The following is a 111,051-nucleotide window of genomic DNA, read 5'->3' as shown; positions in this document are numbered from 1 at the left end:
CCCCCCCCCCCCCCCCCCCCCCCGGAAGTTAAGTTCTGAAGTTCATTTTACTTTTATACTTCACTATGTCCTTTTGTGAATATAAGTTTCTACAATATGTAATCTATGCTTATGGTCATCTATGCTAATGTTTATTTTTTTATTAAGTCAGTACATATAGTAATTTGATTATTCAATTCATCGCTTTGTGTCGTTAGAGATTTTTTTATAAAAAAATTATGTAACCATTTCAGGAAAAGTTGAGCAGCATAAGCATAACAGAAGTGAGTGATGTCACTAGTCCCAAGTTAGGACTACCAAATGGTTCGTCGCAGTGTGAGACTTGTGGATCACAAAGTGAACGTGACTGTGATGGTGAGTAATATTAAGCATGCTTACCTCAAAAAGTAATATTAAGCATGCAGTATCGAAGCATGCGGTTTGTGTGCATTTCAGTTCAAAGGGATCAACTTGTCAAAATTTTAGGGCATTTTGGTGTGACTAAGCTGGCGGCAACGGTGCACAACCCATACTTTATCGATGAAGTTGTTCACTTTCTAAATCAAATATGTCCTGGCTGTCTCAATCTAAGGGAAAACATAGATTTGAAGGTTTGTACCTTCCTGAGTTAGCTATTTTCATCCTCATTAAGCACTGCATGTTTTATATCTTTGCCAAAGTTCATCGATACCATAGATTAGTGCCAAATCACTTTCAGATCATCAAGGCCTTTGTCAAGATCTCTCTTGTTGATCTGATGAACTAAGGTGGGGCCAGAAATTCCTACACTTAGAATAAATAAAAGACTGTAAAGCGAATATCAGTAGTACTTATCATTACTAATGCATCTAGCCATCTACAATGAACTTGTGATTATGCTATTCATTGATGAGTTTGTTTGCTGTGTATTACCTCTCATATAACCCTCTATTTCTTATTTATTTCAGTAGGTGTTGATACATATGGAAACAGTAGAATGCTTTTCAAGAATATTATGTATATCAATTTGATGCTTATTACCTAATAGGATTCTTATGTCTTGTGTTAAGTCATCTTGCCTGAAAATAAATATCATTTATTGTCTGCATCGGGTTTCATGCCAGAGCATTTCTTTCACATTTGATAACACTGTGAATTGTACCAATAGTTAATCACACGATTGAATCAACTCTAGGCGAAACAGTAGAAATAGCATTCTTAGGCATGGTGGATTTATATAATTGCTTCATTCTACTAATAGACTTATTTGATGTTATTCATCTGCTTACAAGTGATTTCACCCAAGATGTTGTATCTAGTTTGTAACATATGGAAGCACATGGTCAAGAGTCTAAAAGTAACGTCCTGGCTTAGTTTACTTATGGGTGGTAATGGTTTCTTTATTAGTCCCACACGACTGCTCATCATGTTTAGGCAGGATATGTTTGCGCTAAATGGGATTCAGAAATAGGCTATCTTTGTATGTGTCATAATAGGGTACCTTTATTTCTTCATTGTTAATGTTTTCCCTTGTGTGACCCTGCTTCCGGTATTCGAAGGGTTGCTCCTTTCAGGGAAAGTAGGGGCAAACAAGTGTTTATTATGGTATTATGCCTACTGCATTTTCCTACCGTGGTTTTATCTATTCCTAAAATTAGTAGAGGCTCTCTTGTTATGACACTAATGTTTCTTTCTCTTACACATCACTCTTCGCTTTTTTGAAGACATTGGAGAGAGAAACGGTTCGAGCAACATGCAAATATTGCTCGGTAAGTGCATATTTAGTTATATTGGTGCATATTTCTTCCACATTGTATTAAACCTTGTGTTTTTTCTGGACAGAAGGATGGTTCTAAACTTTACCCTAGTGTAATCTTTAAGACGCTGTCAAGTCCAAGAGTATTATTATCCAAGAGTAAACTTCACAGAAGCCCAAGCGTGATGGAAAGGATTTCAATTGTTGCAGAAGCTATTGATAGAGGGTCTAATAAATCCAAGGGTAAAGGTTCGCTTGAAGGCCTCCCCCAGGATTATTGGGATTTTGTACCTTCTGAGAATCAGCAATTACAGTCCACTATGACCAAGATAATATTATCACCCTACCAAGTAATGTATTTTTTTCCGCCGTTCACTTTTGGTAAAGGCTGTTTTATGTTGGCTTCCACATTAGATTTACTAGTCCACCAGCCCCCCGCCCCCCCGCCTGACAAAAGATTATGTATTGTCTGATTATATTTGTTAACTTGGCTCATATTTTAGTATCAGAGACCGCAGATTTAAAATGTATCGTGTAGGACACATAAAAGGGGACATGGGGTTACTTGTATTTTCAGAAGTATTTAATGTCGAATTATTATTTTGATTATTCATAACATACAGAAAATATAACTGAGATGATCAAACAAGGGCAATCTGCTGCTCATATTCACACACACATATATATCTTGTTTCGAAAAAGTAAGATTGTCCCTGATCTCATTTGACATATTTACAGGTCTTTCACATGTTGAAGAAAAGTGACCCTGAACTTATCAAACAATTTGTTTCAAGGCGAGAGCTATTGTTTCTATCATGTTTACCAGTGACTCCTAATTGCCATCGTGTTGTAGAGATTGGATATGGGCTTTCAGATGGGCGGTTAACTTTTGTAAGTAGTATGCCTTTTTTTTGTGAAATTTGTTATCTATTCATCATCTTTCAAGCCATTCATGATACCCTTCTTCTCTTTTAGTTCGAATGCTAACTCTCTGTATAATTTAGTGTAAATCTTTCATTGAGTCTCTGGAAAGTCATTTATTTAAGAGCAAGTCCAGTTAATGCCTTTGGAGCAGTTCTTCACTTGATTTGCCATCAATTAACCAATTCACAACATGCCATCCAGATTTCAAATTTCTTCACTCCATGCCATTGTGGGATTGCATGGAGTGAAAACATTTGAAATCAGGATTTCAAGTTCTTTTTCCCTCTCACTCCATTAGTCAAGAAATGGTGGTTAGGACGGTCACCAAGAAAGGAGCCATCTCATGTGCGCTGGGGCCAGGGATCTCAGGAACTTGGTCGTGGGGTTACTCTATTTCTCCCTCCCCGGTTAGCATAGTGTTAGCGGTCATCTCTTTACTGTCTTTGTCTCAACTGTTCTATTTGTCTAGTGTGTGGTGCGTGCGCATTGTGTTTGGGTGTTTATCTTTGTTACCTTTTTTATTCCTTTAATCAAATGGCATGTATCTCTCTTGCGTGTTTGAGAAAAAAAATGGTGAAGAACTCTGAAATTTGGATGGCTTGCAGTGAAATCGAACTATTTGACGGCAAATCATAGAACCAATTCTCTTATGTGTCCCTGATCAACTTGGGTGCTTGGACTGTCTGAAGCATCATGACTCATGTATCTTTTGAGTGAGTGTTTCTGGAGGTCGAGAAGGTTGTATGTGCAGTTTTAGTAGATGTTGATCTGTAGACTGTGGGCTTGAGAAAAAAAAGTTTCCTACAATGACATGCAAGTTTCCTGAGTGTTTGAGAAAAAAATAAGTGGCCAAAACTTAGGAGTACTTATGCGACATGGTGTGAAACGAAATATTCATTGTGTTGCCAAATACACAAGCTCCTTTTTCCTCATTCCAAATGGAGCTAGCACTTTCTTTGTTTTCCTTGTACTCCCTCCATTTATAAATATATGAACTAATTAGCTTGTCCTAAACAATATATATTTTAAAACGGAGGGATTGGGTTTGTCCAAGTGTCCATGTTATAAAAGTCTGATGCACTATGCTACAGTACACACTTGAACCACATTGGCTTCTCAATTGTAAACGTACAATTTCGTTCATTGCATGTTTGAAGTAGGATGACAGAACAAAGGCTTACAAGAGGATGGTTGATGTCAGTAAGAGAATTGATGACTACCGCCAACATCCGCAGTTCAGTGTTCTTGCAAGTTCACTTGTCTCAAGCCGAGTTTCAGAATGCCTGAAGTCATCCAAGGCAAGAAATCTAACGTCGCCTTTTTTTTTATTGCAATGTCTATATAGCATGATATATGTCAATCTGATCTGAACATGCTCAATACTTGTCCAATGATCATCCGAGGAATATCTGTGTCTGTCAAGTTATCTGATACATGCTCATAAGTTTCCACGCATCAGTCGTCACGTATTCCCACACAAATTCTATTCGATTGCACTGAAGGAACTTAAACCTTCAATTTGTTGAAATTTGTTGTTATCTTCATAGCCTTAGCTACCTAATATCTTATGAAGTTACTCCCTCTGTTCCAAAATGTAGGTCGTTTTGGCTTTTCTTGATACATAGATATTGCTATGCACATAAATGTAGGGTTATGTCTAGATACATTATACATAGCAAAATCTATGTATCTAGAAAAGCTAAAACGACCTACATTTTGAAACAGAGGGAGTACTTTGGAACGAGGGAAAAAAAGGAAAAAAAACTTTGTTAAATGCCTAGTAACAATAAGTTCTAAGACTTCATCACAATATGGTACTAGCAAATGCCTTTAACTGTATTCATTGACATTTTTGTTTCTTTCAGTTATACTCTAAAAAGACAGATGTGGAGACATCCACAGATACATATGGAATGAAATGGCTAAAGGATGCTGTTCTGAGCAAAAGATCAGATAATGCTTTTCGGAGTATTATGGTTGGGGACCCAAAAATTAGGTTATGGGAAATTGGCATTCCTGAAAATTTAGCTTCAAACTTGGTTGTTTCTGAGCACGTTAGTTCTTATAATTTAGAAAATATAAATTTGAAGTGCAACCTGCACCTTCTAGCCAAGGAAGAACTACTTATTCGGCGAAATGGGAAGCTAATGTTTATTCGGAAGGCAAACCAGCTAGAAGTTGGTGACATTGCCTACAGACCATTGCAGGATGGTGATCTTATTCTCATCAACAGGCCTCCTTCAGTCCATCAACACTCACTAATTGCATTATCTACAAAAATTCTACCAATTCAGTCTGTCGTATCAATCAATCCACTATGCTGCATGCCTTTTTTGGGAGACTTTGATGGGGATTGTTTGCATGGATATATCCCACAATCTATTCGATCAAGAATTGAGCTTGGAGAGCTGGTAAGCTTACACCAGCAGCTGTTGAATATGCAAGATGGTCGAAGTTTGGTGTCACTAACACATGACTCTCTAGCTGCTGCACATTTGTTAACAAGTACAGATGTTTTTCTGAAGGAATCTGAATTACAGCAGCTTCAAATGCTCTGCCTTTCCGTATCAACAACACCAGTACCAGCAATAATTAAGTCTATGAACTTTGAAGGTTCTCTGTGGACTGGTAAACAATTTTTCAGCATGCTTCTTCCATCAGGCATGAATTTCAGTTGTGATAGCAAGTTGCACATCATAGACAGTGAAGTTCTTACCTGCTCTTCGGGGTCTTCTTGGTTACAAAATAGCACAACCGGTCTCTTTTCTATCATGTTCAAACAGTATGGTCGCAAGGCACTTGACTTCCTTTCTTCTGCCCAAGAAGTACTATGTGAGTTCTTAACCATGAGGGGTTTAAGTGTCTCTCTTTCAGATCTCTATATGTTCTCCGATCATTACTCGAGGAGAAAACTGACTCAGGGAGTCAAACTGGCTTTGGATGAAGCTGAAGAAGCTTTCCGAATCAAGCAGATATTGCTAGATCCAATTAACATACCAGTTCTAAAGTGTCATGATGAAACTGAAGATGTAACTTACAGACAATCTGATTATATTCAGAGCAATCTATCAGTTGTCAGATCTTCAATCATGTCATTTAAAGATGTCTTCAATGATCTCCTAAAAATGGTGCAACATCATGTTAGCAATGATAACTCAATGATGGTGATGATTAATGCAGGAAGCAAGGGTAGCATGTTGAAATATGTGCAGCAAACTGCATGTGTTGGTCTTCAACTTCCAGCAAGCAAATTTCCCTTCAGAATTCCTTCCCAACTCTCATGTGTTAGCTGGAATAGGCAGAAATCATTAAATTGTGAAGCTGAGAGTACCAGTGAGCATGTGGAAGGTCAAAACCTTTATGCTGTAATCAGGAATTCCTTCATTGAGGGTTTAAATCCATTGGAGTGTCTTCTGCATGCTATATCTGGCAGGGCAAACTTCTTCAGTGAGCATGCTGATGTGCCTGGGACACTAACGAGAAAATTAATGTATCACTTGAGAGATCTACACGTTGCTTATGATGGAACCGTTAGAAGTTCTTACGGGCAGCACATAATGCAATTCTCTTATGATACTGCTGATGATATGTGCTGTAATCATGATCTGGTAGGTGAACTTGGTGCCCCTGTTGGTTCTTGGGCCGCTTGTTCCATTTCAGAAGCTGCATATGGAGCTTTGGATCACCCTGTTAATGGTTTAGAGGACTCCCCTCTCATGAATCTACAAGTGACATTCTTCTCTCTGTTAATGTCTATACTTATTATGTGGCCACTGCCGTCTGTATGTTTTTTCCCTGACGCTATATGTTTTAATTTCCTGTGCAGGAAGTATTTAAATGTCACAAGGCTACAAATTCTGGGGATCATGTTGGTTTGCTTTTCCTGTCAAAGCATTTGAAGAAGTATAGATACAGTCTGGAATATGCATCCCTAGAAGTTAAAAACCATCTCGAGCGAGTAAACTTCTCTGATTTGGTTGAAACCATCATGATTATGTTAGTTCACTAAAATATCATTTCCCGTCATTTTACCTTTTAACATTGTGCGCTTGATTAATATTTGTTGCATTTTTTATTAGATATGATGGATGTGACAAAACAAGAAAAGGAGGACCTTGGACCACCCATTTTCATATAAGCAAGGTCCTCTTCTTTTTTTGAGTAAATGGACAATACCTTTTGTTTTCTTTTCTTTATGTGCATCAAATTGGTGTATAACTATCTGTTTCGTTGTGTATATATTTACAGGAAATGATGAAGAAAAAAAGGTTAGGATTGGGATTTGTTGTAGAAGAGCTTACAAAAGAATACGACGCCACCAGAAACCAGCTAAACAATGCAATCCCATCAGTTCATATTTCAAAGAGGTAAGTACCAAAGCTATTTGTGTTTTGATGAGTGTCTATATCTCTTTACTTGCTTCTTTCTGTAGTGTTGTTTTGTTGCTTTTCATTGCACAGTGCACAGGTAGATAATTTGGCATCCATTTTTGTTGCCAATTTTTATGGGTATATATGTCAGATTTGTTGATGTGTATCAAGAAGAGGGAAATGTTCTGCATTTGCATACTGCGCATTACAAAGTGAATGTATCTAAGGAGCATTAGTTTATAGCATATAAGTCATTTCTTCATATGGATCAGAAGATTGGAAGGTTTTTGATTGGTGTAGGTTAATGAGATCTCAGATTTCAGTCAATATATCCATCTGAACCTAGCTTGTTGAGTTACTGGAATTCAATATGGTTCTCGTTAGATATAAATATTTTATGTTTTGTTGAGAATTTGTTCCGTAAAACGTCTTACATTAAAATAATTAGACTTGCTGAATTATTACAATAAAATTGGTAATATGTTTAAATTTTGATTTGGCAGTAGATGTCGTATGGGGCACCACAGAGACTTGTTATAATCATACAAGCATCATTATACATATTCTTCTTCTCTCTTTGCATTTCGTACGCTATATCTTTTGACATAAACATTTCTCTGCAGAAAATGTTCAGTAGGTGACCAGTGTGTTCAAAATTCAGCTTGCTGTATCACATTGGTAGCACAAGCTGAATCCAATTCCATGTCTCAGTTGGACACTATCAAGAAAAGAGTGATTCCAAGCATACTGGACACACTGCTGAAAGGTTGTTATGGTTTTATGCATTTTACAAAATATATCCCATATATTATTGCGAGTTTCCTGTAGAACTTAGAAATCATGGTCTTAGCTAAGGATTCCTTTCTAAGCTGCAGTGCGGAGAGGTAAAATATTTCCAGGTGCACCTTGTATTGCTGCGTGTGTCTTCTGACATTTTGTGAAACCATAGTTTGCTTCACGTGGCTTTTTATTATTCTAATACCACATGATTTTGCAGCAACAAATTGTATTATCTTAAGCAGGCATTAACCATAAATTTAGCTATGATGCGAGTCCATAATGCAATTGTGAACATAAGTTTGGCTGATTCAAGATCTGTAGATATATAGAGATCTTAGGAACATATCAAGTGTAAACAACCCATTTGCTACCATAATGCTAATCCCACTAGATTTGAGCATGAAAGTAATCAACAAATCCTCAAAAAAAAATAGTCAGTTCTAGATGTGCACAGTGCTCTGTAGGTCCAAGATGCAGTTTCAGCTTGGGAAATAAAGTATTACTTTTTTTGATATGGAAAGACTTTTAAGCAAAGGTTACTATCAATTGGTAACTCCTACTTTTGTTCCAGTTGAGTCCATGATTGAAATTTTGTTGGTGGATGATTACATTTCAGATATATTTGCAAATCTTTTAGGAACTGCTAATGTTGACTTGATGTCCGAATGGAGAAATTTGGTAGGTTATATAATCTAATGGGTTGTTTGCACTAGATTGTAGCTATGTTCCCAAGTTCCTTTTGAGTGTATACAAATGAAGTTACAGATAATGCCCGTGCCAAAGGTTCAAAATCTGACCTTGTTATCACCCATGATAAAGTTAAACAAGCCACAACAATAAACCAACTGACTTGGCAAGGAACTGAATGTATTAAACACCTGACATGCACCAAGTTATACCGATTCTATGGATGGTTCTGAGAAGCCTTGGCTTCCTTCAAAAGATTATTCTTTTTTAGTATAGTGTGGCAGATCATCAGGTGATGTTTTACAAACTTGGGGAAAAAGGAATCTTCCTCAGATGCTCATTTTGATGATCTGGGAGGAGTTGCTCTGGACTGAAGCTGTCACCAACCAGATCATGCTATTGTATTAAAGTTTTCCCCAGAAAACAACACTTTTGAAGATTCAATTCGTTGTTCTTGTTGTTATGTCTATTATTCAGATAATACTTGATGTTTGACTGCTCAGCTTTTTTTTCTGTGCAGGTTTTTTGGAATTTAAGGATGTTGAGATCCAGTGTCGACATGATGGTGAACTTCTTGTGAAAGTTGGTATGTCTGAGCATTGCAAGGCTGGGAGGTTCTGGGCTACTCTGCAAAATGCTTGCATTCCAGTAATGGAGTTAATTGACTGGGAGCAGAGTCAACCAAAGAATGTATATGATATTTTCTGTTCATATGGAATAGACTCAGCATGGAAATGCTTTGTTGAAGTATGTGCCCCAATATTTGTTGCCATTGGTTTTTTTCGTTTTCACTTGTTCCTGATTGGCTGCTATCATTTCATCTGTAGAGTTTGATTTTACTTCTATTTGCAGTCTTTAAAATCAGTAACTTCTGATATTGGAAGGAATGTTCGTCGGGAGCACTTACTAATTGTTGCAGATAGCCTGTCTGTAACTGGGCAGTTCCAGGCGTTAAGCAGTCAAGGTTTAAACCAGCAGCGCTCTCGGTTATCAATCTCATCCCCATTTTCTGAAGCATGTTTTTCTGTAAGTACCTTGTGATTTTTGTACTAATTTTTTTTAAATGAATTACTTTTTTAAGTGCTCCAAGTCTATCGTATTTTTATCGTGCTTTCTGCAGAGGCCTGCACGAAGTTTTATAAATGCTGCAAAGCATTGTTCAGTGGACAATCTGTGTGGAAGTCTAGATGCAATTGCTTGGGGCAAAGAGCCTTTCAATGGGACGTCAGGGCCTTTTGAAATTATGCATGCGGGAAAGGTGTGTATTCAAAACGCGCTACCAGAGTAACAGATGCACAATATTAGTATTCTTCAATGCAGTTTTATGACGGGCTTGATGCACATCCAGCCACGACACTAGTATTTACCATACTACTTTATATTTGTGGAGTTTAGTTTTCACAGAAGCAGGGGTAGGTTGTTTAATAATTTTTCCTCTCAATTTCGTGCATACTATTGTTTACTGGCCTCCATGCTTGATAATTGTTTATGGATAAATGTTCGACAAAGAGCGTTTGTTTCTATTTTTTACAGTATCAATATTAGCTCTTCGTGATGTTTGGATTAATTAAGCTGAGCTCTTGACTGGTGTAGTTCTCCTACTTGAATTTAACCAGAAATTAGGTTGCTGCATTTGATTATGTAATTGATGGAGAAAATAAACCACCATCTTAAATGTACTTGTAGGATGTCCAGATATTCAATTTGATTCTGACAGTTACCTTATTTTGCAGCCACATGAACCAGAACAAAATGAGAGCATCTATGATTTCTTACGCAGCCCTGAAGTTCGGAATTTTGAAAAGGATCATATGGATACCTGCAGACAAAGTACTGAAAATGCTTTGAGATGTAGGTTAGCATGCAAGTCTAAAGACAGTGCGACCGTCCAAGGTGGCGCCATGACTATCGACCAGGGCTTTCTTCATGCTAAAGTTGGTATATGGGATAACATTATTGATATGCGCACTTCCTTGCAGAACATGCTAAGAGAGTAAGACAATGTCCCCCTCCACGGAGCTAGTTTTACTGGTTTTATTTCTGTATATGACTTATGCATAATGTTTTTTCTTTTTGAATTTATATCTTGATTATCATTTATTCAATTTCTTCTTTAACTTGCATGAAGGTACCCATTAAATGGATTTGTGAAGGAGACAGATAAATCACAATTAGTCGAGGCCCTGAAATTTCATCCCAATGGAGCTCAAAAAATCGGTGTTGGAGTAAGAGAAATCAAGGTGATAAACTGATAACTATATAAATGATACCTGTTCTTTTCTGAATAGCTTCGTCATTTTACTCATCTTAACTCTGATAATTGTGAACTCATGAACTGCATTAGAAGGAATCCCCTCTTGGTTTCTTTAAAGTTATAATTCTGTTATGCTGTTGTGTATATATGTTGTCATGTGGCCAAGTTTACTGTTAATATCATTGGTTTTTGCAAACATCACTGATGAGCTGTCCAATTAACTGGAAAAGGGTCATGTGCATTGAATTTGATCTTTATACACTATCATTGTCAGCCTTATAAGGACTGTAAGCTTCTCAAGTTGATCAAATAATAATCCTTTCCCACGTAGACCAGATGGCCCATGGTAGAATTTGCATGCTAGCACTAAAGGTGGATTACACCTGATATATCCCTGTTTAATACTATTGCATGCTGTAAACATGATGTGAAAAGTATTATGCAGGCATTGAGGCTGATATTTGCTCTGGTATTTTTCTGATGTTGTGACCATTCCTTTTAACATCTGTCATCCTTGCAGATCGGATTGAATCCTAGTCACCCAGGTACAAGATGCTTCATTTTACTGCGGAAAGATGGTACAACTGAAGACTTTTCTTATAACAAGTGTGTTCAGGGTGCTGCAAACTCTATCTCACCTCAACTCGGAAGTTATTTTGAGAAGAAACTACATCGTAGAGCATAAGTTGTCACACTAGTTGGCACTTGGTAGTGCTCCTGGCATTTATCTTGTCCTGATCAGGCTATATGACGAACTTCTGATGAAGAATGAATCAGATGAAGGATGGTAACAAAGAATGAATCAGCTTAGATCTTGTGCCTCTTCCTGGCATGTATTCAAAGGATGGAAGCTCAGAAGGTCTTCAGGATTGGGATGAATGTCAACTCAACTCAACTCAATGGACAATGGGACTAAGGAAGGCAGGCCTGAAAAGTCTTGACTTCCATGCCTCCATTTCCGTAGTCTGTATTATACTACTTGTACGTGTTGTGAGCATATTATGTCTCTAGAATGTGGTGAAAGTCATTTATTTTGTTTCCGAGAACTGTTGGTGGCACGACATGCAATAGGCGCTGCCATCATCATCCTTACCATTTGCACCCCCAGGCATGCTACTGTAATAATCACGAATGCTTAATGTTGCTTCAATTAAGGTTTCTGGCAAACCTAACCTGGATTGGTGACGCGCGCATGCGCTGTTGCACAACTTGCTGATTTGCGGTATATGACTAATGCATTTGTTGGTTCAGTTCACTGAAGTGTCATCCGGTTATGGTAGTCCGGTTCTCCGTGATTCAGTTAAATGCTGGCTAAGAGGGAAAATAGTCACCGGAACGCTGTCTGAGAAACATTGAGCTGTAGCTCAGAACTTTTGACAAAACAAATAAGAAGACAGATGATTGAGCCATCAGAACGCTATGGCAGCTGTTGCGTGAAAGTAAATGGAAGTAGAACCGTAGAGGAGGATGGATTACAAAGTGTCATGTAATTGGGCAACATGACTTGCGAAAGAATCCTCGAGAATCCATATCATACTCGATCTATGTGTTCTTCCATCCATGGTAATCGCATCGAGTTCAATATATCGAGAACTTCTACGCTAGAAGTGGTGCTACCTTGCCATCACCTCCAACAAACTTTCCATAAAAACCCTCCAATTTACAGGAAATAAACCTATCCTCCGAGGGGTGTTCACTTCACGAAAACCAGCTCCATTCTACCAGCTTCACACTTTCCTAGCTTCACTCCACCAACTCCAGACTCCACACTTTCCCAGCTTCACTCCACCAACTCCAGAAAAATATGAAGCTGTTGTACGTGTTTGACAGATTGTAGTGCTATAGCTCCATAAATAAGAGGATTTGATGGGAATATTCTATTTTACCCATGGTGGATGGCTGGTTGTGTTTTAAGCATTATGGAGAGTTGCTATTTTGTTTTTTGCCGCTGCTACCGTACTGTTGCTACAGTACTGCGTGGAAAAAAATAAAAACTAGCTCTAAAGATCAAATTGTGGTAGACTTTGTTTCCAAATACATTACCTTTAGCCTGAATCCAATTTACATGGCTTGTATTGGAAATGTGTCGAGCGTTAAAGCAAGAGGTCCACGGATGGGGAAAAATCAAGATACAGGGAGCGGCAAGTTAAAATCCTGATTAAAAAATGGAACAGCTGAATCAGGAACTCAAATGGATGTTCCAAAGCCGACGCATCGAGCGTGTGGTGCCTCCAAATCGTGCCCTGCACAGCATAGATGTCGGCATGGCGAGACCACAGCACAACGAACTCGCATGCCGCGTTTCAACATCCTTGCATGCGCCGTCGATCTTTCCCCAACTGGGATGAAAGCCGAGGCCGGAGTTGCATCTCCCAACCGTCACGAGGATCGGATTAGTGTCGGGGAACTCAGTGGAGCTCACTGCCGGGATCCATTGCGCCACCTTCAGGACCCGCGCACTGCCTGGATCCATCGAGGAGCGACCTGCCGCTCATCGTCTCCCAGTGTGGCCTAGAGCGGGGATGACGGAGACGAGCGGCTGTGGCGGTGACGTGGCGAGCAGGGCACCTAGTGGCGGCATCGGGGTGAGCGGCCTGAGCGACGGCCACGACCTCCATGGGACGCTCCGACATTTTTTTTCTTTTGTCCAAATAACGTCTGAAATTGGGTTTTTTTTAACATCCCTTGAGGTACTCCACCAAAACATGGATCTTACCCCTAGCTCCACTTTTTTTTCTGGAGCTGGAGTTGGTGGAGCTAGACGTGTTTGGCTGTGAGTGTTTTTAGAGTTGGTATAGTGGAACTAATTTTCCTATAGTGGAGTGCTGCCAAGCACCCCCTCACTCAGCCCTTCTTACTAGAGTAAACCATACATCTAGTTACTTCCATCAAGCAAATTGCAAACTATTGAGCCAAAGAAAGCAAAATTCCAACTTGGTGCCTATATCTTTTTTTCTAAAATAATACTTGCAAAAATCCCATACCTATTCCTCTTTATTTTCTGCCCCACTGAGTACCCTCGCCGCCGCTACCTTCTCTCCATGGAACTGAAAAACCAAGTTACTATTCAGACTGAGCACTTCTAGTAATCACTGTTCAGCCAGTTATTATTCAGCCAAGTTTCTATTCAGCCATGGGAAAAATAACTAGCTCAGCATGTAACTGAACTGGATGTTAGACATGCAATAGATAGGAATGGATGCAAACACAGCCAAGTTACTATTTAGCTAAGGTTGTTGTCATCTAAAGCTTGTTGGAGGCGATTGACAGTTCGTTTATAGCAAGAACAAAAAGGATGGAGAGAGTGGGCAGCCTGTTGAAGCCCTCTGCTAGAGTTGAAGCAACCAAAAGACTGACCGTGGATGACAACAGAGAAAGTTGGTGAAGAGATGCATGAATGAACACAATCAATGAAATGACCTGGAAACCCTTGGTGTAATGCAGTTCCCATCAATGAACTCGTCAATGAAATGGTGATAGGAACTAAATCAAAGAACTCTGTTATTTTCCTATAAATTATCTCACCACTGTGTTGGTGTAGAGAAGTAGACGGGAAACACCACGCACCCAAATGAGGAGGGGTGACCTCTCTCTATATGACCAATATGGTTTGAAGTACAAGAAATACATCAAGTGTACAAGGAAAGGATAAATACATCCTAATATATACATATACTTTCTAATACCCGCCTGCAGTTGAAGCGGGAAGATCACGAACGCACAGATTGGACCTAAACTCAGTAAACAAAGGAGTTGGCAGGCTCTTCGTCATGATGTCCGCAAACTGGTGAGAGGACGGCACATGGAGAAGACGGACCTCACCCAAGGCCACCTTCTCACGGACGAAGTGGATATCAATCTTGATGTGCTTCATGCGTTGATGATGCACCAGGTTGGCTGTCATGTAGATAGCACTCATGTTGTCAGAGTAGACAATAGTGGCCGAAGCAAGAGGGACATGAAGCTGCTAAATAAGTTGACGCGGCCAGCAACACTCTGCCACAGCATGAGCCTCAACACTGGAACGAGACACCGTGGTCTAACGCTTGGAGGACCAAGACACTAGATTGTCACCGAATGTGGAGCGTCTAGAGTCCGGGCAGCCAGCCCAGTCGGCATCAGAGTAGGCAATCAGAGACTGAACAGGACCGGTGCCGATGTGAAGTCCGGAGGAGAGCGTGCCCTTCACATAGCGCAGGATGAGCTTGATCAGGGCCATGTGGGGCTCATGCGGGTCATGCATGAAGAGGCACACCTACTGAACCACATACACCAGGTCACATCGAATCAGAGTAAGGTACTGAAGCGTCCCAGCAAGACTCCGATACTCAAAGCCATCCTAGCAAGACTCCAATACTCAGAGTCGTCCTGGAGCTTAGTGCTGTTGTGTGCCAAAAGCTTGGCATGTGTGTCAACGGGAGTCGCTGTAGAGTGACAGTCAGCCATGCCAGCACGCTGAAGAAGATTCAGGGTGTACTATCACTGAGACAGGAACATGCCTTGGGAGGAACGAGTGATGGAGATGCTGAGGAAGTGGTGTAGGTCGCCAAGATCCGTCATGGCAAACTCGGAGTGAAGACGCCCCATGATGTGACGAAGAAGAGTCGAGGTCGAAGCGGTGAGGACGATGTCGTCGACGTAGAGTAGAAAGTAGGCGATGTTCGGCCCCTCTTTGTATAGAAAGAGGGAGGTGTCGGAGGTGGAGACAACGAAGCCGAGTTGTCCAAGGAAGGAGGTGAACCGCTGGTACCACGCCCTCAGGGCCTGCTTTAGTCCATACAAGGAGTTCTGCAAAAGACATACGTGATCGGGGATGGCAGGGTCGACGAAGCCGGGAGGCTGCTGGTAGTAGACAGTCTCCACGAGGTGTCCGTGAAGAAACGAATTCTTCACGTCCAGCTGGTGGATCGGCCAGGCGTGAGAAGTGGCGATGCTGAGGACAGTCTGTATCGTCGTCGGTTTGACAACTGGACGGAAGGCCTCATCGTAGTCGATGTCGTGGCGCTACGAGAAGCCGCGAACCACCCAGCGTGTCTTGTGCCGAGCGAGGGACCCATCAGCATGGAACTTGTGCCGAAAGATCCACTTGCCCGACACGACATTGGCACCGGGAGGCCGCGGGACGAGGCGCCAGGTGTCGTTCTCGAGGAGGGCCTAAAACTCGTCGACCATGGCAGCACACCAGTTGGCATCAGCCAGAGCACTACGATAGTTTGCCGGAATTGGAGAGGGTGGAGAAGAAGTCGAGGCTATCATGCCCTAGTAGTGGACCCGCTGGATTGCCCCAGTCACAGACCGAGTGACAGGGCGCGGAGGGTCGGGTGGCAACGATGGCCGACCGGTTGGAGCGCTCGTTGGTGCGGTCGGAGCGCTCCCCGGTGCGATGGGGGCGCTTGCCTGACCTGTCGGAGCGCGCGCCGGTCCGATCGGGGCACTCGTCGGGGTGGTCAGGGCACTATCCTGACCGGTCGGAGCGCGTGCCAGTGCCATTGGGGCACTCGCCTGCGCGGTCGGGGTGCTCGCCGGGATGGTCGGGATGCTCGCTAGTGCAGTCGAGGCGCTCGCCCGACCGGTCGGAGCGCGCGCCGGTGCGGTCGGGGCCGCACCCGCGCGTGGCGCCGTCGCGGTCGGAGCAGTTGGGAGGGCTGTGGTCGCGGTCGGGGCCGCAACCCACGCGTGGCGCGGTCGTAGTCAGAGCAGTCGGGAGCACGGTGGAGAGAGTGGACCCGCTCGCAGATGGAGCGGGGTACACGGTCCGCCCATGTAATAGGATGTGGGGTCGTCGTCAGTGAGTTCCTACAAAACAACTGGTGAGGGCCGCAGCTGCTAAACGTCTGACGATGGAGCGACCGAGGTGGAACTAGGAACATCGGAGGGGCTCGACAAAAGGAAGTCGAGCTACGACGGGTGAGCAGGGTGGGAGGAGAAGGGAAAGACGGATTCGTCGAAGACAACATGACGAGAGATGATGACTCAACGGGTGGACAAGTCAAGATAGCAGTACCATGTAGAGAAGTAGACAGGAAACACCACGCACCCAAATAAGGGGGTGACCTCTATATATATGGCCAATATGGCTTGGAGCACAAAAAATACATCAAATGTACAAGAAAAGAATAAATACATCCTAATATACACATATACTTCCTAATAGTTGGAATCCCTTTTTTAACCTATCGGTGCTTGCATTATGAGAGAGCATAAACATAAAAATATTCCCAGCTGCTCCTCAACTCTAACACCATGGGTGTCACGTAATAAGTTCTCCACTGTAAGATAATTTGCTATAACTTCAAATATCTCAAGCTCCATCTTGAACTCCACTTTGCACCAATTCTCGTGACCTTTCAAGATTTGTATAACCTTTTCAGCACCCGACAGAGTTGAGGTGTGCTCCGACCTTCACCATTCGCTCTTTTCCAAGAATCAGGATGCCCACTAGATAAATCTAATCGATCGAAGCATGAGCACTACCCAATCTGTCAAATTAGCATAATAAGCACCAGAGATTTCATAACAAGAGTAGAATTGGCAAAGCATATGACAAAAATCAGACATCGGTAGATCAAATGAACAAACTATGTCCCGTACCAAAACTGGAATACTAGCATTTTGGATCTGTAAATTAAGACTATGTCATCAGTGTATAAAAGATCATGTAATCCAAGTAGCAGATATTGGGACAAGCACAAGCATAACAGATCCAAGTAGCAGGAGCTCGATCTGGGGAGGACAAGGAGGAGAGAGGAAGGGCTCACCGAATCTTGGGACGAGGAAAGGCGGGGCAGTCAATGGAGCAGTGGTAACGAGCCGGTGACGAGGGGCGGCAGCGCCTAGATGGGGACGAGGATGAGGATGCGGAGAAGCGATGGCGCTTGGTCGGAGGGGGCGGCGTGGTGGAGCGGACGGGGAGGCGGCGTGGTGGAGTGGACAGGGACGGCGAGCGAGTCGCAGAGCAGTCGGGTGGCGAGTGGCGGATGGGGACGGGGTTGCGGCGTTCGGACCCGAGAGGTGGGGAGCACTGGTCCACGGAAAAACAGCGGATAGGGCATGACGGACCCGTGGTCGTGGACTGCCGAACGATACGAAAATTTGGCCCGAGGCCGAAACCCGCGTGGGGGCCTACGCGGGGAAAACAAGGGATCCCTGTGGGAATTTGGGTTCCCAAAGAGCCCTCAGCGCGCGGCTGTGTTTGACTATGGGCCTCCCGGCCCGTGCACCTGGGCGGCCCATCTAGAACTCAGAACAGTTAGTTGTGTTTGTAAACAGGGGGTAGTTTCGCCAAAAAAAGGCCCCCAAATTGTTGCGAAATCTCAATACGCTCCGGGGGCTGGCGTTGTTTATTTCAAGTCCCGTCTGCATATCGCGACTGCAAGCTGCACGATCCGATCCGGCCTTGTGCACACCGGTGGCAGTGGCACATCCCTATGCCTGTCCTCGGTATTAACATCTGATCCCCTGAGTTGTTGGACAGCTTCTTGTACATACTACCCTATCAGGGCTGACATTTCGAAGAACTTTCTATGTCCATCTCATATCCTCGCGCTTATCGTAAAAATCGATCACCCTTTACCTCTTGTGGTAGTACCCTTTCCAGCGTACTCCCCCCGTCCTGAAGTACAAGCTGTGATCCAGACATGTGTTCTTCGCCGCACTCATCTCCTTTTTCCTTGATCTCTCCTCCGACTTCCTTCTTCCCGGCCTGTTTTATTCCCACGCTGCCTCGATCTGACCAAAACTGATTCACTTCACTTTTCCATGTGTCTGAAATATCGATCGGACTATACCTTTCTCCTGCGCTGTTCATGCCTTGCTCGTGAGGAAGGGATCCTCGGAATCAGGAACTAGAGGCTGGAGTGCGCGTTCATCCTGGTATCGCATGCTGGCCAATCTCACAAGCCATGCATCGCGCGGCCATTTTCACAGAGCTTAAATCTCCACCTCGTCAATGTCCGTCCAGCAGCATGCGTGCTCCCGTGTGTCTAGACGCGTAACACCGCTTGCCGTTTAGCAGCCAGCTCGTCGTGCGTGCCGACGTCGTACGCGCTTGTTGCGTTCCTCTGCGACAGCAAGCAGGGCATGAAGGGCGCGCTCGACGATTTCAAAGTGATGCTCACGAGGAACGAACCACTCACCGGCCTCGCCAGGGCGGTCGCGTTCCTTGTGATCTTCGCGCTCGGCGTCGTCGCCGGCCTCTGGGCGGCCGCCGGGGCCCGCCAGTCCTCCGGCGGCATCGTTCGCCCGAGCATCACGCGGTTCCCGAGCGCCGCCGTGTACCAGCCGAGCGCCGGCGACGGCGTCTGCTGCCGGCCCGACCCGGACGCCGGCTTCTCGGAGTTCGTGGCCCCGACGCGGCTCATGCACGACATGACGGACGAGGAGCTGTTCTGGCGCGCCACGTTGGTGCCGGCCGCCGCAAGTTACCCGTTCCAGCGGGTGCCCAAGTGGCCTTCATGTTCCTCGCCGGCCACGGCGTCCTGCCGCTGGCGCCGCTCTGGGAGCGCTTCTTCCGCGGCCATGAGGAGCGCTTCTCCATCTACGTCCACGCGCCGCCTGGCGTGGCGATCAACGTCTCCGAGGACTCGCCGTTCCACGGCAGGCAGATCCCCAGCCAGGTCGGTGTCGCACGACGCCTGCACACGAGTCCCTTGGTTTAACTCGCGATCGCTCAATCGTTTGATGTCTCGCTGATGATGGTTTTAATCATTCAGGAAACCTCGTGGGGGTCCGTGTCGCTTATGGACGCCGAGAAGCGGCTGCTGGCGAACGCGCTGCTCGACTTCTCGAACGAGCGGTTCGTGCTCCTGTCCGAGAGCTGCATCCCGGTGCACAACTTCACGACGGTGTACGAGTACCTCGTCGGGTCGGAGCAGAGCTTCGTGGAGGTCTATTACCGGGACACCAAGCAGTGCCGCAACCGGTACAGCCGGCGCATGGCGCCTGACATCACGCTCCGGCAGTGGCGGAAGGGCTCCCAGTGGTTCGAGCTCGCCCGCGGCGTCGCCACCAGCATCCTGACGGACACGAGGTACTACACGCTGTTCCGGCGGCACTGCCGGCCGTCGTGCTACCCCGACGAGCACTACGTGCAGACGTACGTGGCCATGCGCCACGGCGACCGCAACTCGAACCGCACCGTCACGCACGTGGACTGGTCGACCGGGGGCGCCCACCCGGTGGCGTACGGCGCCAGGGACGCCACGCCGGAGCTGGTCCGGAGCATCAGGACGAGCCGGGAGCCCTGCACGCGCAACTCGCGCCCCACGACGACCTGCTACCTGTTCGCCAGGAAGTTCGCGCCCGACGCGCTGGGGCCGCTGCTCAACATGTCGGCCGCGGTCATGCACTACTGAAATTTTTTTCGCCAGGAGCTCGCCGCAACTTCGTGCTTCGGGGCACACGTTAGTCAGGCAGCGGCTGTAATTTTCTGTGACACCGTTTGACGAATGACTCTTACAAGTAAACACTCATGGTCATGGCTCATTTTGCCGGCATCTTGTTGCCGAGATTGCAACAGTGAGATGCGCCTGATCGACGACCCCAGGTACTCCTATGTCGGAATCGAGTTGTCCCACGGCGTTGGTGCTGCTGGCGGCAGCAGCAACCACTTGCACTGCGCCGAGCTGCCGCCTTGCCTACCAGTACCAAATGCCAATTGGCACTGAACCACCACGCCCTAGTGGCCGCAAAGGGTTCTCGATTTGGTTGTGCTTTCTCATCAGCAAGGAACAGCGGGGGCCCAACGAACGCCCCCGCGGCAGGCACCAACCCATTCTTCCATCCAGCTCCTCCGCTTTGCGATCCAACAACTAGGATCATTGCATTCAATCTCCGCACTTTCACTCGAGTACGAGCGGTTCCTGGTGTTGTCGTGGTCCAGTTCGTCGATTTCTTCTCGACATCCGGCACCGGCAGGCCCTCGCTGGCCCAACAACTGGCCCATCAGCGCATCAGTGCAAACTCTCGCCCGGTTAATATAACCACCCTCCAAGCATCAGAGGCAACCTGTGATTAGCACAAAAGCCTGGGCAAAAGCGTAAAGCGGAGCTGCAATTCCTCAGGCAAGGAAAGGATTAGCCAAAGGTGTCACAGGCAGGTGATGCTGCAACCGGCAGTTCGGCAAGTCCCAAAAGGCCACCAGGGGCAGCTAGGCTGGGAGGATTAGCAGGTGAAGGTGGCATTTGGTATGGCAGTACTCCAATGCACTGTGAGGTGGTTAATGGAATGAATTAATGAAGTCGAAGTAACCAGACAGACTGCTGGTCAGGACAAAAAAAAAACTAAAAATAGAAGGGAGCGAGATCTCAATCTCATCAGGAATTCAGAACAAAGACATCCAGCTCATGCCACGAGCATGTGGGGTATCCACGGAACGGAAGGCTTGGCTCACGTTTCATATCATATAGAAAACCTGTATGTACAACGTCGTCTCCCTCTCCCCCTCCCTTCCTCTCTTTTATGTACTCACGCGCTATGATATGATGAGTATTAACATACGGCCAAGAAAACTTGATACGGTCGTCGCACTTGCGCCGGCACCACCACAAGCTCGGTCGACCGGTCCGATATTCCGATCCCGATCAGCAGGACCCTTTCAGGATCTCGGCGAGCCCGGTGCGCTGCTCGTCGGTGAGCTCCTTGGGGAAGACGATCTCGAACTTCACCCTGAGGTCGCCCCGCGCGCCCTTCTGCTCCGGGATCGGCATGCCTTCGCCGCCGATCACCTTCTCGTACCCGGGGCAGATGACCTCGTCCTGGAACGCGAGGCTCACCTTCTTGCCGCTGAGCAGCCGGAACGAGAAGGACCAGCCGGTGAGCGCGCTCACCAGCGGCACCTCCGCCTTGAGCACCAGGTCGTTGCCCACGCGCTTGAACGTCGGGTGCTTCTTCTCGGAGACGGTGAAGATGGCGTCGGCGGGCAGGCACCCGGGCCGCTCGTCACCCATGCCTTCGAACACGACCTGCTTCCCTTTCTTCCACCCCGGTTTCACCATCACCGTCTGGCTCACCTCCTTCTTAACAATTGACCTGCCCAAAGCACGAGCCCCATTAGTCGTCTATAAGCTCTAGCAATTCGAATACTGGAGTCCAAGAGTCAGTACAAGGAGGAACGAGGAAAGAGGCTCAGGAGTCATTGTCACTGAAAGAGAAAACCCTCCTAGGCCACCATCCACCCTCACATGTAAAAGAATTATGAATACTGACTATCGCTCAAAAAGGACCACTTCTTTGCTCGATAATAGATCCAAAATTGGGTATTAAAAGGCTCCAACAAACATGCACACACATATGTGGCAAAGAGAGCACCGTGGAGGGATTATCTTCTCAAGATAGGATCCCTAGCTGTACTAACCGCGTTCGGAAACATTGTTATCGTGGGCTTGTGTTAGGTAGGATAATCTTGCAAGAATAGCATAGATACCCGCAAGGCAAGGGGAAAGGGGTCAGGTCACAGTGACCCAAAGGCCACCCGTGTAAAGGTTTCATGCCTACTCCGTTCCAAAGCTAGCTAGATATTCCACTGGCAAATGCATGATGTAAAAGCAGTCACCCCCCACACTGTAAAAAAACAAGTGCTCGCGCCATATTCAGGAAAAGCAGAAAGTGATTGTGCTGGCGTACTGTTTATCGAGCGTTACCCAACAGTGCATTGCAGCGACTTGGGATTGGGGGGCACAATACAAAGTGGAATGTCTGTCGCCATCAGGCCGAGCTCTGAATTCTTGCCTAACCTCAAGTTTCTAAGCATCGATTCATTGCTAATTCTGAATTCATAGCTCTGCTTTGATTAAATTTTCCTCTTTGTTCTTTTGAAGAAGAAGAAAAAAGAATCTACTGACAGGTGATTGCTCGCCGGATTTCTAGTCAGTTTTCAATCAATCCGGTTCATGGATTAGGTGTAGCCGCGTCAAAAGGGAGATGAAAACAGAGGAAAGCAAGTACCCGTTCTTGGTGACGATGTCGCGGGTGAACTTGACCTCTTTCTTGCAGCCGCGGCAGAGCTCCTCGAGGGTGCATTCGAGCTTGCGCTCCAGCGGCGGCGCCTTGCGCATGATGGAGCTGGAGAACTCCGCGAAGGCGCGCCGCCCGCCGGAGTTGCCGGAGCTGTACACCTTCTTGAACTCCCTCGCCGGCGTGCCAGGCGCGCTCCTCGTGCAGAAGTCGTCGCTGCGCGTCCTATCCATGCGCGGCGCGACGCCGGCGCCGAGGCCGCCGCCGCCGAACGCCCCGCCCGCCCTCTCGCCCGCCCGGCCGTCGTTGCACAGCCCGAACACCGCCCTGTTCTCCTGCTGGTCCAGGAGCGCCTGCGCGAGAAGAAAACATCACGACACGGCACGGCACGCGCGCAATGCAGAAAAGCGCAATTCGCAGCAAGGAGCGCGCGGCACGGCAGGAAACGCCATCGGCGCTCACCTCGTAGGCCTCGCTGATGGCCTTGAAGCGCGCCTCGGCCTCGGGCTTGGACGACGGCGGGTGCTTGTCGGGGTGCCATTTCTTGACGAGGTTCTTGTACGCGGCGCGGATTTCCTGCGGCGAGGTGTCCTTGGGGATGTTGAGGATCTTGTGGTACAGCTCGGGCGGGTTCCCCATCGGAGGTGACGGGAAGGAAGATGATGTTGCTCCTGCGGGCGGGGGACGGGCCAGGCGCAGGGGAAAGCGCAGAGAGAGCCGAGCTGGGAGGGGAGAGAAACGAGGACTGGTGTGGTGGGTGGTTAAGTGGCGAGCAGAAATAGAGTGAGCGAGGGAGAGGAGTGGCTTTTATGTAGGGTCGTCTATTCGAACCGGTTTTATAGAGAGAGAAGACATGGGAGAGAGGGGGTTTTCTGCAATTGTGAATGGCAGTCATTGTGAGATGGAGGGTATTGATAGTCGTACAAGTGGTGCCATGGAGGTCATGAGGGTGAATTGTTGGCAATGGACATGGACAAAGATTGGAAGGGGGAGGGAAGAGGCCGAACAATGTAATCGTGCCGTCGTGCGGAATTTGTAGCTCAAAACATCGTAATGTTAACTTTTGAAACGAATCTGGCAGGAGAGTTGTCGATTGTATTAAAAACAAATCTAGACTAGACATTCTTTACGAAAATGTGTCTCTTTGTGTGGAGCAGGCTGCGGGGCCCAAGAAGCGTCGGTAGCTCAAAAGCCCATTGTCCTTCTAGTGTCATCGATGGTCTACGAAGCTATCCTCGCGCTATGCATGCCACTCTATTCGTGAGGCCCAACTTCCGCTAAAGTCCCGCTAGTTAAACAATGCAAGTTTGGAATTTGTAGGCTAGCAATAGCATTCTCGACCCAAGCCCGTTACCATACGACAACATCCGCTCCACCTGCAATAGCATTCTCGACCCAAGCCCGTTACCATACGACAATATCCGCTCCACCTTAATGTGAGTTCAATATTTGTAAAAGGGCATAGTTCGTACTGCCGAGTTTAACAGAATTCACCGACTTCCGCCAAAGTCCCGCTAGTTAAACAATGCAAGTTTGGAATTTGCGGGCTAGCAATAGCATTCTCGACCCAAGCTCGTTACCATAAGACAACATCCGCTCCACCTTAATGTGAGTTCAATATTTGTAAAAGGTCATAGTTCGTACTGCCGAGTTTAACAAAATTCACTCGCTCAGCATTGTCACTACTTCTCGCCGCTCATCCTTCACCAAAATGCACCCGACGATGCCTCACCTTGCATCCCCATTCATCATCCAATGCCTTTATCGTTGGTTACACGGTCCGTTGAAGCTAAGAGGGCACATGCTCTCACTTAAATCCTACACGTAGTGGAAGTCTGCAAATCTTCACCATATACACTTATTTTTTATGATCAAGTAGAGTGTGCCCTCACTCAAAATTCATTCTAAGTTCACCCCTGTTACACCTACCTCACAAGTCACAAGACATCTTCCCTTGTATGAACCTAGAAGGTAATTCCTATCGTTGGTTTTGTTAAACTTCAATGACTAAGTCGTTATTATAAGCGAAAATAATATTGAAAATATGAGGAGAAAGGTTTCTACTATTCATGTTGATATTAGTGAACATGGGAGAAGATATTTTGATGATCATGTTGCTGTGCAAGTTTGCAAATTAATACCATAGCAAGTTCTGAATTTTTTTTTTGTCTACGGTGAAGTAAGCGTGAAAAACAATCTAGTGTGACCATAAGTCACACGTCACGTGAATCGTAAGCTACCAAGTGATGTCAAGTAGTCAAACACCCCCAGGCATTATCTTTTGAACAAGAAACTGTTGCTTTACTACGGCTATGGCCATGGATAGATATAGACAGATATTGTTTCAATATCTTGCAGATATTGCGTTACAATATATCAGTCCATTTATTGTGCCTAAGTTCCTAAGGAGATATAGGTATAATTTAATTTCTTGTGGCTGTTGTGTTATGCTGTATCATTTGTCTTTAATATCATTGTCTTAAAAAATAAAAAAATACCCTCGCGATTTCAAAATGTAAGATACTTAATTCTTGGCTTAAGTTAGATTTCTTTAACTTGGCTAAATTTATAAAAATATACATTTGCTGCTTTATTGTGGCTATATCCATGGATAGATATAGATACAGTTTGAATATCTTGCAGATATTGTGTCACACTATATCTGTATATTTATTCTGCTTGTGCTCCCTCTTCAGTATCTTTGTTTTAAAAATAAAAAAACTCCATTCCAAAAAGTAATACTGTGGTTTAATTTTGTTACGAGGCAAACTTCTCTATTTGGACCAAATTCATAAGATAACATTAACCTTTGTTGCTTTTTTTTTGAACTTAAACCTTTGTTGCTTTTTATTGTGGCTGTGTCCATGGATAGGTATAGATATAGTTCCAATATTTTGCATGTATATATGTCTCTTTCTGTATGTGTCGGTGTTTAGACCTGGCAATCTACCCAGGGGGTGTCCGAGGTAATGTTTTAGTTGGTGGGGCTTGTCGAGATCAAGAACTTGAAGGTAAATGCAGACACACGATTTAGATAGGTTCGGGCTGCTAGATTGCGTAATACCCTACGTCATGTGCGTTAGTTGGATTGAATTGTCGTGGAGGGGGTCCCTGCCTCGCCTTATATAGTCTGGGCAGGGTTACAGGTCGGTTGGTTACAAGAATACTAGTCGGATACGATTAGAGGAGTTCTACTCTATTACAACAAGTACTTTCCTAATCCTCGACTAATTCCCATCTTTTCATGTAGACTACACCGTCCTGCGTCATGGTCTCCATGTCAGATGCGTCTCGATGTCCAGCCCCACGTTTAGAACTGTCCAAACCTTCTGGTGGACATATAGATGTATGTACGGCAGTATGTTCCTGAATATGAGATATAATTTCAATTTCCTGTAGCTATCTATTATCTTAATACAAGAGTGTTAAAAGAAGCCATCACGTTTGACGAGAGGGTTTAGAAATTACCACGTTAATCGAAAAAAGAGAAAAATATGCACCGTTAGATTTCATGAAGATCCAAAGGTCTATATTAAACCACCCATAGTCCATATCCAAAAAGATTAACAAATAGATAAATTGGGAACTTAAGAAAAAGAAAATAGACCTATATCATAACGCTAGAGACTTTTCACCACAGATGTAAATCCATGGAGGGTACACGTGCTATTTTAGTCAATCAATCATTTAGTTTTTCAGAGGGACGTAAACAATAAAAAATGATGTGTATTAGTATTAGGAAACAATTTGCTTTCCGGACAAAGAGGAAAACAACAAAAGAAAATAAAAAATCACCCTCTATGCAAATACTATTGGTTTCCGATATGTATTACTATTAGGAGCAATTTGATTTCCGGGGAAAAAATAAATGTTGCCTGTGTGCCTGTCTGTGAATTAGGTGTTGCCTGTGGGCGGGCTGCAAGGTGATGGTAACGAAAAAAGATCCATTCAAATTAAATATGGGTTCACAGAAAAAGTATGTGGCATGCTAATACGCTATAAAAAGTATAGCTTTGGGATAAGATTTATAAAAAGAAAATAAAACTGACATTTTAACCAGGGGCAGATTCAGGGGGCTAGGTATTTACAATAAAGCTAAAATCAATGAAGACAACATAAAACTATACTAAAATAATTATAATATTAATATCCAAAAAACTACGACCGTAGCAACTCACGTATACGCATGCACACGCAATCCTATGAATACACACATACATTCCTATCCATATGAGCACCTCTGAGAGACTGATTTGAAAGATACTCAAGATTGATGAAGTCACCACTAGCACCTTGCTATCGACATGCACGTCGCCTACCACTAAAAGAACCAGTTAAATCTTACAAAAATTCAGGAAAATGTGAGCACCCACGCGGGGTTGGGGACTCGAAATGAATACACACATGCAACCCTATCCTTATAAGGACCTTTGAGAGGCTAAGCCGACAGATCCTCAAGATTGACGAAGTCATCACTAGCACCTCGCTATCAACAGGCATGTCGCCTACCACTGAAATGATAGTACCGGTTACATCCTGAAAAATAGGAAAATACAAGCACCCACGCATAGTTGATGACTCAAACCCAAATGGATAAGTTCCACCATAAAGAAACTTATCAGCTGAGCTATGGAGATGCTATGGTACTAAGATTAGCCATCAACAAGTATTGAGATCCTCAAATCTATGAAGCGGTGTTGTTAGCGTTATCAACTTGGAGGAACCCCCTACATCAGAGAAGAACTTTGGAAGAGGAAGCCCCCATAAAAGATAATACCTAAGCATTAAAATAAGCTATCATGTTCATTCTCAAGGGCTAAAAATTCTCATGTTAATTAGAAAGATAGAGAAAACTATGCCATTTGATTTTCCATGGGCTTATGTTATAATGGTGGATCAGTTACATTAACACATAGAGTACTTAAGCTATACTTAAGCAATCCAGTCAGAAGTTTGATTAAAAAGAAGCAAAGGAAATCAATTGATATTGTTTATTAGGGTTGCATTAGACTAAGTTATTACAAAAGCAACAGCCATTATTACCTAAGAAACAAAAGATGAACGGATTGGTATTCCTAGAATTAGCGGGGTGCAATGAGAGAGATGATTTGAGGAGATCCACTGGGTCCTGAATTTCCATCCTGGCGGTAGTCTGATCAGTAGAGCAAATGCGAAAAATAGGAAGCAGCAGGTGAAGCACCTGCTGAAAGTCATAGATGCTTCATAGCTGCTGGTGAGATGAAAAGAATGGCCAAAGGAGATAGAAATAAAGTAAAATCTTTCAAAAAAGATAGAAACAAAGTTAAAAAATTGATTTCCCAAAGGAAAGGAGAGGACCGATGATAGAGATATCGTGGTGTGTCCTGATGCCATGTTTTCTATTCTTTTCCAATTAATGCCATAATTAATGAATTTTTAGAAAAGTATAAAAATAGTAAATGAATCAAGAAAATGTGAAATTAAGTAAAATTGAAGATCCAAAGTCGGGGTAAATATATAGTAGAATTATGTAAAATTAACAATTGGTTCTCATCTGGCTTCGAAATAAAACATAACCAAATAAAAGTCTACCTCAAATAGAAGGGATTGAGCTAGAAGAATATTTTAATTTACCCTACCCTAAGACGCAAGAGGAGCTAGCTAGCTAGCTGAGTAATATGCATATGTGAACATACGGTCGAAGGAAGCAAAAGGTGATTTTTTTATGAACTGGACGCACAAGTGATCCATGGGGTTGAGCATGAAAGCCAAGCCAATAGAATGCGGCCAGCAGTAGTTCGCCGGCGGCAAGAGTGGCAGTTTGGGCAAAACCACACCGCTTCGACCCAAAAATGATAGCATCATTGCATTATACGCGGCCTACGAGGATGGCTTCCGAAATAGGGAGATAGCAGAGTGCAAAGTGTCAACGAATATCAAGAAAAATTGTGACCAAGGTCTCAACAAGGAAGTGAAAAAAATAGCTCCAAAAAAACACAGTGGCAAAATTAAAGCAACCTAAAGGAAATGGCTGGCACATGCACCCAAATATTGTGAGAAAACAGGTATGAGCCCAATTGCCAAGAGGAGCTAGAAATTATCACGGTAATAGTGGAAAAAAGAGAGAAGAATATAGACCATTGAATTTTATGATGATCTAACTGTCTAGATTGATCTAAGTCTATGTCATGAACGATTAATAAATACATTAATATAGCTAAATAATGGTGATGTTCTAAGTTTGAGTATTCCTATTATAAAACAATTTCACTAGAAGGAGAAAAACTAATGGAAAACAGCATGGAAGGACAAAGAAAAGAAACACATATCTACGTGTTGCAAGGAGGCGGCCTTAATCAAGGAGCACACACAACTATTGGGAACCACGTAGCATCAGTCCCAAATCTCCATGTTGCAAGGAGGTAGCCTGTATGACTAGTTCAGCAGCCTAACTCTTCAAAGGAGAACAAAAGAAGATAGGGCTCTCTAGAGAGAATGATCTAATATTCAAGGCTACACGGCTACAGGGACATGTGTATAGTCACATAGGGTTTAATTTGCTAGCATGAGCAGAGTGGTGGCTACTGCAAAAAAAAAAAGTCACATTTATGGTCAAAGATAGAAGAGAACAACAATGGCATGGTGTGGCCACCATGGAACTATAATGCAACTTCTGAACTAAAGAAAGTGCGCATTTTAGAGGGTGTGACAAAAAAAATATGAAGAAATACGCTAGGGTGGCCATGGATAAGAACAACTTAAAACCACCACCATATAGGGAACAATTACATTCAAACGAAAAGGAGATAAAACGTAAGCATGGAATGGCCATGGCAAAACAGTGACATGATTTTGATCTAGAAGATGAAGAAAGAGTTTCATATGGGAGAGGACCAGATTACGAGAAGGTGGTGACCATGTAGAAAAGCATTGGGTTGGCCTTGAAGAAGCGCAGCCGGATAGCAGCACGTGGAGAAAAATTGCAATATTAGTCTATTAGAATATAGAAGAGAAGAGAAGCGGGGTCACTGGGTTATTGGACATTGAAACACAAAGAAAGAAATGAGGTTTGGCCATGATAAGAACGAGGATGCATCTCCTCTTTAAGGTTCGGCTTCAAACTTAACAAATTTTAATTATTATTTCTGGTATTATACATTGAACCACTTAACTACTTGACTGTACCTTCTTCTTGCCCTAAAAAATATATCTTCTAAAAGTCAGAGGATAAATCGTCACCATAACTAAAACCCTCGAACAAAGCTGGGCATCACCACTCAAAAATAAAGAATTATATTCTTATTAAATACGTATAATTCTTTACGTCAGTTTTAGTAAGTAAATTCTATGCAAGATATCCCCTGTTTTAACCATCACTACAAAATATGATGATTAAGGTCAGTTTTAGTGGGAGTTTCATATAAAGTTTTATCAGCATTAATTTCTATGCCACATTAACAATTTTGCTAACTTGGCAAGATCTTTATGAGGAGAGGGAGGAGTTTTATTCACATGAAAACCAGCAGGCACAGTTACCAAGTTTGCAGTCTTGACAACAGTGCAATAGAATTGTGCATTGAGACTGGTCTAATAAAAACACACAACATATCTTTGTTTGGGACATTAAAATAAATAATTTATTCTGAAGAAAAATAATTAAATTTGGGCATACAAATTACTAGGTTAGCGCGGGCCACCTTACTAGTTGTGTTATACTGTATCCGTCCATTTATTGTGCTTCTGTTCGTGAATTGATATCGCTGTACTTTTAGTATCTTGCGCACCAACAATTGAACTATGGAAGCCTTGCAAAGATAAAATTTCCTCACTGAATCGCGAATGCCTCAATTACTGATTACGGTCTCTTCCCACGTGGACGAGTCCTTGTGCGCGTGCATGACATACGTGCCGACAGACGTACGTGCTGGTCGGAGCCAGCTTTGCGATACTAACTCCTTCCTTTTTTATTCGGTGGCGTACTATTCCTTTGTCAAGGGTCGGAAACTCGGAAGGCGACGAGTGCACGAGCCAGTCAGCCAAACGACCTCCATTCCATCCCCATGTAGTATCCATGCAATGAACAGGCACTGCAGTGCTTGATTAACGCCAACTAATCCCCATATTGCTGAACAAGTACTCCGGTGGTAGTATCAACAGCCAACAGAGCAGACCACTTGAAGGCTTGAAGCCCAAGCGCAGCGTCCGAGCCGGAATCGAGATCGATCAGTGTGCATCACATTGGCGACTCCCACGATTCGATCCGCTGAATCAGCAGGAGCCCTGGTGCAGGCAGGTGAATGATTGATGGGGCGAATAATAAGTACGGCACGGTTAGCAAGCAATAATTGTCCGTACCGGCAGCGTAACCAGCGGCCTCTCGTGCTGTCCGCCAGCCACGGCGGCCGCTCCCGCTCGACTCGATCCAGATCAATCATCCACTGACTCCACTCCACTCGTTTTCCACTGTGCTGTCAGCCGCGCCCGCGCTGCTACCAAACAATTTCCCCCGGCCGGCTCCCTCCTGCAGCTCGATGCCTCGATCGCATTGGCCCATAGAAAATTGGGCGCCGTATTATTCCACCACGCCATTGGCGGCAGATGGATGGAGCCGCACGCTGGCTGCTTGCATTGAGAGGCCAGAGACCCATTTTATTACGAAACCAGTGGGCGTACGGTCCCGCATGGAGCAGAAAGAAGCAGATCGATCGGCGGACCAGTCAACAGTCGCCATGCGCTCCGGGCTCCCCTTCCTTCCTTCCTTCCTTGGATTCTTCCTACCGAGCACGGGCCTCGTGCATGTGCGAGCGCGATGAGGTCGCCAGGTAGGAGGCTGGAGGCGAAGGAAGCCGATTTGATGATGAATGGAAACGACTCGTCGCGGATGCCACGTACTCGGGCACAGTACTGCCGCTCCCGATCTGGGCAACAGTGGAGTGGCACGTAGAAGGGGGTACCCAAGTACCAACCAAGGGCCAGCGGCCAGCGGCACAAGACGACGTAGGCAGCTTTTTTCGTCAAGGCGAAGATGAATGGCTCCGGCAGTGGCAACTTCCGATCCGGATCGCGGGGCCGCAGGGGGATCGGAAGGCATAAATGGAGGAGGAACAGTGCGATGCGATCTGACGCTGTAGGTTGGTAGGTTCTCACTCACGACTCCTTCGGACTACAGCCACGACCTGCAACTAGCTAGCCAGGCCGGGTAAAAACACAGCTCTCGATGAGTTGAATCGGGCAATTGGCTAGCTCCTAGCGCGCGCGTACGTCTAGGCTGCACACACGAACACGTGCTATAAGAAAATGAGCGGACGCTGGCACCAGTAATTTCACGTTTCCAGAGCCGATCGAGCTCGGTTTGGTGGCCTCTTCTCGATCGGCGGTGCGGCCGTGCGTATAGAATGGGAGCCCGGCTCCGGGGACTTTGGGGTACCGACAGCCCGCGGATCAGCGTAGGGCGCGGCCAGATCGCCCGTCCGGAACCCAGAGACGTTCGTCACATGCCGCACGTTACCCGCGGCCGCTGATGGGTGCTCGCCCGCGGGCAAACTTTTACGTGCCGCACGCGCGATCTCGCTTCCTTTTGCGTCTCTGTCCCGTGAAACAGCCGGCGCAGCGCGCGCGGTGCGGTTTGGGTAAGGCGAGGGAACGATGCCCCCGCGCGGCCGGGGCGCGGTCCTGGGTGCGAGCGCGTCGCGTGTTGGGTGGTGGAGGTCGATTTCCCGGCCGGGGCGCGCGGCGCGCGGGGTACGCGCTACGCGGGCAGGGAGTGAATGGACGCGCGCACGGGTGAGAGCACAGCAGCTGCGCCCGGGGTCTGTCGGTCGGCCAATTCTCGGCACGGTGTGGGCTTTGCCTCGGTTCCGGCGGATTCGTTGCTGGCTTTGCATTTTCCATGGCTAGGTTCACTAGGCTCGTGTGCGGTTATCGAAACCCAAGCGACTGGACCTGCCCATACACTGACTTCTACTAGTCTTCTAGACACACTCGCTCAGCACAAATAGCCGAGCTCGAATCGTTTCTTTTCTTCACCGCTGAAAGAGACACGGCACAAGGCTCTAGCGATGGGAGGGAGCAGGAAGGGCCAAGGAGGACTACTGCTTGCAGTTAGGGGGTCACTTTTGGCCGACAACTCTGCCAAATTGGAACCATATTAATGCCCCAGAATTCAATGTTCTCTCCTTCTTGATCCCAATCCGTGGACACGATCAGCTCGCACGTCACCGGACCCTGTCCTCGAGCGGCAAATGTTCGCACCAAACCACGACGGATTAGTACTAACACTCCTACCAGAAAGATTAACCAATAGCAGCAGCGGCAAGGGGAAAAAGAAAATTCCAACAGGGCAAGTGGTTGAGTGAAACATGAAAGGGTGGTGGACCGGTTTGACCTTGTTCTGCGTCCAGGTCAGGTCCATGTATATGTGTGTCGTACTACGTGTGCTACTTGATTTTGACGCTTCAACCGAGATTAGTTACACAAGAAGAGCAGCGAGGTGAAATTTTCCGGTGGAAAGGGAGGTCGGAATCGACAGAGCTGGTAAGTTGGCAACCATGCAGAATCTTTGTTGGTCGTTGTGATATCGGATCACCGTTTTTCGTTGGTTAGAGAAAAGAAACATGCAGTAAAGCTGAAGCAAGAACGATAGGATTCCAATGATTAACTGACTGAACCGAAGAGAATCCAATGATTTGCGTACAAATAGAGCCATTCTCTCGAATTTCTTTTTTTAGTTGTTTTTAGTCCCAGTGCCTTAGTTCTGACAGGAAATGAAAACGATATTTCCATGATTTTTTTTATTTCAGGAAAATTTACTTATTGCAACGTAACCCAAGGGATGTTATTCCAGTTGGAGTTGACACTGAAACAGTGTGAAGTACGTCCTGAGCCTCAGATGGAGTTAAGCCTACGTGGATCGGTTCCCTTTTCGCTCTGGTATACATGAACCCTTTTCGTACACTCGTCCGATTTGTAATGGCAGGAAATGAGTGGGGAAAAAGTAAGCAAAATTGTCAACATATGCAGCAGATGGATTTATATAGGCAACAAATTGCTATAGATGTTGCTAGGGAGAGGGCCCTCCAATTAACCATCTCTGCAAAAGAGATCTGAAGTTGGCAACATGATCATAAAATGGTCATTTTGCGAATCATTGCATGTTTATTGCTTTCAAGTTCTTGGAGCCTACCACTCATTTTTTTTAAAAAAAATGAAAGCACTTGGAGCCTACTATATGCTAAATTGGAGTATGGTATTTCATTTCTCTTCAATCTTTTGCCTTTCTTTGATTGAGAATTAAGATAGCCGCCCTGGTCGATGTCTTTGATCTTGTCCTCTTCTTTCCTAATGGAAGCTGAAGGCTACTTAGAAAATAGTCAGTTGACAATGATATTTGCGTGGCAGATAACAGGATAGCATGATTAGATTCCCCGTCATTACCACAAACCAATACTAGGATTAGAACATTGTGATGACAGTTTGGCATGCGCTTTACTGGTGTCCAAATCACAGCTGCCCCATCAGGTCCAAGGTAATTAGGTAAACCAGCGCAATCATTTCTTTCTTTCAAGATCTTGTTTTGGTTCTCCGGGTCATTGTTGCAACCAGTGAAACACGACCTGATGCAACCGCAATATACGACATCGTAGTAGCAGGGAATTCCATCACTCGAGTGTCGGCAGATCGGGAAAGATATCTATCAATCGTTCTGCCTAGATCCACCAATTTATGTAGAAGCCCTATTTTTCGATAAAAAAATCCTCTTGGATGTAAACTCTCTTATGTTGGACTGAATAGGGACAGGAACAGCTGATTGACGTTAAGAACAATTTTAAAATGAAGAATAAATATTTGTTCATTATGATCTGCAAAGATGTCACTGCAGAAAAAAGTGCCACTTTTTCTTTATTGCAACGTCACCAGCCTCATCTTCTCCTTCATCAGTGATCAGTCTTCTGACGAGAGGCCTTGTGTTAGTGGATAGCAGAGAGCTATCATGTTCTAAACCCTGCTTATGTATGCAAGGGGGTGTTTGGGTCTTAGCCCCTGTCACATCGAATGTTTGGACACTAATTAGGAGTATTAAATATAGGTTAATTACAAAACTAATTTCACAACCCCTAGGCTAAATCGCGAGACGAATCCATTAAGCCTAATTAGTCCATGATTTGACAATATGGTGCTACAATAAACATTTGCTAATGATGGATTAATTAGGTTTAATAGATTCGTCTCGTGATTTAGCCTAGGGGTTCCGCAATTAGTTTTATAATTAGCTCATGTTTAATCCTCCTAATTAGCATCCGAATATCCGATGTGACACGGACTAAACTTTAGCTCCAGGATCCAGACACCCATAAATCATCCAACATTGGCTAGTGTTTATAAACTATGTTATGCACGAGCAGTTTGGTTTGTATTGGCTGCTATTAAAGCTCAGAGCAAAGAGATGCTGGGCCTGCCACGCCCATCTACGCTGGATGCTCCAATGTACTCGCTATCTTGGATTAAAATACTGCTTCCAGCGTGGAGTTAAGACATGGATAGCAGCTGAACCCACCCTGGTTATCTTATCTGTACCAGCTACAAGACCAATCTTCGGAAATGCACTTTTAGCTTTTCAGGTAGACAAAAAAATTATCCGTATGCTTTGGCGACAAAATCTGTTCCTAGTTGACTTTACCAAAAAAGAGTCAGAATTTAAAACTCTGATGAGTATTTACTGAGAAAAGGTCTGTAAGTTTGCATTTGTTGATGCCCTAGGGCTATATCAGACAACATGCACGCAAAGTCTGCAGAAGAGGTAAGCTATGCAGGAACAAACGCACGATTTGTCAGTAGTGCCATTTTCCACTAAAAATGCGGTCAGGATTATTCGTTAAACTCATGCTACAGGCCAGAAACTGGGAGAAATGATTCCGTTAGCTGAGATGTCGCCGGCTTGTGATGTAGCCCGTCAAGGCGTCAACGGTGACAGCCCAAGACAACACTGGTTCAGATAAAATCGGAGCAACGCTGATAAGGAAGATACAAGCAGCGATGTACAAACAAGATTGAATTGCACAATTTGCACTGGAGTCCACAAAATTGGGAGTATTCATGTCATCTGGACTACGACTCAGTTTTTTTTTTATAAAGGAGTACGACTCAGTTTAATGGGCGATTGAAGATTTATTCCTACTGCACACTCCGATGTCCGTACAGCACGAACAGATCCCAAGTAGTACGTGACCCAGATGCTACGGCAAATGGGGCACTAAGCTGGAGGTTTCGTCTCCCTCCATCCACAGTCCCGCACTGTGAACCTGCTGGTATCACTGTGGGGAAGCTCATTTGTGTCCCCCAATAGTGAGGAAACGACAAGCCATCTTTCTGACCTAGAATTTATGCGTAGCCTTGCATCATTGTCATTGGCTAATCCAGAAAGTTCATGACGCGACGCAACATTAAGAGGGGGCAATGGAGGGGGCTCTATTCAGTGCGATCTGATACCTGTAACAGAAGGGATGCCAATTCAGAACAGTGTCATGTGCATCGGATCTCCATGGAAGTTCGTTCATGGTTCTCAATCAAACAGTTCATAGAGATCCTGAAATACGATGCATTCGCTAGCAAAGATGATCAGTATCAATCGCTATCCTAACTGTCACCTTTCAGGACTCAGCTTTCAGCAAAGCGAGAGCTCGTGAAGCCATAATCTAAATCTAGGAAGATTTTCAAATCCAGGTTAACATAGCATGTTACGCAACAAGCACCTACAATTTATAATTTTTGATGAGCGCACTTGTAGTGGAACCTGGAATGCATAACAGAGATAGCTCACTAAGAACAGTCCGCTTCGACGGCAAGTGTTTTGGTGACTCCAGGGCATAAATCTTCCCCAAAGCCCCCATCTGACAGGGAGACTGCACAGCTATTGGTGTTCAGACAGGCCTGCCAAGGATAACGGGAAAAAAAACTGTTCAGTAAAAGTACAAAGCTTGATCTGGCAAAAAAAATCTTATCTTAGAAAAACAATCGTACGTGGATCTCTTTAGTGTCATTGTTGATCAGCTCATATGAACCACATGGTTACTTTGGAATTAAAAGTTAACTCTAGATGTTCTACCCAAAAAAACCTGATGGCCCTAAAAGGAAAAGTTCATCCCGATTATGTGGAACTGTAAACCTTAATTTATTCCCAATTGCACTAACACTGCAAAGTCAGAACCCAGGACTGACACTGATCGAATTCCAAGACTAGGTTCATGTGCATTAATCCAAGTCCACATGCATCAACACATCTCAAAAAGTCAAAACTGATGGTCCATCGCTCTGATCCGGAGATCAGATTCATGTGCGCATTTGTGTCATGAATCGAGAATAGCATTGCAAATTTTACCTTCTCAACAACAGATAAGGAGTTCGGGTGGTGGCAGCTTCCCTTTTGGTACGATCTGCAAGTTCCGCTGGGGTTTCCCAAGCTCGCAAACTTTACTGAAGATATATTTTTGCCCTTGGGGCAAGACAACTGCACTTTGGCTGCGGCTGTGGCATCATTTGTGATACTTTTATCCCAGGACTCTAAGTCTATGGAAGGATAGTGCTCTGACACAAAGGAGCATACGCTTGACACAACTCTTCTTGAGAATGTGATCTTCGTGGGATCCCCACCCTTCTCCTCAAAAACAACAAGGGTGTTCTCTGATGGATGAAACCATGACCGTGGGACATGGTACCTAGACCAAGCAAAGCAGACTGTGAAATACAAGACAATATAAGAATAAAATAAAATTAATGCTGTGAACTTTGCCAAATTCCATTGCATTACCATCTCTGAGTTGGCTGTCCACAACCTGTTCTGCACTTGTCTGGATTAAATGCTCCCCTGTAGTTACAACTGGGAGTGCACCTATCATCACTGGAACTAGTCCTGGGCCAATACCTCCCAATGGCATTTCCATTCAACCAAGCCAGGCCTTTCCCCATAGACTGCATGTCTATCCCAACTGGGTCATCTCCTTGTGGAACATCAACATTTACCTAGAAGCTTGTTTCATTAGTAAGATAGGAGGTTGTGGAGCCCTTCTGGAGAATGAAAATAGTAGAAGCTTACCTTGTACCATGTCAAAGGTTGGTTTTTCGGTGGCTCAGATTGTGGTATCCACCGTTTGTTACTTCTCTGATCAGGCTTGAACAAACTATAATATTCCCCTTCCAATCCAATCTATAAATATATGAAGAAAGTAAAAAACATGCATTTTCATCTCAATCTCAGAACATATCAGCACAAAAAAACTCTAATACTTTGTAAAAAAAATATGTTAAATTATATCAAATTCACCATGTAATTTCGAATTGAATTCTTGAATATAAATTTGTCCGGAAAATTTTGAAGAAATACAGCACCTTGTACGCCCAATTATTTGAAGACAAGTCTATGGCTCCATTTTTCAAACCAGAGATGTTCACATTTGTAAAGCCTGCTCCTATCCACTCATAAGAGGGTCCTGCATTCTTAGAGAGTGCATAAAGTCCTAATCAGTATGGAAAACTTTTACTCAAATAAGGTGTATGTTTCTCCTTTTTCCTCTCAGGAGTGTCCCTCACTACATTTGCATGCACAAAGAATAGCAATGTGTAAAGATTTTTCACACAGATAAATCAACAATCATGTTGAGTAACAAGTGCTTACTTGTAAACCAACGGTCATACTCAGAAGGGCAAGTTCATTCTTCCCAGTCCTCAGGTTGATAGGCAATTCCACAGTGAAACTTGATTTTGAACCATTGCCATATGCACTACCTGGAGGAGGTATCCACAACTAGTAACCTTAGAGGAGCTAATAACTAAGAGAAAACTGTGAAACTAACAAGCTAGCGTCTAAGAGTCAGAGGCAATGCAGAAGATGTATCGTTCAGCAGTGATCAGTGATGCTGGTAGAAACATGAAATCTACTTCTCAATGATATATTTTGACCACACAGGAATATATGGCTACTTCGAAGATTCATATGGGCTGAATAGGAACTATGGAAACCTCCCAGCAAAAAACCCACTCAAAATTTAAGTTAAGTGAATAATTTTCACTAGAAAGTAAGAATAAAGAACAAACCTATAAACTCATTATTCAGGAAAGCATGGACCCCATGGCCTTTGGAGTCAATGTTAAGAACAGCATGGCTCCCTTTTGATGGGTAACTTCCATCCACACTAAAACTGCTTATGACATAAAAAACAAACTTAGTCACAGGTAGAACTGGAATGCGCAAAGGATGGTTTGGAGCAAAATCAACTTATAGGATGAATGGACATCTCCAGTCTGGTCAATACCTGTGTAATTCATTAAATACACAATAAGCTTACACGAAAGAGGCTAAAGTAAACCAACCTTGTTGTATACCATAGGTAGTCAGTGGAGTCCTTTGTTGTATTAATATGGTCCACAAATCCATTTTGGACGAAGTCATTTTTACCCCAAATCCCAGTTCTCTCTCTGAAAATGCTCCATCGATCAGATTTTGAAGCTTGCAAACTTTCTGGAACCATAGTCACCATCGAAGTTTGAGATTGCACCTAAACATCACCAATCAAGAACCAAAAGCTTCAGGCCTCATTTCTTGTTATAAAAATGCCCAACTACAGTGTTTCTCCATAAGCTCATTAACGCTGGAGTATATAAACTATAAGAATCGGACAGTCTGCTACTGGTTACAAGCCTACAAACTTTCTGCCTCTTTTTAATTATTCAGATATTCACTATTTATTTACTGAGAAGAGCATTATCCATTTTATCTAAGAATGCTGAATCTGTTCCTATTCTAAAAAGCGAAAAGCACTAGGAAAATTGAATACCTTTGCAGTGTTGAACACCACATTCTTGCAGTCGGGAAGGATACTAACTGACCAAGCAGGAAGATCATATTTCCTGTTATTGAAAGTGACAATTTTGTCCTTTTCTGGATCAATGTTTGCCAGGAATGCAACACAGCCCCCGGACCGATCGGTGTAAATATCAGCCTGAATTAAAGATTCAATATTAATCTCAAAAGTCAGCAGGATTACGAAAATGTGGGAACTAGGGAAAGAAAAGGAATGGTGATATGCAGTAACACTAACACACAGGCTGAATCAAAGTATGCTGAGAGTTCACAGTGATCTAATAAAGCAGCCTTAGTGGAGTAAACATTAGTGCCATGTACAACATTAGCTATTAAGAATTTAGAAAGGTTGAACTTAAAATGACATGTAACTGATCTAAACACGTTGCATTTAACTAGATTACATTATTAGCCCACAAGTTATAACCCCAAGAAAACAAAGTTTATCTCCTGTTTAGGTCCCAGGGAAAAATAAGAATTTAGAAAGGTTGAACTTATATTGACATGCAAGTATGTAACTGACCAAAAACACATTGCACTTAACTGGATTACATTGTTAGCTCACACGTTGTAACCCCAAGACAATAAAGCTTACCTCTTGTTTAGGTCCCAGGGAAAGAAAAGTTGTGTTTCCATAAAGCAAGGCATGCTCGCACAATTTTATAGATTTGTGAAGCTCCCTCAGATGCGCCCACTTTGGAAATCTCCTAAGACCTGAGTTTCAGATCAATTAACAACGGTAAGATGGTCTGAGGCTAAAGATCATTGATGGGATAAGAGCAACAGAGCCTAACCATATTCATCAATTGGTGCATCATAGTCATAGCTAGTTGTAATGAATGGGCCCCCAGTAGTGCGACCAAAGTTTGTTCCACCATGGTACTTCAAAAGGATAGCAGAAACTTGGGTCAACTTTCGGTACTATGAAACTTCACTTTTTACCAGGTAGACGTACTGAATAATTGTGATTTCACTATTTCTGATGCTTGACTCTGTCTAGCAGAATACAGTGCTTTTAGCAACTTATAATATGAAAAATAACCGATACTCAAATCTTTATCATGTTAGAATATGAGTAATGCAGCAGAATTACCATATAGTAATTCTGAACACTGCCACCTTTCTCAAAAAAACGTGCAACGGCAAACGCAACGTCTTCAGGTGGTCTGTGGGGATTACTTTCACCAAACGTCTGGAACCTACACAAACATAGAAATTGATAAATAGTAGCAGATCAATTTACTTCAATTTTGAGAATGAAGGAGAAACGATGAAAATGGTGTGCACGATTTGTTCCATACTATGTTATCAACAACATCGTTTCTATAGAAGTATGCAAAATATTACCATCCTGGCCAATTCTCAGTCCACATTTTTGGCTTGGTTGGTGAATTTGGCTGGAATGTATCGCAGTAGAATCCATTGCACGTGTTTATCTGCAAATATCAATTTGAATGCATGAACAATCTGGTAGTGCATTGGAAATAGTTGATCTACCCAGCATCTTCCTATTACTCTCCCTCCGTTTCAATGTAGAAGGCCCGGTTCGACCCAGCATGGTCTTCAAACTTAGACTTTGATGTATAATTTCTCTTACACTATAATATTTGTAACAACAAAATCATAACCATAAGATTGTACTTCAAATATGAATCAAATTACATCACTTTTGCATAACAAAATGTATATCTTGTAAGGCTAATTGTTAGTTTAAGATTATGAGTTTTGACAATCGAAATGAGTGTGCGCCTTATAAAAGGAAACTCAAGAGCATGTGTGACTTGTGACTTGTGTCAATCCAAGAGTTTTTTAATAAAAAATTTGCAACTTTAGCGACTGTATGATTGGCGAAGCAAATCATGTTCTTTTTTAAAACAAGCAAATCATGTTTTAACTGCTAATAGAACAGTCGGGCATTGGATGAAATAAACTAACCACGGGATCGGGAGCATCAGACTCCTGGCACATTATCCAAGGGACACCAGTGTTCTGAGCAACGGCCATACTAGCTGCCCACATCGCGTATGCCTTGCCACCAGGTCCATATGATTGTTCATAATAATCTCCATATTCATTTTCTATCTGTGACGTATGAATATGACTGCCGGTAAGCTTGTTTCTTGAGAAAACATCAAACTGAATGAAAAATACTAGATCAACTATTATGACCTGAGCTAGGATAATATTCCCTCCCTGTGAAGCGAAGAGCTGCTCTTTCTTCATCATATTCACGATGTATGTCGTGAAGCTCTGCATATGGCTCTGCATCCGGAAAAGTCACTACAGTTAGCACCAAACTGGCAAACTAGAACAAGTACCACAGAAACTCTATGATATTCACATGTCCACCGCACCTTGAATGGCTCATTGCTCGTACGGAAGACCGTTCCTGGCACGTAATGCAGCCACACCGGCACGCCTCTGAAATATGATACACATATTGAACATCAGGAAAACGGAAACAGCGTAACAGAGCAATCGTAATTGTGAACAAAGGAAGATGACCCAAAGTTCCACTCGGCGGCGACGAACGGCCCGATGCGCAGGATCAAGAGGAGGCCGGCGTCCTTGACGACCTTAACGAATCGCACCAGGTCGAACCGGTCCTCGAAGTAGTACTGCAACCCAACGAAATTCACCACATGGAAACCCCACATTGTTCAGAAAGTAAAATAACAGCAGAACAACGCTCGATTCTGAAGGGCCCGCGCGAACCTGGCCTGGGGCGATCTCATGGCCGTTCCAGAACACGTAGGTCTCAATGCAGTCGGCGCCGCCGTCCTTGGCCTCGGCCACCAGCTTGGGCCACATCTGCGGGCACGGGTGCCGCAAAGTTACTACTGCTGAGTGCTGATGCGGCTACGATGTCGATGAGTGCGCACGCGTAGAGGCTTGGTGTCGCGAGGGGGCCCACGTACCTCGGGGACGCTGCGGGGGTAGTGGATGGCGGTGGAGATGAGGAGGCGGCGGCGACCGGCGATGATGAGGGAGCGGTGGTCGTACGTCACATTGGAGGCGGCGTCGAGCGACGGCAGCAGCAGCAGCATCAACAGTAGCAGGCACGGAAGTGCGGAGGAGGAGGCCGCGGCGGCGGCGGCCATGGTCGGAGCTGAGCGTGTACGGAGCACGGTGGTGGCGGAGGTGGACGGTGGTATTAATAGCGGTACGCGGCGTGGAGTGAGAGCGAAGTGTGGTGGCCGAGGACGGACAGGGGAACGCCGCGGCGGGGGGAGTGTTTCGGTGGGGGACAGCGATGCGCGAGGCAGAGCAGAATTATTGCATGGGACGAGGATTTTGGGGCTTGCCGCGCCGTGGGATTGGGTGCGGCAGGTGTCGCGGTGTGCCGTGCCCACCGTGCGTGAACGGCCAACCCCGGCCCGCCGGCGGCGTTCCGCTTCCGCCAAAAATGAGAAAGGTGAAAATGTCTCTGCTCCGTGACCTCCGTTACACGATGACGAGGCGGATGCCGTCACGCGGACGGCCAAGGCCAACCGCACGCCCGTGTACGACGAGCTGGCCGGCCGCCGGTGGGCCTGCTGCGTGCTGCCGACGGTTTCGCGGCGCGGGGCGCGCGGCAGGATCCCACGATCCTGGTGGCGGAACGGCCGATGCTGCGGATGCAGGAGGAAATGCCGGGGCACGGCCGGGGCCGGCCGCAGGATTGTTGCGTTTGGATTGGGCGCGCGCAGCGGATTGTGTGGGGATGGACATGGATGAGCCTGTCAGCCTGACCAACACCGACACGGCGCAGGGAACCGTGGAGCGACACGGCGCAGGGAACCGTGGAGCGACTCGGCGTCGCCGCGCATGTGACCTTGGTCTGGGCTGGTCAGAGCAGGCGACCCATGCTCCTGGCCCCCACGGGCCACGGCATCGGCGGTGCACGCGTGGTGTGCAGTGCAGTGTGCAGGAGATAACGATGTGGCCGTACGGGACAGCTGGTTCAAAAGATCAGAGAACTCTGTCTTTGCTTGATTTTGACAAAAAAAGAAAAGCATTTTTGGGTTGTTCTCAGCGGAAAACTGAGCTACAAAGACTACTGCCCGACTGCTAGTACTTTCTGCTATTCAAATTGAGCATCTTGTTAGGTGGATGAAGTTCGGGATAAAATCCAATCCTAAATTAGTTCGGTACTTTTCATAAGTCGTGCCTTAGTGCATGGCATTATGACAAGTTGACAATCGTAGGATGCTGCCAAGCTGGAGGGTATCACTTGATATATTCATCTAGCGTTCATCTTTTTGAACAATATCTAGCGCTCATCTGCATTGAAAAACCTTTCATGCTTTACTTTATATTCTATTAATATTCTTTCTTTGTATCCTAATGTCATAATTTTGTGGCTTAGTAGATATACCAATCGCTCCGCTATGCAAATTGACGGGCAGGTAGATCATCTATCATACACTCTTAGAGCTTGTTTGCTTAGGGTAAAGCTTTTTCAAAAAGATGCTTCTAACTTTTGACTCTAGGAGCCTTCCAAAAAAAACATGTGGTTTCTTTGGCAACCTTATTTTTAAAGGGCTAGCTACTGGCGTTTGAGTGAATGAAATGCTAATGTCTGAAATACCCCTGACCATTTTAATACATATTTTTTATTTGCAGGATGTTTTCCATCACTATATTCATCTTGATCCCTCTCAAAAGAAAAGTGATTTAGGAACACGTTTACTTTTCACGAATCAAACTGAAAAAATGATATGATCATCCAGTTAAAATCAAGATGAGATCCAATTCTAAACAATTTCAATGGTTTTATCTGAGAATGTATGGTCGTATGGAGTGGGCACATAATGATACTACTCCTTGTAAACAAAGTAGGACACTACGATAATTATGAGAAGTTGCCAACCCACGAGAGGTTCCCCAAGCTTAATGTAATCTCTAATTCTTAATGTATATCCAACTAGCATTCTTCCTACTTTTACACATATAGCTTTTACATATCTATCTACAGCTCTATGTTAACTTTAAACCTCTACTTGCAACTTTTAGTCATCTTTGACAAATATAGCCACCCCAACTTTAGCTTGCCTTTTACAAATATGGACTTGATCCAATCAATATGTATAACTATAATAATTATTGAAGGACAAGTGGATTCTTCTACTTTATGTTTGGATCCACATAGATTGTGGACTTACTAAACTGTGGAATCCAACTTGTCATCTGAATATCCTAGATTGTGGTCTAGGTTTTACAATCCACTAATTTGTGGAATCATACAAGTTGCCTCATCCTAGCTTTACTAGTCTGTGAGACAACCGCACTCACAATATGGGTGAATCCAAACAGAACAACAATTCATAATCTATAAAGGTAGCTTTCACAGTCCAATTCATAATCTATAAAGGTAGCTTTCACAGTCTAGGGTACATTTTAAAGACCCTTAGTCCATGCGGGAACCACCGCAACTATTGCAACAACTGATGGGCAAGTGACCAATGCCCAGTTTGTTTCCGATTATAAGCAGTTTATGGGTGAAAATAAGCGAGAATCCCACCAAACACCTTGCTTATTTTTTCAGATTCTCGCTTATGTGATAAGCCGCTTCAGATATTTGGACTATAAGAAGCGAAAAATGAGAAGCGAATTTTTTTTTGCTATAATCCAAGCATGGCTGAGAAAAGCGGAAACAAACAGGCTCAAGTGTGCCCTTCTACCGTAGGGGGATGCTTAATCCATGTGCACAAGTCTAAATAGATTTAGAATTAGAATAATGGGGAATATTTCACTATTGAAGCTTGCGACTAAACCATAATAGGTTAAATCCGCACATAAGCTCGGTGCAACGCTGTGTAAAATCGCATATACAACCGTAAATGTAGTGGTAGTTTATTCAGTTTCATTCAAAATAAAAATATTTATATTTAGCATAGAGAAGGGGAAAAGTGGTTTTTTCGTCTTGTTCCCACGGGCCACGATCGCAGGAGACTGCTTTTAGTTTCTCCTGGTGGGCCTGGGCCACTGGTTCAGCGAGCGCGTCAGAGCGATTGCCAATCCGTGGCACCTCCTACGATGGGCGGCGGCGGAGGCGGCGGCGCATATTACCATTTACCTTCAACGGTCACCATCACCAGTCACCATACAGGTAGTACAACCATCATTTGATCCTCACACATTGCGTGTAGTTGAATTGCTTTCCTCAAATCTCATCAGAGCCTGCATACGATGGAATTTAGAGCGGGAAAATGACAGGAGAATGAGCTACCTTCCCGGCGAGTCCAACAATATTTTCGCATTGAAGTGGTGCGTGCCTTCAGTAATCCTACTCCTTAATTTACCCCTACGGAATTGTTTCTCCCCTATATATAATGTCTGTACAAATCATAGTTCTTTGTGACGACTATTCACACCATGAGTGAAGTGCTTTTGACTTATCTTTATCCACAAATCGCCACAACAGAAAGGGATTTTGCAATTCCGGGGCATGGGTCAGCTCCAAACTTGGCTGCCCGTACTGGAACGGCGCACTTCCTTCTGCCTTGGCAAGCCTGAAAGAACAAAACAGGTATTTCTGTTGTCAGGCTTTTGTGCTTTGTGGCAGCACCTTGGTAATATTGTACTTTGATGGCATTAGCATGTAGCTTGTGAGGCAGTAGAATTTTACATTCTTCACGACGAATTCCGACATTTCTGCGTGGCAACTTCCATGGCAGCTCCGTCCAGACTCTCTGCAGTCTTCGACGGGGTTTCCATAGCTTGCAAACTCAATATCCGTAATGCGTTTGCCTTTCTGGCACCGGAGATGAACTGCTGGATGATTTTCACGTGACAAGAGTGATGGGGTAGAGAACTCGCTGACGCTACCATAGATTCTGGTAACAGACACTGTGTTCACTGTTATCTGTAGTGGGTCGCCACCAATTTCCTCCATGAGGACAAGGAGGTTATCTCCAGACTTCAGAAAACGCCGTGGTATATGGTACCTTAAGAAAGACAGTCAACCAAGACATTTCACATTCGTCTGATATGATTGGAGAAAAGGAATTTGCTTTACAGTAGGAACTAGCTAGAGTACCGACAGGGATTGAGAAGGTTGCCCACTGGGGGTTTTGAAGGAGACCCAGTACCGTCCAATGCTCTCTCCATTGATCCACACTTCACCCTTTCCCATACTGCTTAGGTTCAGTGTCACAGGGTCGTTGCCCCATGGTGTGTCAAATGTTGTCTGTTAAACAACAATAATTCTCCCAAGCTGTTGGTTACAGTCACTAGAGAATAAATATGCAAGTTCATCAGGACCAGTATACGTCTTATGTACCTTATACCAGATAAGTGGAAGATGCATGGACCTGTCAATTGCAGTCCATTCTGCACGAGATGATCCTCCAGATGTGTACACTTTATTTATTTCTCCAGATAAGCCAACCTGCACACAGCACGATTGAAAATGAGCATGTATGCTGATCTATCAAATTTAGAACCAATGTTGACCTGAGTTGGTTTACTTGGTGTTTCCACATCTCATTGTTCATAGAGCATGGTCGCTGCTGTCTTCGTTTTATGCTCACTTTCCGAATTCCAAAGATTCTTCTCTCCATGTAAGCACCAGAGTCCTTTCATGGTGGATGAAAACTCAAGTTAATGCAAATTCTAGGTATGTGCCTGCATAGTTTCTTGGTTTACAAATTTAAAATACTTATGTGGAGTCCTTGGACTTTCTTTCCCCCCCTTTTCCCTTTTGGGTCATTAGGTATCGGTTCAGAAAAATAAGCAGAATTGCTGGTAATCTGCTTTCGTTGTTTAACTAGCTGTTCCATATGTTCTTAACCTAATTAGTTTTCTCTCTCTTTTTGTGTTGCTTTTCAGCTTTGTTCATATAGACTCGAAATCTGAATGGTATTAGCTGTGGATAAATAACATAAGCCATGGCTCTAGTCATTTAATTATCGCAAAGCAACACAACCAAATGACAATAAGTTAACTTTTGTTTTTTTTGAGCATATAGAAGAATAATCTGAGAGTGATTGTACCGGTGACCCAACCATGACACATAGCAGCGATATGGAGTTTCGCCCTTCCCGTAGCAAAATAGGCGCCTTAAGAACAATATTGCCCGGTTTGTCATGACTCCCGTGCACAATTCCTACCACAATATGGAAAAGATGTCAAATATAAATACAGTTAAAAATAGTTCAACATTCATTAATAACTTTTTTTTACGTAAATACAGCAAGGGAGACCCCCGCTGTGCAGGATAACTTAGCCTAGCCTGAATAATATTACTACTTCTACTTTAATTGTGTACTCCATAAGTCCCTGTAAATGCAAATGAGGGTGTATTTATGTCCTTACCAACATAATCATTGTTGATGAAAGCATGTAAAATATGTGCATGTGCCTCAACATTAAGCACTAACTGGCCATTCCCACTTCGTCTATAATTGTATCTGCATGATTTTCACAATTATATGGTTAACATAAGGCTCAGGAAAGTACTAGAAACCAGGGCAAATACTGAGTGGTATTTTTTTGCTGAAGATGTTAATCTTACGTGGTGAGGTACCAGAGATAGTCTGTTTCATCTTTTGTAGTTGAGAGGTGCTCGTAAAGCTGGTTTCCGACATGCGAGATATTGCTTGGTGACGTAGGAATTGGTTCTTTGAATGTCTTCCACCTATCAACATGATTTAGAGACTGCACTACTTTTGCTGTTCGTAAACCATGTTGAGCATTTATCTGCCAATAAATTTTTGGATGACAAGCATTTTAGATCTTCGGTAGGCGCCTCTAAAAAAGATCTTCAGTAAGTGAACATTTTAGTTTCATGAATGTAAGCTGCGCACCTTGCCTGTTTCAAATACTAGTTCCCTGCATTGCGAAAGGATACTGATTGATTTAGGAGCTAGCTGGAACACCTCTTCACCAAATTGAATGGTTGATATCTTATGCTTGTCAAAGTTTACCAGGAAAGCCACACACTCAGACTCTGTTGCAAAAACATGCCCCTGCGATACGCCAACATTTTCCCAGTTAGATTGATGAAAATATAGTAATTTATTGGAAATATAATATGCCAAGTTACTTTAATTTCACCTCTTGCTGTTGACCAAATGAATGATTAGAATATGCTCCCCAAAGTAATGGCTCTGCAGACTGCTTTACTGCAGCATGCAGTTCTCTTAGATGAGCCCATGTCGGTTGCCATATTAATCCTGGATGTATAATTGTTACTTTTAACAGATATTATCCAAATATTGGTTTTCTTATGAGAGAAATGTAATCAGTGAGTACTTGAATACTGGATAAAATTCGGTAGGAAACTCTTTCTTCCAAGTTCCAACTGCTACAAGGTGTATTGATGTACAGTATAAGGAGAAAATGGGAAGTAATATAGACCAGCAATGCTGCAAATTTAAGGCTTCTGCCAGTGGGCATGAAGAGATTCTGCACCAAAGCCACCAAATGGTAGTCCTAGAAAGGCATCAGCAGATGTTATGGAGCATCAGTTACTTTCTAGATATGCTATATGGTCTGCCATTTTGGGCTTTACATGATCTTATACAATGGTTCGATGACCCTTCTTGGTAAATTGTGTTCATATTATGTTCTTGTTAGGATATTTCATACAATAAAAAGGTGCTGTTACAAAGTTTCAGCAGCATCAGGCAAGTAAAATGTGGTTACCTACTTACCATATTCATCGAGGGGAGCTCCATCATAGTAGCTTGTTGTTACATAGGAAGATGCAAACCTTCCAAAGTTTGTTCCACCATGGTACTACATCATAAATCTTAACTCATGTTAGAAGACTAAAACAAGCGTTAAGAGAATCTTTTGAATCAAGTCCATAGCTTCATTGTTCTACCATGTAGTAATTTACAAAGCTTCCTTTCTTTCTTGCTATAAACAGTGCTACGGCAAAGGCAAGGTCTGCTGCTGATCTATATCTTTGATCCTGACCATATACAGGATAGCTGTATGCAGGAGAAATATGTGTTAACATATGGAGAGTGGTAGAAATCATAGAAGAAAAGCATGAGGTTTATGCCGCACCGAGATGTCCAATTTTCTGTCCACAAAGCTGGCTTGTTTGGTGAATTTGGGCCTAGAAATGTTTCCCCACAGATGAGCCCATTGCAGGTATTAATCTAGCCATGTAATCAATGTTGCATTGATTTTCAAAAATCATATTCCCAATTTATAAATCACTATAATGGTACAAATATGGTCACTGAGTCACTGACAATTGGAGATGGGGCATCATCCTGCTTACACATCATCCATGGAACACCTGTCTGCAGATTTACTGCCATTGCTGCTGCCCAATGAACATAAGGTGGTCCTTTTGAATGGAACGCTGCCTCTACCAGCTTATATTCATTCTCAATCTGCAAGGTTAATTGAAATTTTACATAGCAATCACCTTATGTAGATTTAAAAGGAGAAGCATTCTTAGTTTCAATTTAACTGACCTGTGATATGATTATGGGGCCTCCTTGTGGGTAGAACAGTCGTTCATCCTTCATCAGGTTCACTATTTTTGTAACAAATTTTTGCATATGCCTCTGCATGTTATATATGGATAGTGTACGATGACAAAAAATCACAGTATAAACATGAATTACTTCTAGATAAGCTGCTCATCAAGTTGAATCTGTTCACTTTATCCCTCTTTGCTTTTTCTTTTTTTTTATTTCTTCTTCTTTTGGTTAACAAGAGTTTGTAACTTAGGTGAAAACATGCTCTTCTCACACCATGTATGACACATTGACACTTGTACCTGGTCAAAAATTGGGTACCTTTTTGTCACTTGCTTAAATTATTTTATGACACTTTGATTATACTAATGGACTGTTAAGAGTACTGCAGTTGTTTTGTTTTACAACAGTGAATGGCGAAATTATGCTGAGAGAAGGTAAATTGAATTGCTAACCATGAAAAGGAAGAATGGAAACAAGAGATTATCCTTATATCTGAAGTATGCAGTTCCAAACAGGATACCTTGAAGGGTTCATTGTCACATCTGAAAGTAATGTTTGGGATGTCACGTAACCAAAACGGTAAGCCTCTGCACGAATAGAAGAAATTCAGTATGGAACTGAGTTCATTTCTTGGTTTGAATTACTTAGAGTTCAAGAAAGCTATAACTATAATTGCCTAGCGCATAGTGGAAATCAAAATCTTGTTTGCACATCGGAAATGAATTTCATGCTTTCATACCCGTATTTCCACTCCGACTCGATGAAGGGACCGACTCTTAGGCTTACATAGAGGCCTTGGGCATGGATTTCTCTGATGAATTTCACCAGATCATATCTCCCCTCGAAGTTATACTGATCCAGAAAGAGATATGTAGACTTCATCGTTACGAAACACAGAAGTGTTACATAAATCCTGACAGGTATGTAAGTTAGGCCTAGGAAATTGCATATACAGCACATACCTGGCCTTGAAGAGGCTCATGAACGTTCCAGAAGACATATGTTTGGATGACATCCAGGCCACCTTTCTTGGCTTTTGCTATGAGGTCTGGCCACATCTGTTAATTTTATTGCACATTGGTATAAGGAATGAAGTTTTATGCTTCATATGATTCAGTATGCTTAAGGGCTTCATATATAAAGTATGAAGGTGTTGTAATTTGACTGAGTAAAGAAACTTGCACTCGTCATATCTTTCAGAAATTTTGCTTCACGAAATGCTTGAAATGCTTCGGTATTTTGTATTGTTAGTTCATTAGCTTGCGAAATGACAACTGTACCTGTCTGTCTTCCATGTTATGAAATGGTGTAATGTGGTACACAGTATACAAGCAAAATATATTCTGCAAGATTACAATTTACAAGTGAACGGGTTGAGTCCGACGCACCTATTTCGGCTTTATCAAGTGGCTGGAGAAAAGAGGATCGCACTACCTCTGCATAGAACACTACAAAATCTATTTTGGGATGTTATCCTCCTTACCGTTAAAAACAAAAGCTAATCATGGATTTCAAAGGCAAATTCGAAATGGTACATTTAATCAAGATTTTGCATTGGCCTACGGTTTTCAGCTTCAATTGGTTCCTCCTACCTGTGTGGCTGTGTGCACTTGCCAACAGTTCACACGGTTTTCTCATGGGCTACCAGCTCTCTAACGCCATGAAATAAATATCGCCATTTTTCTGTCTATTTTTAATTAGATGAACCGCTCTTGTTTTATCAGGTAGGAAGGCGAGCAGTCGAGAGTCGTGACCAAGATTATTTACTCGGGGAGCGGTGGGCATGCATGGCCTGTGATCTCAGATCTTACGGTTTCATCGAGCAGTAAAGAGCACCGTATGTCCTGTCGGTTGCAAGATTGCAATTGTCTAGAAAATTTACGGTGCGCTAGCTGGCAAAGCTGAAGATCGCAGGTCGAGTTCAGATTTTGGAGAGAGCGAAATTTGGATGCAAACAAGATGAACTTCACAGATCACAACGATCCGTAGGGCACGTTGACACGCTTGAGTGCACGAGCATGATATGATGCTTCCGGCCACAGCAACATTGTGTACCTCAGGAGTGCTTCGAGGGTAGTGCATGTCGCCGGAGAAGAGCATCCTCCTGGCGCCGTCCAGGATCAGGGCCCTGCCGTCGTACGTCACCTCTACTCTGCGGCCCGCCGCCGTCCCGTTGCCTCTCTCCTCCTCGGTGCCCCAAGCTCTCCCCGCCGCAGCCAACGCCGCTAGCGCCGCGAGGACCACCACCACGGCCACCGTCGCGTCGTCGCCGGGCATCTTGTCCGCCCGTCTCCTTGTCACTGCCGCTGCTGTTGCTCTGCGTGCGTAGGCTCCTCTCTCATCGCGCGTGACCGCGCGCGCGTGTATATATAGCCGTTCAGCCCCGGTCGAGAGCAACCTCGTCGAGGTAGGTTGCGGTTTGCGAAATGCAGGGGATGTGGTAGGTTGCGAGGGTCACAGACATGCGCCATCGCCCCAAAAGTATGCACGGTTTGATTTGGTTGAATGTAATGTAATCACCTTATAGATGGTATTCAATCTGTTTATTTTCAATCATTTAATATTGTAATCAAATCCCACCCCTATACAAGTTTATTCCTCCTCCGTAAATTAGAAAACACACCAGTGTTGTCCATCTTGAAAGACGGATAGTAACCAATAATATAACATTACCATGGTTCTACCACAAAGAAGGTAATCACCGGTTCCGTTACCAGTTGCGCTACAATCCTATTTCATTTGCATTTACATTACCTTTCCGCGAACTAAACGCATTAACATAAATCAAATGCATAATAACTTATCATACCAAAAGGCTTGTTTACCCTGAGGTAACTTATGGGGCAATGAGAAATGGAATAAGAAAATGATGCAAGGTCTGGGCCACGTAACGTGCAGTGATTCAACAGATTTCAGACGCAATATAATCTGCGATATTTTGGCTCAATTACATTGGTGCAACTGTACAAATCTACGTTCTCGCGTAAGAGCACGTACAATGGAGTTTGCACCAGGTGCTTAAAATGTGTGCTAACTAGGTGATCGCGCCTGTTTAAGCACCGGTTTCGTGATTCATTACAGAACTTTTATAAGTATCCTGCATCTTACATGCTCTGACAGTCTGACCAAGTGATCAAACGAGCCCGTGCTTCATAATTCAGTTCTCCTCCCAGCACCCGAGCTAAATCAGCCTCCTTTTTGCCGCTTTTGAACTACCGATTACGTATTACGATCCTGTTCCGCTTTTAGACCTTGGTTACGTATAAACCATCTACTCCCCCAGTTTGTCTCCCCGGGACTGGCTGAGGAACCCTCTCTCTACTCCTTCCTCTCCTGTTCGAACTCCCCGCAGCCAAAGCCCATGGCGGACACGCCCTCGTCCTCGTCGGCGGCGGCGCCCCCGACGGCGGACGCGCCCTCCCTCGCCGCGGTGGCGGAGGCGGCGCCGCCGGAGGAGATAACGCTCGTGGTGAAGTGGTGCGGGCAGGAGCAGACGGTGCGGATGGTCGGGGACGACACGCTCGGGGAGCTCAAGCTGCGCATCTGCGAGGCCACGGGGGTGCTCCCCAAGCGCCAGACGCTGCTCTACCCCAAGATCATGCTCAAGGGCATCGACGACTCCACCCTCCTCTCCTCCATCCCCTTCAAGCCCAACGGAAAGATCAGCATGATCGGGTAAGCGCCGCGATTCCCCCGTCCCTTCCTCCTCCTCAACCCTAATTACCTCCCATCTCCTCGCTTGTTTAGGATAAACGCGTAGTCGGCGTCGAATTGGAGGGCTGGTCTGTGAATTTCAGCGGAACCGCTGGGTATCGGTTGCTGTCCACTGGGTGGGGTGGGGATCATGGGCTAGTGCTCCCAATTTGAGACGGCAGTGGTGAGGTTTGGGGGCTAGAAGTCCGATCGCTAAACCCTAGCTTGCTTGGACTCGTTTTGTTGATCTGTTTGCGTCGCGGTGTTATCTGATCGTTGTTCTTGGTTACACACGGTTTGGGAATTGTGGTACTGTAGTGACATTTTTGGGATTTATGGGAACCCCACCTCCATTGTCTGCTGGTAAACACGTCCTCGGTTCAGTTTACATGAGATGGGATAAGGTATTTGAGCTCAGATGACTGTGATCACCTGCTCAAACTGGAAGGAGTTGTAGGCTGATTACATATTCACATTTTGATGTAAGGTGATGAGAGGATCATTTTGACTTGGACTAGGCTGACTGTGCGAAAGACCAAACCATCTGTGTGATGTTTGAAGTTCCTACCAAGTCAATGGACAATTCGACCTTTTGGCTGTGATAGGAATTACTCATTTCTATGTTTTTGGATGGAACCACCTAGTTATTCTCTATATCCTACAGGTTTAAGTTTGACATTTCCTGAATTTAGTTATCATACCATACCATGGTGTTTGATGCCTAGGGTAATGTCTGCCATCTGTTGACAGTTAGATGACAGGAATCTAATTTATGATTTCTTAGAAAATTAAGTCTGTTTGAAATTGGATAATGCGGTGCTGGGACATCCTAATCTCAAAATTATTCTGGTCCTCTTTATGGAAAATTTCTCAAACAAACAAATTTTAGTTTTGCCAGTCCTCTGTTGATAGTTGTGCTTGGTTGGTTACACTAGGTTTGGGAGTGATACTGTAGTGACATCCCCCCAACCCACCATTGTCTGTTGGGTGGGATTTGGAACCTTGCTATTTTGTGGGTTCGTTCTGGGTTGATAGAGATGGGATTAAGGCATTTTAGCTGAGATGAGTGTGATTACCTCCTCAAACTGTAAACTGTTGCAGGTTGATTACATATTCACATTTCGATGTAAGGTGGTGAGAGGCTCATTTTGACTTGGGCTAGGCTTACTGTATGAAAGACCAGACCCATCTGTGTGTGTTTGAAGTTCCTACTAAGTCGATGGAGAATTCTACCTTTTGGATGTCATAGGAATTACTCATTCCTATTTTTTTTGGATGGAACGACCTAGTTATTCTCTATATCCTACAGGTTTAAGTTTGATATTTCCTGATTTTAGTTCTCATACCATATCAGTAGTGTTTGAGGCCTATGGTAATGTCTGTCATTTGTTGACAATTAGATGATAGAAACCTGATTGTGATTTCAGAGAAAATTAAGTCTGTTTGAAATTGGATAATACGGTGCTGGACATCCTAATCTCAAAATTATTCTGGTCCTCTATATGGAAAATTTCTCAAACAAACAAATTTTAGTTTTGCAAGCCCCTCATTTACTTGTGTGACCAACTAGGTCTATGCTTTGCCAAATCTGCTGAATTTCAGAATTTAGATCATTGCATGTCCAATTTTGTTGAGATGCATCACAGCCATGCTGTGAAGTGCTCATTTCTGTTTGGACTGCTCTGAGGTAAATTGGTTTCTCAACTTTTCTTTGATATAGGATCATGAATGCATGACCATCTCAGTGTATAATTGGTGGGATGAGCCGGTTTGCAGATAAAGATGCATGTTGAGTTCATAGCTATCTTAGTAGGGGAGAAAAAACCTCGACCACGGGGGAGACTTGCCCCGGGCTTTGTTCTAAGGTGACGTGCTTTGAACTTGGGTCAGGACAGGAGTTTCAGTGACTCCCTTACTTCAACGCTCTAACCGGTCTGGTCGAGAAGCTTGGCATGGCTGTCTTAGTAGGATGAGACATTTTTTACACTAAGTGTGCATTATTATCGTGTGAAAACCTTTGTGTTTATATCAAGCTTTGCATGAAGCAGCTCATGCAGTACTTCCAGTTCGTATAGCTGCTTTTTGATTAGATAGTGTGCAATTTTCAGCTGCATACCAATCCCAAATTCGATTTGAGTTGCTTGTAGAAGATTATTATAGAGTAGAATGCACCTTGGGTCCTTAAACTTTTCCCAGATTCCACCTCGGTACATAAACTATCAAAGTAAGCATCTGGGTCCTTAAATTTTTAAGTGGTTCACTCAAGGTCCAATTATGGACCTGAGTTCTCACTGGGATGAACCACTTAAAAAGTTTGATGACCCAGATGCTCACCTGGAGAGTTCCTAGACCTATATGAGAATCAGGGAAAAGTTTAAGGACTCTGGGTGCACTTTACTCAAGATTACAATATGTTCTTGGCATGAATCCCGTGGCTATTAGTGAGTCATTAATTCATTATGCCAAAGGAGTATCTCTCTAAACCGTAAGCAATTAAGTGGTCTTCCAGCTGTCCAGTTGTCTTATGTTTACTCAACAAACATCAAGCCAGGATATCTGACTCCTTTAATTTTTTTAATCATTCCTTTGTTACAATGAGACTCCCTTCGTGGTAATTTGCATGTCCTTTTAAGCTGTCTATTCTAATTTCAGAACTGTTGAAGAAGAAATATTTGTTGGCCAAGAAGATGATCCGGAGTTACTCGATGATTTTGACTTCGAGCAGAATGAAGATACACCCATTAAGGATAAAGATGTCTACAAGCAAAAATTAAAGCGGCGTGCAAGTCAGTATAAGGTACATCTTGTTGCTTCTCAAGTTCCTGCTATATCCTTCACATTTTTCACTGATTTAATATTATATATCTGATTTGCTTCTTAGTATGACCTTGCTCCCCTTTTGACCTATATGTGTAGAACTATTCTGATTTCCTACCTTTTAGCAGCAGTAGCAGTGCCAGCGCATCCAGTGACAGTTTTCCCTGTTTGGTGGCACTAATTGAGTCTATATTCACAATGTTATCTGAGAATGATTGCCTCTTCCATTCTCTACCTAATTTTGATACTGGTATTGATGACAACACAAGGGAACTGTGAGGAGCGCATACTGTTTTTTTTTTTGACGAGGCGATTGCTTGTTGAGCTCTTACTGATTACTACATTTTTCAAGTTAGGTGGTGATTGATACCTGTTTTTTGTGCCTATTTTTATAGATCAAGCTCTTGAATCCATGTCGTAAAGGAAAGAAGCTGCTGGTCTTAGATATTGACTATACTCTGTTTGACCATAAGTCGCCAGCTGAGAATCCTAAGGAACTCATGCGTCCATGTAAGGGGACTTTTCAGCACCACTGTTAATATGTTACGTTCCTCTAGTGTGTTATCATTTAAGTTGTGGGTTCCTCTTTACAGATCTTCACCAGTTCCTAGCAGCAGCATATTCAAAATATGACATCATGATATGGTCAGCTACTAGGTGCGCCCCTTGTCACCTTAATTGGTTATGATTGTGATCTGAAATCGGTAAACAAAAAAAATAATAATACGATTGACCCTTGGATGCAGTATGAAATGGGTGGAGTTGAAAATGGAGCAACTTGGAGTTCTTGGCAACCCCGACTACAAAATTACTGCTCTTATGGATCACTTGGCTATGATAACTGTGCAATCCGAAAACCAAAGTAGAAAGAAAACTTTTGACTGCAAGCCTCTTGGTGTCATTTGGGCTCAATTCCCTGAGGTTAGTATTCCATTTCTTTGTGCCAATTTTTTTATGAATCTGTGATAGGTCCTGATCAAATTCATTACTCACTATTCCTGCCTCTTCATATGCAGTACTACAATGAGAAGAACACCATCATGTTTGATGACCTACGAAGGAATTTCGTCATGAATCCACAGAACGGTCTCGTGATCAGGCCATTCAGGAAAGCGCACTCAAACAGGGACAATGACCACGAGCTGGTGAAGCTTACACACTACCTGCTTTCCATCGGAGACCTAGAAGATCTCAGCAAGCTGGACCATGGTAAATGGGAGTCCTTCATAGATGATAGCGCAAAGAGACGCAAGCGCTCGTAGTTTCCTTCGATATAGTGATTGGCAGAAAGAAAATCAGAACACTCCTTTTGTTTTCTGTTCAGTGCTATGAACTGAACACAGACTAGCGTTACAGAATGACCACGACAGCCCCAGGATTTGCTTAACCATTTTGCAAAATGCCACGCTTGAGTTTACTTCGTATTCGCAGACTCACAGTAGTTTCTGAACTTGCTCGGTGAAAGTTGAATCTTTTATGTGATGTTAGCCCTCAATTTTTGCCCCATGCTCACTCTTGGGCAGTGTTTTGCCGCAGTTATTAGGATGTTGAGTCATTCGTAAGCATGACCCTTGGAAGTTGGACTATGATGGGGGCTTGACTGGGTTGAGTTTGGGTGTACTTACTAGTAGGGTTCATCTGATCTGCCGTATGGTGGTGATTGGACTAGCATGGTGATGATGCTTCAGGCTATATGGCACCTGTCATCTGTGTGTAGTAACCAGTGAACGTTATGGTCCCCGTCCAGTGCATGCCGTGCAGCGCAGAATTCAGAGTGGCCATCACCGCGAGGACGGCCTTGATAAATACTGCTGCTATGCTGAAAGGGGGCAGCTGTACTGGAGTCAATATTTACTGGGCAGAGACAGGCTTGTGTTATCTTGGTGGTTGTTAGAGTTCAACACTCGTATAAACCTGTGCCCAGTTAGATCGTTTGGTGCTGAACCTCCATGGCCATATCAAACATACAAATGCGAAGCATGATCTGTTAGAAGCCCAAAGGTAACCTATATCTGGGAATGCCTCGTCTTAATTAGCTTCAGTAGCATTATCAGTGTCAGTGTTAGGACTTCCTGGATTGTTGGCTGAGAAACTGCAGACACTGGCTTTCTTGTGCAAATTTAGCGGAGCCGGGGTCTGGAGGATGAGGTCGCACTGACATCCGCGTCGTCACCTGGCATTGGTAATAATGATCCTTTTAGTTTTTTTGCCTGGTTGCTCCCCAACCCCACGACCATCAAGCGGCGCCCCACTGGTTCTGCTGGGGTGCTTCAGAGGATAGTGTCAGGCGGAGCCAATGCCACTCCAGAATAGTTCCTTCTCCCTAGTCCCAAGTTTCCCTACACCCAAGCTTGAACGTGTCAAAAAACAAACACCCGAGCTTGAAATGGGTTCTGTCTCCTCTCCTATTTCGAGCTACTCCTGCATTGGAAACGTCACCTTGGTCTTGCAAATGTTTTTAACCTGACTGTTTTTAAGTAATCAAGCTACTGGGCAGCAGGATCAGGTACTGTAGACATCTAACATAGGAGTATTACAACAGGACTGGTCATTTATGCAGCATTACAGGAGAGTACATTACAGATTACAAACCAGAGAGGAGACGTACATAGTTTTGTTGGGGGAAGGGTCAGATCTAAGGCTCTTTTCGCTTTACAACAGGAGGAAGCGGAACAATCCACTCACACATACACCGACAAGGCAGGGACAAACGAAATGACAGCAGATATATGGGGAGTAAAATGTGATCATATAGTAGTGACTAAGGCTATAATAACATGGTTTTCAGGCCAGGAGCCAGAAGTTCTTCTGCCACCGGGTGCTGATGAGGTACCCACCGACGCCCTTGCTCTGCTTCCTCACCGCCAGCGTCAGGCACTCCGCCTGGTTGATGCACTGCTCCACAAACTCCTCGCTGCTGCTCCGCAGGAGGCTGCAAGAAATATTGAATTGCAGCATAGACATTTGAATTTGCTCAAACAAGGTATGGTTTTTTTTCCGGTAACAAGGAATGGTTATTACTAAGGTGAAAAGTAAATTCCCCGTAATCCAATATTCAGAAGTTCAGATGTTTCCTACACATGTGACATGGCAATTGGAAACAAAAGTATCTAGCTGGTAGAGTGATAGCTGTGTTTATGGCTCTTGCTTTATTAAGGGGAGGTGTATCTAGAAGGACAATTAAAGCATCTGCGATTTATGGATTGCACATGGCGCTGCATCCTAAAGCGTTGATTTTACCCAAAGGCATGGACCCTGCCTATTGAGCGGCGGTGAACACTCTACAGGGATTCCTCCCAAATAGTTTGGCCACCACTTGTATCAGTAGGGCTGCTCATCACTACTAACTTTTTTTTTCCAAAAAGAAAAGAGGCCCATGAATCTCTTACAAAAGTATGCGTCGAGATGTGAATCTATTGCCAATCCGCTCACTCCAGAACCTTGACCTGGTATGCTTTACTATTCTTTGCCTGACAGGATAAGCTAAATCTGATAATAGTTGAATATTCTGCTGAGATCTAGATATAAAAATGATTCTGAAAGTCTGAGCTTCATTTTTAAACAGAGCACTATGGACTGACACCATAACATATTCTCCCACCCTGTTACTGCCCATAGTTGACCTCTGAGAGGTTCCCATTTCCAACACACATACGCAATGGGCGGGATAAGATAGCAAGGGCCACGGTGCTGAGTCACTTACCAGCTTAACCAGCAGTAGGGAGATGGCCTGCACTGGCTGAGCACCAGCACGGAGGCCTCCAGCTTCTTCACCTGGCTGAGGACCGTGGCCAGCTTGGGCCCTTGGATCACAAGCGCTTCAACCTCCACCTACCAACATTCACACCCATTTCCCATGAGCCATATCCTTCATACACCACAGGCTAAAGGACAAAGGAATAGTGTTGATGCACTACTGTCACACTTAAGCAGGCAGGCAGGTGCAGAGACACTGAAATAACTATGGCTTTTGATTGAAGCGAAACAAAGCCAAGCAATGAGATTGCATTTCATAATGCCATGGTTTATGGCTTGTAAGATTTTAGGGGACCAGGGAGGGAGGAGCCCCACAGCCTGCTCCTTGCTTCATTTGTAGTAAACTGGTAACTGATTTCTTTACCAAGGTTGATTGGCATGATGCCCTTTTGGCCTGTCTAGGATCTAGACCCTGATCCATGCAGATGCAGGCACAAAAGTGGGGTATGAGATCCTTTTCATGAGGTCCTGATCTCATCTGTGATCTACTACACAACTGGTTGCAAGCCTAAAAGCACTCTCAAGGCCTCAGGTGAGGTGACTGCACCAGATCACCTAACAACCAGAATCTTTGAATCATGAATTATAAAGTACACTGGTGGTGATACTTATGGTCTCATTATTTTTTATTAGCTCCTAGTAATTTTCTTGTGCATGGCTCCAACCATATGCTCCCAAAATAAGTCGGTACCATTACCAAACTTAGTTCAAATATGCACTGCTTACTAGCTAACCAATCAGTGATTAAGCTTCACTAATCACCAAATGCAAATGTTGATGTGTGTGTGTACCTCGGGCCTACTGGCCTTGCAGAGCGTGCCGAGCGAGTTGGCGAGGGACGATGCCTCCTCGCCCCTGCCGCTGCCGGAGTGCGGCAGGACGTGGAGCAGCGTGAGGAAGTCCCCCTTGTTGGCGACGTGGGTGAGCGCCCACATCATGGCGTGCTTGGCGCCGGAGCTCTCGTCCACCACCACCATCACCCGCTTCCTCGCCGCGGAGGCAGCGTCCCCCTGTTTCATGCCGCCGTAGCCATTGGCGCCGGCGCCATAGTCCCTCGCCGCGGCGGCCCGCTTCTTGGACCACCGCCGGGAGCCCCTCCTCCCGCCGCCGCCGCACTCCTGCTGGTCCTGCAGCCCGCATCCCCCGTCGTAGCCGCCGCCGCCGTTGCTCGCGCTCAGCTGCCTCAGGAAGCGATCCCCCGCGCTGCTCGCCATCTGCTAACCCCTAGCTAGCTAGCTAGCTACTGGGTAGCTGCGCAATGCGATGCACTCGCAGCTGCACACGCAAAGCAAGCCGAAGGTGGCGTGTTGGTGCGAGGAGGAGGATGAGTGAGTGTACTGTGTGCGGTGTGATACGGCTACGTGCAGTGCAGAGGCGAGAGCGCGAGGGCATCGAGCGCTATAAGGATGGCTGGATGGGGAAGGTGGCGCAAAGGACAAAGGCCGCGTAAAGCAGAGGTGGTCACGAGCGTTATTGGCCGAGCAGCGCCACTGCGACCTTATTAAATAGCTCGGCCAGTATACCAGTAGTCAGTAGTCACCTCATCTAAAAAAGTAAAAATGGGTTAGGGGTAAAAGGAAAAAAAAAGTAGCAGCGGTAAATTAAACAGAAGAAACGCAGGAGGGACAGCACTTGCCGTACTGTGCACGTGCTATTTACAATTGATCCATCGTTTCTCAGTGCTGCAGAAACTGGCTCGACATATTTTTTACTAGTGCTTCAGCTGGTGCTGTAAAAGTTCCCTTTTTTTTGAAAGAAAGTTGATGTAAAAGTTGGAACAAGGAGGGAGGGAGAGATTCTCGCTTGGTAGAGTAGGGGCGTCATGTAATCCGTGTGCTTCGAGGGTAGATTCTCGCTGGCCTACCAATTTCACATGCGTACGGGTGTTTTCGAAGGGTGCCTGACGAGGGGAATACGGCAGGTTTCGTTGGTATTGTTGGCTCCAAAGCCATGGGTGGATTGGTCAATACGGCATCAATCGCCTGCTCGTAATGTGCGGGGTTCTTGGCCGTGCATGCCTTCCAAATCCTCTACTCCTATTTAAATACCGTCTCACTACTCCTGCTAGCTTACCTAGTCTTGGCCTACGTGTGCGTTTCAGGAATTTCAGGCCAGGTTAGCAGAAGGGAAAGAATAGACACTGTTCTCAAACAGCAACACACATCTAAGGCTATGTTTAGTTCACTTCAAAATCCCAACTTTGGCACTATGCAAAAAGAAGATTCCCCATTATATCAAACTTGCGGTACATGCATGGAGTACTGAATATAGACGAAATCAAAAACTAATTGCACAGTTTTGTTGTACTTTGCGAGACGAATCTTTTGAGCCTAATTAGTTAATATTTAAACAATAATTCACAAATACAAACGAAACGCTACAGTGTTGCTACAGTAATTTTGACACCCTAAAGTTGGCCAACTAAACAAGACCTAAAATGGCCTAGAGTAGAGAGAGATAACCCCTCGCTGGATTTTGCCGGGAAAGGGACCAGGCTACGCACGCAAAATTAACGCGCCACTGACATTTCGCGCACGATGGCGATGCTGCTAGCAGCTAGCTGGGCGCACACGCACATCTACGGTATCCTATTCCTATCCCATCCCAGCATCCTATTCGATAATTCATTTGGGCGCAGCCGCGCGGCAGTGAGCAGAGGCAGCGAGCCATGCATGGCCGAGGTCGTGGCACGAACGGCCATGGCCCCCCTCTGGTCGTCTGCATGGCTGCAGCAGGGCTCGCAGCAGGGCGTATGGCAGCGCGGATTCTCATCAAGCTCTCCTCGTCGCCGCTCTTCTTTCTTGGAGGGGCATCATTTTGCCGCGGGCCGACGTGATGTGTTCCGCGACCTGCAAAAGATGGTCGCCACGGCCACGGGCGGGCATCCATCGCAGACGACGGCGAGAACGCGGCGCGGCGCGTGCGTGCTCGGCGCAGCAGCGGGCGCATCTGTTGCGTGCGTTTGCACGCCGGGTTTACATGGCAATGCTCGCTCGCTCGCTCTCTCTTTGCTCGTGACGAGCTACGCTACTGCTGCCTGCTCTGCTAGCTACCGGGCTTCTGGGGTGTTCGGAACAGAGAGCGAGAGCACCAAAAGAGGAACCGGAAATGAAGGCCGTCCAGAGTCGGGCGCGATCACGTGCTCGTGAATCAGGATACGTCCCCGTCGATGCGTCAGTGCTTGCACATTTCCGTGGAAACTGACGGGGCGGGGTGGGCACCGGGGTACACCGGTGCATGGACCGTGTGGTGCTGCCCTGGTGGCCGGGTCGTTAATGCCGCATCCTCGTCGCTGAGCTTTTAAATAATAACTTTATTTATTCTAGGATTTTCCACATGTGATTATTTGTCGCTGAGCTGTTAAATGCTCAGATATATAAATTTTATTCTCGGAATTTCACATGTGATTATTTGATACTTGTTGGAAAACTGAGGCAAATTCCCATTCCCGTGATTCAAATTTCTTAGCCTGGGTGGGACTTATGTAAACAACCTTTTCTGCGTCACTGTTACGACAGATCGCTACCGGGCCATCGCTCTTAACTACGGCGACTTTTGCGTGTAGCCAAAGAGATGATGAGGGTGCGCGTACAGGGCACTGCGTACGACTACAGTAGCGCAGCTACTAAATAGAAGATCTGAGGAAGCCGAGGAGCGAATCACACGTCAAATCAGGGCAGCTAGTGGCCGCACAAGGTAACAAACAGTGCGGACTCGTGGCCGAATTTATCATTTTCCTCCCGGCACAAGCAATCCAAGGGGCTGCCTGCGCGTCTCAAGCTCCCGTCACCACGCAAGAACAGAACACAACGCCCATGCCGGCCGGCCGTCAGGTCGCCGGAGCGCCCTTCGAACTTTTTAAAACAGCCGGCCGGAACTTACTCCCCTCTGTACTGCACTATTGCTGCTCTCTTCTCCCTTAATCTAATCGCCTGGCGTTGATGTGCTAATTCCTGCGCGGGCCCTGCCGGATTGATTCCGCGCGCATCGCGATCTGAGCCTAAAAAGTTGCTGTCGCATTGTTGATTTTACTCCTTCGGTCTAACGCCACGTAGGAGCAGTACGCGTGATTTAAGCAGGCCGTAGAGCTGAATTTAAGCTTTGCTTTGTCGGAATTTAAGCTTAGCTTTTGTCAGGTACTCCAAGTACTGCACAAAAACAGTGTCCGGCTCTGACGCTACGTGTCGAGCCTACAAGCATAGATAGGGTCCTTGGCGAACTGTATCACTCTACTCATGACCCTCCACTCCTCCCGCAGTAGATCGGTGTTCACCCATCGGCAGCGCGCGCGCGACAAGAACAAGAAGCACCCGACGCATCACGTCGGTGGGAGGAAACCTCGCGCCTCCCATCTCCCCTCGCGCGCCCGTGCACCGCGGCGTACCAGCGCAAAGCCTCCCCGTGCTCGGCAGTGAGGGGGCCGGGCGGGCGGCGGACCCGGACGGCCGGACCCGGGCACGGGACCAGCGCCCGTCGTATGCACGACCAGATCAGACGGAACGGGCGGAGGAGGAAGCGTGCTGGCCTAGTGGCCTGTGATGGCGGCAGGCCGGGGCCTGACACTGGCAGGGTCGAGCGAGCAGAGCAGCGGGCTTGAATGCACCCCGGGTATTTCGCTTACTCGAGAGTCCTGACCTGACTACCACTCCCAAGCAGGCCGCAAGCTTGGTCCCGGCGCCAGCTCAGTCGGAGGCATCGCGGCCGCTCGTCCGCGCCAGCGGACGGTGGATGGCTGCGGCCTTGCGGCCGAGTGCGTGCGGCGTGCCCTCTGCCAGTGCCACGGGCATTGTACTCGAGTTCGCGACTGTTTCGACCTGCAACTTTGCCAAAGAGTGCAGGCTGCATCCACTCTTCGTTACGTAGGGGGGCGCGACCGTGCAGGCGTACAGCTGGGCAACTTGTGCGTGTGCCGCGGGTTTTGTTTTCAAATGCCGGAAAGAAAGGTAGCTCAATTTCAGGACAACGGAGAAGCAGACGTCTGAGACGTGCAACAACGTTTGTTTTTTTTTCATGGTGCTCTCAGTTATAACACTTCGACGCGAGTACTTGAGGAACGGAAGAGCTGCCTTCAGTAAGACTTCCAGAAAATGGCGATTGAAAATGAATTGGCGCTTGAAATTGCGAAGTGAAACAGACATGTCAGCGCTCACTGCCGGGCGGTGGTTCTCCTGCTGGAATCGAGCCCAGTCCAGAATCTCATGCAACCAACCGGACCCGGGACGAGGGACGCTACGGGAAAGCTCATGCGATCTCCGGCAGCCACCACCAACAATCAACCAAGAAGGGGCCCAGCGGCAATCCTCCAGACCTCACCTTTTGGGCCGCAATGTCCCACACCACCCACGAGCAAGTAGGCCCATGAGTTCCTGAATTTCGGCCGTTATGTGGGCGGTCGAGCTTAAAGTGGCCTGGTATTGTTGGCCCATCAACCAACGGTAATGGATGTGGTGTGGCTAGCTTTGCTGCCGCACTTATTTGTTTGTTTTACTGAACCAGAGCATTGGAACCTTTCTTTGAAGGACTATGTGCTGCAGGTAGGATCGTCGATCGAAAGATGCGAACGGTCAACTTGAGAGTTCCAAGCAACCAAGGACCAAAGTGCTGGCATTGCTCCAGCAGTCCAGCTTCAGGAATCAGGATCTTTACACAGCAGGTGAAGGCAAGCCAGCATGCACTGCAGCGACACGCTTTCTCAGCGGACCGGACCCTCCACACCGAACGAACGATGCCGCCGCGCGGGTGGTGCGCTAACGCCAAAATCGCCGGCTCCCATCCGCAGCAGGCCGGCCGGGTCAAGCCCTCGCCCGAGCCGCGTGTTTCGCATCATGGCCGGAAGCCGTAGCTGCGAATCGTGCCGGCGCCCGCATCGCAATCCCCATCCCATCCCGATCCGCCCCCAACCCTTCGTCGGACGACGCAGCCCGGCAGCCGCAGCGTCGTCGTCCATGCTGGCGCGTCGTGTCCCCCTCCCCCTGCGCTGCCGCCCCCGACAAATCATAGATTTCCCCCGCCCCAATACTGAACCGCATCATGGCGCGCCCGTCCACCCATCCCATCGACACCCATCTGACACGCAGAAACCTCTCGCCCTCCTCCTTACTCGTGCTCCGCGATCTTTACAGCCTAGCCATGCAGGCAGGCCGCGACCGAGGCCTAGCTCGCCGCTGCTGCTCGCGTCCCCCTGCTCCTCGCGACCGGCGCACGCAGATCACTAGTCCTGACTCTGAGATCGTGTTGGCCACCGGGCGGGAGGGACAGGGGGGCCGTATTAAAATCGGGGCCGGCCGAGTTAAGCCGGGGCATTACCCATCATGCCATGTCCAAAAAGGATCAGAGCAAATAATCAGGCCGCAGCCTTTTTGGGGCTCCTGTCTAGGCCGAGCGCCCTACGGCCGCAGCACCATCATGAGCGCCGAGTACTACCCGGGGGGCCTCCTCCGCCCTCTCGCTCTCTGATTAGCGCTGCTGATTACCGGTCAAGAATTCGATGAGCGCATTATTGCTGGACTGGCCTGGCTGCGTATAAATTTTGAGCCGTCGCACTGCTAGATTGTGTGGAGTTGTATGTGAATGCCTTTTTCAGTAGTAGTGCTCCTTTCCTTTCTCTCAAAGAAAAAAAAAGAAATGAATGCTCAGTTTACTTCAAATTAGTACAAGGCTTTTTTAAGTCGGCATTAGAATTATACCAAAAAAAAAGTCTTTGCTACAAAATAATAGAAAATGGCCATGCCACGCTGCTAAAGTGCTCATTGTTTAAGGCATCTGTGCGGTTTAACTTGCTGTCTAATAAGCATATATATTTTATTTCATCATTATCGGTTAGATACATAAATTACCAAGAGAGTAGTTTGTATAATATAGTTACACTGTCCTTGCAGCACATTTTATGGTCAGACTTTTATCATCCTTTTGACATAAACAAAACTATTTTTTTCTATATCTTTTGCAAATTTAACCTCACACACATATGTATTTTGTACACGAGTTAATAATGGATGAGGCTAGATACGGCCTCCATTAGGGTTTCTTTCGAAAAAAAGAGTTTTGCCTGCTCTGGGCTTTTGGGCAGACATAATTGCGGTTATAATTACTTCCATAAGTGACCATGATGGGACTCACTTGAGAGGGCAGCAGACTTTGTCGCTTCAAACCATGTGGCTGCTAGCTGGGTGCAGATGAGCAAATCTTATGGTTCCACGTACACACCATGCACCTGCTCATCCTTTTCTAATTTGTTTTTCCGAGGAGTGCATCTTCTCATCTTAAGAGCCAAAAAGAGAAAGCAAGGATTATTTAGATCCTTTGTATATACGCTGATCTGCTCATGTCTTTTATTTGTATAAAAAAGTATTTGTTTTGCAGTGGATATTGCCAAGATACAGATGCCATTTTGGGTATCAATTAAGCATACCACCTCATCTCTTGTTGGACTATGAAATCCCAAATCAGGGAGGAGAGATACAGACCGAATATTCATGTTTGGATCACATTAGTACAAACAAATCGATCTCCCCTAATTTTAAAATGCAAGCTTCTAGACGCCTATGGCATGTTTGCTACACAATAATTTTCTTTATTAGATCACGCGAGATCACGGTTTAGCAAGGGGTTGTTTGCCCTACGAGCAAAGCATCTCCACCACACACAAAAAAGTGATTAGTTTATAGGAGCGGCATGCGTTGTTTATTTCGCCGATCGCCAAGGAATAAGAACAGCATCACATTCCCCGAGATCCCACGAGCAGATCACCGATAGCCCACTAACCTAACCACACCCAGATGAAATCCCCTTCCTTTTGCCAAGATTTATCCATGTGGCTACCGATTACATGTGTCTGCCTGTTTGCTCGCTAGCTTGCTGATATGATAACACCACGGTTCTTCTATGTTTATCAAATGGGGAAAAAAAAGCAGAGGAAGGAATATAACAAGTGGAAGGAGCGATTTGCTCTGTTGCCGTTCTTCTTAGTCAAAAGCGTGGATCCGGGGGACCTCAGGCTTGATACTGCTGACCATTTCCACCGCTCTTTGATCCTAGTCTCTGCCTACCAAATTTTAATCTCGAGGAAATCACGTCATCCACTCAGGATCCCGATGTAAGCAGAGGAATGTGTGTGTGTGTGTGTGTGTGTGTATGTGTCACCTGCAAATTAAGGTCGTGGTGATGGATTGCCTTGCCCCCAAGAAACGGGAGCCGAATAGCCGATCGAGTTGAGACAAGGTACGGGACCGGCCGGCCCTCGAGCTCGGGAGCTCGCTGCCGTGCCCTGCCTGGCTCTGGCTGCCTGCCATGGCGTGCGCCGTGATCATGCGTGTCCGCTGCTCCGGTCTACGAGAGTGTTTGTGTTTGCTACCAACAAGTCCTCGGCAGGCTTTACAACCGCAATCTCTTCATCGTCTGTGATGACAGGATGGGAGCACGGAGCGCAGCACGAAAACTCGGCTGCTCAGAGACCGGAACCATGCTAATCTCATGCGTGTGTCGGGCTACTGCTCCAGCTCCTCCGGCCAGCCCGGGGAGACAGGGAGATAGTGCTCTTTGGCTGCAACTGCAACAGACGCTGACAAGCAAATCCCAGTGAATTCAATGGCACCTACCTTTTCTTTTCTTTTTTTGCGTTCGCCTTCTTTTCATAGGATCGACGATCGGTCATGTTTCGAGATGGAAAAGAGAATTGGTTGACAGAAGTGCTCCGTGAAAGCTCAGTTGATGAAGCAAGCTTTGGACTAATCCGATCGGCATCCCGGCATTTCTGGAGCTCTCTACGAGCAGCTCCTTGACGGTAGGAGCCGGGGTGGACTGTGGGGGAATTTGAGTGAGCTCAGATGGTGCTGGTGGGATTGGCAGGATAAGATTTGCATCTCTGAGTTGGAAAGAGGGTTAAGGGAGGGAATAAAGGAGGGTGGTATAAGATAGAATCGAATAACGCAAGGACTGATCGGACTGATGGTACTAAATATCGCATTGCTTAATGTAATAAACCTTGTTGGAGAAGCCTGGTCCAGAGAAAACCTATCCGAGGAACGGCAAGCTTACTGCTGACATTTTGTGCTGGAGCTACCGTAACCTTGTTGCTTAATGAAAACATCCATCGGGCCGTCGTTGTATCTCTTGTTAACATAGATATGACTGGTATTTGTGCAAGAGAAGCTCTAAATTTGAAACTTGTACAGTTTTTGATCCTATAGTGACTGATAGGCCGGTTCCTATAGTGTAGAGTTTGGGCAATACTTTATTATCGGCTGCTTCAGCTGTAAATTCAATGGAGAACAGTTTTAGATCACTTCAAATGACAGCAGTGTGAGGCCTTCTCAAGCCCATTTCCAACACAACACAGAGAAGCATCTAAATGGAGGCCTTGTTTAGTTGGGGAATTTGGGAGGTGTCAAATTACTGTTACAGCACTGTAGCACACTGTAGCGTTTCGTTTGTATTTGTGAATTATTGTCCAAATATTGACTAATTAGGCTCAAAAGATTCGTCTCGCAAAGTACAACAAAACTGTGCAATTAGTTTTTAATTTCATCTACATTTAGTACTCCATGCATGTACCGCAAGTTTGATGTGATGGGGAATCTTCTTTTTGCATAGTGTCAAAGTTGGGAGTTGGGAGTAACTAAACATGGCCGGAAGAAACTAAAAGCTCACTAGGTTCGGAGACAGGGACCTGAATAAGCAGGCAAGTGGACAAGGAAATTCAACGAATGCTGCCAGCAGGAAACCTCCAAGGGCCCCACTTGGCTGATGACAGGGAACCGCACCGCTTTTTGGGCGGTAACCCCTGCGGTGGCGCGGTCAAACCGACGACTGCGGTTAACGCTAAGTCGCTAACCCTCCTTTCCCTGAAACCAGAGCAAACCGAACCCCAGGCACGTTAAAGTTTGGTAAGCAGCAGCGATTAAGCACGCCCACTCGTACACGCCGCGACCTGCCCGCTGCCGCACGGACACAGAGCCGAGAAGGCGAGAGCAGCGTCGAGCAGCAGCCGCGACCGCGACCATGGCTCTGCTGCCGCTGCCGCTGCCGCTGCCCCCGCCCCGCCTCCGAGCCATCATCACCCTTCCCCCTCCCGTCTAGACACGCATCATTGCGCTCCTCCGCGCTCCACTCCTCTCCTCCCATGTCTGTCGCGGTGTCGCCTGCCTCTCTCCTAGTCTCGTGCCGTGCTATCCTCTCCTCTCCTCCCATGTCTGTCGCGGTGTCGCCTGCCTCTCTCCTAGTCTCGTGCCGTGCTATCCTCTCCTCTCCCCTGCTGCTGCTCCTCTTCTTGCTTGCCGTGCCGGTGCACCGAGCGCTAGCGAGCGAGCTAGCTAGCTATATATAGCCAGCCGAGCCGGCCTCCCTTTCCCGATTCCAACAGTGCGGCGGCGGAGACAGCGGCGTGGGCGGTGGCGGCGGAGGCAGACGACGACGCCATGAACGCCTTCTTCACGTCCCTGGCGAGGGGGCTGGACGACCTGGGCCGCGCCGGTGGGCTGTCGTCGCTGCCGGCGCTGCTCCGGGCGGCGGCGCTGCTCAGGGGTTTGCACTCGCAGCTCACGCTCATGGTGGGCCAGCTCCACCTGCCGCCGGGCGGGCGGTGGCTCGACGAGTACATGGACGAGACGGCGCGCCTCTGGGACGCTTGCCTCGCCGTCAAGCTCGGGCTCGCCTCCGTCGAGCGCTACTGTGCCGCGGCCTCGTGCGCCGCCGCGGCGCTGGATGACTGGCTCCAGGATCCCTCCCCTCTAGCCACTCGCCAGGTTGGTTCTTCCTTCCGTTGAAACATCCTGCGATCGATCGCTATTGATCGTTTCCTTCCTTTGCTCTGTTTCTTTCTCTCTGAAGTCTGAAACTTTGTTGGTTCTTCCTTTTTTGAATAAAAAACTTTCTTGGTTCTTTCTTTTTTGAATATAAAAAACTTTCTTGGTTCCGTTTGTGGTGTGCATCATCATCATCGATTATTGCAATGTTCTGATTGGTGCGTGCAGGTGATGAGGGCGATCTCGGCGTCAAGGAGGGAGGCGATGGCTGCGGAGGAGGAGAACCGCGCGCTCGCGGACGCGAGGATCGCGCCGCTGTCGCTGCAGCTCGACGAGCGGCTGCTGCTGCGCGCCACGGACGCCAGGCTCACCGGCTTCAACGGCTTCCGGGGGCTCCTCTACGCGCTGCACAACGCGAGCTCGCTCCTCCTGCTCATCCTCGCCAGCGGCGCCGTCTCCCGCGCCGCCGCGGGCGGCGGCCCGTGCGCCGCGGGGTCGGCCAGCGCGGACGCTGCCGCCGGGGGCGGCTTCATGGCCTCCATCGCAATGCTGCAGCAGAGGATGGCGGAGGAGGCCGAGTCCGACGGCCCCGGCGCGCCGCGGATCAGGATGTGCGAGTTCCGGTGCGCGCGCGCCGCCGTGGAGGCCGCGCGGGAGGAGGTGGAGCGCGCCGCCGCGGCGGGCCGCAAGTGCGAGGGCGGCGGCGGCGTCGTCAAGGACAAGGTGGAGGAGCTCAAGGCGTGGCTGGACGTGCTCCGCACCGGCACGGACAGCCTGGTGTGCCAGCTCGACGACTTCCTCGACGACATTGTCGAGGGCAGGAAGGAGCTCTCCGACCTGTGCAGCCACTGATCGATCCTCCGATCGAGGCCCGGCATAAAGATCATCATCACGAATTCACATGAATGAATGCATGATGCTTGTTGCTTGCTTGCATGGTGGTACAAGCAAAGTTAATACGTACTCCGTACGTACTAGCAGTGTCCCTAGCTACTACCAATAGCATGTTGTCCCGTCCACCCATCTCTCTCCTCTCTCTGATCTCTGTCTAGGGACGGATGGATGGAGAGCGATGGAATCTGTGTCGCAGCATTTTGGTTGGCCATGATGCTGTTCCTTTCTCGTTGTTGCGTCCGCGTCTCTGCCATGAAAGGAGGAGAGACATGATGGCCATGAGAGAGATGAGAGGGAGGGAAGCTGGGGACTAGAGGAGAGGCAACTGATCGATCACAGGAAGATATCTTTGTTCAGGAATCGGCGGCACACTCGCAGCTGCGCGTCGAAAGGTTGCTTTTTGTTTGTTCGCCTAGGGGGGTGGAGGAGGTTGGACCCTTGCTATCGCGGCGGAAAGAGGAACAGAACAGGCCAGCAGCCGGCTTTGGTTGCTTCCGCCCTCTTTACACTTCCTCCCCGCGTTCACTCCCTTTCGCGGCTTCAGCTTCACGACCCTTTCATCAGTTCGTGTCAGGCAGGCAGGCATCTCCATGAAAACTACGCCAAAGATATCAAATCAGTAGGCAGTAGCACTGGCTAGGAAGCTCATTAGCCTATCTAGCAATTAGCATCCCTCGTGTCCACACCACAACTGCCATTGGCATGGCTTTGACGGCGACACGGATCACATTGCCGGCAAAAGGGGAGCCATGATGGCCCCCTTTTCCACGGCCAGGTGCCCGGCCCGCTCAATCAAAGGAGAAGCCGAGCGGCGTGTGCATTATTACTTGGCGGGCGCCGTTTCGTATCCCCCGGCCCCGGGTGCCACTTCGGGCCCGGCACCGTTTCTCCGCTAGAAAGAAAACCTGAAAGCAATGTGTGGAACGCCGAGGAGGATCTCGCCAGTTCTTTACTCGGTAGTGGCGGCCTCACTCCCGTTCCCGCCGTCCCCCGGCCATCATTACGGCCTCCACCAACGCAAGAATCGGGGGGCCACGGCAGATTATTCGTTGTACCCCCTCCTCCCCCTCTCCCTCGCCGAGGAAACAGAGACGCCGGCCGGCCGGCCGGCCGACGGAGAGGGAGATGGTCAGATGGTGACGGATGGACGGGAAGGGACGGAGCGCAACACATGACCGCTGCGAAAGACACTGTGGCAGCCGCGGCTCCGTCCCGTGGCGGTTGTCGGGTTGGGGCTGGCAGCGGGTGGTGGATGGCAATGATTAAAGCGTTTTTTTTCTGGAACGGCGGCAGCTGGGTGCCTGGGTGGGACGGGGGACGGGAACTGGGTGCTCAGCTGCGCGGCTTTCTGCTCCGCATTGAAGAAAAGGACCCTCTGCCCCCGTTGCCGGCGCCTGTGTTGTTCCTCGCGCGCCCTCGGGGTCGATGGATCGGTGCCGGGCCATCATTTCTCCGGAGGAAAGAAAGATCGGAGCGGCAGATGGGATGCGAGCGATGCCCATGGATCGATCGCGATCGGCGCGGCAGGGAACTGAGGCGGATCATGGCCGGAAAGAAAAAGAGGAGTGGTGTGTCGCGGTCACGCCGGTCAGGTCTCGGAGAACAGACGGGGGCGCGAGTCTGGGCTGAGAACGGAATTAGGCTGCTAGCTACCAAACTTCCATGATGCTTTTCTCCCCGACAACGAACAGAAGGAGCCTCATGATAGCATCGGCTAGAAACATTGACAACCGTGTCACAGTGTCGGTACTTAGACCACCACGAGATGTAAGTTCAGGCAGGAGTCTATTCACACAAAGAGAATGCTGGCAAGATCGAGATGTAAATGTCAGCAAAAATCTACCTACAAGCTCTGAACATCAGCATAGATTTGACAAAAGCGTCATGAAAGCATGAACGATAAAGCAGCAAAATCTGAACGCTCAGCCAAGGACACACAAGCACTTGCTGCTCAATGGCTTTGCATACTCACCAATTTAACACATCCCATCGTATAATAATTAACCAGAGGTCAGATGGTTAAGCTTATTCAGCCTGGAAAAACACAGGTTTCAAAACGCTACACAGGTTTGGTAGGAAAAGAAAACCTCCTACAGAAATTCGTCATACCAAGATTCACTACATACATAATTCTCAACTTGGGCAGGAAGCTGTACATACAATTGCTTGAATCGAATGTCAAGACCAATAAGTAAAAGAAGAAAAAAAAACCCTCCACTACTTGTTCTGAAGCTGAGACTGATCGTATGGGACGAACTGAGGGACGGCAATGTTGCTGATGATTGATGAATCAGGATAATTGCAACTATGGTATATATGCACATTCATATATCAAAACCTGGCATCGCAAACTGTGATGCAAATACCTCGACCTGATTACGGAGTTCTAGAACATCCTTACTGTTCTGTAGGCCTCTTAGAAACTCCTTTTGCTGCTTCCCATGTTCTCTCAGAACATTGCTAGCAATCTGAGTTGCCCTGATGAGGAACTCTGCAATCGCCTCAAAGTCATCCTCTAAGCAACCTCTAGTAGTCATTGCAGGTGTTCCTGCAGCAACAGTGCAACACAGTAGTATCAGTAAAACTGACTTTTGTATTGATAGACACAAATAGCCACAACAATGTTGGAGTTCAAAGAACTAACCAATCCGAACACCTCCAGGAGATATTGAGCCATTATCCCCGTAAATTGGTGTCTTGTTGATAGATATATGGCATGCCTCACAGACCTTTTCGAAGATCTTGCCTGTACAAAATGTACAACGTCATAAACATTTATACAAAAAGAAAAAAAGAAGTAAACGTGACAATTTATACAAAAATAATAAACAGTTATTAAGTGGGCAGACAGTGATAAAGGAAAATAGTAGGAAGAATTATACCTGTCAAGCCAAGAGTTCTGAGGTCCCAAAGCACTAAGTGATTATCTGTGCCACCAGTAACCAATCTACATTTTCTTCTAAGCAAGGCTGATGCCAAAGCCTGGGCATTTTTCTTGACTTGTTGAATGTATGCTTTATATTCAGGAGTTGCTACCTGCTTCAGAGTTATTGCCAAAGCAGCAATATGATTATTATGGGGTCCTCCTTGCATTGAAGGGAAAACACCAAAATTTATCTTATCCTCCAGGTCGTATTCACCCTCATCCCCTTGAGAGAAAGATCCACCTCGCTTCCATAATTTTTTGCCTTTCCTGAAGAATATTATACCACCTCTTGGACCCCTGAGGTTCTTGTGAGTAGTTGACGTAACAACATCACAATAGTCGAAGGGACTACGGCATTCCTATAGAGGCAAGATGACCAAGTGTCAGCAAGCTAAACACAGTGAGTAGTGTATGCTCATCTCACTCAACCATACTTAAACAGCAAGCAGCAAACAGTTCATCACATAACAACATCAAGAGCATAGAACTAGCAAATGTATATAATTATATATCACACAAGCAAACATGAACTTATACAACAAATAAATTTAAGATGGTCACGATGAAGATTAAAAATCGATATCACCTATGAGTAAAGACAATACTATTCAAGTCCAATATGGGAGTGATTTGAGTAACCTAGAACAACCATAAGTACCACGCTCCTGTCAGGACAGGAACACATTTTGCTTAAGCTCTTTCAGGCACATTTAAGTGTTTTTTGTTGCAGGTGGAGGACAAAAGAGTTCGATTAGCTTCATTCATCATGCTCTGAATGTGCAACTACATATGGTATTGCTCAACTTTCTTTGAAGCTACGATTATAACTTTACAAGCAATACGAAAAAAGAGTATGCGAGGCAATATCTGATATGATGAAACAAAAAAATGCTCATGTCAGTTGCAATGCATTTTAGTGGTAACAGGGGTTAGATTGCCATAGCATTACAATGACAAGGACAGTTCCAACATAGACAAACCAAAAAAAAAATGAATAGGCTACACATAAATCATATTCATCTCAGGCAATAGGTGATTGACCAAACACATTGTCAGAATTCACACGTCAGCTTACATATCTGGGACCAAAAGCAAACTCAGCACCAAATACAACCAGAAATGTTACTTTATGCATTCAAACATCATATCAGACCACAGTACCAACCTAACTAATAGACCAGACATCAAGATCATGCATCAAATGGGTTTAATTTTTCTTAAAAAAAGGATGACGAAAAAGGTGCAAACACAATGGACAAGGGTAACAATGCAAGTCCTAAAATCAGCAACAAGTTCCATCACTGCGACTTAATTTTTGCCATGGAGAAAGACAAAGAAAGTGATCTCCATTCAACAGAAGAAGTTTGTTTTATGGACCTAAAGAAAAAGAACTTGTGTTCTTCTGTATTTATCAAGCATTAAGATCTTTTCACTATGAATTTACTCAATTTGCGTATATATAATGTACGGGCATTGTTTCTAGGTTCCAAACACACAAGACAATATAGTTTTTCATACATAATCTTCTAGCAGATAAGTACCTAGGATAACAGGTATCGCTGCAGATTATTAAGCAAGATACAGTCAAATTACCTACAAGAAATGGTAACCTAGATAGGGGAAAAGACAGAAACCTTTGGTTGTAGGTCAATGGCAGCTGCTGCTAGCTTGCTATCTTAGTTCTTTAGCAAAATTACTACTCCTACCTCCAAGCAAAGAAATCACACAAGTATACGACATTATGATGTATATTTAGTGCAATTGTGCGTGCTGTTAAGCAGGATACAGCCATACTAACTGTAAGATTACAAAATGTTGGCTTTTGAGTTACTCCTAGTACCATTGTGCACATTGTTAAGCAGGGTATAAACAAACAAAATGTAAGATAACATAATGTCTCAACAGTTGTCACGTACCTTTGCTGCAACAAGACCACTGATATGCGCCATGTCACACATAAGCACCGCACCACACTTATCAGCAATCAACCTCATCCGTGCAAAGTCCCACTCTCTGGGGTACGAGCTCCCACCACAGATGAGAATTTTGGGGTGGAAATCCATTGCCCGCTCCTCAACCTTGTCATAATCAATATACCCAGTCTGTGGGTTCACCTTGTACGACAAGCTCTCGAAGAAAATAGAGGCGCCTGACACCTTCTTCCCACTCGGCGTGTAGTAACCGTGGCTAACATGGCCGCCTGATGGTGGCTCTAGCCCCATGATGCGATCCTTGGGTTGAAGTAGCCCCGTGTAGACACCCAAATTGGCGGACGTGCACGAGTAAGGCTGGACATTGACACCCCAGCAGGCAGGGTCGAGACCGAAGGCAGTGAGGGCGCGCTCGTGGCAGAGCCTCTCGATAGCATCGATGTGCTGGTTCCCGCCGTAATAGCGAGCACCAGGAAGCCCCTCGGAGTACTTGTTGGTCAGGTGGCTGCCGAGCGCGTCGAGCACCGCGCGGCAGACGAAGTTCTCCGACGCGATGAGCTCGATGCCGCGGACCTGGCGGTCGAGCTCGCGCTCCATCAGCGCGTGCACGTCCGGGTCTGCCTCCGCCAGCGACTGGTTGCCCCAGGCACGGACAGCGGCGCGGCGGGTCTCCAGATCCGGACCGCTGCCCTCCCCCATCGCCTGGCGCTTCGCGGGGCGCAGCGCCGCGGACGAGGACGAGCAGGAGGAGGTTTCCCCTCCCCCGCCCCCACCGCCGTTGACCGCGCGGCGCGGGCGCTTGACGCAGAGCGAGTGGCCGAGGAGGGAGAAATGCTGGTCGCCCCCGTCCTCCTCGTCCTCCCTCTCCCCGTCTGCCTCCCCGCCCTCGAGCCGCTCCGGCTTGGCGTCCTCCGAGTCGTCGAACAGACGCAACGGCGCGGCAACGGCGTGCACGCGGGCGTGGGCGTGGGAGGGGCCGTGGGAATGGAGCCCGAGCGAGAGGTCCGACGATGCAGGCCGCGAGAGATCCATACCTAACCAAATTCTCCAACCGATCGGCGCGAAATCACAAACCCTAGCTAGCTAATTCGTCAACAAGAACAACAACCAACGCGACAGCAGCAGCGTAGGCGGGCGGCGCAGGAGGGAGCGGCGGCGGCGGTGGCTACGAGAGGCGACGCGGCGGCGGAAAACACCATGAGCCTTTGGGGATCGATCGGGGCTTGGGAATTGGGAATCACGAGACCACGCGTTGGAATTGGGGTGGCGGAAGGTAGCAGCTGAGGAGGAGGGGAATGAATGGGCGCCGTGCTCCAAATTGATGAAGGCAAGGGTTGTGGGTTGGTGGTGGTGTGATGTGTTCGCGTGAGATGTGGTTGTGGGGATTGGGAGGGATGGGAGGACGGCCGGGAGGAAGAACCTGGACGGGGAACCGGCCGGAGACGGTGGGTGCGGTTGCCATCGGGCCGGGAGGACGGGCACGTGCCTCGCGAGGGAGGAGGCTGGCTGGCTGCTGGGCCGCCTGGGCGCCAACTCTTGGGCCCTGGACTCGGGCCGTCGTGGTCGTGGTCGACTGCAAATGGGCCCAACCGGTCAGTCGCCATGATTCTTTTCTTGAGCTGCAGTCGCCATGAATTAGCTGAGCCGACGTCGGATTTTGGCCGTCTGATAGATGTAAAGCGTAAAAAGGACGCATTTTTTTTAATAATGTTTGAAACTACTGGCAACGTTTGTGCTTACGTTTGGCACATTTTGTGTAGCAGTGGATGACATATCCATCTAAAAAATGTGCTTCACAATATCAAAGTTGGGCTTCGACACGGGCTTGCACGTTTAGGGCTTTTTTTTTTTGAAAAGGAACAGGCAAGAGCTTTTCGGTTTTGAATTGAACGGATAATCTGAAAGGAAAAGCTCATTCATTTCGTAACAAATTCTTTAAGAATTCGAAGGCTTCGCTGTTGATATGGACTGTGGTTTGTAACTACTAGGTTCAGAGTGTACAGATTCATTGAATCTTATCGCGTCGTGTGCAATTTCATGCTGACAAACAAGTTGAAACCGAGTACTGATCCACCTGCCTTTTTTTTTTTGATAAGGTACTGATCCACCTGCTTCGTTGCTACATCCTCAGCTGAAAGCTAGTATAGCGTAGGAATTCCGACATCGATGGAATATCACTATGGCAGTACGCGCACGACATTCGATTCTTCCCATTTTTTTCCAGCACGATTCCTTGATCCTTGGCCAAGAAACTGGGAAAGAGTGTTCAATGTACAAATAAAACCATAAAACAATTCAACGCTTGCTTCACCACGGACGTCACAGATGTACGTTGAACCTCCCCGTCCTAACGGCCGCACAATCCAGGCCAGGTTCAATGAACCAACGCCACAAGACGGGGGGATATTTGAGAGTTCATACCGTGGCAAACTGGCAATGTGGCATGATGCCTCACTTGCCTCCGACGCCAGAAAAAATGGGAAGAGTTCGTTTCTGACTTAAGTCCAGCGTTCCAGCATATTCATGCCAGTAGGGCATATCCCGGCGTTGAACCATGGCTCAGTCTAGCGCGTAAAACACTGCTCGTATTTCTGAGCAGCAGATTGCAAAACGGGGAAGCACAAAATACAGGAGTAGCGAACAGCGAGCCCATGAATCCAATCCAGTAGGGACTGGTAAGTTGTAGGCATGACGTCCTCTCACGGATGTGTTGTGGCGCCTGTTGCCTCCACAAAGGCACAAACCAAAGAAGTGCCTTATAAAAAAAACAAAGAAGTGCGGTGCATCCTGTAGAAGATTTGAAAAACCTGAGATGGATGCTTTGATGATCACAAAGACAATGCTAGATAGTCTTTCCTTCTCTTTACAGTATGTAGGCATTAGGACTCGGGAGACTTTTGATTCCGGGAACTGAGAAGTGCATAGGCAAAGTTACAGATACGTATGTAAATGTTGTGACCAAATAGCCCGGCAATATATGATGTTCTACTATACTCCCTCCGTTTCAAATTGTAGATCGTTTTAACTTTGTATAGTTTTGCTATGCCTAGATATATAGTGTATGTCTAGATGCATAATAATATTTATGAATGTAGAAATGCCAAAATGACCTATAATTTGGAGGAGTAGGTCACATTATAATAGAGACATTGATCGAGTGGCAACTAATTGTATTTAAGCCTGTCAGGACACGGTAGTGCTCAACCCATAATTGGCAGCTCTGACAAACCTTACCACTCATTTGATTAGAGTGAGGGGGTGTTTATTTCCACGGACTAAAATTTAGTCCATGTCACATCGAATGTTTAGATATTAATTAGAAGTATTAAATATAGACTAATTACAAAATCAATTGCACAGATTGAGGCTAATTCGCGAGACGAATTTATTAAGCCTAATTAATCCATGATTAGCACACACATTATCCAATCATGGACTAATTAGGCTTAATAAATTCATCTCACGAATTAGCCTCCATCTGTGCAATTGGTTTTCTAATTAATATATATTTAATACTCCTAATTAGTATCTAAACATTCCATTCAATGTGATAGGAACTTAAACTTTGGACTAAAGAACCAAACAGGCCCTAATACAGAAAGCTGAATAGTCAAAGAATGAGAATATGACTTTGAATTCCAGCAGCATATTCCAATAAACACAACGGCGATTAAACGCTCCTCTACCCCTATAAACCTAGATCTCCACCCTAACTATCATCAGTAAAGAACACTAGCTAGGTCATTAGTTTGTCCCACCATTCATTTGCTTAAAAGTTGCGCTTCCATGGTGTCCTAAATGCTAATATGTACAACTGCTGAGAATCAGAATGGACAAGAAGGATAGACAAACACACCACAAAAATGAAGTACTCAACAAAGGAAACTTAATGCTAAACACATAGGATGACCGATGACGTACTGCTCATTGAGTCATTGTATAGAGCTTGAACTATTCCCGGATGGACACGGAACCTCAGCAGCATGATCATAACTCATGACAAGGTCGCACGGTCACCAATACCAGGAAGTGATCAGGTCTCAATTCTCAAAGACTCAAGCATTTGGAACTGATAGAAAGTATTGTGACATAAACCCCCTGAATCTTATTTTGTACTCCCTAGGTGAAATTACAGTTGGGGATAGGTTCTTCGGAACAACAAGAGATGTCTTCACCCAAGATTCCAGCTGTTTGTCCCAGGTATATTGTCTCAAATAATCTATAATCCCGAATACAAGCTCTTTCTTCTGTTTGTCAACTCCAACAAGCAAGGAGTAATCCATGACATTCATGAGCTGCAAACATAAGGAAATGCAAACAAGAAGATTCAGAGACAAAATCATAGATACTCCTACAAAATGAAGAAAGTATATATACTCTAAGAAAATTATTTTCTGGCAACAGGCACACATACACTTAGAAAAGCTGTGTCATTCCAAATAGCACGTTCCATGAGGTTTTTGGTTTTTCCTTCAATGTAGATTGGCATGGTACGCATATCTTCAATAAAATTTTGATCCAACAGCACCTTTTCAGGATTTTTTGAATCAGGAACATATCGTGAGAAAAGAGCACCCTTCAGATCATATCTACGTATTATATTATGTCCAAACAAAAGATTTTCCATGACCATGAAATTAGTCCTTGTCTCCTTGCCATTCCTAGTTTCCTTAACCTGAAATAGTGTCAAAGAAATATATCAATAGATGCTAGGAGCAGTTTGCATCGTGGAGTTCCTTGAAGATTCAACACACCTGATATATACCCAGAATTTTTGCAAGACATGTAGGGTTACTTGAGACCTGAGATACACTGAAATGCTTGAAGTACTCGAGGCCAAACTCTAAGAATGAGTCAAACTCAGTCTTCTTGATTTGTTTTATGATAAATCTGTCATCCATTGATTTTGCAAAGAAAACCTTACTCTTTCCGCCCTGTGCATTCCAATGTTTGCAGCGGCTTATTGATGAAATATATGCAAGCTCTGATGGGCAACATATCTTCCGAAGTTCTTGGAATTGCTTTGCATATACACAAACAACAGTATATTTTCTTCTCGGAGCTATCTTTTCATTGTTTAGATCAATTTCAGGATGCTGATCTTTTAGAGCTGATAGAAATGAATCATAAAATTGAGGCGTTGATTCCTCAGGTGATATCGGTGACGTAAACCTTGAAAAGTTACGATTATTTTCTAAAGACTCGTTTGGAGACAGCATGGGTGGAAGCAAAGAAGCATTTCTCTCCAAGTTGCTAGGTGCAGCATCAGAATAGGACCCTTGTTGTTCAGACATAGTTAGCGCGTAAGCAATAATGCTGGAAACCTCCTCCTCAGAGATTGACAAGATGTTACCGCCGCAGCCAACTATAAAATGCCCCAAGTCCATTTCATGTTTTAATCGTGTCAATGATGAAGAACATGGGGTGTATTTGTTGATGAGGTGAAAATTATCCAAAGAACCGCCTCGAAGTTCTTTCTTGTATTCCATTTCCAAGTGACTGAATCGATTCCAGACCCATTTCCCTGCATCATCACTTGGTATGACACCACCATACATTTTATTTACTTTGGATGCTGCAGGTTGTTCATGATTCATAAATGGTAAAGCAATTGATTTCTCCACAGAGGTCTCGAACTGATGTGAACCACTTTCAGCAACTTTGCCTTGAGAAGAAAGAGATGATCTTACATCATGATCTTGATAAATGGGCAGCTCATGCTCTTTGATTATCAGTTTATCAGTAAGCTGAGCCTTATCCAAAATTTTATTGGCACATGAATCATCACAGCTGCCATAAGAATTTATAGTTGCTTCCTTTCTTTCTATTCCAGTGTTCTTGACTGCCGGTGCGTCTTGGATGGCAATACTTCCGGAATTCTTCAGCTCATTCTTCACTGTGCTTTCGTGAATAGAATTGTCTGAAGATGTAGTACTAAATTTAATGTAATGGAGAGTATGAAGCAAACGAAGATCCCAAACATAGAACCCAAGAAGAAGTTGCTGGTACAGCCAGTTCAAATCAAGGATCTCATGTGCAAAACTCTTGGGTATTGCAACTTGGTTAAACGCCTTCAGAGAAACCTTGTGTACAGAGGATATGTTAATATACCAAAAATAGTCAGAAAATCCTTTGCATAAGAAAATCAAGAAATACACAGGATAATAGAATTGATGCATGATGGTTACCTCAACTTCATGTTTTTCTTGCATAAGCATACTAGCCACCTCCAAAAGTAATCCCTCATATACTGAAACGTTGGTGTCTTTCCCCATGGCTTGAGTAGAGTATCGTGATCTTAAGCCTTGTATTACATTTTCAATTTCTGAGAAGAGTTGCTTCCATTTAAGAAGGACCTTAAACATATGAACAATGTTAGCATACAAGTGTGTGATTAGCTGAAGAAAAATAAGCAGCAACAGCAAATATGTTGCAGAAGCATACATTATTCACTTCGACATCAAGCCAATCCTTTTTGTTTCGGTTATTGAACTCCAAAGTCAATGGAGGCTTACGAGCAGAATATATTTCAACAGATGAGTATCTGAACATGGCAACTTTGGATCCCAATCTGCAAAGAATAAAGAAATATCTGTGAAATCTTGAAGAAAACATATTTTCATATTTATGCAGTAGTCTTGCAGACATTTACCCAAAGAAACGTAGGCAGTCTCTATGCAGCAAGTGCCCACATGCTGGTAGCTTCTTGGCAGCAGAATGAGTTGAGAAGCTGAGTTCCAAGAACTTCCCAAACGACAGATTACGTGCAGAGGAAGATATTATAACCCTACGATTTGGCTTAGCATTGCATCTTAAGCATCTGGTCCACATCCAAATTCTCCCTTGAGCCTCACCAGAAAGGGATGACTCCAAAGGAAGTCTTTTCACCAGAACAGTGAGAATGCCATTATGGTGGGTATAAGAGTACATGTGGGCTTCTGGAGACTCACCACATGATAAGCAGCTCTGTTTCTGTAAATAATTTTCTTATTATCGGAAACAAAAGCAAGGAAAATGAAGGATCTCTTAAATTAACAAAAAATAAAGATGTATCACCTCATTAAGTAAATTATCTTGCAAATGTCGTCCAAGAGATGTATCAAAATACCCATAATAAGTTATCCGGGAAAGGTGATTCTGATCGCAAACAGCTTTGTTCTTGATATGTTGGCTAGACATTGAAATCAAGATGTCCTGAGTATTCAAGGCAGCTCCACTCCCAGAAAAATTTCCATCAACAGCTTCTTGAAATTTCTGCACCTCTTTGGAATTATTTGTGAATGTTGAGCCATCAAAACCATCACATGTGTTTGACTCCGCACAATCTGATGATGACGTATCCTGCATAAAAGTTGTCGAGGGATCCATAACAGGGAGTGGTGAATATGACTGAACGCCTTTGCTGTCAATATGCTTTTCACTGGCAGGATCTTCAGGCACCATAATTTTGGAATCATGAAGGTGCAGTGGTATAGATTTTTCAGTATGAATGAGCTTTTCCTGATTAGCATACTGATCATCACAAGTTGGCGTGCTATGTTTCATGGTGTCAGTGTTTTTCGAACTATCATAACAGGGACCAAGCAGCTGTGGATTAGTTTTAAAGCACTTTTGTTTCCCTGTGGTAATTTTATCTGTCGTAAATAATTTTTGATCAGCAAAGAATGAAGTTTCAAGGATCAAATGGTAAGCTGCAAAGACAGTGAAATGAAGGACACGCTTAATCTTCTTAAGTTCTTCTCTTGTTGCTCCTTTCAGCAATATCTACAAAATAATGTCAAAATAATCAGAACTAGAAAAGCAGAACGAGCAGATAAAATAGGAAGGTGATGAGCAAAATGGTAAAAAAGGCACATAGTGTACATAAATAGAAAACATTGCATATACAGAACTACAAAAGAAAGAGAGAACATACTGTACATCCCAGAGGTCTTGGAAAACCCTCTAGAAACAAAAATGTTTTGCAGGACTTCCTTCCATCTTCTCCAGTAATATTATGCTCTTCAACGAACTTTTCAAAATGGAGAGACTCACATTGTTTAGTAAGGCTGGGTTTTGCAAGAACATCCTGCAATGACATTACTGGAGAGCCAGTGCAACGAGCAATTCTTTCCAGCCGATGGATATTCATCTCACTAACTACGGTAACTCTTTGTTTCTGTATATATTCGTTGACATTACGGGAAACTGCTTTCTCCACCAATATAACATCAGGCTGGCATTTGCCTATCATTTCACAAAGGGTTTTCTCCAGATGTTCGTTTTCCTGGTCAATATGGAATAAGAGGAATTTGGTAAATTCCCCCTATTATTTGGTATTATATCTATGCAATTTAAATAAGCTTTGGCTAAGAGCATGCATGCGCACCTGTTTCATTGAATTTATTGATGACAGCCCTGTTGATGAATAGCCAAGAGCACCCTGAAGGAGTAACAATTTTGGATGCTTTATATTGGCACGCATCTGCTTGTGTGAAGCACCCTTCTTAAAAACAAGACCATTGATCACTTCGCTATCAAAAGAACAAAAGGCACCTAATTGAGACAAAGTAAGGATAAAGAACGAACAGTAAAATATCAATTTGTTACCTCTGCTTGTAAGATCCTGAAGCTATGCATTTAACCTTCACATACATACCAGGATCCATTTCATTTCCAGAACTGGCATCAGGCTTGACAAGTTGTGCAGCATCCCATGACAATGAAGCAACAATATCAAGCCAGTTCTTATTGGTGCCTCCATCAGATAAAGAGAACCCTTCAGCAGCCAAGAAACGACTTACAAGGATCTTGAATTGCCCATTCATAACTTCTGACATTACTTTCTGCAATTGGTCTTCACGGCTTTCCCTACTTCTCTCCGCTAAGTTTACATTTAAACTTGACTCACCCCACCCAGTGCTGTAATTTTCACTCTGATCACAGATATTTAAAACAGTATCGAAGTCATCTTCCTTATTTTCTGGTTCCGGAGGTAACCAAATGAGAGGATCTGCATCAAAACTGGGCAACACTAGTGGGTATAGGCATTCATTTTCGTTATCAAAGTTAGCACCATTTTTCATGTCAGGTTCAGTATTTGATATGTTGTTATAAACTATTGTATTTTCCATGGTACTGTCATGTCGATCCATAACTTGTTCATTCAATTGGATAATATCACCACCTGCCATAGGAAGGCTAGTGACCTTTTCAACATCTATAAAACCGGATTGTTTAAGATCGACATTTTCCACTGATACACCACATTTCGTTTCTATAAATTGATTATCGGATAGAATTTCTTGATGCTGCTCATAAGATAGATCTGAATCTGAAATAATATTAGTGGCATCATTTTTTTCCTTGGAGTCTTCAAGTGTCTCCAACTGTGGATAACCAGATGAAATATTTTGATCTGCTGGAATGGGAAAAGTAGCACCGTCATCAACAATAGCAATATCACTGAGTTGACATTCTTCCACCCGTATTAAACTCCCTTCTCCTTGCTCCATAAGATCATCACTTAATAGGGTATTAGGATAAAGTTGACCAGTATCTTGGAGCTCAGTCTCCTCTTCAGTATCAGAGTCCATTAGGGAGTCACCTGAGGAAAATAAAACCATAAATAAATTATGGTTATGTAAGAGAATAATTTTAAATGGTACAAACAATTTAACAATCATATCACGTATTTAAGAGAACAGTGCTCCAACACTCACCAAGGCTTGAAAAGCAACTAGCAAAGCTTGAGAAAGAATTTTCACGGCTAAACATAGGGCTGCCATAAGGAGTGCTGCAAGGGCTTGAGTCCATGGTCAACCAGTTGATCTCACCAGTAACAGTTGATGATCCATCACCGTGGTCACACATTTTGTAGCAGGATGTACTGCAGGCTAGGTCGAAATTGACCTCATTCATGTTTGTCTCTTCCGATGCACATGCATGACACATTTTACTTATGACACAACTTTACTGCATTATTTTGCTAGCACTCCACCTGCACATAGAAATAATACTGGAGTCGTCAGCTCAACTAAACCATAACTCGAGCCTAGTCGCTATATATCAAGTATTCATCATGATTGCACAGGAGAACAAGGTCCTTATATTCTAGTGCATGCCTAACCAATTGCTGATGACTGGTATAAGTTTCCAGTTTTAGGTTTTGAAATACATTCCAAAATCTGAAATCCACCTGTGGCCATGCAGCAATAACTAGAGCATGAGTGAGAAAATGCAGTTATCAAGAATTTCAGGCTCTTCTTTTGCAGGTCAGAGCAATACAGTAATGGTTGTTTCGTTGGTAGGGACGGGGCCGTAGGCTAAAGTAGCACAGGCCCTGCCTCCGCCCCAGATTAAAATTCACCATCCATTCGAGCATTTGATACTCCAGATTTCCAGAATGCATTGCCGCAACTCGTTGTCCAATTTAAAGTTGCATGTAAACTACTCCAGGAGGCATAGACAAAGTAACCGCCGTGAGATGCCAACGACCGCGTCATAGTTACCTCTTCCAAGCTACGTACAAGGAACGAGGACGGGCGACGAGCTGTGGCGGGCTCCGCGACGGCAGAGCAGGCAGCAGCTCCTGATGCCTGCGACTTCGAGGCTGTGGCAGCAGCAGACCACGCCACGGCGGAGGCGGTCCTAGCGCGTGCGCTAGCGAAGACGACGGGACCAACAGCGTCGGCGGCCGAGGACAGAGGCCCGCGCGCGCGAATGCCACAGGTTGTGGCAGCAGCTGCCAGAGGCGCGGCGGCGGCGGCTGAGCAGGCAGCGCGACACGCGACTACGCGGCGGAACAGTGCCACCAAAACAACCCCGAAATGGCCAAATGCCTCGCGATCGCCGCCGCTGCTTCTCGAGAATTCGAACATCCTCCCCCGCCCGATCACCTCCCTCCCGTCGTCAAATAGCCAACCCGAACAGCAACGCGATTCGGGTAGGGAAAGGCAAAGCATCAGAACTTACGTGCGCGCGCCGAGAAGGCGCGATTCCAAATCCACCCGGCGAGGCCGCCAGCCAAGAGCCTCGAAACGCGCGGCGCGGTCGCTGGACTGCCCCCGATTCCCAAATGGCGGAGAGCGGGCGACGACGACGGAAGGGGAAGGGGACGACGAATCGTGGAGCGGGGGGAATTCGAAGGCTCGGTGTTGGGATTTTGGGGATTTTGAAACGGGAAGAAGACGAGAGAAATGGGGACGGAAACGGCCAACTGTGCGGGAGCGGCTTTGGATGAGCTGTACTAGCTTGAATATATACTACGCGGATGACATGGCAGGCGGGGACCAATGTTTGTCGTGTGAGTCAGCTGGTGCCGCAGAACGGTCTACTACTTGGGATGGTGTGGGGCACAGCGCTGCCGTGACCTGTGAACACGGTTTTGCTTCACGTTGCTGTCACATCGGAGATCTGTTGTGCTTTCAGGTACACGCTGCCTACACTACACTGCGTATACGATTGGGCTCCGGAACAGAATCTGAGAATCACGCCTCGCGTCGCTCCGTGAGATCCTCATAGGACCTTACTGTGCGCGTTTGGACCTTATGCAGGGGACTTCTCGTGTGATCCCAAAACTGGCCCGGCCTCTAGCTCCGCGTTACCGCGCGCTTTCGCATTTGCACACCGGCACCCCACACGCAGCCGACTAGGCGATTAGATAGCCGACGAGGAGCACAAGAAAGCCAGCGTGCGCTGGCGTACGTTAGCGTGACCAAAACCAAAGACCAAAGTAGCAAACCAACCACCGCCACCGCGCCGGGCGGCGTCCGTCTCACGTCTGGTGGCGACGCGGCGAGATTATCTGCCAGCCGGCCAGCCCCCCCCCCGCGCGCGCTCCCGTAGTGCGCGGGCCGCGGAACGCACGGCGGATGCCGCGCGGCGGCCGTCCAGTCCGGCAGACCAGCACACGATTCCAGGGTGGAGAAGCTGGAGGCCGGAGGACCAAACAAAAGTGGGGCATCAAGGGAAAACATTCTCCTTGAAGCCTGGACCGATGGCACCGGCTGAACAAGTGCGCGCGCCATTTCTATGCCTTTCGACTGCATGTGGTAGAGAATATGCCGTGTGATTTGAGATTATCTTATGCACTTGCTAGGATTCCTAATAATAATCTCCTAGTCCTAGATAGCGTGTGTGCAGTACGCGACGAGGACGAGCCGGTCGGCGACATGATGATCACCTGGCTCGTTACGGTAGTGCTACCACTATGGCCGTGACCGGCGATGCTTCGACTATTCGACGCGGCCGGTTGAAGCCACGATTCGTGCCTGCGAGGCTGTCCGGTGGCTTCACTTGCCGCGCGGCGGGTGGCGCAGTTGCAACAACTGATCGCTTGCATTCGTCCGTTTTTGTTGCAGTTGCATCTGCCAGTCCAAACTCCATGGTGGAAACCGTATACTCCACGGTACGTAATCTTTAATTTGGAAGAAAATTACTGGGATGTATGTCCAATTGTCCATGGACCAATTGGTCCTCCTTCCTAATGTGGAGGACGTTCAGGTCGTCTTCTGACCGCGATACTGGCACACTCGGTCATGCTGATGCTCTGACCGAGGCGGACGTGCGCGCGGCGTCCTGTCGTATGCACACACGGGCTAGGTCTTTCAGAAACCAATCAGGCATGTTCATCTGTGCGCGTCAATCTTACACTTTCTTTTCAAATTAAAAATGTGGCTGATTTCGACCAAGGAACCAATCAGGCATGTTCGTTTGTGCGCGTCTCGCTGGAATATGCGTTGCTTAATCTGCTCGACACATGTGCCCGTGCATCATGAATTGGCATCCTCATTAGTCTAATCCGAGTCGTTGTCACCGGGTGACAATTGGCACCGCTTTATTCTAAGCAAAAATCTTTGGGAACCGCCTGGTTGTATAACTACTACAGATATGGATGTCAAAAGCAGGAACCAGTCCAGAGATTTCCAACAAGGCCTCGCTTTATTAGCAAAAAAAATTGGATAAAATACCCGTTTTTTCATAGAATTCCATTTCAAAACCGCGTCAACAAAAACAGATTGGAATTATTCCCAAATGCACGAGGTCTAATTGTCAAAAACATGGGAAAGGAGAGCTCCAACATAAAGAAGACTCAAGTGATGAGATAGAAGCTCTATGCTGAATGCCAATGAATTTTAACGGGCCTTTCATAATTAGCAAATATGGCCCATGTAATGGTATATTGCTATGGGCTTTTGACCCAAAAATAGTTTGGGCTTGTCCAGAAGCCCAGCAAGATTATTTCTGTATTTCTTTCGGCCCTTTTATCCACAACTCCCACCACCGCTGCTACCAAACCAAGCGCAATGCCCACGTCCGTGACATTGCCGCTGCCCGCCGTTGGGGCTGTCGCCGCGTCGCCGGTCACCACCGCGGCGGGGGCAGCGACGCCCCTCAGGTGTCGTCCTCTCCGCCTCTTCGCGACTCCGGCCGCCACCGCCTCTTCTTCGCCCTCTACCTCCGCCTCCGCCGTCTCCAGCGCGCTGCCGTCAGCGAGGCGAATCCGCAAGCACCTGGCGGGCAGAGACGGCGCCCCGTCGAAGCCCACCAAGCCCCGCGTGTTCTTCCTCGACGTCAACCCGCTCTGCTTCCGCGGATCTCAGCGCAGCCTCAACGCCTTCGCGCGCTGGCTCGCGCTCTTCTTCGCGCACGTCAGCCTCCGCGACCCCGTCGTCGCCGTGAGTACACACATCATCCAAACTTTACCACACAGAGGAATAGTTGTTGGGTGATTTCTGAAATTTTTATCTCTGGACTTAGGTTCTGGACGGAGAGGGAGGGAACGAGTACAGGAGGCGGCTGCTGCCGTCGTACAAGGCCCACAGGGCTCGCGGTGCCGGCACCGGCGCTGACTCGCGCGTTGTCGACGTTCTCCGCGAATGCAATGTTCCGGTGGGTGAACCAGCAGATGTTTAAAGTAGTGCAGTCCCTCAATGTTTCCCAGGTCCAATTCTTGAGTCTGACAATTCGGAAACTGCAAATTCAGGTTGTAAGAGTCGATGGATATGAGGCTGATGATGTGGTTGCTACCTTGACAGAACAGGTTTTACAGAAAGGTTATAGAGTTGTGATTGCCTCACCAGATAAAGACTTCAAGCAGCTGATATCTGACGATGTTCAGTTAGTTATGCCCATTCCTGAGATTGGCCGATGGTCTTTCTATACATTAAGGCATTATGTCGCTCAATACAAGTGTGATCCAACTGCAGATTTAAGCCTTAGTGAGTATATTTCTTTGGTACCCACTGGGAGTCTGTTATACTTGAGCAACTAATGAATTGGAAGTTATGCTACACAGGGTGCTTCATGGGTGATGAAGCAGATGGTGTTCCAGGAATCCAGCATTTGGTTCCAGGATTTGGTAGAAAGACCGCAGTGAAACTGCTGCAGAAACATGGTTCATTAGAAAACTTGCTAAAGACAGCTGCAGTTAGAACTGTTGCCAAGGATTATGCCCAGGATGCTCTCACTAAGCATGCAGATTATTTGCGGAAAAACTACGAAGTTCTTAGCCTGAAGAGGTATGGAATTTCCATTTTGCAATAAGAAAATGATGCAAAAATCAACCCTTCATGTATTACGCTCATGCCTTGGTTTATGCATGTTATCTCCGCATGATCAAGTCATTCTTTATAGTCAAGCATACCATTAACACTTAACTAATGCTTAGCTGAATTTTGTCATCACTAACCAAGCTTTAGTACAAAGTATAGCACACTGGGAGTATGGATAGATTTGTATTTGGCTATGATGCTGCATGGAATCTGAACAACTCGACTTATTTTGTTTCCTGCCTCAGGGATGTAAATGTTCAGCTTGATGACAGTTGGTTATCCGCGAGGAACACATGCAATGACACCAGTGTTCTATCTGACTTCATCCTTAAATTTAGCAACGAAGTCAGAAGCTAAATAGCCGGTGATAATTGAATATTTTCACCAGCTGGGTTTCTTCCTCACAAACCACATGGTTTGTCAAGAAAAGAGGATGCACAAATGTTTGAGTCTTGCGGAAAATTTGTATACTATACCCTTGCTCCAAAGTAGTAGTCATCACACGTTCTCGCTTCTAGTAAGTGGGAAATGTGGTAGTCTACCCAGGTTCAAGCTGTGTGCAACCTTGAGGTTTGGAAGGCCTGCCTTCGTGGTACTCGATGTCCGAGACAAGCTTAAAGAATACCGAATTATCGAGGAATAAGCTGTAATGGTAGTACTACTGTGCTGTAAGATCCATCAAGTACCTTGCCAGGAGATTCCAGATCTAGTGTACTTTCTGCTGGTAGCTGCTCCTTGATGTATGTCATCAGGTGCTAGCAGTTTGCCCCAAGTTTCTACTAATGTAGTAACGAATACTATTAATCTCAAGCTTCCAACTGTCATCCTCGGCATCCAAAGTTACTGTACCATGAGAAGTCATGATCCTTGTTGGTTTGGTTTATTATGTAAGAAATCGATTTGTCCAAATCGTGGCTCTAGGATCAGAATGATCCCAACCTTTTATTTTTGGTTGAACAACCAAGCAGTTATGCTAAACACCGTCAAGAGAAAAATGCAGGATAAACTGGTTCTCCAGTCCGTTCAGCTATAGTGTACCTGAAATTGTCAGGAAGCATCTTGAAATCATCTTCAGAGTCCACGCTAGATCATGATGACAGATACGATATAGTATCATGATGACATATACGATGTATCATGATGATGACATATACGATGTAACCGTTAAACTGTCAATCAGGTCGATTTCTTTGCTCTTCTTCCACTTTATGTGACTTTTTTTTTTGGTTTAGCAATGGCGACCATCAGGAGCCTCGTATGCTAAAGCATCCTGCTTGCAGCAATGGTGATTAGGCTCTGAAATTCGAGCAACCAAGGATACTAAATATAAGGAAAAAGCGTCTCGCTGCCCCAAGACACATGACCTGAATCTTGAACTTTGGCCGCGCCTACTCACCCCAAAAAGCAGTGCAGTGCTGCAAACAGCGCTCATCGGTTTTGCGACCGTTGCCACGGAAATGGAATCCAAGGTCCTACCTTTTTTTGGGTGCAACTGTCATCGAACTAATTAGAACAGGCAACACTGGCCAGTGGCCAACTATTTTCAGGCAGTAGACGAACTGCATCAGGAGTTCAGGCGATAGTCTTGCCCACCCAAGCTCATCAATCATCATGGCCCAGCTGAAAACGGTGTAGCAGGCAGCAGTGCTTTTACAGGCCATGTGATCGTAACCTGTGATTTGGATCGGACAATGGAGGATTTCCGGTGAACAAGACTGAACAAACAGGCAGAGCCTGAGCCTTCTATGTTCCCAACCCATCCCAAAACATGGTGTCCCTTTTGTTTCGGGTTCCCGCTTTTTCCTCCTTTCTTTCTTCACCCACTGGAACCTTTTTCCTTTGGCTCTCTTTTCTGAGGCTGGCCTGTACCAAATTGCTACCTTTGGAGCACACCGGAGATTAAAACATCGATCAGCTTTCGTTTCCGCTACAGGCATGACAGCTCCGACGTAGAAGTACTTGTTAAGCGCATGATGGAGGAAAAGAGCAGATGAAGGGCACGCTTATCGTGTACGGACGCTCCTTGCTCCTGTCTCTGGCCCGCTGCTGTTTGGTTCATCTTTTTCCTAATCGACAGTACGGTTTCTGGTGCAGAGTACCCACACGTCATGGTCTAGGTACGTCCAAGATCAGAGCCCGTTGGCTGTCTGCTCTCCTTTCTCGAATCCAAGTAGATCTCACAGTGAGATGCCGGTATCGTATACACATGATACATACTGGTAGCATAGTAAAAACGAACTCTGAATTCCAACGGCAAAGAACAGTGGCCGCTGGCGCCTGGCCTCAGCCAGCGCCGACCCGAGGCAGCGACGAGACAACACGACCGATCACCTGAATCGGCAGCCCTCTGCTAGTTTTGCAGGAATCCAATGGAGGCCATGCTAGGATCATTTGATGCGTGCATAGGCCTAGAACGCTATGCATATAGATGGGCACGCACACTGTTTGCTCTCTGCTACGACCGCCGCTCACGCCAGGATCGCGATCAAAAGCTTTGGCTGGAGACGGGGCAGGACATCGGTCGTGCGCGCGAGCAGGGTTTTCTTCATGAAAAGGATTGGTCCAGAATTGTCCAAAACTTGACGAGATCATATGCAGCTACGTCCAGAAATAATATCTATGAACTTGAAAAAGTTAAAACGACCTACAATTTATCACGGAGGAAGTACTAACTATTTCTTAAAAAACCTATACTACTATACTAACTATATAGTATATCTTTCCTAATCCAATCCCTAATGACACTACCTACGATTCTGTTGTGTTGGCAGCTCAAGCAATCAGGCCAACATACTCGAGCTCCACGGACCCCAACCACAGCTGCCCCTTCCTCTCCGCCACGTCGCTCAGCGTTACGCCCTTGGCCGCCGTCAGCTCCTCGACCTCCACCCCGTCGGCGTCCAGGCGGACCCCAACCAGATGCTTCACGGGGGCCGCCCCCGGCGCCGCGTCCAGCCGCTGCTTCTCCTGGTTCAGCGACACCCAGTACCCGCCCTTGCCGTCACGCCTCACGTTGTCGGGGTACCCCGGGAGCTCCGCCAGCAGCTCGTACTGCCCGGCCTTGGAGCCGCGGAGGGTGTACCGGAACGCCTGGCACGGCACGGTGTGCGCGACCACGACGTGCGCGCCGTCGGGGCTCACCGCGACGCCGTTCGGGTACGGCAGGCCGGCCTTGAGTACTGTGACGCGCCCGGACCGCGCGTCGTACTTGAGCAGCCGCCCCGTCGCGTCCGCGTTCATCATGATCTCGGTGTTGAAGCGCCTCGGGTACGTCGCGCTCGAGTCCGTGAAGTAGACGTCGCCGGTGGCCTGGTCGACGTCGAGCCCGTTCACGAAGTTGAACGGGGCGCCGTCCGCGCCGGTGGCCAGCACCTCGGCCTCGCCGCCGCCCGGCCCGACCCTCATGAGCCCCAGGTACGCGTCGGCGATGTAGAGGTCGCCGGTCTTGGCGTGGAACTGCAGCCCCAGCGGGCGGCCGCACATGCTCTCCGTCTCCTCCGACGGTACCACGCCCGCCGTGCACAGCGGGATCTTACGGTAGTTGGCACTATGCGCGAACGTGGTCCAGCCGGCGGCGCTGCCGCCCCACTTGAGGACGCGGCCGTCCGAGACGCCGGCGTAGGGCCCCTCGCCCTTGCCGTCGAACGCGAGGCTCTCGGCGCCGGTCACGCCGCTGGGAAGCGGGAGGTGGAAGCTCCAGCGCGTGTCGGTGGTCTTGATCTGCGCGGCGGCGCTCGACGGGACGAAGAGGGCCAGGACGGCGAGGACGAGCCACGCCGCCAGGTTGGGCTGCCGCCCCATGCTGTAGCGCGTCGCGATCGCCGAACAAGCTTCGTTCCTCGCGATGGTTTTCGATGAGCGTATGCTCCATCTCGATCTCGATCTCGATCTCGTGTAGCGTATGCAAAGATTTCTCGTGTTGCCCTTGGAAGGCACGGCGGGCCTGCGTTTTATGGCGCGAAGCCTTCCGTTGTGGCCTAGGAGTCGGAACGCTGTTGGGGTGATTTCGTTAGGAGCCGGACGCCGAACGCCAAACGGACACGGCCCCGTGCCAGATACATCGGGCCGCCGGCGAGACGGACTACACCGTCGTGGTCGCCCAGTCCTATCGTGATTCCAACCCAAACACGCCGCCCGGTTCGCGTTTCGAATCGGAGGAGGATCGTGGCGGGCTTCCGAGTTCCGGGATCTTGCGGTGGTTTCGTCCGTGTCAGTTCGCCGGTGCGTGAGCGTGACAGTGAGCCGGAGCCTTGTCGCGCCAAAGCGTGGTACGCGAGCAGAAGCAGCAGAATCACACAACGCAATTGGACTGCATGTTCGTCGACAGAAAACACAGATGGATTGCGCGAGTGGGGGAGCAGCCGAGCGGGCGACAATTGGATTGTTGGGCGGCCTGCGCACGAACGAGAATTACTACTACATCAATAGCACGAGTATCCAGATTCTACTGTCGGCACTAAATCGTCACTTCGTCAACCAAGTGAGCTGAGCCGCACATAGCTTTACGCGAAAGCCGTGGACCGGTTCGACGCATTTCATCGTCCGTTAGTTGTCGTTTGGATTACTGCAGGTGTTTGGATCTAGCAATCTATCAAGTGGTACTCGAGGCATTATTTTATCAAGTGGTACTCGAGGCACTGTTTTATACGTGGGACTCGTCAAGATCAGAAATTTGAAGGTGAACTCGAACACACGATTTAGATAGGTTCGAGCCGCTTATATCGTGTTATATTATGTCCTGTGTGTTGGTTGGATTATATTGATTGAACTTGTTTGGAGAGAGTCCCCACCTCACCTTATATTGCCGGGTAGTTTTGTAGGCTTCTCCGACTAGTTTGTAATACTCTTTGAGTACTCCATCAGATCTCAATCTTCAAACGTACTTGAGTACTACCATACGGTTAGAATGTACTCAAGCCTCATTTAACTTGGCCTTGAATCTTCAATCTTGAATTTTATATGGATGTGCGATGCAAATCGCACTCTATATGGAGTAGCCCCCGAGCCTTAGGTTAAATCAAAAAATCACGCTGAGGATCAATCTTGTAATTTCACATCTCTTCTTTGCTTAAGAATCCAAATAAAAAACTTTTTAGCCGATGAGCACGTAGCACACAACCCCCGAGCTGTTACACGACTAGTTTGGGTATAAGGTTCAAGCACAGGTCAACATGACCGTTCGTCAACATGATCGTTCACCAACAGTAACCTTATCTTCTTCTGGTAATTTTGGAAACTGCTGACCGTTGCATATTCTTCGGGCATTTTAAAAACGGAATATCCCCGTTAATCTCGCCATAGTTCTAACTGCGGTGTGGTTATAAATAACGGAGGAAATCATCCCTTCTGTTTTCACCCGAGCCATTCTGCTTGTTCATCTTCCACACTATAGCCCTAGCGCTGTCACTCGCTGATCCTTGAGCTCGAGTGCCACGGTCTCCCCCCGCTTATCCCCCGAGCATATGCACAAGAAAACCCTCGTAGCAGCACGAATGGGGAAGAAGACAACTTCCAGCAAGATGGTGGAGAGCAAGAAGAGGAAGGTCATGAAGAAGGAGCTTCAACTGCCAGTGCAAAAGTATAGGAAGACTAACCAGACGGTCCCGCCGACCCAAGCATGCGCTTGGAAGAAGTCCGTGACGAAGGAGGCGGACATCCAGGCATCGGTGGATGCCAATCTGCTCCAAGACCAAGAGCCCATCAATTGGAGAGAAGCATGTGGCAACCCGTGACCGATGGAAGCCTATACCCACGAGACAATGATCTTCACACACTTCATCAAGCGAGGTTTGGCTTTGCCCTCATCTGAATTCTTCCGTGGACTCCTAAGTTATTACAAATTGGAGTTAGTCCATCTCAACCCTAATTCCATTATGCACATTGCCATTTTTGTGCATTTGTGCGAAACTTTCCTTAGAATCCAGCCACACTTTCAACTCTTCCATAAATTCTTTAGAGTTAAGCCTCAGGCCCGGTTGGACCATACAGAAGTAGTTGGAGGAGCAGGCATTCAATTACGGGTGAAAGTGAAAAGCTTGTACTTGGATTACGAGCTGATTGACTTTCACTCTAGCTGGAAGAATAAGTGGTTTTATATTGGTAATCATGAGCCACGACTACCTAAGGTGACATGCCACCGCCCAGTCTGGAACAATCGATGGTTGGACGAGCCTTCCCATTCAGATAGCTTTTAGCTACCCGAGTTTCTAGAGAAGATAGTTGTACTCAAACGAGAGGGGTTGACAGGAGTAGGCATAGCCTTCAGATCATAAGGAGGCAAGTCCAACCCCTGCAACTGCGCTGCACCTGGGGGTATGACTACTCGAGCCCCAATGACCCATCTCGAATGACATCAGATGACTTGTCCGTGGATGAGGTTATGGCGCGATTGAGGCACCTCTTCAAGCTCGCGAGAGCGATTCCAACGGTTGCGCGAGAATACTGCGCCGCGAACCCGCCAAGCAATGTAAGTACTCGTGACCGCAGCCCCCGAGTACCAATTTTGTATTTGTCATTTTACTGGCTTGTCTTCTCTTGCAGAAAGAAATTCACTTGTATTGCTCCGCTCCTCCTCCGCCCGGCTCGGATGGCTCCAATGCCGTTCCTCGAGTGCACATGGCTACCGAGGCTCAGAAGGTAGTCGAGGAGGATGAGGAGCAAGAGGGTTTTTCTTTTTTCAGCAGCTCTGGTTAAGAGTCTGCTAAAAAATTTGTCATCAAGGTCTGGCCGTCTGATAAGGCGGGGTCTTCCTTCGGGATATCCAAACGCAAAGCCGGAGATGACCTGGAGGCTGGGCTAGCGCCACCGCTGAAGAAGAGGCCTACAGTCGCCATCAAGCGCGTAGTGAAGAAGCCGCCCACCACCAATGAAGTCCCTCCTCCGATAATCACATTAGAAGAAGGACAAAATCCTGAGGATCGAGTACTCGTAAATTGTTTCCCTTACCGCCAAGTGTGCTTACTTATGACATTGGAGAATTACAAGTAGTCGAGGAGGAGACAGAGGTAGAGAAGATGATCACCAAAATTGTGCAGCGGGAGCTATTGGTGATCAAGGAGGTCATCGAGTTGGAAGATGATGAGGACCCTTCTGTCACTAGGGCCAACCCTGCCGGTGTGCAGACTACTCAAGTGGTGGAGACGTCATCCAAGGCTGGCGAGGATCAAGCTGCGATCCAGCAAGCCAAGTCGAAGAAGTCGTCATCCACTATCAAGTCCTTGCGCCTGGGGGGAGAGCCCTGCTTAAAAATTAAGAGGTCCACAAGGTAAGTACTCGAATATTTTTCGAGTACTGATTGTGATTTTACTTTCTGTTATAATGTGTCTTGATACTTGTCTTGTGTAAATATTCCACCAGCGTGGACATTGGAGGCCCGAGCTCGAAGTCTGCAACCAATGGCAGCAGCCACTCGGCCCAAGACATCGCCCCGGCGCCTACAATTCTGCCGTCGGAGGAGCAGCCTCCACCAGAAGTAGCTCCAGGTGCTATATCCCTTGTCGCTGCGCTTATGCATGACATTATTGCATCACTAAATGTTGTTGTAGTGCCAGCCCCCGAGCTGCCAGTAGCCGAACCTATCGCAACGACTACTTCTACTGTGGTGGCTACATTGGTAGCCCCCGAGCCGGAGGCGGAGACCAAGACGGAAGTGGTGAGTACTTCTAGAGCTGAGGCCACACTTGTAGCCTCCAAGCCAGGAGTTGAAACCATAACAGCTAGAGCTCTTCAAGTATTGGCATCCATCCCGCCTTCTGCGGCATGACCATCTTCTAGCCGTGGTGTGGCCTCCCTCTCATCTTCGGAAGTTGGTCCATCAACTAGCTGAGCTCTAGTTCCTCTTGATATGCCAATCTTGGAAGAGCACGACCAGCCTCAGGTAGCTAAAGGGGTGAATCTGGAGGATATCCAGCTCCTGGCAGACCCTCTGACCACCATGGAGATGGAGGCTATGGTCATGGAGATGCACCGCCACGTGGGTCAATACACAATGGTAAGTTCTTCTGCGTTTGTTTTGAACTTAAAATCGGTACTCGTTGCTTATACGAGTACTCGCTTTGTTTTGTAGAAATTGATCGAGTGCTCCTGACGAAAGTCCGAGATGATCTAGGGCTACGGATACACCATAATGCGTGCGCAAGCACTTGAACAAGAGCTAGCTAAAGAGTGGCAGTATTCCTCTCGGCTACTCATGAAGTACGAGAGTCAAGCTGTCAAGTACCATAATATTGTCCTGAAAGTTGCGGAGGGGAAGCACCACCTTCGGAAGCGCAACAAGACGATGAAGCATCGATTGGAAGGTAATTTGTCGCCTCCTGTTCGTCTTTGAGTACTAATTTGCACTTGATGATTCTAAGTTGCTCTTTTGTGTTGTTATTATAGTGCTCACGAAAGAGAAGGAAGATCTCCAAGGCCAAGTTACGGAATAGCAGAACTCATATTAAAGAGTGACGGATCAACACGGCAAGCTGTTCGCTATGTACGAGACTTTGGAACATCAATTGGAGAAAGAGCGAAAGTTGCGCACTGATGGAGAAGTCGACCTCGTAAACGTCATGACGTCCATCTGGGAGCGTGAGGATGAGCTGGAGGCGACCAAGCTTGCTCTGAAGGAGCTGACAGAGGCCGCTCAGCCTATCACTAACAGAGGCCGCTCATCGGATCCGAGTAATAGTCGAGGTCCTTGATCAAATCCGAGTTGAATTGAGATCTGGACAGGGTGGCTTGATAGAAAACACCCGAGTTTCGGAGACTGAATGGAAATTGACTTGTATCGTAGACTGATTCGCACGATCGCTTAAGCGCCAACTTGTGGGAACCAGTCCGACTGGTGGGAGAAGTCGAGCTATACTCAAACTCGTCCCTCGAGTTTCAGAATAGGTCAAAAATTTCGTTGAATTTTCCAACAAAATCCTCCGACACTTGGCGATGAAAGTTGATGTTGTAACGCTTCTCCTCTGGGGCCGGCGCAATGTGGCGATGGAAGTTTCCAGCGCCGTCTGCGATGCAAACCCAGGAGCCGAAGATGAATGTCGCGCCCGCTTCAAACGCGATGGTGGGCTTGATGATGACTTCAGCCATCGAGTTCGCCAGTTGATCTTTAGCGAGATCCCCTACCTGGCGCGCCAGCTGTCGGTGTTTAGATCCGGCAACCTACCGAGGGGGTACCCGGGGTAGTGTTTTATGCATGGAGCTCGTCGAGATCAGGAACTCGAAGGTGAACTTGAACACACAATTTAGACAGGTTCTGGCCGCTTATATTGCGTAATACTCTATATCATGTGTTTTAGTTGGATTGTATTGATTGAACTTGTTTGGAGGGGATCCCTGTCTCGCCTTATATTGCCTGAGGCAGGGTTATAGGTCGGTTATTTTACAAGAATACTAGTCGGATTCGACTAGAGTTCTACTTTAATTACTACGAGTAGTTCCTAATCCTCGACTAGGTCTTGTCCTCCACGTAGACTACGCCGTCCTGCACCGTAGTCTCTATGTTTGACACGTCTCGGTGTACAGCCCTGTATCTAGGACTGTCCAAATCTTTTGGTGGGTCCACAAATGTATGGACGATAGGACTACAAATAGGTTTTTTCAGAACAAATTTTATTTGGAATCTCGCCGGATGAAAATGGTTCAAGCTTTCACAAAAGCATGTTTTATTTTTTTAAAAAATTGATTCTAGTTGCATATAGCATCGCAACGTATGGCTTTCATCTCTTTTATATAGCATCGCAACATATTGCTTTCATCTCTTTTATAGTACACATAAGATAAGGAAAAAGGGAAATGAAAAAGTATGTGACAAAAAAGCAGAGGTATGATAATTGGTTTTCTGAAAACCACATCGAGTGCATATTTTATAATCACACAATCTTTGAGTTCTGATGAAAATATACTTTTGGTTATCTCCGTTTTATTCTACAAGCCAAATGATCTTTTAGATGGTTATTAATAATAGTATAAATCTATTTTACTAAGTCTAGTTTTACTAAGTGTGGATGTAATGCTTTTAAGTTAGCAGCCTATGGTGTTCTTGTGCCCTTTCTCAGCTAAATACATTTACTTCATACACCTTACACCTCGGTATGGATGGAAAGTTGTGGATAGGGAGGGCGAGGAGGCTGGGGAGGGGGGGCACATGCTCTATCGACATAGATTTGTCAAGAAAGGTTGATAGATTTGTTTAATAGGATTGTAAATATTTGGGTGGTGAGGAAGAACAGTGTGTACAAATAGGAAGAAATATACCGCATGATCGGAAATTCGGAAGTGATTTTACTGTTGCAATAACGAGCTACACACCCCGGTGACGAAGTAGCTACACATGCAATGCAATGTACAGCCGATTAGGCTCATAAAAGAAATAAGGAAAGAGATGATTGTTGACGAGAAAGGAGATAAAAATGACATATGATATCATTATGGCACAATAAAAACTGAGTAAATATATACTTATAATCTTTTTTCCCACATCACATATGCATCGCACTTACTTATAGGAGTAGGCTCTAATAAGATGCATACCACCTCTAGTAGTGAAAACTTACCTTTGGAAAAGAAAGAGGGAGCAGTATCACGTTTTAAAGACTGTCAATATTCTCTCGATTTTGAACTCATGCCCTCTCCCTTAATTTTCCTCTCTCCCTTCTGATTATACGGTTATCGACTTTTATCCATGACTTTTATTCTGAAATCTTAAAAGGGAGAAGAAGAAAGGTTCTCGTTTCCAGAGTCCCCACTCTCCAACCAAAAAGATTTCAAATTTGCATTCCCAGACGACCGTTTTCCTCTTAAATACACGATGTGCGCGGTGCACCCCAATCACGAACCGTCTTCTTTCCCACGACCACGAAACGGGGCCTCCCGCCTCCGAGCCTTTGTAGTTTGCACAAAGAACACCAGAAAAAAAATGCGAGCCTTGCACATGCCAACTCTCCAAAACCCACCGATAAACCAGGTCCTGCACACCTCTTGTTGCCTCCATCGGCGGCCCCCGGTCGGCAGCGCCTCAAGTCTCGTTACTCGTAGCGCCCAACCTCCCCCAACAGACAGAACGAAAAGCCCTCGCGATTCGGCCATTAAAGGCCGCCTCTGAGCACATGGCCAATCTGGACACCAGTAGTATTGTACTCCTGGCCTTTGCTGGTGCCTGTTGGAGTCAAGGGCAGATGGGAGGTCGTCTTCTCCTCGCCTTGCAACTGCTGCAGAGAGCCACCACCATGTTCTTTCAATCTTTCGCCTTCTTTTATTTGCAATAGCTGTTTCAGTCCCCGCTTTTCGTCGCTTTGGGTTTTGTTTTTCCCTTTGCATGCTGTCGTTTGAGGAACACGATGACAGCCTTGGAAGGAGCGGCGGCGCCCCGCCTCCGGATGTTCCACCACCCACGCTTAGTTTACCCCCATCATTAGCAGCACAAGCGCTAGGGCCCTTTTCTGCTTGGCGGCCTGCAGCCTTGTCATTTTGCTGCTTGTTCTTTGTATGGCACCCAGGTAGGCGTGGTTTGTTTATGCAGAGGAGACCGATGAAACGTGTTTTGCTTTCTGCAATCCTTTCCCTGATGAGAAGTGCAGTGCTGTGAGTAAGCAGGGTATGGCAGCCAGATGGTTTCATCCTCGGTGCAGCCATCAGACATGATCAAACCACTACTCCCTCCAGATTATAGGAGATTCCTTCCCAAATTTCCAAAATTATAGGTCGTTTTGACTTTATTAGATTTATAGACTTTGGTATGCACTTAGATATACCCTATATCTAGATACATAATAATATCTATACATTAGAAAAGTCAAAATGACCTGTAATTTGGAACGGATGGAGTAATTTGGAACGGATGGAGTAGTAATTTCTGAGTGTCCATGACTTGGCCATTATTATCTCTGCAGCTGGTTTCCTCGGAGGACAATCTCCCCCTTGTTGCAGCAAATGAGCATGGAAATGGTTGGAGCATGGACATCGGATTAACAGGGATAAGGACACGAAGAGAAGGAACATGCAGAGTAACATGGATTGAATTATGATGAGACAAGTACCCCTAAAAATTTAACATATCAATGAGAGAATCCAGAAATGCAATGTACAGACACATCTACAGAGGAGCAGACATTCCCCAGTCCTTCCTTTCCCACGGTTTTTTCTCCCCTGCCCTCCTCAACAACCATCCACCACAACGTCATTATACTTCTTCCCAGCTACTATCACAAAAACAAGCTCACTTTGGTTTAACCAAACAAAATATAGAATGTGAACCAAAAACCAGCAAAACCCAATAAATTAACGAACCAAACCAAGAGGTTTCTTCTCTCTTCTATCATGCTCAGATGAAATGTTGATCATGTAACTGTAGGACTCAATCGCTGGTGCTCTTCACCTTCGATCTGTAAAGGAGCTTCTTCTTCTTGGATGCAGGGTTGTTGATAGTTAGCACGAGCTTGCCGGGCTCTCCAACCTTGAAGCTTCCCTTCATGATTGGTTCCTCATTGGCAGGCACCTTCCTTGTTTTCTGAACAATGACAGTGTATCCACCCTCAGCCTCGGGGGTGAACTCGGCCCCATAGCTCACCTCCCAACCGAGCACCCGGAGTTCCCATACAATTGTGGAGTTCTGCAAAGATTGTACATTTGCAAACAGCGGTTAGTAACAACAATCCATGAGCACTCTGCAATGTTCATGAGAAGTGAAATAAAACATTTTAAATCCAACATCTAGTAAGGACAAACCTCGGTGACAGGGATCTCAACGGTTTCTTTGGAAGAGGGTTTGATAGTGAGCTCAGTGACAGCGTCGGAGGTAGTGAATTCAGGATCATCCTCCTTGAAGAGGCCTCCAAATTGGACAGGAACTTGCTCGGGCGCAATGTATCTGAATGTTGAGAGATAAGATTGCCAATACATTAGGAATATAGTGCCTTGAAGATCAAATAAACACTAACTGCCAAATTTTTTGGTTCCAACCTGAAGAGAGTCTCTGCAGACTTGGCCGGGCTAGCAAAAACGAACTTGCTCTTGGTGCGCTGTGTAAGGAATGGGCTCATCATCTTGTTGGCAGCGAGATACCACCATGGCACATTGATGAACACCTGCACAAGGTGAACCAAACAAATTTAAAATTCTATTCCACATTTGAAGAAACTTCTCGGGATGTAATCAACTTCAGCTCGTTCGCTCTAACAGCGAACAATGTCTCAACAGGCAGTTGCCCAGGCTTGACCATGTGGAAGGACTTAAATTTTAGGAGGGCAGAAACAAACAGGACCTAGTAACTAAGGGAAAAGATCCAACCTACATTATGATTACCAAACCACACACCAAACGACAACAGTCAACTCAAAACAGCCAGATCAGAGTAAAAAAAAGTCCACGACACCATAAAGGTTCAACCCGAAGAATAAACCTTGGCCCAATCATTCAGTCCCAACGTTAAACTACATTTGCGCAAATTGGAATCTTTCACATCACAGAACTAAAATTTCGAATCATTGTGGCAACGTTGAGTCCTAATCATGCAGCTACAAAATTCCAAATCAACAATTCAATTGATGCTGAGAGCCGTTACCTTCTTGGCAATGAACTCGGGGTAGTTGTCCTGGAGCAGCGTGACGGCCTGGCGGGTGACGGCGCGGTGCTTGCCGAGCATGGGCGGCGAGTTCTTGAGGTCAGTGACCTGCACCATGGAGCAGATGCCGCTGGGCGCGAAGTCCAGCTTCGACAGGATGCCACGCTCCAGCAGCTGGATGCGCCACTTGAGGAAGCGCTCCCGCTTCTCCTCGTCGCCGAAGGCCTTCTCGTAGAGATCCTTGTCCTGGAACTCGCCGTAGACGTTGTAGCACACGGGGTGGCCCTCGCGGTCGGCGCCGCGGTAGAACACCACGCTCTCCAGCTCCGGCAGGCCGAGGTCGGCTTCGAGGAGCGAGGTGATGCCGAAGCGCTTGCGCCACAGCACCGTGGACTTGAGCATCGCCATGGCCTCCTTCACCTTGAACTCCCGCGCGCGCAGGAACTTGAGCAGCACCGTGTCCGTGCGCTCGTCGTCGCCCACCAGCGGCACGCCCCAGATCAGCACAGGCTCAGGCGCCGCGGCCTCCGCTTCGGCATCCGGTTCCGCTGCCACCTCCGAGGTGGCGGCGGTGGCGGCGGCGGCGGCGGGCACGACGGTTTCCTCGATTGCCTCCACCGTCTTGGTGGCGCTCTCCGCCACGGCGGCCACAACAGTCTTCCATTCTGGCTCCGGTTCGGCTGGCTTGGCCTCCTCGGCAACTGCCTCGGCCTTGGTCTCCTCGACCGGCGCCTCCGTCTTGGCCTCCTCCGCCGGGGCTTCCGCAGCCGCCTCGGCGTTGGCCTCCTCCGCCGCCGCCTCAGCCTTGGCCGGTTCCTCGGTCTTGGGCACCTCCGCCGCCGCCTCAGCCTTGGCCGGCTCCTCGGTCTTGGGCTCTTCCTTGGCCGGTTCCTCAGCCTTGGGTTCCTCCGTCTTGGTCTCCTCGGCCTTGGGTTCCTCCTTGGCTTTTGGCGGCGGCGGCGGGGGTGGCAGGTTGAACTCACCGGCGGCGAGGGCGGCGACGATCAGCTGCTTGAACTCGTCAAGCGCCTTCTTCTCCGGGTCGGGCAGGTCTTCCACAAGGTTGCTCTCCTCCTTGAACGAGCCGGCCCCCGCATCGTCGGCGGTGACCGCCGCCTCATCAGCCTTCTTCTCCGCCTCCGCCTCGGCCTCGCCTTCCGCCGCCGCAGGCACCTCCGCCTTCTTCTCCGCCTCTGCCGGCGCCGCCTCGGGCACGGCCACCTCGGCCGCGGCGGGCGCGGCGGCGACCTCTGGCTGCGGCTCCTCTGCCATTTCTCAGGTACGCTTTGGAAACTCTTTCGAGCCTGCGCGCACGAGAGAGAGAGAGAGAGAGAGAGGGAGAGAGAGAGAGAGAGAGATTGCTGTGCTGGGGATTAGGGTTTGGGGGGGATGGGTGGAGAGATATAGGAGTGGGAGCTTGGGAGGAGCTGAGCTGTCAGAGGGAGTCCAGCTTTGCTGCGCTCTTTGCGATGGCTGGCACTGGCAGGAAGAGAGAAGCAAACCAGATTACCAGAGCTGCGGGCGGAGGAAGGCGGAACGGAATAGGTGGCTCGGCGTGGTGGGCCCCACATCAGGCGGCGGGTTAGTCTTGATTAGTGACGGGTTAATGCGCGGTTTTTTATTTTTGAAAAGCTCTATCCTTTTTGAGTCCGGGTAAAATGCTGTGCGGAAATTTATGAGCAACAGATAATTTGAAATGCGGACTCCAAAAGAGGAGAAAAATTTTAAATGCTAGAACTTCCTGTCGGGTATCTATAGCCTAGCAAAAATCCATGAAACAATTAGCTTTTGTTTGTTGTGGCCTGTGACTTGAAAATATCCCGTTTAGGGCTATGAAATTTCACCCAAAAAACATTACAAGATATTCATAAAAGTCAGGGAAAACTTATTACTTCATTCCAAAAAAGGGTTGTTACTTTGAGTGGAAATATAATTATATAAACAGCCCGATAATCTTCGGTATCGTGGTAGATACAAAGGAAATGCAGAGATAATAGGTAGCTGAAAAAAATCAGAAATCACATTCATTTAAACTTCCAAATTGCAATGGAGATAATAGTATTTTTTAGTAATGTAAATTTTCCATCCCTGTCGTAACACAGAACGCTGTTTTTTTTTCTGCATTATAAACCAGGAGACGTGATCGTACGTGATTGCAGCGTGCTCTTGTAAGGCTTGTTTTGTCAGTACTAAGTACAGCTAAAGCCATCTTGGTCTTTGCCAGCAACAGGCAACAGCAGCCATTCGAGGGGGGGTCACATCACAAACTCCGTGCCCCTCTCATCTCTAATTCTTTATCCATCGCCATTTGCTTCCAAATCAAACATCCATCCGTCGCACGAGCTGACAATTCTATAAAACCACGGTTGTTTTCTCATGCCCAGCGTCTTCTAACCAGCCGCTAGCACGACTGCAAGACCCTCGCTTTGTTGGAACAGGTGCCCGTCCGGATAAGATGATCCTTAAAAATATCTTAACCCACAACGTCCAAGGTTATTAGTCGCTGCAAATGCTGACTTGAGCACGAACCACTCGACGAAAACGAGACGGGGAGCCAGTATAAAAATGGCACCGGTTTTGCCCACGTCCGCCGGCGCATCAGCGACCTGCGACTCGGTTATCTTATTTGCCATTAGCCCCCTTTAACAACGTTGTCGAGGCTGGGTAACCATGAGATCAGCCGATCAGGCCATTCAGGCGTCCGTTGCAGGGCCGTTTCGGCAGCTAGCTCCTCTTCTGCTGACCGATTGGCAGCTAGTAGCTCTTTAGGACGCGTTTAGCAGCTTGCGTGAGCCTTCAGCCAGACCCAAGCCCAAGCAGTGTAGGTGCTCTTGATTGGTAGCCTCCAGGGTCACGGGCCAGATCCAACTAATGCAAATGAGGTCTCCAACTAATGCAAATGAGGTCTCTCAGCCTGCACCACGTGGAACGTCAAAATCGATCGTTCCACGCGATGCAGGCTCAAGCGAGGGGTTGCGGTGATCCCCGATCTTCCTCGCGCACCACCGCCACGGCATCCGTCGCCACCTCCCCCGCGTCCCGCGCGACACCGTCCCCGCCACCGCCTCCGTCGCCCGCCTTCTCGGCTCCCTGCGTCCAGTGTGACGCCGTATCCACCGCGGGTAAAGGCGAGAAAGAAGAGAGCCGCGGTCGGCGACCGCGGCGGCACGAGCGGCTAGCGGCGAGCGGTGGGGTGCGGGTAAGCAGAGAGCGTGCGAGCGTCTGGCGGGGTAGCGAACTGGAGAGGCTAGTTGGGCAGCGCAGCGCGGGCGAGCAGAGGGAGATCGAGGAGCCTGCGGGGCAGAGGCCATGGCAGCACGTGGCCACAGATGAGCACGATGCACGGGGTCGAGCAGAACACGGCACCATAGGGCCTCGCCGGTGCGCTGCGGCCACGGAGGGAAGGGGGGCGGAGGAGCAGGCGAGCTTGGTCCATGGAGGATAAAGCCCGGTGAGGAAGATGCAGGGGCCGCGGAGGAGCGTGGGTGCGTGGGCGAGCAAGACGCGGTCGACGAGGGGCCTTGCCGGCAAGCTTGGCCGCGGAGGTAGGGTGGCGTGCAACTGTGGAGAGGTGGGGGGGCCACGGAGGAGCTCGGCCCGCGGGGGCGAGCAAGGTGGCGGGGTGCACAGCAGCGGCACCGATCGGATGTCGAGCTCGGCCATAGAGAGGCGGTCGGGGGAGAGAGGGTCAGGGGTAGCGGGGGTGCACAACGGTGCTTGGCCCGCGAGCGAGCAGCAACTCGGCTCGATGGCGGTCGGAATTTTGTACGACGATGAACGGGACTCGCTGACTGAGGGATGGAAAATGGGGGAGGAAGAAGGACGGGTGGTAAGTCTACCTAAGCCCATATGCAAGGTAGTTACACCAATTCATCTAGGCTAACAATAAAAATCTCATTTAGCTGGTACTATAGGTTACAGATGTGCTGATTAACATCTCTACACCCCGTCGGTCTAGCTGTGCTGGCTCGGGTCTGGCTGAGACGGTCGAGGCTGCCAAACGCGCCCTCAGGAGCCAGCTCCGTCCCCTGCTGTTTTCAGATACGGACGCAACGGATCCCCCGCAACGGCACGAGTAAAAAACGTGCGCATGCACGGAACGGATCCTATGTTGATGGAGTAGAGTTGTGGTGCCTTTGTTTGTCTCTGCTGCTGCTGCTGCACAAGAAGTCAAGAATCCAATGCGGAACGGAACGGTTTGCATCTAGCACAAGGTTACAAACAACAATCTAGACGTTGGAAGGGGGGTGGATCGTTGGTAGATGTGCCGAGTCTTAGGTTGTCACTTTCAACGGCCCCGGTGGATCAATGCTGGATCGGACTCCATTCCACGGACCACCGTTGTTTTAAGTTCTTAACCATTTCTTCTTTTGGAGAAATCACGGTAGCTCATGCTTGCTTGTGCATCACTTGCCACGAGATTGAAGGCATCAGCAGTTCAGAGTTGCATTTTCTTTTTCTGAATCACGAAGTTTGACAGACCCAGGAATGTTCAGGCACCTACCTCCACACCTACTTTGAAGACATTCTTTTGTGCCACTAACAGAAGGGAGGGGGAATAATGTTGGTAGAGAGTACATTTGATTTGAGGAGTATTTGACAACCCCAAACTGAAAGGAATCCCTTTGCCAACCCATCCATCCAACGGAAAAGAGAGATGCCATCCGGTGCGCCTGATAGACGTTGAGGGGCACCACGAACACCCTCATCCGCGCAGCAATCTGCTGGCTGACAACTGGACATCCATCATTCGTACCCCAAAATTCGTTCCCGTGAGACATGCTGCGTGCATTCCACTATCCGAAAACACATCAGAGGGGTGTTTGATACTAAGGGTCTGTTTGACTCCAACCGGTTAAAGTTGAACACCCGTCACATCGGATGTTGAATAAATATTAAATATAGACTAATTATAAAACTAATTGCACAGTTGGAGTGTAATTCGCGAGACAAATCTATTAAGCCTAATTAGTACATGATTTGATAATGTGGTGCTACAGTAGCACCACATTGTCAAATCATGGACTAATTACGCTTAATAGATTTATCTTGCGAATTAGACTCCATCTGTGCAATTAGTTGTGTAATTAACCTATGTTTAATACTCCTAATTAGTATCCAAACATCCGATATAATAGGTGCTAACCTTTAGCGGGTGGTATCAAACACCCCTCTGTGCTTCACCTGCCTGCATCGGCATGCACGGATGCCCTAAACACCGTACAATCAAAAGCGAGCACTAATCTCTTGCGACGGCGTACCACCTCTAGTCTGCTGATGAAAGAGCCGAGTCCCCATCACCATGATGCCAATGCTGAGAAACCCAGCATCTGCTGATGAAAGACACGGTCGTCTCGTCTGTCGTTCTCCTGGTACAATCCAGCGAAAGAAACCCATCGTGTGTGTGTTTTTTTTCCTTTTTAATCAGTGCGAAGACACCAAAGTCTGCGATGGAATGCTGGTACATGAGGATTAGGTCCCAAAGATTCCTAAAGAGAAAACGGGGCAATGATTGATCCAGGCAAGCAAAGCAAATGGCGCTGGTGTGCTGAGCTAGACAGACCATCCGGATGATTGATGGCGACGGCGACCGGTTGAATGAATGCGGCCGGCGTTAATTAGTAGCGGTAGGCCTGGCGATTAGGCCGTGACAACGTCCACGTACAGCACAGCTCGCTCGTGGCTGGGGGTCGGGTGGGAGCGGCAGCCAACCAACCCGACCAAATAAACCGTCGCGTTCCTCCGTATCTCGCCCGCATTTTCCCCTCTACCAGCTCGGCGAATCGGGGAAGTTTTCAAAGGGAGTTTGTTTAGAGATCGTGTGGTTTAGGGTGGTAGCACCGTCCCAGACGGAGGTCGCCAAGTGGACGGAGGTTGAAGACGCTGCGTCGAAATGTGGCCTCCACTACGCAGCCGGAGCCAGCCGAGATGTGGGGTGGGGGATTCCAGGATCGGGGAACGTGGGGGCCCGAGACGCATGGAGCCTCGTAGGCGTAGCGCACCGTCCTGACGGGGACCTGTCGTGTACTCGTGTTTCGTCGCGATGGTCGATGGATCGGAGCAGAGATCGGACGCTCATACGGGCCGGCGCATGACGGGTATCTCCTCGTTTTTCCCTTCCCCCCCCCCCACCCATACACTTGCTGGGGTGGGGGGTTTGGTGATCTTGTGATTTAAGGTGGAGTATGCTCTAGACAGGCTTTTGCATAGTTTAAACTGATGGATCTCACCATGTACAAATGGTCAACGCCTTTCAGCCCCCCCCGCTCT

The 111,051-nt window shown here is 46.7% G+C and overlaps 12 protein-coding genes and 1 pseudogene across 22 annotated transcripts in view; 5 read left to right on the top strand and 8 right to left on the bottom strand.

The window, feature by feature from the left end:
* LOC101778151 (DNA-directed RNA polymerase IV subunit 1) overlaps positions 1-11,979 on the top strand; it is a 17,775-nt gene extending 5,796 nt beyond the window's left edge. For 2 of the 6 annotated variants that reach the window (XM_004970700.2, XM_022827040.1), the window contains exons 3-19: positions 234-354; positions 466-590; positions 1,683-1,727; positions 1,801-2,064; positions 2,453-2,605; positions 3,799-3,936; positions 4,504-6,366; positions 6,465-6,634; positions 6,718-6,781; positions 6,887-7,005; positions 7,632-7,774; positions 8,996-9,222; positions 9,328-9,501; positions 9,596-9,733; positions 10,209-10,468; positions 10,604-10,715; positions 11,250-11,979. In XM_004970700.2, coding sequence (XP_004970757.1) covers positions 234-354; positions 466-590; positions 1,683-1,727; positions 1,801-2,064; positions 2,453-2,605; positions 3,799-3,936; positions 4,504-6,366; positions 6,465-6,634; positions 6,718-6,781; positions 6,887-7,005; positions 7,632-7,774; positions 8,996-9,222; positions 9,328-9,501; positions 9,596-9,733; positions 10,209-10,468; positions 10,604-10,715; positions 11,250-11,414 — 4,281 coding nt within the window. In that variant the 3' untranslated portion in view covers positions 11,415-11,979. Of the gene's footprint in view, positions 1-233; positions 355-465; positions 591-1,682; positions 1,728-1,800; positions 2,065-2,452; positions 2,606-3,795; positions 3,937-4,503; positions 6,367-6,464; positions 6,635-6,717; positions 6,782-6,886; positions 7,006-7,631; positions 7,775-8,995; positions 9,223-9,327; positions 9,502-9,595; positions 9,734-10,208; positions 10,469-10,603; positions 10,716-11,249 lie in introns of those variants that run through there. The other 4 variants (XM_022827041.1, XM_022827042.1, XM_012846322.2 and 1 more) reach the window with 4 other exon arrangements.
* A 6,290-nt stretch (positions 11,980-18,269) lies between these two features.
* LOC101777739 lies at positions 18,270-20,292 on the top strand (annotated as a pseudogene).
* Positions 20,293-21,049: 757 nt separating this feature from the next.
* LOC101777324 (dnaJ protein homolog 1) lies at positions 21,050-23,502 on the bottom strand. The gene is made up of 3 exons (XM_004970696.2): positions 23,144-23,502; positions 22,673-23,034; positions 21,050-21,757 (listed from the first exon to the last, which is right to left on the bottom strand). Exons 1-3 carry the CDS (start codon positions 23,318-23,320, stop codon positions 21,310-21,312), a joined length of 987 nt encoding a protein of 328 aa, XP_004970753.1. The 5' UTR covers positions 23,321-23,502; the 3' UTR covers positions 21,050-21,309.
* A 12,193-nt stretch (positions 23,503-35,695) lies between these two features.
* Positions 35,696-42,775, bottom strand: LOC101776516 (beta-galactosidase 3). 4 transcript variants are annotated; one of them, XR_002677948.1, is made up of 20 exons: positions 42,431-42,775; positions 42,228-42,323; positions 42,018-42,130; positions 41,867-41,933; positions 41,682-41,774; positions 41,448-41,594; positions 40,860-40,948; positions 40,606-40,711; positions 40,307-40,394; positions 40,108-40,226; positions 39,487-39,651; positions 39,023-39,207; positions 38,747-38,853; positions 38,328-38,437; positions 38,042-38,149; positions 37,749-37,859; positions 37,464-37,675; positions 37,035-37,371; positions 36,413-36,586; positions 35,696-36,145 (listed from the first exon to the last, which is right to left on the bottom strand). XR_002677948.1 is itself a non-coding variant. In XM_022827173.1 (20 exons), the coding sequence occupies exons 1-19, from the start codon at positions 42,611-42,613 to the stop codon at positions 36,476-36,478; spliced, it is 2,547 nt and encodes an 848-aa protein (XP_022682908.1). In that variant the 5' UTR covers positions 42,614-42,775; the 3' UTR covers positions 35,696-36,145; positions 36,450-36,475. The 4 variants fall into 4 exon arrangements, 3 of the variants coding, with proteins under 3 accessions (XP_022682908.1, XP_022682907.1, XP_004970751.1); XM_022827173.1 differs by having other exon boundaries at positions 36,450-36,586; XM_022827172.1 differs by lacking the exon at positions 35,696-36,145 and having other exon boundaries at positions 36,167-36,586.
* Positions 42,776-45,542: 2,767 nt separating this feature from the next.
* LOC101776921 (beta-galactosidase 7) lies at positions 45,543-52,265 on the bottom strand. Of its 2 annotated transcripts, XM_004970695.2 has the most exons (19): positions 51,995-52,265; positions 50,902-50,997; positions 50,679-50,791; positions 50,460-50,526; positions 49,931-50,023; positions 49,703-49,846; positions 49,512-49,606; positions 49,324-49,432; positions 49,151-49,235; positions 48,552-48,670; positions 48,302-48,463; positions 48,010-48,194; positions 47,811-47,905; positions 47,489-47,601; positions 46,964-47,071; positions 46,777-46,884; positions 46,538-46,683; positions 46,123-46,441; positions 45,543-46,006 (listed from the first exon to the last, which is right to left on the bottom strand). In XM_004970695.2, the coding sequence occupies exons 1-19, from the start codon at positions 52,214-52,216 to the stop codon at positions 45,896-45,898; spliced, it is 2,490 nt and encodes an 829-aa protein (XP_004970752.1). In that variant the 5' UTR covers positions 52,217-52,265; the 3' UTR covers positions 45,543-45,895. The 2 variants fall into 2 exon arrangements, with proteins under 2 accessions (XP_004970752.1, XP_022682304.1); XM_022826569.1 differs by lacking the exons at positions 45,543-46,006; positions 46,123-46,441 and having other exon boundaries at positions 46,552-46,726; positions 46,808-46,884.
* A 972-nt stretch (positions 52,266-53,237) lies between these two features.
* On the top strand, positions 53,238-57,944 carry LOC101776114 (ubiquitin-like domain-containing CTD phosphatase). The gene is made up of 6 exons (XM_004970693.2): positions 53,238-53,614; positions 56,285-56,429; positions 56,845-56,959; positions 57,043-57,106; positions 57,196-57,370; positions 57,466-57,944. The coding sequence occupies exons 1-6, from the start codon at positions 53,301-53,303 to the stop codon at positions 57,709-57,711; spliced, it is 1,059 nt and encodes a 352-aa protein (XP_004970750.1). The 5' UTR covers positions 53,238-53,300; the 3' UTR covers positions 57,712-57,944.
* Positions 57,945-58,969: 1,025 nt separating this feature from the next.
* Positions 58,970-61,673, bottom strand: LOC101775714. Its single transcript, XM_004970692.3, has 3 exons — positions 60,997-61,673; positions 60,153-60,280; positions 58,970-59,381 (listed from the first exon to the last, which is right to left on the bottom strand). Exons 1-3 carry the CDS (start codon positions 61,417-61,419, stop codon positions 59,234-59,236), a joined length of 699 nt encoding a protein of 232 aa, XP_004970749.1. The 5' UTR covers positions 61,420-61,673; the 3' UTR covers positions 58,970-59,233.
* Positions 61,674-70,079: 8,406 nt separating this feature from the next.
* LOC101775305 lies at positions 70,080-72,349 on the top strand. The gene is made up of 2 exons (XM_004970691.3): positions 70,080-70,947; positions 71,176-72,349. Exons 1-2 carry the CDS (start codon positions 70,621-70,623, stop codon positions 71,797-71,799), a joined length of 951 nt encoding a protein of 316 aa, XP_004970748.1. The 5' UTR covers positions 70,080-70,620; the 3' UTR covers positions 71,800-72,349.
* A 1,457-nt stretch (positions 72,350-73,806) lies between these two features.
* Positions 73,807-78,095, bottom strand: LOC101774894 (serine hydroxymethyltransferase 7). The gene is made up of 4 exons (XM_004970690.3): positions 76,684-78,095; positions 74,724-75,126; positions 74,486-74,587; positions 73,807-74,389 (listed from the first exon to the last, which is right to left on the bottom strand). Exons 1-4 carry the CDS (start codon positions 77,728-77,730, stop codon positions 74,166-74,168), a joined length of 1,776 nt encoding a protein of 591 aa, XP_004970747.1. The 5' UTR covers positions 77,731-78,095; the 3' UTR covers positions 73,807-74,165.
* A 2,174-nt stretch (positions 78,096-80,269) lies between these two features.
* On the bottom strand, positions 80,270-87,919 carry LOC101774217 (putative 1-phosphatidylinositol-3-phosphate 5-kinase FAB1C). 2 transcript variants are annotated; one of them, XM_004970688.4, is made up of 12 exons: positions 87,652-87,919; positions 86,400-86,677; positions 85,288-86,284; positions 85,067-85,211; positions 84,614-84,964; positions 83,755-84,462; positions 83,351-83,670; positions 83,143-83,269; positions 82,887-83,054; positions 81,453-82,781; positions 81,113-81,373; positions 80,270-80,993 (listed from the first exon to the last, which is right to left on the bottom strand). In XM_004970688.4, exons 2-12 carry the CDS (start codon positions 86,629-86,631, stop codon positions 80,754-80,756), a joined length of 4,878 nt encoding a protein of 1,625 aa, XP_004970745.1. In that variant the 5' UTR covers positions 86,632-86,677; positions 87,652-87,919; the 3' UTR covers positions 80,270-80,753. The 2 variants fall into 2 exon arrangements, with proteins under 2 accessions (XP_004970745.1, XP_022682546.1); XM_022826811.1 differs by lacking the exon at positions 87,652-87,919 and adding an exon at positions 87,189-87,210.
* A 2,036-nt stretch (positions 87,920-89,955) lies between these two features.
* LOC101773813 (5'-3' exonuclease) lies at positions 89,956-92,119 on the top strand. The gene is made up of 5 exons (XM_004970687.4): positions 89,956-90,356; positions 90,439-90,570; positions 90,665-90,899; positions 90,977-91,199; positions 91,478-92,119. The coding sequence occupies exons 1-5, from the start codon at positions 89,985-89,987 to the stop codon at positions 91,587-91,589; spliced, it is 1,074 nt and encodes a 357-aa protein (XP_004970744.1). The 5' UTR covers positions 89,956-89,984; the 3' UTR covers positions 91,590-92,119.
* A 1,716-nt stretch (positions 92,120-93,835) lies between these two features.
* On the bottom strand, positions 93,836-95,137 carry LOC101773395 (protein STRICTOSIDINE SYNTHASE-LIKE 10). The gene has a single exon (XM_004970686.3). It carries the CDS (start codon positions 95,031-95,033, stop codon positions 94,005-94,007), a length of 1,029 nt encoding a protein of 342 aa, XP_004970743.1. The 5' UTR covers positions 95,034-95,137; the 3' UTR covers positions 93,836-94,004.
* An 8,082-nt stretch (positions 95,138-103,219) lies between these two features.
* Positions 103,220-106,266, bottom strand: LOC101772986 (patellin-3). Its single transcript, XM_004970685.3, has 4 exons — positions 104,782-106,266; positions 104,181-104,305; positions 103,947-104,088; positions 103,220-103,830 (listed from the first exon to the last, which is right to left on the bottom strand). Exons 1-4 carry the CDS (start codon positions 106,051-106,053, stop codon positions 103,576-103,578), a joined length of 1,794 nt encoding a protein of 597 aa, XP_004970742.1. The 5' UTR covers positions 106,054-106,266; the 3' UTR covers positions 103,220-103,575.
* Positions 106,267-111,051: the final 4,785 nt, after the last annotated feature.

The sequence above is a fragment of the Setaria italica genome, chromosome V (genome assembly GCF_000263155.2).
Source record: "Setaria italica strain Yugu1 chromosome V, Setaria_italica_v2.0, whole genome shotgun sequence".
NCBI lineage: Eukaryota > Viridiplantae > Streptophyta > Magnoliopsida > Poales > Poaceae > Setaria > Setaria italica.
This window is presented reverse-complemented; position numbering and strand designations above follow the sequence as displayed.

Excerpts from the sequence above, each read along its gene's own strand:
- LOC101777324 (XM_004970696.2), bottom strand. The coding sequence starts at position 23,320 with ATGGGGAACCCGCCCGAGCTGTACCACAAGATCCTCAACATCCCCAAG. Across the intron at positions 23,035-23,143 it reads CCATCAGCGAGGCCTACGAG|GCGCTCCTGGACCAGCAGGA; the intron begins GTGAGCGCCGAT and ends CTTCTCGCGCAG. Across the intron at positions 21,758-22,672 it reads GACATCGTCACCAAGAACGG|GTCAATTGTTAAGAAGGAGG; the intron begins GTACTTGCTTTC and ends TGCTTTGGGCAG.
- LOC101776516 (XM_022827173.1), bottom strand. The coding sequence starts at position 42,613 with ATGGCCGCCGCCGCCGCGGCCTCCTCCTCCGCACTTCCGTGCCTGCTA. Across the intron at positions 39,208-39,486 it reads TGGTGTTCAACACTGCAAAG|GTGCAATCTCAAACTTCGAT; the intron begins GTATTCAATTTT and ends GGTGATGTTTAG. Across the intron at positions 37,860-38,041 it reads CAAATAATTGGGCGTACAAG|ATTGGATTGGAAGGGGAATA; the intron begins GTGCTGTATTTC and ends ATATATTTATAG.
- LOC101776921 (XM_004970695.2), bottom strand. The coding sequence starts at position 52,216 with ATGCCCGGCGACGACGCGACGGTGGCCGTGGTGGTGGTCCTCGCGGCG. Across the intron at positions 50,527-50,678 it reads GAGTCGGAGTGGAAATACGG|AGGCTTACCGTTTTGGTTAC; the intron begins GTATGAAAGCAT and ends CTATTCGTGCAG. Across the intron at positions 49,236-49,323 it reads GCTTTGTAAATTACTACATG|TACCATGGTGGAACAAACTT; the intron begins GTAGAACAATGA and ends TTTATGATGTAG.
- LOC101776114 (XM_004970693.2), top strand. The coding sequence starts at position 53,301 with ATGGCGGACACGCCCTCGTCCTCGTCGGCGGCGGCGCCCCCGACGGCG. Across the intron at positions 53,615-56,284 it reads GGAAAGATCAGCATGATCGG|AACTGTTGAAGAAGAAATAT; the intron begins GTAAGCGCCGCG and ends TTCTAATTTCAG. Across the intron at positions 57,371-57,465 it reads TTTGGGCTCAATTCCCTGAG|TACTACAATGAGAAGAACAC; the intron begins GTTAGTATTCCA and ends CTTCATATGCAG.
- LOC101775714 (XM_004970692.3), bottom strand. The coding sequence starts at position 61,419 with ATGGCGAGCAGCGCGGGGGATCGCTTCCTGAGGCAGCTGAGCGCGAGC. Across the intron at positions 60,281-60,996 it reads GCAAGGCCAGTAGGCCCGAG|GTGGAGGTTGAAGCGCTTGT; the intron begins GTACACACACAC and ends GAATGTTGGTAG. Across the intron at positions 59,382-60,152 it reads CCCTACTGCTGGTTAAGCTG|CCTCCTGCGGAGCAGCAGCG; the intron begins GTAAGTGACTCA and ends TATTTCTTGCAG.
- LOC101775305 (XM_004970691.3), top strand. The coding sequence starts at position 70,621 with ATGAACGCCTTCTTCACGTCCCTGGCGAGGGGGCTGGACGACCTGGGC. Across the intron at positions 70,948-71,175 it reads CCCCTCTAGCCACTCGCCAG|GTGATGAGGGCGATCTCGGC; the intron begins GTTGGTTCTTCC and ends TGGTGCGTGCAG.
- LOC101774894 (XM_004970690.3), bottom strand. The coding sequence starts at position 77,730 with ATGGATCTCTCGCGGCCTGCATCGTCGGACCTCTCGCTCGGGCTCCAT. Across the intron at positions 75,127-76,683 it reads GTGGTCTTGTTGCAGCAAAG|GAATGCCGTAGTCCCTTCGA; the intron begins GTACGTGACAAC and ends TTGCCTCTATAG. Across the intron at positions 74,588-74,723 it reads CAGAACTCTTGGCTTGACAG|GCAAGATCTTCGAAAAGGTC; the intron begins GTATAATTCTTC and ends CATTTTGTACAG.
- LOC101774217 (XM_004970688.4), bottom strand. The coding sequence starts at position 86,631 with ATGTGTCATGCATGTGCATCGGAAGAGACAAACATGAATGAGGTCAAT. Across the intron at positions 83,671-83,754 it reads AAGATAATTTACTTAATGAG|AAACAGAGCTGCTTATCATG; the intron begins GTGATACATCTT and ends AATTATTTACAG. Across the intron at positions 83,270-83,350 it reads GACTGCCTACGTTTCTTTGG|ATTGGGATCCAAAGTTGCCA; the intron begins GTAAATGTCTGC and ends TATTCTTTGCAG.
- LOC101773813 (XM_004970687.4), top strand. The coding sequence starts at position 89,985 with ATGCCCACGTCCGTGACATTGCCGCTGCCCGCCGTTGGGGCTGTCGCC. Across the intron at positions 90,900-90,976 it reads AACTGCAGATTTAAGCCTTA|GGTGCTTCATGGGTGATGAA; the intron begins GTGAGTATATTT and ends TATGCTACACAG. Across the intron at positions 91,200-91,477 it reads GAAGTTCTTAGCCTGAAGAG|GGATGTAAATGTTCAGCTTG; the intron begins GTATGGAATTTC and ends TTCCTGCCTCAG.
- LOC101773395 (XM_004970686.3), bottom strand. The coding sequence starts at position 95,033 with ATGGGGCGGCAGCCCAACCTGGCGGCGTGGCTCGTCCTCGCCGTCCTG.
- LOC101772986 (XM_004970685.3), bottom strand. The coding sequence starts at position 106,053 with ATGGCAGAGGAGCCGCAGCCAGAGGTCGCCGCCGCGCCCGCCGCGGCC. Across the intron at positions 104,089-104,180 it reads TCTGCAGAGACTCTCTTCAG|ATACATTGCGCCCGAGCAAG; the intron begins GTTGGAACCAAA and ends CTCAACATTCAG. Across the intron at positions 103,831-103,946 it reads TTGAGATCCCTGTCACCGAG|AACTCCACAATTGTATGGGA; the intron begins GTTTGTCCTTAC and ends CAATCTTTGCAG.